The sequence below is a fragment of the Apus apus genome, chromosome 24 (assembly GCF_020740795.1).
Source record: "Apus apus isolate bApuApu2 chromosome 24, bApuApu2.pri.cur, whole genome shotgun sequence".
Taxonomy (NCBI): Eukaryota; Metazoa; Chordata; class Aves; order Apodiformes; family Apodidae; genus Apus; species Apus apus.
In genome coordinates, this window is record NC_067305.1 from 1,900,439 (window position 1) to 2,027,528 (window position 127,090).

Below are 127,090 nucleotides of genomic sequence, written 5' to 3' on the forward strand. Positions count from 1 at the left end.
GGCAGAGACAGCTGTCCCCAAACCCACCTGCTCGTCCCCAAAGGAGGGGAACTGTGGCCTGAGGGGTGCTAGCTGGGAACCTGGTGGTCACCAGCTCCTCTTTTCCCAACAGATGGTTTCCAAGCTGCCCTTGATGAAGACCATTTGCAACCTCCACTTGGACAAGCTGGAATTTTTCCGTCTCCTGCACCCAGAGACCGCCATGAACTTCCCACCCCTCTATAAGGAGGTTTTCAACTCAGAGCTTCAGTACAGTGACCCCCGGGAGAGCTAAGGTTGGGAAACCACCACCTCCCTCCGAGTTCCCCCCCCCCCCAAAAAAAAAATGTGGAGACGAACTAAACTTCCAAGCTTTGGGGCAATTTATTTAAATCCAAGAGTCAAACCCAAGAGAACCTGAGGGGTGGGGAGGGCTTGGGGGGTCACCTCCCCGGCCCCGTCTCCTCGCTCTAGGATTGCAAGAGCTCTTTGAATGTAAAGCACCTTGAAGGAAAACAAAACAAAAAGCAAAAGGACTTTGCCACGACCCGTGAAATGAATGTGAAATCTCCGCCGGGAAGAGGAAACGTTCCCGGTGGTGGGAAAAGGGACGGGGAGGAGCCACCACGCACACGCTGCCCAGGGAGCTTGCCCACCAGCCTGGCTGCCCTCTCCAGCTCGGGGTTTTCCTTGGGATCCTTCTTTTTGTTTTTTTTTTTCCCCCACTTTATTTCAATCTTCTTATTTTTTTCCCCCACCCAAACGCAAGGGGGAGAGGAAGGGGCGACGCAGGCTCGGGGGGAGCCCGGGGCAGCTGCAGCCAAGGAGAGGGGGAAGGCAGAGGGTTTGTTTTGTTCCTAGAGTCATCGAGTCACAGGGGTTGGAAGGGACCTCCAAAGATCATCCAGGCCAACCCCCCTGCCAGAGCAGGACCAAAACCAGGGCAGGTCACTCAGAAAGGCATCCAGACAGGTCTGGAAAGTCTCCAGAGAAGGAGACTCCACAGCCTCTCTGGGCAGCCTGTCCCAGGGCTCTGTCACCCTCACAGCAAAGAAGTTCTTCCTCATCTTGAGCTGGAACTTCCTGTGTTGTCACTTGGTGCCGTTTCCCCTCGTCCTGTCCCAGGCACCACTGAACAGAGACTGACCCATTCCTGACACCCACCCTGCAGAGATTTACAGACATTAACCAGGTCCCCTCTTAGGCTTCTCAAGACTAAAACAGCCCCAGGTCTCTCAGCCTTTCCTCGTTCCTTCTCTCCCTGGGGCATGGGGTGACCTGAGGAGCTTGGCCAAGACCCAGCTGTGGCTGGGGTTGGGATTCAGCACAGGATGTCCCCATGGAGGAGGCTGGCTTGAGGGAAAGGATGCCCAGCATGCATGGGAGAAGCTTTGCAGGGTCTCCATGCCCTCCATCAGGGCATCTTCTTAACTGCCCAGACAAGTCCCCACCCAGCTGGCCAACCTTTCTAGAGCCCATTGGGCAGGTCCACCCTCCTCGTGTCACCTCCCCACATTCCAGGCACATCTTGAAGAGGGACTTCATCCCTGTAGCTGTGGCCAAATCCCAGCTCCTGGCTGCTCCATGATGGATGTAGATACCAGACCTGGGTTCCTGTCCCCACACCCTGGCAGGCTGTGGCTCTCTGGGTGCTGTCACGTGTATTTTCTTATCACGCTGGTTAAAACAACCCCGTGGCTCAGCACCCAGAGGAGGTTCTGTGGCCTTTCCTCCACCCAGCCCATCCTGATGCCTGGTCCCCTCTTCCCACCCCAGGACTTCCTGGAGCAGGTTGAGTTGGACCCAGGTTTCCCCCCCAAGGCAAGGAGCTCTTTAGAGTTGTTGTTTCGGGGTTTGTTCTCTATTTAGCAGGGCCTGGGAGCTTTTTAGGGGGAGAAACTGCTCGTTGGGGTCAAGGGAAAGTTAAAGGTCCTTATTCCTTCCCTGGGAAGTCGTGGGGGGGGGGGTCAGGAGCTGCTGCTCTGAGCTCAGGAGGCTCCAAAGGTGAAGAAGGGATGGATTTGTGGGGTGATGCTGTGATGGCCCAGCCAGCAGGGCTGCTGGAGGGACTCTGTGGCCAGGTTCTGCAGATGGTTTTTCCCTTCCCTATTCCTGCTCCTCCTGCAGCAAATGCCAAAATCTACACGGGAAAAACCTCCCCCCTGAGGCAGCCCCAGTTTCTGCTGACAAAGGGCTAAAATCCCCAGCCCATTCCCTCCTCGTGCTGGTTTCTTGGGTGTCCAACCCCATCTTCTGGCAGCTCAGACCATCCCTGAGCATGAGCCAAAGACCTTCAGTTCCATAATTGCCCCCTCTTAAGCTAAAGAAGAAGCTTTCTTCACGATGGTAGGGGATATTCATGCTTTCGATTAAAAGACCTCCTCGGGCAGACCATGGACCACCCGTGAGCAGGGAAGACTCACCAGGAAGCCAATGGGATTTCTACTTCAGCATCAGGCAGAGAAAAACTTGAATCCTAGAACCATCAAGGTTGGAAAAGACCTCCAAGCCCGCCAAGCCCCGTGCCGTTCCCCGCGCGGGCCGGGTGCTCTCTGCTTTTGCTGGCCACCACCTGAATGGCCCCTGGGAGCCCACTGGAGGTCTTCAAGCCTTCTTCCTGTCCCAGCTGGTGGCAGAGCCCAGGTGTCCAGTGAAGGCTGCTGAACCCTCCCCACGTCACGTTGAGTGCCAAGGTGTCGTGCTCCGGCGCGGCGTTCGCCGGGGCCGGGACGCGCCGTGCTCGTTTCCTTCCCTCTCAGATCCTAAAGCTTTGAGAGAAGCAAGAAGTCAGGACCTGCCTTTTTGTTTTGGTTTGTTTGGTTTTGGTCTAGAGGGTTGTGCCTTTTTTTTTTTTCCCCCTCTTTTTTTTTTTTTTCCTTTTGGTTTTTTTTTTGGAAGAATCATTCCCAACCGGCACCGTTCGCTTCCCGGCCCCTCGCGTCGGGGAAGAAGCTCTTGTGCTTTGCAGATGGAAAGGAAGGTCCTGCCTTCCCCTCCTGCAGGACTCAGAGGAAACAGCCACGGGGGTGGGAGGTTGAAGTGGGTTTTTTTTTTTTTTTTGGGAAAAAAAAAAGCACACACCCTTCTTTACATCCTTGGTGTTCACCAGCCAACGGGCACCAACGGGCGACGGCACCGTTTCCATTTCATCTGGCCAAGAACCCAAGAAAGCACCTTAAACCAGGACCAGCCTCAGCCCTCCCGCTGAGTTTTTCCAGCTTCTGACACCCTGTCCATCTCTGGGGGGAGAGATGGTGGGTTTGGAGCAATCCAAGGAAACCCAAGGAAGCCTGGAAGCGTCCAACACCCGCCACTCAACCTGCCCGGCCGCGGGAACCTGCACTTCTCAGTTCTCTTTGCAAAGGAACCGACTCAATGATTTCTTGGGAGAGAAACCCAGTGATTAAATGTTGATTTGATGATTTCTCACCCAGGAGGGGTGGCCCGTGTCCCGGGGATGGCAGGGGCATGGTGACCCCTGCTGCCTGCAGCCTCTGCCTTGGGGACGTGGTGGCAGTGCCAAGGTCCCTCGGGATCACAGAATCGTGGGATGGTTTGGGTTGGAAGGGAACTTCAAGATCATCTAGATCCAACCCCCCCTGCAGGGACACCTCCCACCAGCCCATGGTTGCTCCAAGCCCCATCCAACCTGACCTGGAACACTTTGTCCCTCTGTGCCACCAAGAGGTGGCAGCTGAGCAGAGCCAGGCAGCTGAGGGAGAAAGGGGAAGGAAAAAAGCCTGGGTAGAAATACCTGAAAAAGGGAGATTTGGGCTCCCCCCTGCACTGCAACCACGTGTGGCCACTGGAGAAGACCCACGGGAGCCCTGAGAGCCCCGACTCTCTTCGGTGCTGGGTCCTCAGTGTCTTGGGGACAGCTCTGTCCCACTGGCCACCACGGGGTGTTTTACCACCTGGGGGTTTCCAGCAGCCCTGGGCAGCAGTTCCCTGGAGCAGGGCGAGCTCAACCACGATTCCTCTTTTCCAGATGAAGATTCACTTTGTGTTTGTTTGTTTGTTTGTTTGTTTGCTCGGGCAGTTTAGCTGAGTGTGCATTTCCACCTCCAGAACCCTGACACTGTGTATAAAAAAAACGGATAAAATATATATATATATATATATATAATATATTCTTGTGAATGTTGGTGCAAAACAGAGAAAAATATATAAAGTTCCAGTCGGTTTTATGTTATTTTTTATCTCTATGAATGAAAGGAAGAAATGGGAAACATGGGGTGGTTTTTTTTTTCCCATTTACCACCCTCCACACACCCCTACCTGTAGATACCAACAGGTTTCCTGCAGATGGTTTTTTTTTGTTTGTTTCCTTTTTAGATTTAGGGAGATGCTTCTGTTCTCATGGAATGTCCTGTCTTGTAAGATTGTAATTTCTATTTTTTTAAAAAGCAAAGAAAATGACTAAATAAAATTTCCTCTTTCGGACCAGTCAGCTGAGGAAGGGAGGGCAGGGGAGGGAGAAATGTTTATTTAGGGACAAAAAAGTTGGCTGAATTTTTCATGACGTTAAATAAAAAGTAATATAATGGATGGATGAAAAGCTTGGTGGGTTTTTTTCCCCCCCCCGAGGTGTGTCCTGCAGGTCTGTGGGTGTTTTGCACCGAATTTGCAGCCATTCAGCAAGGTTGGGGCAGGCTGGAGAGCTGGGCAAAGAGGAACCTCATGAGGTTCAACAAGAGCAAGGGCAGAGTCCTGCACCTGGGGAGGAGCAACAAAATGCACCAGTTCAGGCCAGGAGGTGACCTGCTGGAGAGCAGCTCCATGGAGAAGGACCTTGGAGTCCTGGTGGACAAGTTCTCCATGGGACAACAATGTGCCCTTGTGGCCAGGAAGGCCAGTGGTAGCTTGGGGTGCATCAGGAGGAGTGTGTCCAGCAGGTCAGGGAGGTTCTCATCCCCCTCTGCTCGGCCCTGGTGAGACCTCACTTGGAGTGTTGAGTCCAGTTCTGGGCTCCCCAGTTCCAGAGGGACAGGGATCTACTGGGGAGAGGCCAAGGGAAGCCACGAGGATGATGAAGGGACTGGAACACCTGCCTGAGGAGGAAAGGCTGAGAGACCTGGGGCTGTTCAGTCTGGAGAGGAGAAGCCTGAGGGGGCATCTCATGAATGTCTATCAATCCATGAGGGCAGCAAGAAGGCAGGACAAGCTCTTGTCACTTGTGCCCTGGGACAGGACGAGGGGCAATGGATTCAAACTGGAGCCCAGGAAGTTCCAGCTCAAGATGAGGAAGAACTTCTTTGCTGTGAGGGTGACAGAGCCCTGGGACAGGCTGCCCAGAGAGGCTGTGGAGTCTCCTTCTCTGGAGACTTTCCAGACCTGTCTGGATGCCTTTCTGAGTGACCTGCCCTGGTTTTGGTCCTGCTCTGGCAGGGGGGTTGGCCTGGATGATCTTTGGGGGTCCCTTCCAACCCCTGACACGCTGTGACTCTGTGGGGAAGGTTTATTATCCAGTGGGAACAAGGAGGAAGCAGAGCTGGGCTCCAGGACTGCAGGGACAGCAGTGGGGGGGGGGGCAGCAGCCCACAGCCCTTCCAACCTGCCACACTCTGGCACCGGGCTTTGGGTTTCAGGTCTTTTAAAAGGTGTCTTTTCTTCCCCCTCCCCCCACCCAAAACCAACCAAATAAAAGTTTCTTCATTGCTTTTAGGAAAAAAAAAAAAGAGAGAAATTCAAGCCCGGGATCCAGCTTTGCAAAGAGCTGCTCTGCAAACAAAACGTGTGTATGAGAACTTCCCTCTGGGCTCCAGGGGGTCGCTGGGGGGGGGGCAGCCAGGTCTGTGGGCCTGGGGGGGGGGTGAAGGGACCACGAAAACCCAACCCCCTGCAGCAGGAGGTGGCAGGGAGGGGTGGCCCTGCGTGTCGGTCCCACACAGGGCACGGTGGGGAGCAGGATGGCCGGTGTCCCCATCCCTTGGCTCTGTCCCCCCCCCCCCGTTTTCCCTCAGCGATCACTTCCCTGCTCCTACTGGTGGTCGAAGGTGCCCAGTAGCACTGGATTGACTGGGGCGGAGGGACCTCTGCTGGTTTGTTGCTACAATATTCCCTGGGATGCTCCTGGATGGAAAGAGACGGGAGGCATGACCCTCCTCTGCAAAAACACATCTGCCCAGCTGGGAAATCCTGCAGCCTCCTGGAGCCATGAACCCAGCCTGAGCTGGAGGGAAGCTCTGCAGAGCACGGGGGGGCAGTTCATAGAATTCCCAGACAGGTTTGGGTGGGAAGGGACCTGAAAGATCATCTAGATCCAACCCCCTGCATGGGCAGGGACACCTCCCACCAGCCCAGGCTGCTCCAAGCCCCATCCAACCTGCCCTTCAACACTGCCAGGGATGGGGCAGAAAGGAGGTTAGAGTGAGCAGGGGGGGGGTCAGTCTCTTCTCCCAGGTGATAGGACATGAGAAACGGCCTCAGGTTGTGCCAGGGGAGGTTTAGGTTGGATCTTGGGAACAATTTATTCATAAAAAGGGTTGTCAGGCCCTGGCCCAGGCTGCCCAGGGCAGGGGGGGAGTCCCCATCCCTGGAGGGGTTTCCAAGCCCTGTAGATGTGGTGCTGAGGGACACGGGGCAGTGGTGGCCTTGGCAGGGCTGGGGGAACAGTTGGACTTTTATCATCTTAAAGGTCTTTTCCAACCCAAAACGCCTCCGTGATTCCGGAGGCCGGGACAGAGGGCTGAGCCTCACCCAGCCCCGCTCCCCGCCTCCCCTGGCTCCTGCCACCACCGCTGAGGCTCCCGCACCCCTCGGGGTCCATCCACCCCCCTTGCCCACCCCCCCGTTTGGCGACAAACCCGCTCGGGGCGACGGAGCCTCCCGCAACCATTTCCCCCCCCGCCCCGCACAATTCTGTCCCTCGCGGCTCCCGTAGCGGAGCGCTCCCCGCCTCGGCGCCCTCAGCCCGGCCGTGAGGCGCGGCGGGGGGAGCTGCCGCAGGGCACGCTGGGAAATGTAGTCCTGAGTGCCCGGCGCGTCGCGGCGGCGGCCTCGGCGGGGACTCGGTTTCCCAGCGCGCTCCGCGGCGGGCCCGGGGGGGGTGCGGGGCTCCGGCCGCTGCGCCTCGGGCTGGGCACGGTGAGCGGCGGGACGGGCCGCGGGGCAGCGGGAAGGGCCGGGGAACGGCCCGGGGGGTTGGGGAGGGGGGGGAGCGGGGGAGCGAGGCCTCGGGGCTGGCTGAGGGTGGGAGGGGACGGAGCTGCCGCAGCCCTGGGGGCTTGGGCGGGGGGGGGGGGAGGGATGAGGGGCGATAAGGGGGGGGGAGGGGGGCGACAAGGGGGTGGGGGGGGATGGGGACAGTGGGGGGAAGGCAGGGGAGGGGGTGTCGGGGCAGCCCGTGCTGCGGGAGGGACCGGGGACAGGGCTGTGGGGACGTGGCCGGTGTGGGGAGGGATCGGGGACAGGGCTGGCGGGGGGGGCTGGGGGCAGCCCCGGGGACAGGGTCTGTGTTGGGGGGGGGGGGCTGGGGAGAGGGGGGGAGAGGGCCCCGGGGACAGGGTGTGCCGGGGGGGGGGGCTGGGATCAGGGTGTGCGGGGGGCTGGGGGCAGCCCCGGGGTCAGGGTGTGGGCGGGGAGCCGGGGACACCCGGGGAGGGGGTGTGCGGGGGGGGCTGGGGGCAGCCCCGGGTCAGGGTGTGCGGGGGGGGGGGCTGGGGACAGCCCCGGAGAGGGGGTCCCGGCCACCCGGGAAGCGCTGGGGCAGCTCCCGTGCCCTCGGGAATTCCAGCACCCTCAGTCTCTCCCCGCCCCGCCGTGGGATGCTCGGGAATTTTCCTCTCTCTCTCTCTCTCTCTCTCGGTTGCTTTTTGCCCTGGCGGGGGGGGGAAGCGGCCCGGCCGCATCTGCCGGGTGGGGGGGGATGCGGGCAGGGGGAGCACGGGGCAGCTGCTTGGGGGAATTGATGGGAGGGGTTCTCCAGGGACTGGGAGGGGTTCTCCAGGGACTGGGAGGGGTTCTCCAGGGACTGGGAGGGGCGAGGGTGAAGCTTTTGGGTGTGTCTGCTTTGGTACTGACTCTGAGACCTCCTGTCCTGGATGGAGACACAACACAGACCATGTAAATTCCCACCATGCCCCCCCCCCCCCCACCCCCCAATCTTAGTTTTTTGTGAGCATTAACTCACTCTGGAAACTCCTATTGGACCCTGTGATGAAGAGAGCATTGACTTAGAAACGAAGCAGGTGGTTGATGGATTAATATCTCTGCTTTTTAGTTCTATTCTGAGCCAACTGATATTGTTGCTGCTGTTTTCAGCCCAGGTCTTTTATGTCTGAGTAGGTGACAAGTGGTGGAACTTGTCCCTTAACACGTGTGTTTCTGGGTTTTCTCTTTTCCTCTTGAGCCATCTCTGCCCTGAGAGGCCAAGCTGAGCTGGAGCTGGTTGTACCAAAGTCAATATTCGTCTGCTGCAGGTTCTGTGGAAGGGACTGGCAGTGATTTGGCAGGAGAGGAAACACTATTGAACACCAACTCTATCAGTGATGCAAAGTCCAGGTTCACAAAGCTGAGCCAAGTGTTCTGGGGCCTTGCAGGGTGACCTCTGCTGCCCTGGGCTCTCTGGGAGGTTCCTGGTAAGAGTTGGGCATCTGAATGAGACTGAAAATCAGCTTTTTTCTCTTAAAATTAGTGCAGAGTCACCACTTTCTTTTTAAAATGCAGCTGGAAGGGATACAAGGGAGGGATTTGCTTGTGCTGGGCTGGTGGTTTCCAATCCACATCTCTCAAATCCCAGCAGGATGCCCTTGCTTTTAGGCTGTTTCAGGAGTTGTGTGTTGTGCCCAGGTCTCCTCATCCCACTTGTGCTCTCATAATTAAACCATTATCTGAGGAGGGAGTGTCAGCAAGTTCTGCTGTTGTTCTGGTTGGATCCTGCCCCTCAGTTTGCTTTCAGCAAAGGGCTCTAGATTAAAACCCCGAGCACAGATCCCTGTAGAGGCTTTCAGCCTCTCTGCAGGCATCGTGCTGGCATGAAAATAGAGGAGCAGCACAGAAAATATCCTCCAGCAAGATTGCAGAAGCTGGTGAATGTTGTTGGGTGGAAATCATGGGATGTTGGGTCTTCTGAGTTGGGCTGGGATATCTGTGGATGGCACGAGAGGAGCTGGTGGCCTGTGAACCTGGTCTCAGGGGACTTGTCCAGGTCACCAGCTGGGTTTATGGCAAAGCAGGAATGAGTTCAGCTCTCCCACCTCCTCTTTTGTCCCATCCTATATTTATTCCCCTTACCACCCACCTTCTTTTTGGGAGAAAGAAGCAGTGAGAAATAACAGAAACTATAAAAAACTATTGACTGTAATATCAGCAAATACAAGCTGGGTGGAGAAGGGATCAGAAACAGCCCTGAGGAGAAGGACTTGGGGGTGATGGTGGATGAGAAGCTCAACATGAGTTCTCAACATTTGCTGGAGCCCAGAAACCAACTGTGTGTCCTGGGCTGCACCAAAAGCAGCGTGGGCAGCAGGGCCAGGGAGGGGATTGTCCCCTCTGCTCTGCTCTTGTGGGACCCCCCTGGAGAACTGTCCAGTTCTGGAGGCTTCAACTTAAGAAGGACACGGAGCTGTTGGAGAGAGTCCAGAGGAGGCCACAGAGATGATCCAAGGGCTGGAGCAGCTCTGCTCTGGAGCCAGGCTGGGAGAGTTGGGGTGTTGAGCCTGGAGAAGAGAAGGCTCCAGGGAGACCTTAGAGCACCTTCCAGTGCCCGAAGGGGCTCCAGGAAAGCTGGGGAGGGACTTGGGACAAGGGCATGAAGGGAGAGGACAAGGGGGGATGGATTGAGAAGAGGGGAGGTTGAGGTGAGACCTGAGGAGGGAATTCTGGAGTGTGAGGGTGGGGAGAGCCTGGCCCAGGTTGCCCAGGGAAGCTGTGGCTGCCCCATCCCTGGCAGTGTTGAAGGGCAGGTTGGATGGGGCTTGGAGCAGCCTGGGCTGGTGGGAGGTGTCCCTGCCCATGCAGGGGTTGGGACTGGGTGATCTTTAAGGTCCCTTCCAACACAAACCATCCCATGATTCTATACAAACAACAAAGGGGACTGGCCATGACATCCAATGCACTTCTAGCAGATTCCTGCAGGTGCTCTACAAAAATTTCCCTGATCTGAGATGGTGAAACACATTTCATGCTGAAGTCACAGTCAAAATAATCCCACTGCTGCCTGCCTGGACAACCAGCTCGGGTTGCCAGTGTGTCTTGGTTTGAAAGGGAAATGATGCCTCTTAAAATGACACTGGGCAGTTTTGTCTTTGAAATGCTGGTGAAGAAAAGCTCTGACTGTCTCCAGCAGGCTCCTGTGAGTCATGTGCCTTGGGCTGTAAACCTGGGAATTACTCATTGACCATGGATGAGCACAGTAGGAAAAGGAAGTTCACTTCACACCCTGGTTTCCGTAGCTTGTGTGGGGCTTTTTTTTCCTCCTTCCTCCACAAATAGTGAATTGTGCATGAAGAAACCTCTGCAGTGGAGAGCAGGGTGTTGGGTTCTGTCTGTCCCCAATCTAGTGTGGCCAGCAGGTCAGGGAGGTTCTCCTGCCCCTCTGCTCTGCCCTGGGGAGGCCTCACCTGGAGAACTGGGTCCAGTTCTGGGCTCCCCAGTTTGTGAAGGACAAGGAGCTGCTGGAGAGAGTCCAGCCCAGGGCACTGAGATGCTGAGGGGGCTGGAGCATCTGCCTGGGAGGAAAGGCTGGGAGAGCTGGGGCTGCTCAGCTGAGAGAAAAGGAGGCTGAGGGGGGATCTGGTCAGTGCTGGTGAATATCTCCAGGGGGTGGCAGGAGGATGGGGCCAGACTCTGCTCAGGGGTGCCCAGGGACAGGACAAGGGGCAATGGGCACAAACTGGAGCACGGGAGGGTCGAGCTAAACATGAGGAAACACTTTTTGAGTGTGAGGGTGACAGAGCCCTGGGCCAGGCTGCCCAGGGAGGCTGTGGAGTCTCCATCCCTGGAGACATTCCAACCCCACCTGGATGTGTTCCTGTGGGATCTGCTCTAGGGCATCCTGCTCTTGCAGGGGGTTGGACTGGGTGATCTCCAGAGGTCCCTTCCAACCCCCTAACATTTAAAAAAAAACAAAAACAAAACAAAGCTGCAGACCTTCCCCTGAATCAAGAGCTTATCTTGGTGGTGTTATCTGGCTCAGATTGACCCATGGTTGGATGATACCTGTTTATGTTCCTGATTATCTGTGTTTGCTACAGAATCTATTTCCTTATGACAGGATCTTGTGTCTGGAGTGTGACTTGAGGACATTTAGGCTGTTCAGTGAATTTTTCCTGCTAAAGGAGTTTTACCCTCTGGTCATCCCAGCTGAGCAACATGATCAACTTACCAGGCACAAGATTTTTACCCTGACTCTCCAGTGGAAGGTCAGCACATCTCAGAAGCTGATTATTGAGTGTAAAACTTGAGGGGTGGTGACACTCCAGAGGGCTGTGCTGCCATCCATGGACCTGGACAGGCTGGAGAGCTGGGCAGAGAGGAACCTCATGAGGTTCAACAAGGGCAAGTGTAGGATCCTGCACCTGGGAAGGGAGAACCCCAAGCACCAATCTAGGTTAGGGGTGGACCTGCTGGGAAGCAGTTCTGAGAAGGATCTGGGGGTCGTGGTAGATAGTAAATGACCCATGAGCCAGGAATGTGCCCTTGTGGCCAAGAAGGCCAATGGAATCCTGGAGTGCATAAGGAAGAGTGTGGCTAGTAGGTCAAGTGAGGTCATCTTCCCCCTCTGCTCTGCCCTGGTGAGGCCTCCTCTGGAGAACTGGGTCCAGTTCTGGGCTCCCCAGTTCAAGAGAAACAGGGAACTGCTGGAGAGAGTCCAGGGGAGGGCAACAAAGATGCCTGGGTGACTGGAGCATCTGCCTGATGAGGAAAGGCTGAGAGAGCCTGGAGAGGAGAAGACTGAGGGGGGACCTTATTTATGCCTGTAAGTATGTCAGGGTGGGTGCAGGAGGATGGAGCCAGACTCAGCCCAGTAGTTCCCAGTGACAGGACAAGGGGCAACAGGCACAAGCTGGAACATGGGAAGTTCTGTTGAAATAGGAGAAAAAACTGATTTGCTGTGAGGGTGACAGAGCCCTGGGCCAGGCTGCCCAGGGAGGGTGTGGAGTCCCCTTCTCTGCAGATACTCAAGACCCCCCTGGATGCAGCCCTGGGGAATGTGCTCTGGGTGATCCTGCTTTAGCAGAGGGGCTGGACTGGATGATCTCTGGAGGTCCCTTCCAACTAACAATTCCATGATTCTGTGAGACTTGGTCATAGGCTCGTGTCCTTGCACAAAGCAGAGGTCCTCGTGCTGCTGTGCAGTTCCAGGTCAGATCTTTCTGAAGGGAATTTGCAGTTGTTGTCCCAGGAGCTTCAGTGGGGTTACTCAGGAAAGCAAAGGTTGCTGGAGAGAGGAATATCCAGTAGTTGCTGTCGTAGGTTGTTTACTTGATAATTTACTGTCTTGAAAGCATTGGACTGTGGCTGAGATCACTCGGAAATGAGCAGGTGAATGAGAACAACTGGGTGAGAGGAGAAGGGAGTGGAGCACCAGACTGCTCCTTTCTCTGGATTTTATCTATTTATTGAGTCAAAGCCTCTCAACAGCACCACAGTTGTCTTCTTGAGAAGGGAGGGCACAGGAGAGCTCCTGCTTGGCCAGGATGCCCCCATCAGGCCAGAGATGTGTCCCTTTGTCTTCTGGTCCCTTTTCCAGTGGACAGACTGACTCCTCCTGCCACTGCAGCTGTAAGACACTGGCCTGGAAGGACATGAATTAAATAAGCCTCTTCTGAAGGTGGACCTTACTTGTTTGCTCATCTTTTGGGGAAAGACTCTTTCCTCTTGGTGCATGACTCTACCTGGTGGTCATTTGTTCTCCCCCCAGAATGTGCAGATCTCACCTGGGAGCAGCTGCAGGTGGGTGGGGTGAAGTTTTAGTTGCTTTCTTGACTGTCTTCGTACTTCATTTTCTAGCCACACGTTTTTGAAAGGCAAAGAAAAAAGGCTTCCATTTGTAAATCATGTTTTTCAAAGCCTGTGGGACACGGGGTCATGTTGGTGTTGTGGGAATGTCCCAAGGCTTCTACTGGGACTGGGCTCCCTGTGCCAGCCTTTAACCAGGGAGTCCCAGCCCTGAGTAGCTCCTGACTGACACAGCTTTCCTGTCCACACTCAGTTGCTTTCTTTACACTAGTACAAGCAAAACAGATGTCCTTCTCAATGTGGACATAGTTAAGTTGATGCTCAACATGAGTTCTCAACATGTGCTGGAGCCCAGAAACCAACTGTGTGTCCTGGGCTGCACCAAAAGCAGCATGGGCACCAGCAGGGCCAGGGAGGGGATTGTCCCCTCTGTTCTGCTCTTGTGGGACCCCCCTGGAGAACTGTGTGCAGTTCTGGAGCCCCCAGCACACGAAGGACATGGAGCTCCTGGAGAGAGTCCAGAGGAGGCCACGGAGATGATCCAAGGGCTGGAGCAGCTCTGCTCTGGAGCCAGGCTGGGAGAGTTGGGGTGTTCAGCCTGGAGAAGAGAAGGCTCCAGGGAGACCTTAGAGCAGCTTCCAGTGCCTGAAGGGGCTGCAGGAAAGCTGGGGAGGGACTTGGGACAAGGGCAGGGAGGGAGAGGACAAGGGGAGATGCATGAAAACTGGAAGAGGGAGATTGAGGTGAGACATGAGGAGGGAATTCTGGAGTGTGAGGGTGGTGAGAGCCTGGCCCAGGTTGCCCAGGGAAGCTGTGGCTGCCCTATCTCTGGCAGTGTTGAAGGGCAGGTTGGATGGGGCTTGGAGCAACCTGGGCTGGTGGGAGGTGTCCCTGCCCATGCAGGGGGTTGGATCTAGATGAAGTTAAAGGTCCCTCAAACCCAAACCCGTCTGGGATTCCAGGTTTCTATAACTGCATCTCTCCATGTGGGAAGAAGCAGCTGCCCACATGTCCTGCTTTGAGCCAGGATGAGGCCAATTTTCCTTGTACTGATTCTTTTCCCTTCAGCAAGCTTTCTTTTAACTAGTCACAGAGCCTTCTGACTAAAGCTGGTAAGAGAGGGGTGTTTCTCTACCTGCTGGGGCTCCAAGGTCGCACCTTCACTCTGCTGGCTCAGACACTACGGGGAGATCTCTGGCCCCCCCATAGAGGCTGAGTTAGCCAGACAGCAAAACTGGCCAGAGATGTTCCATTCCATATATCTGAGTGAGCTCAAAGGAAGGTCAGAGATCACAGAAGACAAATTCCTTCCTGCTTCTTCTCCCCTTCTCTTCCATCCATGGCCGGCATCCGGGGAGGACTCCATCCATCCATCACCATCAACCCCCAGGCTCCAGCTCTCCTGACCCTCATCACTCTGGGCTTTCTCCAGCAGCTCTGGGATTTCTTGGGACTGTTCCCAGCTCAGGAGATGCTGTGGGAGTTGCTGGGGGTGGGAGGAGGCGAGAGGCTTTTGCACATCCCTGAACACGTTTGTACATAATTGTATCTATTTTTTATTATGTCATGAGTGTTGAATCAGAGAGCTGTGTAGTTTAGTTTTCAATCCAACCCAGTCTCTCTCTTTTTCTCTCTCTCCTTCCCTACCTGGGGGGAGGGGGAGGGGATGGGGAGCACCCTGGTAGGTTCTGAGTCCAATGGTGGTACCAGGCGGGTCCCGCTTTGCCTCAGGGGGCAGGTGACCCCACCAGGGACTGCGCTGGAGCAGCTCAGCTGGAAAGGAAGGGAGACCCCACCCCAACAAAGGAAAGTGTGAACTCTGCCACCTCCAGACCCGAGGCAGGTGGGAGGACAGCACAGAGGTGCAGAAGAGGGGCAAGAGCTGCTGTGAGTCCCGGGGGTTTCGGGTGCAGATTCCAGCCCCGCGCGGCGGTGGCTGCGGGGCTGGGCTGGGCTTTGCTGGGGGCAGATCTCAGGCTTGACTTCCTTCCTCTTGCTAACTCTTGACAATCACTGCCGTGCTGGTTTAGAGGGTTGTTCTCTGGTTTTCTGGGTTTCCATTTGGGATTTGCAGGTAGGGACAGGAGGTGGTTTTAGTCTTAGTGAAGAAGAGGAGGAGTCGAAGCTCAGCCCAGACTCTGCTGCTCTCGTCCCAGTGATCAGTTCTGCCAGTACCAGCAACTGGTGCTGAGTAAACTTTGCAGGATTTGATTCTTCCAGGTCATGTTCAGTGGCTGTAACAGGAAGAATGAATCTGCATTTTAAGCTTGTGCAAGATTCTTAAAATAAGGAGCTGGTTGGGCTTTTTGTCCCAGCTGTTTGTTGGTTTTACCAGCAGGCGACTTCCCAACTCACAGTGATTATCTGGTTGTTTCAGCAGTTGGGAAGGTCCACAGAGCCAGGAGCCAACAGATCATCTCAACACCTCCATGAGGCATTCAGTCTGGTGAGCTCTTACAAATTTCTCTCCCCGTGTGTGGGCTTTGCTGGGTGCCACCCAGACCTTGGTGTGGTGGCTGGAAGGTGCCCATGTTCTGGCAGGGGCTGTTTGTGCAACCTCAGCCTCTGCCAGGTACCACTAAGAGGACTTTTGTTTGCTGCTGGATGATACCAGCCTTAAAAGTGGGGTTGTGCTGAATGAGATCCTCCAGGTGGAGCTTTATGTGACCGAGGACAAACTGTGATCCTTTCTGTAAGGTTCCAGCCTGCCTACTTTGGGCAGAGAGAAAGTAATTTGTAGTGGGAAGCCAAGGCTCACAGTCTGTCCAACCCTGTGCTGGAGATACTCCCAATTCCAGGAGATTCTCTGGGTGTTGGTTAGTGACAGGCACTGACCTGGTTTTCTTTCTCCAATAGATCTGTTGCTGTCTCTCTGACACTGCACCAGGGAACACTCTGAATAGACATGGCAGGTAAGAGCACCTCAAGTGTTGGAGCAGCTCCAGAGGAGGCCACAGAGATGATCTGAGGGCTGGAGCAGCTCTGCTCTGGAGACAGGCTGGGAGAGTTGGGGTGTTGAGCCTGGAGAAGAGAAGGCTCCAGGGAGACCTTAGAGCACCTTCCAGTGCCTGAAGGGGCTCCAGGAAAGCTGGGGAGGGGCTTGGGACAAGGGCAGGGAGGGATGGGATGAGGAACAAAGGTCTTAAACCAGAGCAGCGTAGATTTAGATTAGACATCAGGAAGAAGTTCTTTCCAGTGAGGGTGGTGGATCACTGGCTGCCCAGAGAGGTGGGGGAGGCCCCATCCCTGGAGACATTCAGGGTCAGGCTTGATGGGCTTGGAGCAACCTGATGTAGTTGAAGAGGTCCCTGCTCACTGGGGGGGGTGAAACCAGATGAGCTTTGAAGATCCCTCCAACCCAACACGTTCTGTGATTCTGTGAAATCCAGCACTGTAGGAGGAGAGTTTCAGGGAATCTTTTCAGTATGTTGTAGTGGCTGTACCCCATCAGGTATGCAAAATGTGTCCCTTCCTGAATTCTTAGTGACCCCTAAAGCTCTCCAGCTACTTCTTTTCCCTTGGGCTCGTTCACTCTTACCCTGTCTCCCCTGTGGCTTTGCCAGCTGAGGTTACTGCTTGAACCACAAGGGCTCAGGTGGGATTTGTCTGGAAGTTTTATGAGGATGGAATTTACTCACCAAAAAAAAAATAATAGGAGAATGATCTGTTCCTTAGTGAGGCTAAACAGCTTCCCAGAGTTTTCCTGGCTGTGCTGGTGATATTAATACCTCTTTATTTTCTGTTCCCTGGCAATACAGTCTGGTTTTTGACAGCATGGGTTGTGCTTGCTAATCTCATGTGTTGATCTTAGCCTGGATGAGAGTGCTGGAGGACTCCAAGCTCTGCAGCCAGAGATGAAAGAGGACATTTTCATTTGGTTCCTTTTGTCTGTTCTTGGAAGTAACCCAGAACAGTTGAAAACTACAGGGTCTCTGAGTGGGAAAGAATGGTCATCTGGCTGCTTGCAGCTGGGCAGCAACAGAGAAGCAGAGGGATCCTGATCTTGGTGAGCCCAGCCAGCAATTCTGGAAGTACTTGGAGCAGTTTGTCAGCTTGAAAACTGAGCAACTGCAGTGGCTGCTTCCCAGCAGGCCAGTTAGTTTTGGCCCCACCATTTGGGGACTTCTGCACTAGGGACTGGCAGCAGCTCTGTTGCCCATGACAGGTCTGTTCTGTAGGAGAGAGAAAATGGAAGAACTGAAGGAACTGGCTGCAGCTTGAGCTGCTGAAGACAGAGCAAAATTTTCCTCATCCCTCCAAAAAAACAACCCAAAATTGTTAGAGAATCTGCTTTTATTGTGGTTGCTTAATCATCATCTTATTGACATCCCCAGAGAGTTGTTTCTTCAGCTTTGAAAGCTGTGCCTCCTTTCTTTCCTTTGATCCAGCTTTGTTGTGTCCTTTTGTGGGCTGCTGAGAAAGGAGAAAGCTCATTAAGTGTTTACAGCAAACAACAAATTAGTGCTCAGAAGTCCAAATTCCTCTGGACTTTGAAAGCAGCCCTGGGACATCAGCACTGCATGGGATGCCCTCAGCACTGGGTGTTAACCAGTAACTGGCACCAGCTCTACAGGGCACCTGAATTTGTGTAAAATGTGTTTGGAGATGGGTGAGGAGGGGCAGACAATGTCTGTTTTTATAAGGAAAAGCCTACTGAAAAGTCATGTTGTGCTGGGGACTTCAGACATTGTTCCATGTTCAGGACACCAACCATGTCCTGGGCTGCAGCACCAGCAGGGCCAGGAAGGGGATTGTCCCCTCTGCTCTGCTCCTGTGAGACCCCACCTGGAGCACTGTGTCCAGTTCTGGAGCCCCCAGCACAAGAAGGATGTGGAGCTGTTGGAGAGAGTCCAGAGGAGGCCATGGAGATGATCCAAGGGCTGGAGCAGCTCTGCTCTGGAGCCAGGCTGGGAGAGTTGGGGTGTTCAGCCTGGAGAAGAGAAGGCTCCAGGGAGACCTGAGAGCAGCTTCCAGTGCCTGAAGGGGCTCCAGGAAAGGTGGGGAGGGGCTTGGGACAAGGGCAGGGAGGGAGAGGACAAGGGGGGATGGATTAGAACTGGAAGAGGGAGATTGAGGTGAGACATGAAGAGGGAATTCTGGAGTGTGAGGGTGGTGAGAGCCTGGCCCAGGTTGCCCAGGGAAGCTGTGGCTGCCCCATCCCTGGCAGTGTTGAAGGGCAGGTTGGATGGGGCTTGGAGCAACCTGGGCTGGTGGGAGGTGTCCCTGCCCGTGCAAGGGGGTTGGATCTATGTGATCTTGAAGGTCCCTTCCAACCCAAACCATTCTCTGAGTCTATTTCATTCTGATTCCCTCCCAGCAGCATCAGGGTTAGTTTCTGTGTCCCCTCACCTGCAGTCAGGCCTTGCCTTTCCTCAAGTGTGGCTGTAGCCCCTTCCCTGCCAACCTCCAGCTGCAGCTCAGAAGCTGCTCCTGCAAAATGTCTTCTCACACAGAGATAATGGCAAGAGGAGGGGAACTCTTGTGCTGACAGTTCTCGTTCAGACATTTCCTGTCGTTGTCTGTGCCATTTGGAAGTTTTCCCAGGACATTCTTCATCTCTTCCTCTGGTTGTTTTGAATTCTGTTTACTGGGGCTGAAGCAAACTAGAGACAATTAGTCACAATGCTGTGGAATCAAACTTTTATCAGCACTGGAAGGCAAGAGCAAACATTCCCAAACATGTACAAACCCACATCCAGGCACAAGCAGCCCCAGCCCTGCATCTGTCTAGCAGCTGAGAGCAGCTTTAAGTGCAGAGGATTTAGACACCAAATTACTTGATTTTAAAGCATCATTTCTTCCCAAGGTGAGCTTTCCTTTCCCCCATCCCTGTTGTCAGTCTGTGATTTATTTTATCCGAAGGCAAAGCTTTTTTTTGCCTTTTTTCCCCCTTTTTTCCCCTTTTTCTTCCCCTTTTTTCTTCCCCTTTTTCTTTCCCTTTTTCTTCTTTCCCCTTTTCTTCTTTCCCTTTTTCTTCTTTCCCCTTTTTCTTCTTCCCCTTTTCCTTCTTTCCCCTTTTTCTTCTTTCCCTTTTTCTTCTTTCCCTTTTCCTTCTTTCCCCTTTTTCTTCTTTCCCCTTTTCCTTCTTTCCCTTTTCCTTCTTTCCCCTTTTCTTCTTTCCCCTTTTCTTCTTTCCCCTTTTTCTTCTTTCCCCTTTTTCTTCTTCCCCTATATTTTTTCCCAGAGCTGAACCTTACAGGAAAAAAAGAAAAGACTTTTAAACAAAAAAATGATACATTCCTGAGTCTTGTCACAATAAAATCATCCCTGGTTTCTGGCCTGCCTTCCCTGAACTGGGTGATACCTGAGTAATAATTGCAGCTTGAGATGCTTTCCCAAGTCACCCTTCCTGCTGTCACAGGGACACACCTGCCACAGGGCCAGCAAACACAGCCTGTGTCTCAGGGTCAGTCATAGGGTCATGGAATGGTTTGGGTTGGAAGGGACCTTCAAGATCATCTGGTTCCAACCCCCCTGCATGGGCAGGGACACCTCCCACCAGCCCAGGTTGCTCCAAGCCCCATCCAACCTGCCCTTCAACACTGCCAGGGATGGGGCAGCCACAGCTTCCCTGGGTTTGTTGCCAGCCTTTCTTCTTTGGTCAGCTGAGAGGTTGTAACTAAAAACCTCTGTGCAGCCTGTTCCCCCCAGATGTTGCTGACCTCTCCCCCTTCCCTGAGGAACCTGAAGCTTGTTGTAAAGTTACTTGCCTTGCAGCACCTTTGGCACAACTTTACAGGGATGTGTGAAGGTATCAAATCCATCTGTTGCTTGTTCTTGTCCATCCCCTGCTCTGAGCCTCCCATGTGCTGGGAGAGCTGGGGCTGCTCAGCTGAGAGAAAAGGAGGCTGAGGGGGGATCTGGTCAGTGCTGGTGAAGATCTCCAGGGGGTGGCAGGAGGATGGGGCCAGACTCTGCTCAGGGGTGCCCAGGGACAGGACAAGGGGCAATGGGCACAAACTGGAGCACAGGAGGGTCAAGCTAAACATGAGGAAACACTTACTGAGTGTGAGGGTGACAGAGCCCTGGGACAGGCTGCCCAGGGAGGTGGTGGAGTCTCCATCCCTGGGGACATTCCAACCCCACCTGGATGTGTTCCTGTGGGATCTGCTCCAGGGGATCCTGCTCTGGCAGGGGGTTGGACTGGGTGATCTCCAGAGATCCCTTCCAACCCCCACCATTCTCTAATTCTGTGAAATGTTGTGTCCACTCCTGAGGAAGGAGACCAAAATACTTGGTGTCCAGAGGGAGGGTGGAGGAGCTGCAGTCACTGGAACGGCCAGAGCTGCTGGTGGTTCATCTCCTTGATTTTTTAAAGATTCCTCCTCACCTTAGGGCTCCACGGGTGGGCATTGGGCAGGGCTGGGGGCTGTGACACTTGCTCAGCCATGTGAGTCTGTTTCTGCTCTCAGCTCGTGTCTCTCTTCTGCCTTGTAGAAAAGGTGAATAACTTCCCACCGCTCCCCAAGTTCATCCCTCTGAAACCATGTTTCTACCAGAATTTTGCTGATGAAATTCCCATCGATTATCAGTCTCTGGTGAAGAGAATCTACCACGTATGGATGTGTAAGTTGAACAAGAAACCTGTGCTGGGAACATGTAGATGTGTATGAAAACACCCTGAGTCTCAGTGACTTCTGTTCTTTAAAGCTTAGACAGCAAATGGTTGATGAGAAACAATGATTCAACTTAGAATAGAACTTTGTGCCCAAATTTTAAGCTGCTATGCCTTGAATCTTTGCTGCTGTTGACAAAAGGGGAGAGTATCAGTGGTAGAAAAATCTAGGAATAGATTTGAGGAGGAAAAAGCAGAGCACATTTGATACCTTTATTAAGGTATTAATACTGGAGAGTTGGGCAGGGAGAAACTTGATGAAGTTCAACCAGGGCAAGTGTAGAGTCTTGCATCTGGGGAAGAACAACCCCATGGACCAGTACAGGTTGGGGGCTGAGCTGCTGGAGAGCAGGGTAGGAGAAAGGGACCTGGGGGTCCTGGTGGACAGGAGGATGACCATGAGCCAGCAATGTGCCCTTGTGGCCAAGAAGGCCAATGGCATCCTGGGGTGAGTTAGAAAGGGGGTGGTTAGTAGGTCAAGGGAGGTTCTCCTCCCCCTCTATTCTGCCTTGGTGAGGCCACATCTGGAGTATTGTGTCCAGTTCTGGGCCCCTCAGTTCAGGAAGGACAGGGAACTGCTGGAAAGAGTCCAGCACAGAGCCACAGAGATGATGGAGGGAGTGGAACATCTCCCTGATGAGGAAAGGCTGAGGGAGCTGGGGCTCTTGAGCTTGGAGAAGAGGAGGCTGAGGGGCGACCTCATCAATGATTACAAATATGTTAAGGGCAGTGTCAGGAGGACAGAGCCAGGCTTTGTTCAGTGATGACCAGTGATAGGACAAGGGGCAATGGCTGCAAACTGGAGCACAGAAGGTTCCATGTGAATATCAGGAAGAACTTCTTTACTGTGAGAGTGACAGAGCCCTGGGACAGGCTGCCCAGAGAGGTGTGGAGTCTCCATCCCTGGACACATTCAAACCCACTTGGATGTGTTCCTGTTTGATGTGCTCTAGGGGATCCTGCTCTGGCAGGGGGGTTGGGCTGGATGATCTTTCCAGGTCCCTCCAACCCCCAAGATTCTGTGATTCTGTGATTAACATCCAGCGATGTTTTACTCCCCAAAAGAGCTCTCTTAAAGTAATCCCCAATTCACCTAAAGGAGGCTGAATAGGAGGATTTTAGGCAAGAAAATAAGCTGATTTGCTTGCTGCCTGTCTCCCCTCCTTGCTGTAGGAAGGTTAAAACCCCCCCTTGTTTGTGCCACCCACAGATTTCCCTCCCCAGTGGAAGCAGTGGCTCCCAGCCCTGTACTGGCTCAGCCTTAGGCACCCATAGCCCACAGAACATTCCTCACCCTGCTGCAGAGAAAGGTGCTGATCCTCTTGGTCACAGCTGCTGATGTGCTGATACTCTGTGTGAACACACCTCCTGGCTCTGACTTTGTGCTGTTTGGCTCAGCTGTTCAAAAAAAAAAAAAAACCAAGCATGAAAATTGACCATTCTTCTCCCAGGAATCAAATGGGATGCAAAATGGTGTGTCAGGCCTGGAGAACCACAGGGAATTCTTTGGGAAGGTTAAAAATCTTTTTGCCTGGCTTATCTTTTTTCATTTCTTCCCCCCCCCAAATGCCTGTCATCCTCTTTACCCTTCTCACTGAAGGCAAGCCAGAGATGCATTTGGTGCCATGCCTTTTATTCCAGATGCAGAGGATGTGTGGATGAGGGAGATTTGTGTGCATAAATAATGGCACAATCTATCACTCCATTGTCCTTTCATTATTTAGAGATGCTGAAATGAGCTCTGTCATTTTCTTGCCTGAAAAAACTGCTTGTCCCTTCAGACTCACTGGTTAAATGTTGCATGTTGTAAAGCTGCCTTTGTCTGCAGCTCTTCCCCAGACAACGTGCCCCTCATTCCCAGCTGGAAAAGTGCCAGGCATGTGGGCAACTAGTCCAGGCATCCCCAGGAGGTTGAAATGTCCATCTGAAACACACTTTTTTAGGGTCTTCCCAACTTTTTGGGGGGGATGGGGTGAAGAGGGTGTAAAGCTGCCTTTGTCTGCAGCTCTCCCTAAACAACATTCCCCTCATTCCCAGCTGGAAAAGTGCTAGTTGTTTGGCCAACTAGTCCAGGCATCCCCAAGAGGTTGAAATGTCCATCTGAAACACACTTTTTGAGGTGTCCCCAACTTTTTTGGGGGGATGGGGTGGAGGGTAAAAGCTGCCTTTGTCTGCAGCTCTTCCCAGACAACGTGCCCCTCATTCCCAGCTGGAAAAGTGCCAGGCATGTGGGGTTGTTTTTAACCAGGAGGTTGAAATGTCCATCTGAGACATGCTTTTTGGGGTGTCCCCAACTTTTCTGGGGATGGGGTGAAGAGGGAGTAAAGCTGCCTTTGTCTGCAGCTCTCCCTAAACAACATTCCCCCTCATTCCCAGCTAGGAAAAGTGCTAGTTGTTTGGCCAGCTAGTCCAGGAGGTTGAAATGTCACTTTTTAGGGTCTTCCCAACTTTTTTGGGGGGGATGGGGTGAAGAGAGACACGGAGAGGGAAGGTGGTGAGGAGGAAAAGGCTGGTGTTAAAAATACCAACAGCAAAGTCGTTGCCAGGAGGTTGGATGCTCGTTACTTTAATTGGATGTGAGCATTTAATGAAGGTGGATGGTGATTTGGGGAAACCTGTACCAGAGCTCCCACTGCTGGAGAACCAGAAACTCCTGCCTGACATGCAGGGAGAACCTTCAAACTCCTTCAAACTTTCTAGATGTTAATTAAAACAAAACGTGTTGTTGTTGGTTTGTTGCTTTTTTTAACTTAAGCAGCTTTTGGAAAACAAGTGACTTCTGAAAAGATTGGAAGAAGTACAGCTAATTACTATATACATGTGAATTAAATAATTAAAACTCCTCCTTCCCACCAATATTAAGATACCTCCAAACCCTGGTGTATAGAACCTCATTGTCAGCTACTCAGGAGACATTTTCTTTGGAGGAAAACAATGTTTTCTTTTCATGCTCATGTAATTTGTGTGTCAGAAGCAGCACCTGGGGTTGGATCCTTCCCACACTCCATCCTCCTGGCTGTGTTGTCAATCCTATTTTAGCAACCACACAACTTTGTAGCTGTTTAGGTGCCTGCACAAGGGCAGGAAGGCTCTGGGGCAGGCTGCCCAGGGAAGCTGTGGCTGCCCCATCCCTGGCAGTGTTGAAGGGCAGGTTGGATGGGGCTTGGAGCAACCTGGGCTGGTGGGAGGTGTCCCTGCCCATGCAGGGGGGTTGGATCCAGATGATCTTGAAGGTCTTTTCACACCCCAACCATTCCATGGACCAAACCACAGGATTCTGTGATTCTGTGAAGGCAGGAGGGGCTGTGCCCAGAGGGGAGTGGGAAGGAGAGGCCAGAGGATCAAGCCAGGGATGTGCTGCAGAGCCCCTGGAGCAAGGACTGGGCAGAGCATGTCCCTTCCTCACAGGTAAAGAGGAAGTCAAGGATGTAATTTGGACTGAAAAAATTAGACCAGGGCCCAAAGTGTCACTGGGAGCTCCTCAGCTCTGAATGGTTTGTGGTGTTTGGGCTCCCCTGCTTTCTCATTTCTCTGTAGCTGTGCTAAGTGACTCAGGTCGCTGCAGAGGGGTTTTTAAGAGTTACCAGGTGTTTTCCAAAATAGGAGCTTGTCACTGGGATGAGCCCCTTTGGCACGGGCAGAGCTTGGGGGGATGCAGGCAGAGCTTGGGGGGGATGCAGGCAGAGCTTGGGGGGATGCAGCAGAGCTGGGGGGGGTGCAGGCAGAACTTTGGGGGATGCAGGCAGAGCTGGGGGGATGCAGGCAGAGATTGGGGGGATGCAGGCAGAGCTGGGGGGGATGCAGGCAGAGCTTGGGGGATGCAGGCAGAACTTTGGGGGATGCAGGCAGAGCTTGGGAGGATGCAGGCAGAGCTGGGGGGATGCAGGCAGAGCTTGGGGGGATGCAGGCAGAGCTTCTGAGGGATGCAGGCAGAGCTGGGGGGATGCAGGCAGAACTTTGGGGAATGCAGGCAGAGCTGGGGGGATGCAGGCAGAGCTTGGGGGGATGCAGGCAGAACTTTGGGGGGTGCAGGCAGAGCTGGGGGGATGCAGGCAGAACTTTGGGGGATGCAGGCAGAGCTTGGGGGGTGCAGGCAGAGCTTGGGGGGGATGCAGGCAGAGCTTGGGGGGATGCAGGCAGAGCTTGGGGGATGCTGGCAAAGCTTGGGGGGATGCAGGCAGAGCTGGGGGGATGCAGGCAGAGCTTGGGGGATGCAGGCAGAGCTTCTGAGGGATGCAGGCAGAGCTGGGAGGGGATGCAGGCAGACCTTGGGGGGGATGCAGGCAGAGCTGGGGGATGCAGGCAGAGCTTGGGGGGATGCAGGCAGAGCTTGGGGGGATGTAGGCAGAGCTTCTGAGGGATGCAGGCAGAGCTGGGGGGATGCAGGCAGAGCTTGGGGGGATGCAGGCAGAGCTGGGGGGATGCAGGCAGAGCTTGGGGGGAATGCAGGCAGAGCTTGGGGGGATGCAGGCAGAGCTGGGGGGATGCAGGCAGAGCTGGGGGGATGCAGGCAGAGCTTTGGGGGGGATGCAGGTAGAGCTTGGGGGGATGCAGGCAGAGCTGGGGGGATGCAGGCAGAGCTTGGGGGGGATGCAGGTAGAGCTTGGGGGGGATGCAGGCAGACCTGGGGGGATGCAGGCAGACCTTGGGGGGGATGCAGGCAGAGCTTGGGGGGATGCAGGCAGAGCTGGGGGGGGATGCAGGCAGAGCTGGGGGGATGCAGGCAGAGCTTGGGGGGGATGCAGGTAGAGCTTGGGGGGGATGCAGGCAGAGCTGGGGGGATGCAGGCAGAGCTGGGGGGGATGCAGGCAGACCTTGGGGGGGATGCAGGCAGAGCTTGGGGGGATGCAGGCAGAGCTGGGGGGGATGCAAGTAGAGCTTGGGGGGGATGCAGGCAGAGCTTGGGGGGATGCAGGCAGAGCTGGGGGGGATGCAGGCAGAGCTGGGGGGGTGCAGGCAGAGCTTTGGGGGATGCACATAGAGCTGTGGGGAGTCTCTGGGTTACTGAGGGCAGCAGGGAGCCCCCAGCACAGGGCTGAACTCAAAATGCCAGAGCTAGGGAATGTGCAACCCCACTTTGTGGGGGGTTTCAGCTGAAGGGACACAGAGGCAACATCACTTTGTGCTTGTCTACTTAGGGGGCTCTGGGGGCTGTTGTCAACTGTTCCTTTGTATCCAAGTGGCAGGACCAGGGATGTGACAGGGCCTTTAGGCCATCCCCGTGGTCCTGTGTCCTCAGCCTGATAGGAGTTTGCTGATCCCCTTGCTCAGGGCAGCTCTCCAAAGCCCTGAAGCCAACTTCAAGGCTTGCTCAGAGGCCCAGGGGAGCAGAAGGAGAGTCCTCCAGGCACTGTGCTGGCTCTGCAACAGCTCCTGAGGCAGCCTCAGCAAGCAGGGACCCCAGTCACACTGGGGATGGGTGCAGGGCAGTGTTTTACCTCCCTCACATAAAGGTTTTTTGCTACAAATGGAAATGGAACCTTGCTTGTAATTCATAATAATACTGGCCTGAGTCTTGTATTGGTCACACCAATTCCTACCCTGCTCTCCATCCTTTGGCAGGTCCCAAAAGTGTTCCCTCCTGCCTCTGCTGTCCCTTTGGAGATGGATGCATCTGTGCTGCCAGCCCCTGGGGCCCTGCAGGAACCTGCTGCTCTCCTGGAGCAGCCTGGACCCCTCCCGTGGCTGTGCTGGGTGTTGGTTTCCTTGCTGTGTGATGAGATGAAACTGCACAACCTCCTATTCTTCCCTCTTTCCAGTTTACTGCCTGACGCTCGTGGTGAACATCATTGCATGCATGGCCTTGTGGATTGGAGGAGGTTATGGGGCCAATTTTGGTCTGGCCATCCTCTGGCTCCTCATCTTCAGTCCCTGTAGCTACATCTGCTGGTTCCGACCTGTCTACAAAGCCTTTAGGTAAGGAGGAGCCCACGAGGTGGGTTTGTTCCCATCTCCCTTGGGAGTGTGATGTGTTGTGACTGGGGAATGCCCCTCTGGAGCTCTGGCTGTCTGGGATAAAGATTAGGGAATTGGTGTCTGAATGTCTTGTTTGCTTTGGAAAGGAAGAAGAATGTGGAGCTTCTGGAATGAGTCCAGAGGAGGCCACGGGGATGATGGGAGGGCTGGAGCAGCTCTGCTCTGGAGCCAGGCTGGGAGAGTTGGGGTGTTCAGCCTGGAGAAGAGAAGGCTCCAGGGAGAGCTTAGAGCAGCTTCCAGTGCCTGAAGGGGCTCCAGGAAAGCTGGGGAGGGGCTTGGGACAAGGGCAGGGAGGGAGAGGACAAGGGGGGATGGATGAAAACTGGCAGAGGGAGATTGAGGTGAGACATGAGGAGGAAATTCTGGAGTGTGAGGGTGGTGAGAGCCTGGCCCAGGTTGCCCAGGGAAGCTGTGGCTGCCCCATCCCTGGCAGTGTTGAAGGGCAGGTTGGATGGGGCTTGGAGCAACCTGGGCTGGTGGGAGGTGTCCCTGCCCATGCAGGGACTCAAACATCTGTCATATGAGGAAAGGCTGAGAGACCTGGGGCTGTTTTAGTCTTGAGAAGCCTAAGAGGGGACCTGGTTAATGTCTGTAAATCTCTGCAGGGTGGGTGTCAGGAATGGGTCAGTCTCTGTTCAGTGGTGCCTGGGACAGGACGAGGGGAAACGGCACCAAGTGACAACACAGGAAGTTCCACCTCAAGATGAGGAGAAACATCTTTCCTGTGAGGGTGACAGAGCCCTGGGACAGGCTGCCCAGAGAGGCTGTGGAATCTCCTTCTCTGGAGACTTTCCAGACCCATCTGGACACGTTCCTGTGTGACCTGCCCTGGGAGTTCCTGCTGCACCAGGGGGATTGGACTCAATGATCTTCAGAGGTCCCTTCCAACCCTTGTGATGTTATGATTCTCTTTAACACCTCCTAAATTAGTTGTTCAAATGCCCTCTGAATTCACTCTTTGTGCCCTGCACCTCCAATCCTGGGGTCAGTTCTGGGCCCCTCAGCACAGGAAGGACATGGAGGGGCTGGAGCGTGTCCAGGGAAGGGCAGTGGAGCTGGGGAAGGGGCTGGAGCACAAGTGTGAGCAGGAGCAGCTGAGGGAGCTGGGGGTTCAGCCTGGAGACAAGGAGGTGAGGGGAGACCTGCTGGCTCTGCAGCTGCTTGAGAGGAGGTTGGAGCCAGGGGGGTCGGGCTCTGCTCCCCAGGAACAAGTGATGGGACAAGAGGAAATGGCCTCAGGTTGTGCCAGGGGAGATTTAGACTGGATATTAGGAGAAACTTCTTCACTGAAAAGCTCATCAGGCCCTGGAACTGCCCAGAGATGTGGTGGAGTCACCATCCCTGGAGGGATTTAAGAGACATGTAGATGTGGCTTTAGGGGCAGGGTTTAGTGTGGACATGGTGGACTTGGCAGTGTTAGGCTTATGGTTGGACTTGATGATCTTAAAGGTCTTTTCCACCAAAATGATTCCATGGTTCTGTTATTATAACACTGGACATGTGTCCACTGGTGGAACTGGAAGGCCAATGGGTTGGGTTCATCTGAAAGTTTTAGAAGACAAGGAAGTACCAGCTCTGAACTCTTGTCCTCTGGGTCTGGGGGTTTAATCCCCATCACTAGTTCAGAAGCCTGGGGGCCTCTGAGCACCAACTAAGGCCCAAAGAGCAGCTTCCATTCTGAAGTCTGGGAGAAATTGCTCCTCCTCGTTGACCTCCTCTGGGCTTCACAAGGACTGTTTTTAATTACTGCTTTAATGTTGTTTGTATGTGTTGATGCAACTGAACACAGAACTGGAAGGTCCCTGAGGTCACTCTGTGTAAAGACTTGACCAGTTAAAAAAAGAACAAGCCCTGGGGATGGACTTGCAGGCCTGGAGCTTGGTGGCTTGGACATCAGTTGTAGAGGAGGCTTGAAAAATGTTACAGTGGGGTCTCGTGAGGTCTTGTGGGGTCTCACGTGGCAGCTGGTCGTGGTTCCAGAAGGAAAGATCAGCCCCACTTGCTGCTCTTGCTCTGGGAAGAGGCAGCCCCCTCAGACCAGCAGTGCCCTGTGAGGAAGCTTCCCTGAAACCTTCCTCGTGCATCTGCATCCAAAATTAAATGAGCTGCAGAGCTTTGGCACTAGGGCAAAGCTGTTGCAAATCTGCACCAGAAAAGCTGGATCAGAAATCACCTTTTCCATGGATCCTCCCTAATTCCCACAGATCCTTTCAAACAAAGACTCCTCTGGGCCCTTTCAGGTTGTAGTTGCAAGAGTCTGTTTGAAGGCCCAGCCTGGAGCCTAATCCTGGTTAACTGGATTATGATGGGCACTGCTGGGAGCAGGCTGGGTTCCAGGTCTTTCCCATTCCTACTCTGAGATGATACTTGGATTCTGGGATCATGAGGATATTTCTGAAAGGTGAGGGACAACCCCACCAACACCCACAGCTCAGGTCTTCCTGGAGTCTTTCCCACGTGTCTCCAACTAACCAGGATCCACCACGTTGGTCTCTCCAGAGCTTGAGGTCCTGCCTCCCTCATTTCCTCTTTAGGCTAGAATTACTAATAAACATTGAAAGAATACTAATTAAAATAAACATTTCAATACTCTCAGGGTTTGAGCAGGAGCTGGGAATGGCTGGAGCTGTTCTGGAAGCTCTCCCTTGCACCAAACTGCCTCGATAAACAACTGAAGTGGTTTTTGTAAATCTGTTCTGTAAAACCACAGACCCTTTGAGTTTCTGAGAGAACAGGGATCGTTTGGAGCATTGAAAATGGTAGTTTGGGGAGTTGTGGAGGTGCCTGGGCCTGCAGTGAGAGGTTGGCTCATGGGTGTGGCTGGTTGAGTGGGATGAAGATGTTCTGCTGCAGTTCTGTGGCAGAGCCAAAGCTCAGGGCTGTGCCCCAGGGCACCCCTGATGGAGGGGATGGAGGGACCATCCCCACCTGCAGCACCTCAGGACCCTCACAACCTCCACAGCCTGAGGGAGGTAGAGCCCACAAAGATGCCAAATCATGCCCCCAAACAGGGCACCACCTGCTTCCCTTGGGGCTGTTTTTAATTCCTATAAGTGTCCCAGTGCTGGACTATTAAGGTGGGCATGTCAGCCACGGAGACATTCCCAGCTGGAATTCTCACGCTCAGTGATCACACATGGGCAACCTACCTGCCAGGCTCCCTTGGGTCTCCTTGCCTGGGGCTGAGCTGCAGCAGGGCCAGGCTGTGCTGCCCAGATGTTTGGCCAGAGGAATGGTTCAGACTCTCTGTGCCCTCTCCTCGTGTGTCACCCCATGTGCAGTTGCCTCTGCAGAGCAGCTGCAGGAGCCAGGCTCCTTGGAAGAGATGATTCATGGATCTGCCTGCTTCCCCTGCCAGGGAAAGGAGGAGTTGCCATCAGAGAACAAAGCTGCAGAGGGCTCTCTGCTGAGACACCAGGGCTGAGGGGGTCAAACCCCAGGGTGCCAGGTGCCAGTCTCCCCTGACTCCCTCTCTTCCCCACAGGTCCGACAGCTCCTTCAACTTCATGGCGTTTTTCTTCATCTTCAGCGCTCAGTTTCTCCTCACCATCCTGCAGGCCGTGGGGTTCTCTGGATGGGGAGCTTGGTAAGCAGGGTGCTCCTGCCATCTCTCACCCTCAGATCAACGTCTATAAGTCAATGTCTAGAAATATCTACAGGGGGAGCCAGGAGGATGGGACCAGACTCAGCCCAGTAGTTCCCAGTGACAGGACGAGGGGCAACGGGCACAAGCTGGAACATGGGAAGTTCTGTTGAAATAGGAGAAAAAACTTCTTTGCTGTGAGGGTGACAGAGCCCTGGGACAGGCTGCCCAGGGAGGCTGTGGAGTCTCCATCCCTGGAGACATTCCAAACCCACCTGGATGTGTTCCTGTGGGATCTGCTCTAGGGGATCCTGCTCTGGCAGGGGGTTGGACTAGATGATCTCCAGAGGTCCCTTCCAACCCTGGAGATGCTGTGATTCCCCAAGTGATGCTGGCAAACAGGGTTTGAGATCTTGAGGGAAACACCTTCCTGAGGTGCATTTAATTTCCAGCCATTTTCTTCAGTGTTCTTTTCATTTTCAAGAAGCTGCCTTGCAATGTCTGGGTGTGAATAAACAGGTTTTCTGATGAGAAGGACACTTGAAAAAAGGCAGCTCTAATGATACTGTTTTTCTTTCTGTCCCTTCCAGTGGATGGGTGGCAGCCATTGCTTTCTTCAGCACCAACGTTGCAGCTGCTGTGTTCATGCTCTTCCCTGCCATCATGTTTACCATGTCAGCAGTGGCAATGCTCATCTGCATTATAAGGGTGGGTGTTCAAGGGTCTCTGTGACTTGGGGTGTCCACATGTCATGGCACGATAAGGTGCACAGGCAGCTGTGAGGCATTGCTGCTTCTGGAGGTGTCATTATTGTTGGGGGTGTTCAGCCTGGAGAAGAGAAGGCTCCAGGGAGACCTTAGAGCAGCTTCCAGTGCCTGAAGGGGCTCCAGGAAAGCTGGGGAGGGACTTGGGACAAGGGCAGGGAGGGAGAGGACAAGGGGGGATGGATGAAAACTGGAAGAGGGAGATTGAGGTGAGACATGAGGAGGGAATTCTGGAGTGTGAGGGTGGTGAGAGCCTGGCCCAGGTTGCCCAGGGAAGCTGTGGCTGCCCCATCCCTGGCAGTGTTGAAGGGCAGGTTGGATGGGGCTTGGAGCAACCTGGGCTGGTGGGAGGTGTCCCTGCCCATGCAGGGGGTTGGAACTGGATGATCTTGAAGTTCCCTTCCAACCCAAGTGCTTTTGTTGCTTGGAGATAGAGCCCTTTAGAGAGAGGGCAACAAATCCCTGATACAGCACCAGAAGGACTCAGCACTGCTGGGGAAGGGGGTGGGACCTGCTGCTGACTTTCCTCTTCTCTCTTTCATCCTTCAGGTACATAAAATCTACCGAGGGGCTGGTGGAAGCTTTCAGAAAGCTCAGGATGAGTGGAACAGTGGTGCCTGGAGGAACCCTCCCAGCAGGGAGGCCCAGTACAACAATTTTTCTGGGAACAGCCTGCCAGAGTATCCCACAGTGCCCAACTACCCCTCGGGAAACCAATGGCCTTAAGCAGCAACAGCTGCAAACTGCCTGGATTCTCTTCTTTTTGGTCTTTTTATTATTGTTATTTGAAAAAAAAAATATATATATATACATCTATATCTCCTTTGCATCCCCCCCAGCCCACCCTGAGCACCCTGCTCACCTGTGGGACTTCTTTGGCTTTTGTCTCCTCATCACTGCAGAAGATCTGTGCTGCCAGCCCTTGCCACCTCTGCACGGCCTCTCCAGGAAGATGGTTTTTTGATGTACCAGTATTTGCCTTGTCACAGCCTGAGGAACCAACCATTCCCTGCCCTTCCTTGCAAGAATCCTCTCCTGACCATGGGTGGCCAAGCCTGACTTCCCCACCACGGTCAGCGCAGCCGGCACTGCTCCTCCTCCTGCCTCCCTGCAGAGCTCCCTGCCAAGTCCTCTCTCGCTGGAACAAACGTCAAGCAGAGCTTTCCTAGCAACTGGTGTTTACTCTCCTGGATGAATAACCTGGAATTTCTCACTCTAAGGGAAAATGCAGCCCCTAAATTACCTGGTGCTCGTTGATAAACGGTGTCTGTGAAATCTACAGCCTGAGGAATCTTTGAGCTCACAGGGCTTGGCTGAGGGGGAGTGGAGCTCAGGTGTGAAGTGCCCAAGAGTCCTCACCTGCCTGGTTAGGACTGTTGTTAGGACTACAAGTCTTGCTTCCCCTGCTGCCAAAAGGTGGGAGGTTTTTTCGCCAGGTCTGTGTGCTTCAAAGGTGCAGATTCATCTCGTTTGGTTAATGATTGTTCACTCCAAGCCTGGCCCAGAGCCCTCTGGCAGCTCCTGAGGAGCTTTGCTGCCTTGGGCTTTGGGCCTGGCCAGTTGGGTGACGTTCACCCTGTTCCAGGTGGGCAGCACCAGATCCCTGTGTCCTCAGACTTCCATGGATGTGGCTTCCAGGTTTTGTGCTGACCCAAGGAATGTCCCACAGGACACACCTTGCCCTGGTGGGACAACTTTTTGTCAGGGCTCCCGGATGGAAGAGAGCTGCTGATCTTGGTGTGGGGGCCCCAGTGGTGTTTGGGAATGATTCTGTTACAGTGAATAGATTTAATTCTGCTTTCTGCTGATGTGCTTGAAATCCAGACATTTTCCAGGGGGGTCTGGAGGACCAAGACAAGTTGGTTACTCCTCATAACTGATGTTAGCTCTGCAGACCTGCTCTGTGTCCCTGTGTCCAGCAGCACTTCCCTTCCACACACACCAGGGAGAGTGATTCTTGCCTTTCCCCACGGACCAGCTACAGGGAGGATGAAGCTGTTGGAGGGATTGTTGTGCCTGAGCTCACATCCAGCTTCTTCATCTCCATTCTGTGTGTGTACATCCCAAATCCTGGCACCTGAGCCATCCAACTCCCCTGTGATCCAAGCAGCAAAGGCTGCAGGTTTTTTCTCTCTTTCAGCAGTGAATTTTTTGTCAAAACTGGGAGGTCAGTTCCCAGTATTTTTTATAGTGAGTGAGTGTTCAAAAGTCTTTGGTTCTGAAGGTTTTGGCCAATGATCCTGGGAAGGACCAAGTGCTCCACTGTGGGGACCTGGGAGGTGTGGGGCACCCCATGGGGCAGACCCAGAGCTTGGCAGGTGGGTGGGTGGGATCCTGGGGGTGTTACAGTGTAAATGGAGTCACTCCAAATTCACACTGAGCAACTGGAAAACCGAATTGGCTCCTGGAAAGGGACAGGGAGGTTGTCCTGGCTGGGAGGAATTGATTTGCAAGGGATGTTTAGAAAACTGTCTCTCCATGTGCCTTATCTAGTAACAGCTCAGAAGAACTCATCCTCCCCACCAGAACTTCCCAGTTGCTCTCTTGAGCTTTTCCTGTCTCATACTGTGAATATGAAGTGAAGCACAGCTTGGGGTCTGTGTGACACCTTTGTCACTGGGGCCAAAGTGAAAGCAAACATGACTCAGAGGGCAGAGCCTCCCTCAGTGCCCCTTTGCAGGCACCTGCTGCAGAACCAGCCTGTCCCTGCCTCTGGGTATTTCACCTGCTCTGAACATGAGGGGTTGTTTGCTTGTATTTTTCCTGCAAGTGTGCAATGTGCTTGTGAGTAGGAATGCTTGAAGCCTTCTGAACACCCCCCCCCCCCCCCCCCCCATCGTCCAGCTTTTAGGTGCCTTTGTCTTGTGTCAAGTGTCATTTGAAGTGTCCTTTGTCAAGAGAGTGATAAAGAACTGCCTGTTGATTAACTCCCTGGAAATGGGATTGCACTGGGGGGGAGTGGGGGGAGGTTAAGGAGGCTGAACCCGAGGTTGGCCATCCTTGGAGGCCAGAACATGGTGCCCCCCCGTGTCCTGCCCCCTCCAGCCCTGCCCCTCACCAGCCTCAGCCTTTTGCCAATTTGTTTTCCCAAGTCCATTTGGTGTCTGTCCTTTGATAGCCTGTCAGGTTGGAGATGTCAAAGGAATGGAGAGGAGAAGCATTGCTGGGGACACTGTGCCCTGATGCTTTTCACTCTGGATAATCCAAGGGGCTGTTTGCAAGCACCCCCGTGCAGTCATTGAGGATGCTGGGTGCAGGAGAAGGGCTCCTCAGGAGCCTGCCCACCAAGATGGTCAGAGCCAGACACCAAAATTGCCCCCCCTGAGTCTCATCACTGCCTGAGATCTCTCCAGAGCTCACATGAACCTCTCTGGATGGGATCCCTCATCCCCCCTCCATCCCCTTCCATGCCAGAAACTAACTCCAGAAAGTTGACTCAACGTGCTGCTCATTTTTTTGGATTCTGTATGTTGGTTTTTGTTTACATGATATTCCTAAGACTTCTTAACACCATTTCACCTGGACCTTGGCTCCTGGGCTTGTTGGGCCTCACGTGGCGTGTTCGTGTGTGATGTTTCATGTCACTCGTGGGGCTCTGGGTTTTGTTTCTGTTTTGTTCCTGATCACAAGACAATAAATGCTCATCCTGCGCTTGATGACAAGAAGTGGCCGAGCTGAAGTGTGTCTGTTCCTAGGTAACCAGAGTTAGCTGGCACAGGGAGATGGCGAGATCCCTTTTCCTCCCAAGTCTCCCACCACGTGTTGTTGTTTTCCCTGAGCAGAGCAGCAGGTTGGGGGGTGAAGCTCATGCCCTGTGCTGGGACTGGCGGCAGTGGCACCTTGTGCTTCGTGCTCTGACAGGTGCCTGGAAAGGGATTCACACGGGGGGGGGGGTTGGCAGGGACCTCTGGAGATCACCCAGCCCAACCCCTGCCAGAGCAGGATCCCCTAGAGCAGATCCCACAGGAACACATCCAGGTGGGGTTGGAATGTCTCCAGGGATGGAGACTCCACAGCCTCCCTGGGCAGCCTGGCCCAGGGCTCTGTCACCCTCAGAGTCAAGAAGTGTTTCCTCATGTTCAGCTTGACCCTCCTGTGCTCCAGTTTGTGCCCATTGCCCCTTGTCCTGGCCCTGGGCACCCCTGAGCAGAGTCTGGCCCCATCCTCCTGCCACCCCCTGGAGATCTTCACCAGCACTGACCAGATCCCCCCTCAGCCTCCTTTCCAGCCCCAGCTCTCCCAGCCTTTCCTCACCCCAGCCCCCTCAGCACCTCCGTGCCGGTGCCCGCGGCTTCCGCGCCCCACAGGCTACCCAGCCCCGGGGTACCTCCGGGGGGCTGTAGGGGGGTGTCCCCGCAGGCCGCCGGGCAGCAGGGGGTTAAGGGCAGGCCCCCCCCGGTCGCCGCCGGGGCCGCACGAACCGCCCCCCCCTCCCTCCTCCCTCCTCCCTCCCTCCCGCCGCTCCCGCCTCCGCCGCCCCGCCCCGCCTCCCCCGTCTGCGCATGCGCCGAGCTCCGCCGGGGGCCTCTCGGCGGCGCCGGGCTCGGTATTCGCGGAGCGCGGTTGCGCCGCTGGCGTGGCGGGGCGCGCGCGGCCGCCGGGGGGACCCTGCGCCGGCGGCGTAACGCTGGGGCTGGCTCGGCCGCTGCCCGCCGAGCGGCGACGGGAGGCGTGAGGAGAGCCGGGCCGGGGGGCGCCGCCATGGGCAGGCGGCCGCGGGGCAGCGGCAGCGCGGCCCGCCGCTGAGCGCCCGCCCAGGTAACCGGGCCTTTGGGGGGATGGGGGGGGGGGTGGGTGACGGCTGTCGCTGCGGTTCTGCTTCCCCCCGGGCTGGGACCGGGCGGTGCCTCAGGCCGGGCTCGGGGCGCGGGGGAGGCCGCGGGAGGGCCCGGAGGGCGGGAGGGGCCGTGGGGGGGGGGGGCTACAGGGTAAGGTAGGTGCCCCCCGCCCCTCCGGGGGGAGGCCCAGGTTTGGCTTGGGAGGGCTGAGGGAGTGGGGGGATGGTGGAGCTGAGGGGGATTCGGGGGGCTCAGAGGGGCCCTGGGGGGCTGGAGGGCCTGAAGTGCTCGGGTTGGGCCGAGGGGCTGAGGGCTCCCTCCCTCCCTTCCCCCCCAGTTTAGTGGCTCTGGGGAAGGGGTCTGGGGGTCCACCCGAGATGGCGACCCCCCCCCCCCCCCCAGGGCCCCTCTGAGGCAGGGTCGGGGCCGGGGATGGGGTCGGGCCTCCCCCGGCTGTGTTCCTGGGGCCTGCACCCTCCTCTGGCCTGCCTGCTGGAGCCCGAGCCTCGCAGGATGTTGGCTCCTTTGTATGTGGCTTTCCTCTCTCCAGAGGAGTTGGGAGGTGTTTATTTGGGGAAAGAGACTGTGTTGAATCTGGTATTTAAATAGCTTTTCTTTTTCTTTTTTCTTTACCGAAGTGGGTGAGGATGAATGTGAGAAACAGGAAAAATACCCTCCCCCTTCTCCCACCCCCCCCCACCAGACAGGAGCTGACTTTTAACTGTTCCTGAGGCAGCCAAGAGGAGAGCTTTGCAGAGGAGAAGCAGCTCCTGTGGAGCTGGGCCACCAGCCTGTGGCTCTTCTTTGGTGCCTGGCAGAGGAGAACTGAGGGAGGCCCTGGGATGTAGGGAGGGGAGGCAAATAATGTGAAGTTGTGGGGATGTTCAGGAAGGTGCCTTTTCTTTTGAGGAACTGCTTGTGGTCTGGGCATCGTGGGGACCTGCTGTCTTAGGTGCATTTCTGAAGTTAAAAATGTGAAGTTGGTTGGATCTCTTTCACACTGCCATGAAATGAGTCTGTTCTGAACAACCTGTGCTGGACCCGAGTCAACCTGCCTGTAAAACACCTGGCTTGTGCACCCTGTCTTGGGAAGCTGCCTCCTTAACTAACCTATTTGTTTTCCTTTCGTACAACAAGTGGTTGGATGTCTGGAAAGGAATTCTGAGGGGTGTGTTAAGCTCATCTGCCAGCTGGACTGTCCTGTCATCCTGCCGTGCCCCATCTCCCCACTGCCAGCACAGAGGTTTAAACATTGGGCCTTATATAACAGACTGGAGAAAAACGTTTGGTGTTTGCCAGTGTGTCTGAAAAAGAATTGCTGTAAATTAGGGCAGGAGGCCTCCATGGGGATGATGTGGAGAGAGAGGCCTTCTCCATGGCAGGGTAGGCTTGGCTGCTGGGAGGAACTTGCCAAGGAGGTGTTGGTTTTGTTTTAATTTGGTGCGTTGCTGATGGGAATGTTGTTGGGTGGTGGTTTTGTCTCTGCTTGGCTCCTTTTTGGGCCTCTGGTGGGTTTGTGGTGCAGATGAGGATGGTCTAACCCTGATCTGCTGCCTGGCTGGTGGCACCTTCACTCAGGTCTGTGGTGGTGGACACACCTGAGGAGCCCCCAGGTCCTCCTGGGGGGGAATTGGCTCATTTGCTTGTAGAGATGAGATGGCTGTCCCCCCATGCCAGTCTGCCTCAGGATCTGATCTCTTCCTTGTTAGCTGGCAAATCTGTAAGGCCTTAGAAAATCATAGAATCATGGAATGGTTTGGGTTGGAAGGGACCTTAAAGATCACAGAATCGCAGAGTGGGGGTGGTTGGAAGGCACCTCTGGAGATCATCTGGTCCAATCCCCTGCCACAGCAAGATCCCCCAGAGCAGATCCCACAGGAACGTGTCCAGGTGGGTTTGGAATGTCTCCAGGGATGGAAACTCCACAACCTCCCTGGACAGCTTGTAAGACCATCCAGTTCCAACCCCCCCTGCATGGGCAGGGACACCTCCCACCAGCCCAGGTTGCTCCAAGCCCCATCCAACCTGCCCTTCAACACTGCCAGGGATGGGGCAGCCACAGCTTCCCTGGGCAACCTGGGCCAGGCTCTCACCACCCTCACAGCAAAGAATTTCCTCGCCTCCTAATGTCCAACCTAAATATCCCCTTTTCCAGTTTTAATCCATCACCCCTTGTTCTCTCAGTATAAGCTCTTATCCAAAGTCCCTCCCCAGCTTTCCTGGAGCCCCTTAAGATAATGGTTCAAATCACTCACTGCTGTAGCTCCTCTACAAAACCAGCTGCTGCCCTGGCTTGTTCTCACATCCAGATGACTTGGGGGGCAGTCAGTGCTGCTTGCAGGGGAGACTCTTTTTTTTTTTCTGGGCAGTTTCTCTGGGCACACTGAATGGGGCTCTGTGTTCCTGCCCTTGCAGCGTGGTTTCTGTTTGGTTTTCTTGTTGCAGTGCTCTTCAGAAGAGCCACTGGAGAGGAGGAAGTTGGCACTTGCAGTTCAGCAGGTTCCTGGATTCTGCCCTGCCAGTGCTTCTCTCCGCTGGGGTCTGTCCGTGGAGAGGCTTCGTGTTGCCTCTTGCTTTGTATTCCCTCTCCGAGCTCCTGTACAGCCCGGGTGTTGTCAAAACTGTGAATACAGGAGTGACTCAGCGGATCAATGGGAATGACATGAGGGTTGTGCTCACGGACAATCAGTATTTTTCCCCCCACCCCCTCTCAGCCCCACTGGGCTGGAAGAGAGATGGCCGAGAGCAACTGCCAATAAACATGTTTACTGGCCTAGGGCCTGACAGTGCTCTGTAGGCTTCTCCCCCCAACCCCTGTGGTTTTCCTGGCTAGGAGGAGCTCTGAGGAGCTGTGCTGGAGCAGCAGTCCTTTGCTTTGACTGGTCCATCCAGGTGTGTGCCTGGTCTGGGGGCATACAGGCTGCTGAATGACCAGTCCTGGTGTGAGCCTGTCTGGGTGGGAAGGTGTTCAGCTCTGCTTTTCAGAGAGGGAAACTGCAGCACTAAAGGCTCATCTGAGATGGTAAGGAAGCCTCAGGTGGGCAGCAACCTCTGCTGTGCTTTGGCTCCTTCCTGGGGTGTGCAGGAGAGGTGCAGGTGGGCTGTGGCAGAGACACCCAGCAGGGCTGGTTAACCTGGCATTGGGTTCCACTGCCCAGGATCCAGGTTTACCTGGGGCAGCTTTAAACTGCCTTGGGAGTGAAATCCCCTTCCCTCATCGTGCTGCTGAGAGGGGAGACTCTCGGGTGCCATCAGGGCAGCTTCCTTTGTGTGCTCACACCAGCTTTTTGCTCAGTGCTGTGGGAACAGCTCTGCCCACAGCCCTGGCATTGTGCTTCGACTCAGCCAGCTTGGCTTGTCCTGGGCACAGTGAGGAGCTATGGGCCCAGATGTGGGGTGGCTTGGACACTGTTTAAAGCCACAGTGAAACCCTGTCAGCCAGGAGGGGAAGGAGGTCTCAGCAACTCTGGGATTCTGCTGGAGAACAAGTTATCAAAGCTGTGCTCTTATAAATAGTTTTAGGTTTTTATTGGAATGGATGTTTATACATCCTCCTGGCTGGCTGTGTCTTTGGTTGGTCCATGGCTGTAGAGAAGTAGAGTTCAGTTGTGAGGAAAGAGTAAAGGTGACTTTCTACCAGGGCAGCTGAGTATTCAGAGTATTCAGGCTCTCAGTTCAGCCCCCAGATTTGTGCTACTGCCTTCCACCTCCTGGGGAGTGCTCCTGAATCCCTTCACAGGGATTCCTTCCTGTTGCACAGCCATCCCCTTGCATGTTACCTTGATTCTTTATTCCTAGTAACTGGCTTAAAAAAATAAAATCTTGCTGCAGAGAACATGTCCAGCTGAGATGTCCCAGGGCAGCTCCTGCCTTGTCTTTAGTGCCCCATCAGCTGCTGGATGGCTGGAACACAGGGCTGCTCCTCAAGGCTTGTCAGTGTCCCACGGTGCTCAGAGCTGTGATCTCCACTGCTCTGAGCCCTCCCAGCCCTGCTGTTCTTGGGAGGGAGAGATGATACTGGGGGTGCTGGGTGCAAGTGCAGTGTCTGTAAAACCACAGTGTGTCTGTCTGTCTGTCTTCCGCTTGCTGCGATGTGACGTTGCAGCAGATTGTGCCCTCGATAAGCACTGAGGTGATCCCACCTTCTGCCTTTAGGGAAGGATCCTTCAGGTATGTTGAAACTTGTAGGTAAGACTCTGTAGGGTGTCTTAAAACTTTGAGCAACCTGGTCAAGTGGAAGCTTCCCCTGCCCAGGCAGTGGGTGGGTACTAAATGATCTTTAAGGTTCCTCCAACCCAAACCATTTTATGATATGATTTTACAAAAATGCTGTAGAGAGCAAGTCATTCATGATTTTTTCACAGCTCATAGTAAGGAGAGTTTGCTCCTGGAATAGAGGAGTGCAGTTAGTTCTGGCAAGACTTTAAATTTGCTTCCTTGGTTCTATAAAGATGATGGACAGAAGTTTACCATGTGTCCAGGAGGATTTCCCAGTGCCCACAAAGTCTGTATTCTTTTGCTGGAAGGTTGGTGACAGTTCAAGCAGTTCCCTGTTGACACCTGCTTTCTCCACTGCAGTCAGACCCACGTCGCTTGAAAACTTGCAGATAAACATTCTCACTTGTAGGAAATGAAGGTCTCTTATGGTCACCTGTGACAGTAAAACCAAGAGCTCTCATGAGCTCATCTGCTAAAAAGATTTGCACTAAGATGATGACGTGAGGAGTCCTGGAGTCCTCTCCTGTGAGGTCTGAATGAGCTGAGCCTCAGGCCTGGGAAGGCTGAGATTTCTGTGTCTTCTTCAGCACCAGAAGAATGCAGAGTGAAGCCCCAGCCCTCTGGTGGGATTTCTGAAATCCAGCTGGGAAACACTGTTTTGTTTAGTGTCTGTGGGACAGAGGTGGCTCTGGCGTGAGCCGAGACACTGCTGCAGTCAGGGCTTAGAAATAAGGTGCTCCTTGGGCTGCCAGAGTGTCTGAGACACCAAGAGTCTGGAGGAAAGAAGTGTTATGTTTTCAGTCATTCAGTTTTACTCACCCACCAGCCGAGGAGTGTCCTGTAGCCCTTTGTTATTTAATGTTATGTAAGGGTTTTAATGAGGGAGGCCTGGCTTTTGCTTTGTAAATGGAGAGTCAGACAGTTGGCAGGTGATGCGCAGGCTTTGTCAGCCTGAGAGGGAAACAACAGGGATTAAGCTTGGTCTTGAACTTAAGTTTGTGGAGCTTTCCTTTGGAATAGCTTTGCAGCCCCACTGGTCTGCAGCCCAGCAGACCTGGGCAGGAGGAGCAGCACTGGGAGGGGTCTGTGGGCACCCCAGGAGCACAGCCATTTCCCTGGGGATTCATTCCTCTTCCCAAGCCGGAGAATGGGTAGTCTTGCTACGAGTGGCTGTTCCTGGGTGTGGGGGGCTGGATGGTGGGCACTGAAATGTCAGTAGTAATTCAATTTAAACCAGAATGGAGGGGAGATGGTTCTGTGCCCCTCAGAAGCTCCATTCTTACGGACTAGTTAGTTGTCAAGTAGAAAATCTTGCTGCTTTTTGCTTTTGAGCTAGCAACTGGGGAATAAACAACAAAGCAAGAAACCCTTTTTCCTTTTTTTAGCACGGGCTGTTGGCAGTGATGAAGTTTATACTCCTGCCTGGTTTCCCCAGTTTGATGCAGGGGGAGGATGGTGCTTTCCAGCACCTTCTGTGCCATGTGTGTGGGCGAGGAACAGGCAAAGGTGCTCCTGGAATCCCCCTGCCCCCAGCTATCCTGGTTCCTCTTATCTCAAACTTAGGTTTGAGTTGTCAAGTTTTTGTGTTCCCAAGTACAGAGAATATCAAGGGCAAGACTTAAGTGCTGGAAGCAGAGATGTGGTCTGTGTGTTGGAAGGGGCTGTGGAGCAGCAGTAGCCTGTGGTGGGACTGGGGTCAGCGTGCCATGGGATGAGGCACCAGGGATATTGGTGCTGACAGGTACAGACTAGTCTCTGCATTGAGCCTTGGGAATTCCTGCACGAACTTGCTGGAGCTCGTTGCTCATTGGGCTTCAGCTGCTGGGGAAGGAAAAGGAAGTGCTTGGAGGGATGGAGCTGCAACAGTTCCTGCAGGGTAACTTGCAGCTGATTTTAAACCCCTGCTGTTTTCATAAAGGTGTCTGCCTGATCAGAGATCCTGAGACGAGATTGTCAGAGTCCCCAGCAGGTCCTGCAGCAGAAGGTGTTTTCAGTGCAGGGAAGTGAGTAGAATGAGGAATCCCAGCAGGGCAGACAGACCTCACGGCTCTCCATCTCACACGATAGCTGGGGATGTTGCCAGGGAGCAGTTCTCTGCTGCTCAGGTCCCTCTCCTCCCTCCCTGGCCTGCTGCTTGGAGCTCGGGGAGCCCAGGTGCTCCTTGGGCTCACCAGGTCTGCAGGCGCCAAACCTGGGGGGTAGCAGGGAAGCTCATTTGACACCCACCACGCTGAATGTGTGGCTAAAGCTCTTGGGGTAAATCTGTTGTGGCATTTTGCTGTGGAGAAATGCCGGGCAGAGCCCTTGCCTTGGAGCAGACTCTGCTTTCAGGTGGGTTTTGGCAGGGGCTCCTTTGCCTGGGCCATGAGGGGCAGACATGGGCCTGCCTTCAGCTGGGGGGTGGGAGCAGCGTGGTGGGGGCTCAGCAGCCCCAGGGCAGGGCTGCTCTGTGGGGAGGCCAGGCTGGCCCTGCAGGGTTGCAAAGCCATGGCAGGAGCCCTGAGTGGGAAATGCCCACAGCCTCCCGGAGCCCAGGTGCAGCCCTTCAGGTGTACTCACCTCATTGCATTCTTCTTTTTTCTCCTTGCCTTTCTCTCTCCTGTTTATTGTGCTGACATCTCTCTGACTTCTTGGGCTCCTACCTTGCTGAGCTATTTTCTTGCAAGAGCCAGCACGTCCGTCAGGGAGCTGGGCTGCCTGCACAGCAGGAACAGCCTAGAGCAGCTTTAGCACCAGAGAGATCAGTTTGCCAGGCACGGCTGGGTGGAAAGGTGGGAGCCTTTGAGAAGGGGGCTGGTGCAACCAACGGGGGGAGGACAACATGTGCAGATGCCCTCACTGCAGTCTGGATAGCACCCTCTGTTCCCGGCAGATCTACTCCAATCCTCTGAGTACATGTAAGCACAGACCTGGAAATGAGACTCAAAATAATCCTGTGCAGAGGGTGCACTGCAGGGGGCTGGGCTCGGTGACAGCAGAGACCCGTGGTGTGATGATGCCACAAGCAGGGGACAGTTCCCACTGCTGCCTGTGGGCCTGGCAGGGAATGTACAGCTCCTGAAATCTGACTTCTCCTGGGAGCAGAGTGTAATGCTCAGTGCTGTGCTCCTATTTTTGTTCGGAGCCAGAAATCAAAGTCCAGAGCCGTCCTTTTCCAGCCAGAATCATTTAAAGGCACTTGCTGTTGTTTTAGGGCCAATATTTAACTCGTCCCTGCGATGAGGAGTGAGTGCCTGTCAGCCTGAGTATTTGCCTTGAGGAAGAAGTTTGAGGGAAGAACGTCCACTGCTTGGGGAGGAAAGCAGGGGGGGATTTCAGGAAATGAGTTTAAGTCCCTGTATGGACAGGTCTGTGCAAACCAGCCCGTGTTCCCTCCTGGCTCTGGCAGGTCCAGTGGCTGCTCCAGCTGAGCCGCAGCGCGGGAGCGGCCGGGAGGAAATGTTTGTGTGCTCCACGGCTGGAGCAGGAGACGGCACAGGGTGTGTCTGCTCACGCAGCTCCAGTCCTGCTCCCCCTGCCAAGGGGGATTTAAAGGCACCAGTTTAGAGCTGTTTTCCAGCTGGGGCTGGTGTGGGCAGCCGGGCTGAAACGTGTGTAAACTTCCTGATAAAAGCAGCTTATCGGGAAAGGAGTGCTCTGCTGCTTTTGCTTTCTCTGTGTTCTTTGGTGGCCAGAGTTCACGAGCTGTGAAATCCTCTGCAGTGGATCCTGCTAATGGCAGGATTTCCCATTCCCTGGACATGCTTGATGAGGTGCTTATGGCTTCTCCTCTCTCAGGCAGCCCCACTCTTTGAGCAGGTTAGTAACTCTGGGTCTGGGTGTGAAGTCTGGCCATGGTGACCCTCTGCCCTGAGTTCTCGTGCTGTGTCTTCTTGATTGGAGGCTTTTGGCCATCCTTGACTGTTTTAGCTGACTTTTGCTTAGATGCAGAAAGAACATGTTTTCTCTTGAAGCAAAATCAAAGGCACATGCCTGTCTGTGAGCCAGCCCAAGGGGAAGGCCTTGCCTGGGCTCCTGTGCACAGAGTTCAGTCCAGCTCTGGTTGAGAAGTTCCTCCTTCCAGCATAGCAAGGGGCTTGCAGGCAGCCCTCAATCCCAGCCTGAAGCTGTGCTATGGAGAGCCTAGTCCAGCTGGAGCTGTGATGTGTTTGGTGCTGGGGAATCATCAAATCATTGTGGTTGAAGAAGACCCTTAAGATCACCAAGTCCAACTGTTAACCCAGCCCTGCCAAGGCCACCACTAACCCACGTGTCCCTCAGCACCACATCTACAGGGCTTGGAAATCCCTCCAGGGATGGGGATGCCAACTCTACCCTGGGCAGCCTGGGCCAGGGCCTGACAACCCTTTTGGGGAAGCAGTTGTTCCCAAGATCCAATCTAAACCTCCCCTGGCACAACTTGAGGTTGTTTCCTCTTGTCCTGTCACTTGTTCCTTGGGAGCAGAGACCGACCCCCCTGGCTCCAACCTCCTCTCAGGCAGTTGCAGGGCCAGCAGGTCTCCCCTCAGCCTCCTTTTCTCCAGGCTGAACCCCCAGCTCCCTCAGCTGGTCCTCCTAAGCTGATTTCTCCTCCCCCCTTTGCAGACTCTGCAGGCATCTGGTGCCACCTGTGATGGTGGTGATAGCTTGGTGGTGATAACTGAGCTGCGTCCGTTCAACCCAAGGGCTCTGCCAGTGTCCATGGTTGCATTCCCAGTGCAAAAGGCTGTGGAGGGGCTCATGTTCCCCAGGGTGGCTGTCAGCCTCTCTGAGCACACGCCCATGGGGGTGACTGGGTGAGCACCCAGCAGCACTGTGCAGCTGAGGGGAGTCTGGGCCCTTTCCATAAGAAGTGTTGATGGATTTAGGCCCATAGATCAGCTCTGGTGAATGAGGGAGCCAGGGGAGCTGTGTCCTTCCTGCAGGAACTGGAGGAGGTGATGGGAACTAGAAATAATGAGTAATTAAGTGAAAAAAATAAAAGGTTTGGGTTTTGGATGGAAGTGTGTAGTAGAAAAGGGTGAACGTGTGTTGGCTGGGGTTTCTGGGACAAGTCAGAGAAGTGAGAGCCCAGAAATGAGAGAGAAGGGACAGTTTGTTCGTGTAAATAATGTTCCAGGTATTAATAGCAGCCAGATGAAGTGGGTCCTCTTGGGAGAGTGTATCCTTCATGTTCCTTCATGTGGGTGATCCCTCTGACTTTATCAATTAAACCCTTTGTGCAGGGGCCAGAGAAGCAGATCTTGAGCAGGTGAGGTAAAGGCAGGAAGCAGTGAGGTCACACCAGATCTGCCTGTTGAAGAGAGAGCAGTGTTTTGGATGAACCCCTTAAAAAGTTTCCTTTCCCTGTCCTCAGCACCCCTGTAGGCACCTTTTTGGCTGTAGCCACTCTTCTGATCCTGTGCAGAATGCACACAGGTGGAGAATGAAGGAAGGGGACATGTGGATGTTGGTGGCAAACCAGAGCAAGTCCTTAATTCCTAAAGCTGTCATGGTTCTTAATAGAGTGTGAGTCTGATCCTCTGCATGAATGACAGAGGAGTAGAAAGATCCCAAATAATTTGTGGCATGACCAGGAAAGGGATATAGGTCTCTGGTCCCTTTGTTCTGAAGCTTATCCCTCCCTGTGAGCCAGCAAACACAGGTCCAGGTCTTAAGAATTTGTCCCAGTTAGTCTCCAGTTAGTTGGGAATCACCCATCTCTGCTCCCCTTTTCTTCCCTGAGATCATGGACGTGTTTCACTTCCCATCTGTAAAATAAGCAGGTTGCTCCTGTACCTTTGAGAGGCTGCAAGGAAAAATGTTTAACGGATTGAGCTGCTTGGTCTGGTAATGGAGGGGGTGGGAAGATGGATGCTTCAAGGATGCTGCTCTGGAGATGCTGCTGGTGCTTGCGTGTGAGCTTGTGGATATTGTTGTGCCACAGAGCGTCCCTCTGCCCCAGTTCCTTTGCAGGGAAGATTCTTTGAGTGGTGCTGCTCTTTCTTCCCCACAGCCTGGGATCTGGGGTCCTGCTTATGGTCCTGGAAGGCTGTCCCCTTGGGTGACTGTCCCTGTTGGGCTGGAGAGCTGGGAGTGGCTTAGGTAAGGCAGGGCAGCAGTGAACCAGCTCCTGTGTGACTTTGTAGCAGGGAATTGATTCTGGCATCTTGGCACAAGGAGTTTGACAACTCTTTGGGAAGAGGTTTCCACATCAACCCCCCTGGAAGCTTTCCTTTCCCTCACTCCTTCTTTCCCCCCCCCAGTTCTTAAGGCTTGACAGTCACCTGAGGGGCAATGTGTGGGGCTTTGAGCAGCCTGGGGAAGAAAGCAGAGAGGGAATAGATGTTTGCTTGAGTGTGGGACAGCTCGGCTTGGCAGAGCTGCAGCTCTGCAACCCAGAAATGGAAGCAGCCCTTGTCACTGTGGGAGTGACAGCCCCTCCACCCACCCTGCTCTGGGCTCTCCAGCATGAAGGGCCCACTCTGGAGCAAAGTCTCTGGGGACATGGCAGAGCTGGTGTTGCTCCCCTCTTCTGTGTGACCTAGGGAAGATGGGGAAGTTGCAATTAGCTGCAGTTTGGTGATTGAAGAGCCGACTGGATCCCTGCCTTGTCTTGCAGCAGGATACCCCAGATCTGCCAGTGCAGCTGCTTCCTAACCTGGTTCTGTCAAGAGGATATGGGTTAAGGGGAAAAAAAATAAAAATCCTACTATTAAAAGTTCTTATGCCAACCCAGATCCTGCTGACAGAAAAGGGTCTGGTAGAGAAACGCATGACAGGAGGCCAAGCAGATCTGTGCAGAGTGACAGTCCCCAGATGGGCTGAGGAGCAGGGAGCCCTCCTGTCACATGCATCCCAGTGTCCTGGCAGCCAGGCAGGATGAGCTGCTGTCCTGGTGGGTCCGTGTCCCTGCTGTAAACTGTGGCTGGTGTGTGAGTGGCTTGTTGGAAACCCTGTCCAGCTGAAGGCCCCAGAGTGCTTAACTCCTCCCATACCCTCTGGGGTGAGTAACTATCCCAGATCCTGGAGGTGGGAGATGAGACAGGCTGTGGTTTTTGTTCCTCCAGTGCTGTGTGGCTTTCATCTCTGCTGCTTCCTCCCTGCCCTGGCCCTGGAACAGGGCTGGGAAGAAGCCCTGTTGTTTGAGGTGCCAGGCAAATCTGTGTTACAGCAATTGCCCACGAGAAGTGTTGATGAAGGTGACTGGGAAAAACTTCCCGGGATTTCAAAGCCACCTAGATGGGCTTTGTGCTCTCCTGGCAAGAGCTGGTTGCTTTGCAGCACAGAGCCCCTGGCCCTGCCCGCATCTCCTCCCGGCTGAGGCTGCACTGCTGGGTTTTCAGGTCCCCAGTGGGTGCTCCTGTTGTCTCCCTGGCTCTGTGCTCAGTTTTCTGGGTGCTGCAGCACAGCTCCCCCTCCTCCCCCAGTTGTCAGGGCTGGGAGCCCCTCCTTTCCCCACCGCTGCCTGGTGAGAGCCCTGCAGGGGCAGAGCCAGGCAGGAAGCAGGAGATAAATGCGCTGGTGTATCCCCTGACAGGAGGTGGTGCCTGTTCAGGGTGGCACGGAGAAGGAGAGTTCTGGCTGAGCTCTACCTTTGTGCCTCTGGAAATGTGAACCAGGGAACAAATCTGAAACCAGTCTGGCTGTTGCTGCAGCCGGGCCCCAGACCTGCTCCTAGCTTTGAGCAGGTTGTGCTGCACGAGGCTGGGCTGCTGTTCTGGCCTGGAGAAGGCATCTGTGGTCAGGGCCACCTTCTGCACAGGCGACCCCAGAGGGCAAGCAGCTTCAGGCACCATGGGGCCATTCTCCCTCCTCTGCTGCTGCTTTTGGGATAATGTTGGGCAGTTACTGCCTCAGCTCCCTCTCCTGCAGTGACACCTCCTTGGTGAAGTACCTTGAGTCAGCTGCTACAGGGAGTAGTGTGAGAGCTGAGGGGCACTGACCAGGTGCCCAGAAAAAAAAAGCCCTGAGAGCTTGTGACTAGAAACACTGGGACAATAAGGTGGCTAATGCTGCTGCTTGGATTCTTGCCCAGCTTTGCTGGCAAAGCAGGACGTGTGTGCCCAGCCCCTAGAGCTGTATGGCAAGGGTGCCAGCACAGTGTCATGATGTACTCTCTTCTGGGCTGTCCCACCTGGCAGGACAGTTGTCAGGGGTGTCATGTACAAACTTTGAAACAGCAGCATCCATGTCTGATACCATCTGGAGCTTCCTGGTGGCCTGGACTCCTGTGGGACAGAGCAGGTAACCAGAGAGGGGCTTTCTCATCTGCAGCTGCTTGGAAAGCTGTGGTCCAGGGAAGAGAGGAAAGTCTGAGGACTTGCAAGTGTGACTGCAGTTTGGGCAGCAGGGATGTCCTGCCCTCCAGAGGTGGGGGCTTTTAAAATAGTGAGCATCACCTGCTGTCAGAGCAGGTTTGTGTCCTGTGACATAAATTGTGCAGTGTGCTGACAACAGTCCTCAGCCTCCCTGGCTGTCTGCTCTGGGGGAGCCTTTTCCCTGCCAGCTCCAAGGGCACAGCTTCTGGCATGTGCTGGGAACCCCCTGCTCCCTGTGCCTCATATCTGTGGTGCAAGGTGGTGAGAGCAGGGAATGCTTTTCTCATGCTGTGGCTGCTTAGGGTCTGCTAAAATATAATTTCCTGCCCTCTGGAAGTTGGGAGTTGTTCAGTGATGCTGAGCCAGATCCAGCCAGTTTCAAGCCATTTGTGTTGTAGAATAGAACCACAGAGTCATTCTGGTTGGAAAAGACCTTTAAGATCCTCAAGTCCAACTGTTAACCCAGCTCTGCAGAGTCCAGTGCTAAGTCATGTCCCTACGATGAGACCTGTGGTGTGAGGGTCTGAGAGCAGCAGTGTGTTCCCAGTCTTCTGCTCCTCAGGTTATTTGGGAGCCTCTCTGAAGGCTGTGGGGAGGAAAAAGTGCTGTGTGTGTGGTGTCCTGCTCCTTGGGGAGCATAGTGCCTGGCTCGTCCCTGCTGGTGTCCAGTCGAGTTCCTCTGCAGGGAGGAAATCTCCAGGTGGATGAAAGGTTTTGAGACTGTCACCCAGCTTGGGCTTCAGGAAGGAAAGGAAGACATGCATCCAGGAATTTGCTTTTGTTATAGGAAAGGGGTTGGGAAACGTTCCTTATCCTTTGGAGAACAGATGTTGAGCCCCTCATCTGAGCTGCAGCTGATCCCTCACAGTGCAGGAAGGCAGCACATGTGTGGCTCAAGGCTGTGGGATCTCTGAGGACATCCTTGGAAGGGAGATGCTCTTGAATGTCTCCACCACTCCTCTGAGACAATGCTTGGATGGCTCCATCTTCTCGTGTACTCTGCTCCCCTTCTGCTGCTTCCTGGCCTGTGGGATGCAGATGTGGTTTGTGCTCTGTAAGCAGGACCTTGAGGAGCTCTCCCATGGCTTGTTGAGGGAGGTCTTGCCCCACCATCTGGTCAGACCCTCTGACTGATGCACACCAGAACATCCCTGCCTGGGCTTTCCCTGGGGCCGCATCCTGCCGTGAGGAGGCATGGGCTGTCCTGTGGGCAGTGTCCCCCTCCAGCAATGCCTGTGACACCATTACAGTGGCTCCTGTAGAAGAGGAGGGTGGAGGAGAAGCAGGGTTATCTCCAGAGGTCCCTTCCAACCCCCACCATGCTCTGGCTGATCCTGTGATCCCTGGGAACTGATACAGGAGCTGTGTCACCAGCAAGCAGGGAGCTGTTGTGTCTGCACTGATGGGTGTGGGGCCAGGGCTGCCTGCCAGGGGCTGGGGCTTGCTCTGCCTCGTTGGGTGAAGGTGGCACAGCAACCCCTTGGTCGTGTGGAGTTTTCACATGGTGTGAGGGTTGTTGCTGTCCTGGCTTGTTTTTCGTCCTCAGTGCCCTGTGGTTGCATAGACAGGAGGAGGTTTTTGCTGTAGGTGTTTCTCAGTGGGCTGTAGGACCCTGCTCTGCCTTCAGTGGAGTGATGGCACTGTGCTCAGTGTCACCCGTGTGAGGAGGCTTCCTAGATGGACTGGCCTGGTGGTGACAGTGGGGCTGTCCCAGTGCTGGGAGAGCAGGATGACTGCCTTCCTATCTCCCTGCTTTGGTGGGAAGAACTGATTTTTAAAAAATGGGATTTGGACATCTCTGGGAGTTTGCTGTTTCAACTGTCTGACCTCATGCTGATGTTTAAATACACGTGTGCCCACTGCAGGTTTGGGGGAGGGAGGGAAAACCCCAAAGTTCATGAGCAGCAAGCAGTGCAAAGCAACCCTGATGCCAGGCTGGGAAGCAAGCCCATCACAGTAGGGTGGGAGATGGATGGTCTCATGCTAGAACATCTGCTGTCCTGCTCTGGTGCAGTGTGCCCTTCTCTGTGGGTTGCTGTGGCCTCTGATTCCAGAACATGACAAGCAGGTGGGCTCAGAACCAGCTCTTGGGTGGGCACATTGTGCCCTCACAGCTTCTGCAGCATTTCCCCTTTCTGCTTTGCTGGGCCACTGGCATGTGTCTGATGTTCCTTCTGCTGCTGCTCACTTTTGTACCTCCTGTTCCTCTGCCAGGGTCCTCTTGCAGCAGGTTGTCCCTAACCCAGTTCCTTGTGCTGGGCAGGTCCTGCAGCCTGTGCCCACTGGCCTGGCAGGAGCAAGGCAGCTCCTGCGGCTGCTGCTGCAAAGCAAAGGTGCTGCAGTGGAGGCAGGGAGAGAGCTTTCCTCTGCTTTCTCTCTGAAACTGGTGGCACCTCTTTCACATCCATCCCTGTGCACGCTGCTGGATGTGCACTAAGATCCCTTATCAAGAGAAAGGCAAACAGCACTTCATGGTTATTTTATGAAAAGTGTTAGTTTTGAGGGCATGGGAGTATTCAGGGACAGGGCTGGAGAAGAGGTGTGCTGGTAGGGGTGGTCTTAACCTTATTTCAGGCAGCAGCAGCAGCACAGGAGGAGGTGTTCAAGCCTCAGATGTGAGATGTGAAATGAAAGTGTTTGTTCCAAGCTGCTGAGTGAAAAATTATCCATTTGTCTGGAAGCCTTTTCTTTCACCACTCCTGGTGACTGGCAGGGAGGCTGCGAGCTCTGGGGGTGAGAGGGAAGGAGCTGAAAGGGCAACTTGTCTTACTTGGCTATGGAGCCTGGCCAGCACAGGTAGTGTCACAACCAGGCTAATGATCTGGGTTGTGAATTTGGGGTTTTGTGACAAATGTGGGATTGTCCCTTTAACAGAAAGGCTTTGCAGGTGCTTGGGTCCCACCGCTGCCTCTTGCTACCAAACCAGCCTTGTCAGCAGAAAGTAAATCTGCTCTCAAAACTGCTGGGGGAAGGATGGAGAGGGCTCAGCCATGCTGCTCCAGACATGCTTGTGCAGCTCCTGTTCTGCCCCTGCAGGTGCTGCTCAGCTTTCAGGAGTCAGTTCCCTTCTGCTGCATCCCCAGGGTCGCTCGCAGCACGTCTGGATCTGTCCTTGTTCAGCCTCTTTCCGTATCGCGTGCCAGAGCAGTTCAAGCGTGGCTGACTTGTCAACGTGTTTTTTCCCCCACACACTTGACAAAAAAGTGGCTCAAAGGGATCTGTGTCCAGTAGCAGAGGTTGAAATACAGAATATAGGGCAGTCCAGCCTGAAGATGCTTTGTGCTCTGGATCTGTAGTCTGTGCTCAGAAGCTGTTTGGGGTGGAGCTCTCCTTGGGCTTCTGTTTCCCAGAGCACCAACTTGACTCAGTGGTTTGGGGTACAGACAATCCTTTGGATAGATACCTGCTTGCAGAGAGAGCCTGTTGTGTGAGGGGTTACCAGGCATGAAAGCAAATCTCAGGTTCTGCGGTAGGTCAGTGTTAGGAACTTGACCTTTCCCGGGGTGTCACTTGGCTCTGGCTGGATTGTTCTTCTCCAAAGAGAAGATGGTTCTTCTTTGGGTAGATGTGGTCTGTTCAGCTGAGTCTCAGGCTTTGTGCCCTGGGTGTGAGTGGAGTAAATGGCAACATCAGGTCTTGACTGTAGAAATGAAACCCTTGCAGGCTCTCCCAGGATGAGTGTGCTTGTGACAATGAAATCGGTGCGAGAACTGGGCAGGATGGGCCTGGTTAGAAAACAGGTTTCTGGTCTTAACATCAACCTTGGTAAACATGTGGAGGGGAGCGCCTGAGAAAGGGAAGGCATGGGACTGGTGAATGGGTTTTTGCTGGCCAACTGCTGTGGACTTTTGGAAGGCAGCTGGTTCCTCTGCAACTCTACCTTGTAGCAGCAGCGTGGATTTGATTAGTGTCCGGTGTCTCACTGGCGTTTGCTGCTTGTGGATGAACTGTCTGTTTTAAATAGAAACCTCACTGGCAGGGCTGAGGGGCTCGAGGGCTGAGGCCACTGGTTCAAGTGACTGTACAAAATGTCTTGGTGGATCCAGCTCTGTGTCTTGACTGGGGTGCCTGCGTGTCCTGTGGAAACTGCTGGAGCACATGGACTGTGGGAAGGGATGGAGAACCAGGAGTTGGACTCTGACTACTGTCCTTTTAAGGACAGAGACTCAGCTTTGTCTACAGTGAACTTCCTTTCCTCCAGTGCTAGTAGCTCTATATGAGTAAAACTGAAACCACTTCAACATCCTAATTGGTTTTTTTTGTGCTGAACTGTTAAGATGTGATAGATTCTGTGGAGTTACAGCCTTGGGTGATTTACTTCTGTGTCTGCTCTGTTGTTCAGAACCAGGTTTACTGTTCTGGTTACCCATCCATTACCTGCAGTGTCCTTCTTGCCATAACATGAGAATGGCTTTCACTGGTCTTGGAGAAGGGGTATGAAGGAGAACCATGGAGATGATCCAAGGGCTGGAGTACCTCTCTTGTGAAGATGTGCTGAGAGAGTTGGAGGTGTTCAGCCTGGAGAAGAGAAGGCTCCAGGGAGACCTTAGAGCACCTTCCAGTGCCTGAAGGGACTCCAGAAAAGCTGGGGAGGGGCTTTGGGAAAGGGCAGTGAGGGAGAGAACGTGTGGGGACAGATTAAAACTGGAAGAGGGAGACTGAGGTGAGACATGAGGAGGGAATTCTGGAGTGTGAGGGTGGTGAGAGCCTGGCCCAGGTTGCCCAGGGAAGCTGTGGCTGCCCCATCCCTGGCAGTGTTGAAGGGCAGGTTGGATGGGGCTTGGAGCAGCCTGGGCTGGTGGGAGGTGTCCCTGCCCATGCAGGGGTTGGGACTGGATGATCTTTAAGGTCCCTTCCAACCCAAACCATTTAATGATTCTATGATGCTGGAATAGAGACCAGGCAGAAGATGCCAGTAACATCCCAGAGGTGAGAAGGCAGGGCTGGATGAGAAGGCGGGTGGGTATCTCTTGCTACCTGGCTCCCTCCTGCAGCCAGGGGTTTTGCATTCCCAACACCCCACAGTGGTTTGGCATTGCTGCTATTTCCACACTGGGTGGATCTGACATGTGGACCATGGGAAGGGCTCCGAAGATGCACAGGAGGTGTCTGCCCTGGGGCTTAATTGGGCACAATCTTGTGTCACACCAGCGGTAAATCAAGGTGTGGAAGTTCCTCTTGTGGGGTCTGTAATCTCTACCAAAAAGCTGCTTCCCTTCCAGTCTGTGTAATAAGGCTTCAGTGTGTTTCCTGGTGGATGTAATGAATTCTGTAGTTGGAACTCTACATTTGTGGCCCATAAGCCCAAAAAGGTAAATTGACTTTCTTAGACATTTGGTTCTTGGATGGATTTGTCTGACTTGTGCTGTGTTTTCAGATCTGCTCTTATTTTAGCATGTGTATATTTACTGTTATTATTCTTTTTCCTAGAGGAGTATTTTTAGCTTTCTGCTTGGTTCCTGTGCTGCTGCTGAAATTTCCACCATGGTATTTCCAGCTCCTTGGCAAAGCAGAGTTAATATTTTCTGTCCAGGTGTAACTGCTTTGGATGGGGATCCAAGGAAGAGAGTGAAATTCTGAATTTGGCTGGGATCAAATCCCACAGCAGCTCACAGCAGTGGAGAAGACCCTTCATGGGGTCTTTGTGACTGTTTTTTCTGAGAGATTTAGGAGCTGCCCTAGAAGAGCTAGTGACTCTGCAAGCTTGTTTGTCTCCAAAACCATTGAGGATCTGGGTTGGTCTGAATTTGGGCTGTCCCCAGCACATTGATTTCCATTTTTGCTTATGCAAGCAGGGAGCCAACACCCATCAGAAAGGTCTCACCCCTGTTGGTTAGAGGGGCCTGGTCCCTTGTTATGTATTTTTGGGGGCAAAATAATTAAATGCTGAGCTGCTGCCAGAAAGCTGACTGTAAAGCTGAGGCTCTGCACACACATGCATTCCTTCCTGACCCCTCACTGCCCAGCGGGGAGTTTTTTCTCATTCACTGGAGTGCAAGGGGTTGAGACTTCAGGTGAAGTCACCTGGTGTCCTCCAGCATGTGGCTGTTTGGCTCTTTGAGGCTCCTCATGAGGAGGAGACGATTGTTTTAAACTCACAGCACTGCAGGGAATTCACACCTTCACTGAGTCCCTTCTGGGCTCCATTGGGAGCTGGAAACGCTACTGCTGGTTGGTGGTTTCCCCCCTTTTTCCCTACTTATTTTCATTATGGCTAGAGAACAGATTTCAGTTTTGCTCCCACCCTCTTCTGGGGCTGCTGTGATGCTGGAGCTTGGTGAGAGGACACTGCACTCTACAGGTTCATGAACACATACAGCTCCTTGGGCAGCAAGAGTCTGCAGGATGGTTGGGCTGTCCCAGTAGTAACTGCACTGTTAGTGGTGTTGGAGTTTGAGGAACAGCTGAGATTTAAAGCAGGCTGATGGTTTGGACTATGTCATGGTATCTTCTAAAGATCTCCATGAAATCACACCTGAGTCGTGGCTGGGTTTGTGTTGTGAGAATTTGGTGTCACCAAGTGTTGGTGAGGCCTCCAAGCTGTGAAGCAGGACTTGTGTTCAGTCAAAGCATTTCTCTGCTGGAGTGCTGGGACTCTGCTCTTCTGGTTGCTATGGAGGGAATGATCTGACACAAACCTTTTTTTAAAAAAAAAAAAAAAATAATGGAAAATTCATAGTAATCCATGAAAAAGTTGTATTTGTGTTTGGAAGCTGGGAGAAAATAACTTCAAAGGTTAAGAGTTGACCAGAGTGCACAGTGTCTAAAAATCTCCTGGGGAAGGGAACAGCCAGGAACAAGAGAACACTTTGAATTTAGATAAAAGGTTAATAGACATGATGGCTGGAAGAGGAAGCCAGAAAAATCCATCATCTTCACAGCACAGCTCAACTCTGGAGGAAAAAAAAACCAAATGTTTTGTGATGAAGTTGTTTTTTCTTTTAATCCTGGTGGTTTTGTGGCTTGGATGGGGTGGGGTTTTTTTTTGCCACTGGGGGAGAGGGCCATGGGGGGATAGAGCCAGGGAGAGACCAGGGTGAGAGGCTGGTGGGTGCAGCTACACCTGGGAAGTGCTTTAATCCCCAGCAGGGGCTCAACACCTTCCTGCTTCGTTTGCTGCAAGGCAGCTTTTGGTTTATTCTTCTTAACTTTTGGTGTTAACTGTGTAGCTGGAGGTTATCTGATCTGATAGTGTGGGGGGGTTTTAATTATGGTGCTGAGAACAGTGTCTGACCCCTCCACTGCTGGGGGGGCTGAGCCCAGCGTGGGGCACAGGGACAGAGGGGAGCACGGGTGGAGCCCTCGCTCCTTGCTGGACACACCGTGTTCCCAGTAAAGAGCTGGGAAGCCAGGAAGGGAGGGGAGGTTTGGAACAAGGATGCTCGGATCATACTGGATTAAAAGCATTGCTGCCACAGTTTAGGTCTTTTTTGTGTTGGTTTTTGGTTTGTTGTTTGGTGGGGTTTTTTTTCCACTTGAACTGCACAAGAAATTCTGGTAGAAACATTAACCTCGGGTTTATTCTGGTTTTTTTTCTTTTCAAGAAGCAACTTGGATGGGGGAAAAAACCCCACGTTTTGGACAAACTGCCCTTGTGAATTTCCTAACTGTAAACATTGTGGGGCCAAAATTGAAACCACACCGTGGTGTGTGTGTGTTTGCTGGAGGGGGAGACCAGCCCCAACCCTTCCCGTGTTGGAAGGGAAGCTGCTTCAAACCCTCCTGTGCGGTGGCCAAGGTGACAGGACAGTGCCTGGTGTGTCAGTGGTGACTCAGGCTGACAGCACCGTATGGGTGGGAACCAGTGTCCATGTTTGTGCCATGAGGGATGCAGCAGCTTCTAAGGAAGCAGTTGGGAAGCTGGGTTGTAAGACTCCAGGCCAGGGCTGCCCTGTGGGATGAGCAGCCTGGTGGGGTTGACATAATGATCCTAAAAGTAGATTTGTGACCATTGGATATTCCCCCCAGTGGGCTGATGACCTCAGGTGTGGGTAGCAGGAGCACAGGTACAGTGGGTAGGTTTCACAGGGTAGGAAGGGACATCTCTGCTCTGGGACACCAGTACAGCCCTGTGCCATCTGCTGACCTGCAGAGAGATGTCCTGGTGCAGAGATGTCCCAGTGAAAAGCTGGTGGTGGAGAGTTGTCCTAGAGCCTTCAAAGGATGGTGTTGCTGTTTGGTGGGGGAGTTTTGTCAGTTACTGGTTCTTTTCCCTGAAGGATGCCTTGGAGGAGGCAGGGAGAAGGTCACTGAGCTCTGAGCACTGTTCAAAAGCTGAGAAAGAGCCAAGCATCTCCCCAGGGACCTCAAATGGCCGAGGCAGATGCAAGGGAGTTGTTATCCCAGTGTATCGGCCGGGATGTGAAGGGCCAGGAAGTCAGTACATGCACAGATCACTAGGGAGGTGGTGGCAGAGCTGAGTGTTCCCAAATCCCAACCCTGAACTTGAGCTCTGAGGCTCCCTCAGCTCTCCAAACACCCGGCACGTTCTGCCTGGGTTCCCCGGTGGCTCTGCACCAGCAGTTAAGTAACTAACTGTTTAACAAGAGCTTCCTGTTGTGCTGACACCAACGTGAGCTCACAAAGGAGGAAACTGAGTAAACAGAGCTGGGCTGGCTCTGGCCTCACTGGGAAAGCTGGGAAAAGCGTTGGAGGTTGTGAGAGGCCTGGAGACCATCTGGGCTTCACCCAGCCCTGCTGGGGCTGGGGGTGGTGGGTTCGTGGCTGGGATCAGCAGGAACTGCGTGGGTGTCCTGCCTTGCTGGGAAAGTGGCTGTTTCAGGACTTCCTGTTTTTTTGAGGGATTCCCCAGGATGAATAAATGCCCCTTCACCCCCATCCCACTGTGGGGCTGTCCCTTGTGGGATGCAGCTGGTCCTCTGTCCTGGTGGGGTTGGCACAACTCTCCTGTGCTGTGGCAGGTGAGATGCTCACATCCTGAACTCCCTCCTCTGCTGGGTGCCTCAAGATCCTTGATCAAAGCCCTCAGTCTCCTCTTTTCTTGAGGGATTGGGAGGAGATTGGGCCAGAAGGAGTTTTGTGCTCCTGCAGCAGGTTTGCTTTGGTCTCCCATAACTGGAGCTGGAGCTGGTGGAGATGCAAGGTGAAGTGAGCTCCAAGCATAGCACAGCCCGTGGAGGAAACCTCCCTGGGGGGAGGTCAGGGTGGGAAGGGAGACATCTCCCTTCTGGGACACCGGCACAACCCTGTGTCATCTGCCTATCCGTGGGAAGGATGTCCTGGAGCAGAGGTGATAGCAGAGAGTTGTCCTAGACCTGGCTCAGGGTGGTTTTTCTCCAAACAGCAAGGCTTCCTTCTTCCTCCTGGGGAAGCAGCAGCCCAGCCCACAGACCTGTGTCTGAACCTCTTTGGCATCTCCCTGGGAAGGAGCTGAAGGCAAGCTGCTGTGTCCAGCTCAGAGGACAAGTGTGTCTGGGAGTGGAGGAAGCTCAAGAGATCCTTCTGGAGCTCGTTGCATCACCTGAGCCCAGCAGCACAAAGCAGAGAAAGGAGCTAATGCTTCCTGCAATTTGCCTCTTGTCCAAACTGAAGTCCCAGTTTTGGAAAGACTCTTCATTTAAAAAAAAAAAATCAACCCCAAAAAGACCAAACAAAAAAACCCCACAAAAAACCCCAACCAACCAAAACTCCCTCCTACCAGTTGTCTTGTTTCTGCAAAAATCCACCCAGTGTGCATTTTTCTCATGAAGGTTAGGCCTTGAGTCACAGGGAGCTCAGCAGCACACTCTGGAGCATGATGCCACCAGGAGGAGCTTATTATGATGTCTGTCATGGCCATCTCAGACTGGGCCTTCTCTTGTGGTGCTGGTGTGGGTGTGCAGAGAGAAATGGGAAGGGAAGTGGTGTGGGAAGCACATTCCTAAGAGTTCTGTGTGCTGGGACTGAACCACCCCCCAGCTTTACAGCTCTTTGTCAGTTTGAAGAGGGGGTTTGAACCCCTGAAGTTCAACTGGTGCTGAAGGTGTGTGAAGGCTCCCACCCCAGTGTGCAGGTGGCCCAGTCCCAGTTGGCTTGTAATTGTTCTTAAACATCAGTTAAATAACAGCAGGTCAGGCTGGTTCTTTACACATAGATATATGCTTGTAGAGTCATAGAATTGTTTGGGTTGGAAAAGACCTTGAAGTTCATCAGGTCCAACCATTCCCCCAGCCCTGCCAAGGCCACCACTGCCCTGTGTCCCTCAGCACCACATCTACATGGCCACCACTGCCCTGAGCAAACTGTGTCAGGGCCTGACAGCCCTTTTGGGGAAGGAATTGTTCCTTCTACCCAGTCTAAACCTCCCCTGGTGCAACTTGAGGCCATTTCCACTTGATGTTTCTCCAGTGCAGGCTTTTCCACAAGAGATGTTGGCATTGGGGCTTGGAGAAATATGGTTTGAATGTGAAGCTTCCAGAATTTGAGAAGTAATCGTATTATTTTTACATCCTGGAAAACCCACTGGATTTCCCTTTGGTGGTGGCTGTGTGGACAGACTTCTCCTCAAAGCTTTCAGCTGTTGAAAGCAGAAGTGAGGAGCCTCAGCCCAGAGTGGGGACCTCAGCCAGCTCTGTGGACCCAGCAGGATGGGTTCCTGCTGCGTTGGGACACTCCAGAAGGTTTTTCCTTTCTTCTTGGTCCAGTGCAAAGTTGGTGGGAGAAGGTGACTTTGTGGCCAGTTCCTGTCCTTTGGAGCAGCTGGAACAGCCTTTGTCTACAAGCTGTGGTCTTGTTCTTCCAGCCTGTGTTGGCCTCTGCTCCCCATTGCCACAAGCACTGATGGGAATAGTGGTTCCATGGAGGATGCAGGCGTGGGCCCAAACCTTCATCCAGACCTTTAGTACCACCACAGTTCACAGTGTTGTGTTGGATTGAAGGGGGGTTTGTGCCCCCTTTTATCATCTGTTTCTTGTTCTATAGCTGCTCACGCTCCAGATGAGGTGTTCCCCTCAACCTGGAGTGTACCTAGTCATTGCCATGCTTGAACACCAAGAGTTGTCCTGCTTGTCTTGGGGACTCTGGAGGCCTTGTGTCTGGTGTGAGGGGCATGGAGAGGGCCTCAGTGGTGCCTGGAGGCAGGTCTCCACATGCTCGTGCAGTGCTCACACATCTGCAGGCTGCTCAGAAGCCAGAGATTCTGGCAGCCTGTTGCCTTTTCACTGGCTGAGCTCTTGGAAGATGCCTGTGTGGGCATGTCCTGGTTCTCCTGCCCTCCCACAGGAGGAGGGACGTGCCCCACGTCCCTCCAGCACCTCCTGTCCCACCTCTGGCTTGACCCTACCCATTACAGAGGTCTTCTCTGGAAGTCTGGTGTGGCTTTCCATGACTGGTGAGGCTTTCCATGACCAGTCATTTTGGGAAACCTCCATGTTGTGTCACAGCTTTTCCCTGTTTCACCATAAGCAGGGTTGGACTGCAGGACTTTTAACTACAAATCTTTGTAGACATCACCTGGGAGCTTCTGCATCTTGCTCTAGAGCTGCTGGATCTTGGTTGAAGACTTTTGATCTCCTTGCAAGCTAAGGCTTCACCTGCCTCTTCAACTTTTAAAATGTGTTGGGCTTTGGTTTCAGCTGTGTGAGGCCACCAAGTGCTTTTTGGTCTGGAGTTTGGTGTTGGGAGCCAGCTGAGGGGTCGTCCTTTGGGACATCAGGGTATTTGTGATTATTTTTAGCTCTTAATTGGCAGGGATCTGGACTTGGAGCTGCGCAGTTTCAAGGGCTTTTTTTGGGCTCTCAAGAAGCTTGCCATTCTCTTTCATCTGGATGCAGCTGTTTTTCTCTTTTCCTTGCAAAGCACAGAGTATGTGGGGAAACCAGCTTCAATGAACCATTCCAAAGGCTTTGGTGTGTCCAACCTCCATGGCTGGTGGCATCATCTCACCCACCTGGGGGTGCCAGCTGGTCAGGACACCTGGACTCTGTTCCAAGCAGCTCCACGGACCTGCTCCCTGACCTTCACCCATCACTTCCCTGCTGTGGGCTGCTATTTTTTCCCTCTTCTTCCCCTCTTTTGTCTTGCCCCGTGTAGTTGTGACCTCTTTTGGGCAGGAACACCGTGTGTGTGTGTGAAGGGCCTGGAACAACGTGCCCCAGATGCAGTTGTACAAGGGCTTTCTCAGCAGCCACAGGGGTTTCACTACACAGGAAAGAAATGTTTCAAAACACAACTTTTCAGCATTTTCTACTTGCAGATGTGGCCAGGAACTTCCCAAGCCTTGATATTTCAGTCCGAGTCCCAGAGAGGCTAGAACTAGAATCACAGGTTTTTGTTGTGTTGTGTTTTTTTTTAAGAAGAAAACCCAAACAATAAACAAACCCCCAACCCCCAATCCCTTTTTCTCACCTCACAACTGCAGGGAAAAGCTTGTAAATATGGCTGGAGCAGACCTGGCCTGCTCAGAAGCAGATGGCAAATAAAAAGAACCCACTATTTCAACAAAACCAACAGGAACCCCTTCTTTTCTTTCACATGATCACTTGAGGGTGTTTTTATCCCCTCTGTGGTACCTCCAGTGCTTTTTGGGGAGCTGCCCCAGTCACTTGCACTTGTCTGCAGTGTATTTCACTCTCAGGTCCCCTGGCTTGTTTGCCTTGCAAACACTGCAGGGCAGTGCTTATTTGTTTGAAGACCACAGCTTGCTTTGGAATTTCTTCTACCCAACTTCAGGCCAATGTTATTTTTTTCTCTTCCCCCTCCCTCCCCTTCCCCCCAAAGAAAGAAAGTTTTCTTAGTCTCATCTTGCATCAGATTTGATACCAGGCCAGCAGCTCCTGCCTGGAAGGTGCTTTTCTGAGGCTGCTTTCCTCTATGCGACCTCCTGGGTGAGGATTCCTGTTTAAAAGGCAACAATATTTTGTCAGGGGCTTCTTCTCCAGGTGCTGGGGTGGCAGGATGAGGCAGGTCTGGGCTCCCTTGTGCCCTTCCAGAGCCTGCTGTGTTTTAACAAGTACGGGTTTTGCTGGGCTGTTTGCTCCAGAGCAGTGGGAGTCCTGGGATTTTTACCAAAAGTTTCTGTTTCTAATTAGGTTGTTCTCAATTTGAAAGGCCAAGGATCTCTTTATGGCACAGAGTGGAAAACCTGACCAGTCACTGCACAGAGAGGTGGGTCCTGCTTTTGTACCAAGGTCCAGAGAGTTGTTGCCTCTCCTCTACATGCCAAAATAGATCCCTCCCAGCCCGTGGCTCATCCAGGGGAGAGGCTGGTGGGCAGAGTTTGGAGCAGCATCACTTGCTGTGGCCTGACACGCATACGGTTCAGCAACTTCCAGCTGCTCCAAGTGCCCAGCTTTGGGGAAGGAGGAATTGCAGCATGGCAACTAGCTGGCACGCAGCCCCAGCGCAGGGTCCGGGCTGTGGCCTCACTGCTTGTTGCCCTGAAATTGGGATTTGGAGCTTGGGTTATGCCAGGAGGGCTGATCCTGAGGCTTAATGCACAGGCAAGGCTGGAGTTGTGCTGCGCTGGGAAACACCAGTCTCCTGGTGCTCTCCACAGCTGCCTGAAAGGAGGTTGTAGGGAGGTGGGAGTTGGGCACTTCTCTCAAGTTGAATGACAGGACCAGAGGAAATGGCCTGAAGCTGCACCAGGGGTGGTTTAGACTGGATATTAGAAAGAATTTCTTTACCAAAAGAGGGGTTGGGCAGTGGGACAGGCTGCCCAGGGAGGTGGTGGAGTCACCATCCCTGGAAGTGTTGAAAAGAAATAGAGATGTGGTGCTGAGGGACATGATTGAAGCACTGAATGGGTAGGTGAGGTTATGGTTGGTGGATTTAGGTTATGGTTGGACTTGATGATCTTCAAGGTCTTTTCCAACCGGGATGATGATGGGATTCTGTGAAAAGGAATTTATTTTTCCCTTCTGTTAGGGCTCCAGTGTCTGAAATTCCCTCACAGACGCTGACCCATAACTCTTTAAAAGAAAATAATCCCAAGTGTGGGGCTGGAGCTCCCTCAGCTCTGGCTTTTGGCCACCTGACTGTGCAGTCTGGGCCTGGAAACCACCAGGAATGAACATAAAAGGTCTGATTCAAAACATAGATGGGATACGAGGCAGCATGACCCACAGATCGTGGGGCTGCTTTCCCTTCCTGGTGCGGGGGGGCAGGAGCCCAGGGCCAGGGAAGGTGGTTCCTGAAATGCTGTGGGGGAAATGGCTCCTGGAGAGGCTGGAGACGGGCGGGAGGGCATCGCCGTGTGCCGACCTGGGGCGGAAATTATCAGGGGAGCAAAGAATGAGCAGGATATCACGTGCTGCCCGAGTGTGCTCGGGGCTGGGGGAGAACAAAGCGCAGGGAAGCCCTGCTCCGCTGCCGCTCCCACCCCGCATCCGTTGGCTGCTGGGGACAGGGAGCACTGGGGCAGGAGCTGGGCTGCGGCTGCCCCTCTGGCCTCTGGGGAAGCTGGAAGGCTCTGCGTGCCTCAGTTTCCCTCAGCTGAGATGTGCTGGGTGCAGCAGGATGGTCTCCCAAGTGTTGGTCTGCCAGGGGTGGACTTGGAGGGCTGGGCTCCTGTGCTTGGTGGATGTTTGAGAGGGGCTGGCCAAGAAGATGGAGCCTGTGGGGGAAGGAGGGGACTCCCACCCTGTGTGAAAGCTTTGTTCCCCCAAGCGTGGATAGCCAGGTCCCACAGGTGGGTGTTGTGCACCCATGACAGCCCCAAGGGACTGGGTCAGCACCCTGCACCTTCTCCAGCTCCAGTTCCTCCTGGAGAGCAGCAGCGTTTTGCCAGGATGCTCTGGACACAGGGTGGTGGGCCTGGGTGGGATTCAGTGTCGGGCAGGGACTGGGAGCTGGGCATCCCCAAGGAGCAGCTCCCCTGCCCGTGGACCGGTCCTTCCTCTGTGCTGAGCTTGAGCATCTTTTCCCCTCTTAGACCCTCCCCCATCTCCCCTGTGCACCTTCGAGCACAAGAAGCCCTTTTTGTTGTTATTAACAGCTATTGAGAGCCATTAAAAAGTTTTACAGGGCTTGGCCAAGCATCAGGGCTCACTGTGTGCTCATTTCCTGAGCCCAGGCACTTGCAGGGGGGTGGGTTTGCCTGTGTAACCCACAGGTAATGAGGCTGTGGCAGTGAGGGGCTCCTGGTGGGTGTCAGGGCAGCCTGGAGAGGGGCAGAGGAAGGTGGTGAGAGAGGAGGCAGGGCCAGGGGGGGCAGGGAGGGGTGGGGGCTGCCTCACTGCTCAGCTCACTCAAAACGCAGGAAGGGCTGAACTGAGAGCAAAAGCAGAGTTGATGAATGCTGGGGGAGATGGTGTGTGTGTGTTTGTGTGCCTCAGGAGGCCTCCCAGTGTGCTCCCAGCTCCTGCTGGACCCTCTGTGTGTTCCAGCGCCTGTTCAGCTTCCTGACATGCTCCAGCCAGTTCCCACACAGGCACCCCTGCAAAGAGGATCCCTGCCTGACCTCCCCTCAGGCAGCTCCAGTGGGAGTCTGGGATGGAGGCAGGGCACAGCTTCCTCTTGGAACCTGGTTTTTGGAGCTGCTGGATGGTACCCACCCAGCCTGGATGTTGGACTGGACCCATGTGAAGAGAGTCCCATGGGGGCAGGCTTGTGTGGAGCCAATGTCACAGAATCCTAGAATGAGTTGGGAGGGACCTTTAAATGTCATCTAGTCCAGCCCTCCCAATGAGCAGAGGGAAGGAGCTCCCTGGTTTGAGGGGCTGAGCTGAGCCCTGCCTCTTTGTGGGGGGCCAAGGGGAACCCCAGGATACCCCACTGCCAGCACGGGCTTCCTGCTGTGCTGGGAGCTGCATGTGAGGTGCTGCACAACCCCTGAACAAACAAGCATCCGTGGCCGTCGGTGAGTGTGCCCAGGCTGTGGCTGGCAGCCCTGTTGGCCACTGTGCCTCACTCTGAGCTTTGCAGTGAAAATCCAGGGTTGTTTTTGAGAATGGAGGAAGCAGCAGCAGTCGGGAGCTCGCCGAGGAGGCGGGTGAGGTGTGAGGGAGCCCTGGGTTCCTGTTTGCTGGTGTCTGTTCTGCCCCAGCCCGGCAGGCGTGGGCGGGCTGTGGTGGGAGCTCTGAGAGTGGCTGTTCCTGCACAGCTCCTTAAAAACTGTCCTTTCCCATGCGTCCTGGCACAGGATCCCTGGCACAAAGCTTCCAGCCCAGCCCCAGCAGAGGGGAAGCTCTGTGACTCAGCTGGTCACAGCCCCTGGACCCGCAGGGACCCTCCTGGCAAGCAGCTGCCTGAGGACAATGTCCTCTTTTCACTTCCTAGGAAATGGCAGGCCTGGCCTGGTTTGCTCTGACGTTTACATGTGTTCTCTGCTCCTGAGGACTCTGGAGTGGGGCAGTGGCAGCCTGGCCCTGAGCCCTGTGGCTGGTGCCCCTGAAGGTCTCCCTTCTGCCAGTAGCCCTGTGGGGACGTTCTCCTCAAGTGACTTGTCACTGGCTCCAACCTGGAGACACTCATCAAGCATTTCACGTGTTGCTGTGGCCTGACATTTATTTATTTATGGCAGCACTGCAGATGGGGGGCACCCTGCCATGGTCCTGACCCCCAGCATCCCCCCCCTTGGTTGGCAGCACCCTTCATCATAGTGGGAGTTACCTGTAATGCAGGGAAGGTGTTGGAGGGGCTCTGCAGAGCTGAGGGCAGGAACCCGTAGCCCTCAACCCCCTGTTGTCCTCTACATCCCCATCTAGAATCTTAGAATCATAGAATGTGTTGGGTTGGAAGGGACCTCAAAAGGTCATCTAGTCCAACCCCTACAATCAGCAGGGACATCTCACACTAGACCAGGTTGCTCAGAGCCCCATCAAGCCTGACCTTGAATGTCTCCAGGGATGGGGCCTCCACCACCTTCCTGGGCAACCCATTCCAGTGATCCACCACCCTCATATTCAAGAACTTTTTCCTAATGTCCACCCTAACCCTACCCTTTTCTGGCTTGACACCATCCCCCCCTTGTCCTGTTGTTACACACCCTGTGGACAGCTCTTCCCCAGCCTTCTCACAGGCCCCTTCAGGCACTGGGAGGTGCTCTAAGGTCCCCCCGGAGTTTTCTTCAGACTGAACAACCCCAACTCCCTCAGCCTGTCTTCATAAGAGGGGTGTTCCAGCCCTGGGATCGTTTTTGTGGCCCTGATGCTGATCATGATCCTCATGCTGATTTTCTCCCTCTCCTTTCCACAGCTGGGAGACCGAGGAGCCGTGCTGGGAGGACCCTCTCCACAGGATGTTCTCTCCACCAAAGAGCTCCCTGTAACAGGCGACGATGACAATCCCGGCAGGACCTTGGAAAGCACTAACATTTCAGTAGCCCAGCACCTGTGGGTGGCCACTTCTCCCTCCTTCTCTGCACCCTGCCCTCCCACCACTCACCGTGATGGTGTATTAACCAAGAAGAACCCTGCTTCTTTTCTCCTCACCCCTCAACTTTCGGCAGCTCTGGGATTTGTATGGCAGCAGCGTAACCGTGGAGAGGCCGGGGTATCACAAACTTATGGATTTTGATAAGAGAGGAGGGAAAGGGGAGCTGGAGGAAGGTAAAAGGATGTCCAAGACAGGTGGAGGAAGGAGCAGTCATGGAAGCCGGAGTGCTGGAACCAACTCGGGAGTCTTAATGGTGGGTCCCAACTTCCGGGTCGGCAAGAAGATTGGATGCGGCAATTTTGGGGAGCTCCGTCTAGGTGAGAAGGGTTAACTTCTGTCCTCGCTGTCACTGCTCGTGCTGGGACTGCCCTGGCACCTGCCTCCTGCAGCAGGGGGAGCTGACACACTCCTGGGACCACCAGCTGAGGGTGTTTACTGGCCTTACGGTGTTGAAGCATCTCGTGTTGCACGTGGCCTTTCCTTCCTTCGCAGGGTTTCCCTCTCCTCAGCCCCTACATGCTGTGCTTGACCTTCCAAAGGCCACCACAGCCTGCAGGACAGTTCAGTCCTGTCAGCAGTGGTGGTGGCCCCCACACAAGTCTGGCTGTGCCCCCCAGCCCTGGAACATTTGGGAATGTCTCTTGAGCTCTGTGCTCCCCAGATCTCTTCCCACTTGTGCCCTCCCAGCGTGCCACGAGCCTCACCAGAGCATTTGCAAAGCAAGGGGGGCCCTGGGGGTGTTGGCTCTGGTGGGGCCAACATTTGGAGAAGAGAGTATTTTATCCTGGGTAAACTTTCTGGATGTTGATACTGATTGTTTCAGAGACTTTCCTAAAATTTTATGCAGAGAAGAGAGAAAGGGCTGAATGAAACCCAAGCACCTTCTGTGGTCACTTTCCACTCTGAACCAAGTTTCTCGGGGAAGAGTTCAAGCAAACTCTTGTTTAGAGGTTGGGTCAGTTGTTCCTCTCCCAAGGTCCTGGCTTGCCCCAGGAGGCTTTCATCAAGCTGTTAACTCTCTGGCTGGTGTTGGGCAGCTGGGAGAGGCCTGGCAGTGCCAGGCCCTGCTGTGCCAGCACTGCAGTCTGGGTGTCTCCAGGAATGTGTGTTGGACGTGTTGATGGAGCCTGTGCCAGGCAGAGAGTTGGCCTTGGCTGTGAGTGCTTTGGGAAAGGGCTTGGTGCCCTAGGAAGAGGGAAGAGAGTGGGTGCCTGGGGAAGGCTGGGATCCTGTGACAGCCGTGGGCCTTGTTGCTCTGTGATATTTTAAGCAGCCCCTGTTCAAACCAAGCTCTTGAGTTCAAACCTGCAGACAGTGTGGCTGCTGGGCAGGCTGTTTGTGTGCCCCTGTCCTGCCTTTTTGAGCAGGAGGTGGGAGGCAGTTGGGATGTGCTGCCCGCAGCCCCGGCACCCTTGCACAGGGTGGGGTGAGTGTCCCTGTGTCCCCACCTCGCTGTGCCACCCCTGTCTGTGGGCAGTTAATATCAGCTCTTCCCAGCAGGACAGACAGGCTGGTGCCAGGCTGAGCCCTCCTGTCCCTGAGCTCCCTGATCAGTTGGCTGCTTAATTGCAGAGCCTGGGAGAAGGATCTGTTTAAAATCCAGCCAAGTGGTTCCCACATTCAGCAGCAGAGGGTCTGTCACTCCCAGTGTCATGGAGCTCTGATCCTTCCTCCCATCCCAGGTTTTGTGGAAGGGGAAATAGGGATTTTTCCACTCTCTCTTCACTGCCCAGGTGGGTCTGGACAGCCTCTGGGAATGCTGGTGCCTCCCTGCAGGGCTGACTGGGAGGGGTGGATGGAGGGCTCTGAGCTGTGCAGAGCCTACCTGTGTCCTTCTACTTCCTCTTCCCTGCTAAGAGTGAACATCCCACAGCAGGTACATGTTTCTGGGTAAGCTGTTTTCCAAGATCCTGCTCTGGGTAGAACTCTGAAACAACTGGGGCTGTGCCTGTTGATTTGTCTGGTGTCTTCAGCTCTTAGGGTCAGCATGACCCTTGAGGGGGAGCCTTAACCTCCCCCCTTACTTTTCAGGGACAGCAGTGAGGTGGACATGAGTCTCACAGATCTGAGGAGCATCTGTGAAACTAGCAGTCTGGGTCACTCAGAGCAGAGCTGCTGCAGGGGCCTGGGAGCCCTTGGGCTCAGTTTGCTGGTGGCTGAAGAGACAAGCAGTGAGCACTTGCTCTGGAGCTGTGCAGCAGTTGATTCTCACTGTGAGAGTTTGTCCTTGCCACCAGTGAGAGAAGCTTCTAGTCCTTTCACGTGCTTTTCCAGCCCTGTCACACCCTCTCCTGCCCAGCCATAACATGGTAAAGGCCTGAGCAGCACTGGAAGCCACAGCTATGTGGCTTTTCTCCTAGAATTGCATCCGTCTTCCTTAGGTGTGCCTCTGAGCTGCCTCAGGGCTCAGGAATGCTTTCAGGACTTCACAGAAAATAGAGATTCCTCCAGCTGCAGATGAATGGCAAGGGACCAGAGGGATTCCTCTGTGAAGTGGTGGCAGGAGCAGGGACTCTATCCAGCTGTTGCTGAACACTCAGTTCTCCCCTGGGAATGGTGTGTTCAGTCCTCCAGACAGGCTGTTTGTGGAGGCCAAAGTGTAGCTCAGTGTTTTAAGAGCACCCAAATCTGTTTTGGACTTTCTCCTTTCAGAAAAAAAAAGGCAGGAGATCTTGCAAAAACATGCTAGGAGGTGAGTGCTCCAGCTCCCAGTGGTGGGGGATGGAGGAAGATGAAGTTGTCTTCCTGAAACAGGTGACACTGCCCAGGTTCACCACCATGCTGAGAGGCAGGTGCCCTTCTGTCCTTCTGGGTGCCTCAGGGTGGGGACAAGTGTCCTCCCAGGTACAGAGGTAAAATAAAGAAAAGGGCATAAAGCATTTGTGGGAAGCCAGAAAGGGAATGACTTGGGCAGGAGTTCCTGGCTGCTGGAGCCATGCTTGGATCCCACCTTCCATGGTCGTGCTGGGCTTGGCATCCTGGGCAATGCACAAACATGGTGCCAGTCCCAGTTCCTGGCACTGCTGACTGGTTCCTCGCTGTGTGGGCAGGACTGGAGAGCTGGGGTGGGTGCTGGTGGGGCTGCCCCAGCCCTCTGGTGCTTGAGTGGAGCTGCAGGGGGGTTAGTGAGGGGCAGGTTTAGGTCGTGGGTCCTGTTACCTCCTGGTCACCCCATCCTGGTGCTTCACCCCGGGCTGGGCAGGTGCCTTGGGCAGCACATCCAAAGAGCCCACAGCCATGGGCACATGCTGGGCCACCTCCTCCTGGAGCTTTGCAAAGGCAGCCCTGGACAGCCTCCTTAGCTCCCCCCTGCCCTGCCTGGGCAGCATCCGTGCCCATCTGCTGCCTGCAGCCAGCCCACCCCTGTGCTAGGGCTGGATGCTGCCCACTGAAACAGCAGGGAGGAGGAAGCTGGTGGCAGAGGGGGTGGCCAGAGTGTGGCTGGTGGCTCGTGTGCCCTGCCACCAGGAGCCTGCAGCCCAGGTGGCCAGGGTTGGTCAGAGCAGGTCCCTTTTAGCAGCTCCTTGGTGGTGCTTTGGGAGGGTGGGCTGGGAGAGGGGACAGGAGGAAAACCCAGAAACCTGGATATTCACCAAAAAGGTCAAAAATGAGCATGAAGCACCTGGGGGGTGTGCAAACACCAACCTGAGGAGTGGCTGAGGGAGCTGGGGGTTCAGCCTGGAGACAAGGAGGCTGAGGGGAGACGTTCTGGCTCTGCAGCTGCCTGAGAGGAGGTTGGAGCCAGGGGGTTGGTCTCTTCTTCCAAGGAACAAGTGACAGGACAAGAGGAAACAACCTCAAGTTGTGCCAAGGGAGGTTTAGATTGGATATTGGAAACAATTTCTTCCCCTAAAGGGTTGCTGGACCCTGACCCAGGCTGCCCAGGGCAGGGGTGGAGTCCCCATCCCTGGGGGGGTTTCAAAGCCCTGTAGATGTGGTGCTGAGGGACACGGGGCAGTGGTGGCCTTGGCAGGGCTGGGTTAACAGTTGGACTTGACAATCTTAAGGGCCTGTTCCAACCAAAATGATTCTTTTCTATTCTAAGCCTTCCCCCGAAGCTCTGCCCGGTGCTGGGCTGCCTGGGAGCCACGTTTTGGAGCCAGGAGCTGCATTTGTCCTGTCGGGCACAGACAGACAGACTGGGCAGGGCCTGGCCTGGAGCTCCCCTGGGGCTGCTTGGACTGGTTCCCTGCCAGGAGGGGCTGGCAGAGGTGGTGGCACAGGAGAGGAGGCCATCAGAGGGAGGCCATCCCAGCTGCCCCACGGGGCAGGCTCAGCCCAGGAGTGTGGGCAGGGATGGGGACCCAGCAGAGCCTGTTCTTCCTGCCATAAGCTTCTGTCCATTAGATGTTCTGCTGCTTTCCTGTGCTCGCCCCTCTCCCTCAGCCTGGTGCCATCACTTCTGACTGGAACACAACTGCTGGTTTCCTTCTAAGTTAAAAGCTGGAAATTAACTTATTTTATAAAGTGAAACTAGGGTTTTGGAGGGAGGAAAACGCTGTGGGGGGGTGGGTGTTTGTGTCGTGTATGAGCCAGCAGCAGGTCACTGCCACAGCTGGGCTGGGGCTGTGTCCCAGCTGAATGGTCACATGTGAGTGCTGGGGACATTGTCCAGCTGTGGCTGTCACCTCTGGCCTCCTGGGGAGTTGCTTCTTGGAGTCCACAAAAGGTGCCTGCAGGAAATTCAGGTGGGATCAGCAGACTGCAGGGGTCACCCTCTCTCCTCTGCTCCCTGGAGACCTCTGTACACGTGCAGCTGTGGTGAAGGGCTTGGCCACCTCTGGCAGCTGCTGGTGGCTGTGGTGGGGCTGGAGGTGGCTCATGGTGTCTTCAGAGGAGGCCATGGGAGAGCCCACACAGTCCCTCTTCCTTTGCTGAGAGCTCTTGCTGGTTTTTCCTCTTGGTCTTTCAGAACCTCCTCTAGAGGAAGGTCAGACTCTACAATAATTTAGGTTTTTTGGTGGTATGAAAGCCCAGTGCTCCAAGGAGCTGTCCTTGCTGGGGCTGATGCAGGTGGGAGACCAGGGCTGCGTGGCCTGGGCCTGGAGAAGCCAGATGCCCAGTGCAGGTGCCTGGGTGTGACTCAGGGCTGTGGTGCTTGGAGGTTCCCAGCATGGCCAGGACTGTGTCCCATGCTGGGCCACGACTGAGAGGCTGGTGCAGGGACCCACTTGGATGGGGACCTGGCTGGGGGCCAGCACGGGGCCCAGCTCCTCCTCAGGCCACCATGATGTGCGGGAGCAGGTGCTGCCCCCCCAGCCAAATCCTCCTCTGGGAGAGGGACGGGTGGGCTGTTAGTGCAGGGCTAAGAGGAAGCCATGTCTGGCTTCTAAATGCCAAGCAGAGCCTGGGGCTGGCTGCCACCTCTGCTGGTGGCTTTGGCTCTGCTCTGCTGGGACACACCGTGTCCTGCAGGTGCTGGCAGCTGGATCCGGAGGTGCCGCCAAGCGCAGAGCTGGGCAAAGGCCTCTCTGCAAATGCAAATATTTGCTTTCTGCTGCCTGTCTTGCTGCTTTTCTCTCTTTTACATTTCTGTCTGTGGCTCCTGCAGTGCTGCCCCCCTGAGTCCTCCCCCAGGGCAGTCCGTGGACTCCCAACACATTTTAGGTGCTAAAGTCACCACCATGAGGGCGGCTGCAGGATCCAGGAGCAGGAGCTGGGAGTTCCCTGGTGTAGGCCAGGTCCTCCCAAGGGGAAGACTCCTCATCCCTGCCACTTTGCTCTTTTGCTTGTTCCTTCCTTTTCCCTTGTTTTTTTATTCCTGGTTCTGCTCTTCACACTTATTTTTTGAACAGGGAAGAGGAAGAGGGTGGTGGTGGTTCAGCAGCAGCAGTGGTTGTGCTCTCTCTGCTCCCCCATCTTTTCCACCAGCTTTGTCAAAGCTCTCTGAGCATCACAGGAGGGGATGAACCATGGGAGTGTCAAACAATTTGGACTCATTTCTTGGGCTGGGAGAGGGCTGAGCATTTTTGTGGGTAGCTTTCTGTGCCAGCGAGACACAGGGGGCCAGCCTGGTGGGAACAGGACAGATGCCACGTAACAGGGACAGGGGTGGACCTCTCCAAGCACAGCCCTGCTGGGAATGCTCCTGCTTCCTTCCCTTCTGTCTCCCTGCTGTGCTGTGTTGTTTTTGCAGTGCCCCTCTGGCAGGGTGGCAGGTATCCTGCCCTGCTTGGTTTTTCTTCCCCCCACCCCCAGCCTAACATCAGGGAAAATGGGAATTTTCTGGCTCTTGGAACTGCCCTGAAGGCAACAGTGATTTTTTTTTGGCCTGAACTGTGTGGCCCCAAGACTGGAGCCCACCTTAGCTGGGGAGCACGTGGGGACCCTGTCTGGGCTCTCCCTGTTCCTGCGTCCCAGCACATGGGGCTGTTTTGCTCGCCCTTGAGATTACTTGCAAAACACAGAGGTCCTGGAGCATGGAAGACAAGCTGCCTGCACAGGCTTCTCCTCCCTTAAGTCTTTGGTAGGAGGTTCACAGCAGGGCTGAGGGAGCTGCACGGGGCTCCATCGGGATTTTGATTCTTCCCTGTCCCAATCAAGGTTGATAGAACCAGAGGAAATGGCCTCAAGTTGCACCAGGGGAGGTTTAGATTGGATATTAGGAACTGTTTCTTCCCCAAAAGGGTTGTCAGGCCCTGGCCCAGGCTGCCCAGGGCAGGGGTGGAGTCCCCATCCCTGGAGGGGTTTCCAAGCCCTGTAGATGTGGTGCTGAGGGACACGGGGCAGTGGTGGCCTTGGCAGGGCTGGGGGAACAGTTGAACTTGATGATCTCCAAGGTCCTTTCCAACCAAAATCATTCCATGATTCTATTTTATGATTCTATTCCATTCTGTTCCAAGTTCCCAGTTCACTGAGGGTTCCCTTGAGCCCTGACATGGCTCTGGAGGATGTCCCACCTCCTCCCCAGGAAATATCGGTCCATGATGGTCCCGAAACCCTGGGTCTGGCATCTGTTCATTAGCCAGACATTTCTCCCTCCCTAATCACCTACTTCCTAATTGCTGTGAAGGGAGTTGGTTTTGCAGAGACAAAGTGGCTTGTTGGGGGTCCCCTGGGACAGGAGAGGCAGGAGGACTGAGCCCCTCCTGGGCTGCAGAGCCTGTCCCTGGGAGGAGCAGCTCCATTAATATCTCCCATTCATCCCTCTGCTCGTAATCCTGCCACCAGCTCTGGCGCTCAGCAGCTGGCTCTGATGTCACCCAGTGAGGATTTATTGCTGCTTCAGGTGGAGAGCAGCCGTTGGAGCAGATGAAATCTTATGCCAGGAGGAGCTCATTCCCTGAGCAAATTGCTTGGAGAAAATCTGAGGAGACAGATGCAGCCCCATCAGATCCGCGCGTGCCGGGCGGTGGGATCGTGTGTCTGCTGGCTCTGGGAGGGGACCTGCTGGCTCTGGGAAGGGACCTGCTGCCTTAACTCCCATCTCCCCACTGTCCTGCCTGGCTCTGGCAGAAGGGACACTGGGATATTTCTGCAAACCTCTTTAATCTTTGCCTTTATGGACCCAGGGCGGAGGGTGTACTGACACTTCCCAGGTGTAACACCTTCCTTACGCCCTCCTGGCTCGCTGGGGTGAGCAGGGTGATGTGCAGACACTCTTAGTTCAACCTTTTAGTGTAGTTATGGGGGTGTGAACTCCTGTGGGGGTGCTGAGCTGTCTAGGAAGTCATTTGGGGTGGCACAGCTGCCCTCTCAGCTCTCCTGGGTGCGTCTGGCCCTCCCCGCAGCACATCTCTGTCCTCAGCTCCTCCTCCTCCAGCCTGGGCCGTGCTGGGGGTCTGCTCCTGCCTCCCCCTGCACCAGGTGGCTGGGAGCATCCCCAGGGAGGAGGGTGAGCCACACACGTGTGCACACACACACACATGGGTGGTATCCCCAGGCGTGAGCCCAGCCCTGGGGAAGGGATTTCCCCTGCCCATGGTGTCCTTGCAGCTGCGATGCCTCAAGCTGCCCCAGTGCTCCTGGGGGTCCTTCCTCTGTGCCACCCTCTGCGTGGTCCTGTGGTCCCATCCCCCAGCTCTGAGCAGCTCCCCCTGAGCAGGGTGGCCCCACTGCATGCAGGGATGTGGCTGAGAGAAGCAGCAAGTCCCAGCCTTGGCTGGTCACATCCCAGCAGGCCTGGACTGGGACACTGTTCCCTCCCAGCAGCCTTGGCTCCAGCCCCCCAACAGCCTGCAGGTCCCAGGGGAACCCACGTAATTCACCTGGGGATAATTAACAGGCATGTTGGGACTCCCCACTGTGGGTTCCTGCTCATGCCTCCAGGCCTGGTTATATGTTGTAGGAGCCACCAAACCCGTTTGGGATGTTCTGCAGCCCAGGAGCCATTGGGGGTGTAATGTGGGGGTTAATGCAAAGGCTCAGTTGCTTTCAATTGCCTTTTTCATCTCTCTCCCTGCAGGAAAGAACCTCTACACAAACGAATACGTAGCTATCAAATTGGTGAGTCCCTCCGTGGTCAGGGCAGGGATGTTGGAGCCACATGGGAAGGAGATTGTTCGTCCTCCCCAGGCTGTTGGGGAGGGTAGAGCTGAGCAGGTTGCAGTGGGTGACAAGTGGGTTGCAGTGGGTGACAGCTGGGTGGCTGCACAAGAGCTGAGCTCACAGCACAGTCCCTGCAGCTGGAGTGAGCTGGGCCCAGGGACAGGGGAGCTGGGTCTTCACTTCTTTAGGACCTCAGTGCCAGCAGCAGAGGGACCTCCAGGAGAGGATTGTCCCCACTGACACCTGCTCCTGCTAATGTCTGCCCCAGCACCCAGCTCTCTCTGGGTGGATCTGGCTCCCATAAGGGCTGCTTTTCTCTTGTTGTTCCTTGAGGCTTCATCTCCAATTGATACCAGTTTTTCTCAGCCTCAAATGCTTTTAGTCCAGCTGCTGCCAGCATGTGAAGGATGTGTCTGATGCCCAGACCCCTTGAACATCCTGCTCCCTGCAGCAGCCTTAACTGTTCTCCTTCTCTCCTCCAAGGAACCCATCAAATCCCGGGCCCCTCAGCTGCACCTGGAGTATCGGTTCTACAAGCAGCTCGGCAATGCAGGTACAGGGAACTGGCCTCCCAGGAGGCCTGGCTGGGAAAGGGGGAAGGGGAAAAGGGAGAGGGAGGCTTCCTGAAAGTGTGACACTGCAAATTCACTCCCTGGCATGGGTGACTCCTGCCCATCTGCTCAGCTGGGAGAGGCCAACTTTACACAGAGCCACGACTTAATCTTTGATCCCTTTTTATTTGGATCTTTCCCCCACCTCCCCCGCAGCAGTCAGGGATGCAGATGGAGCTGCCTTTTCCACCCTCCTGCCAAGAGCAGAGCCAGGCTGTCTGCAGCATGGAGGGAGGGCAGTGCAGAGACATCCCCCCATCTGCAGCCCCCCATCCCAGCTCAGCAGTGACATGGCTGTGACAGCATGGCCATGTGTGTCCCCTCAGGGACATGGTGTGAACTTTGGGGTTGTCGTCCTGGTCTGGGGTGGGAGTTGGACTTGGTGATCCAGGCTGTCTAAGGAGGTGGTTGAGCCACCATCCCTGGAGACATCAAAAAAGATGTGGTGCCAGGGGACAGGGTTTAGTGGTGAACATGGCAGAGTTAGGGTAGTGGTTGTACTCGATGATCTTGAAGGTTTTTTCCAACCAGAGTGATTCTGTGATGTGCTGCTCAGCCCTGTCCCCACCCTTGACAGCCCCTGCTCCATCTCTTGCAGAAGGAATTCCTCAGGTTTACTACTTTGGCCCCTGTGGGAAGTACAATGCCATGGTGTTGGAGCTGCTGGGACCCAGCCTGGAAGATCTTTTTGATCTGTGTGATCGGACCTTCACGCTCAAGACCGTCCTGATGATCGCGATCCAGCTGGTGGGTGTGGAACCTCTGCCCATGGCTCTGCTGGGTTCATCCAGGCCTGCCTGGCACAGATTGCCCCAGGGGAGCAGGGTGGGCACAGGGTGGGCTACGTGGGGACCCCAGAGGGAAGGGGAAGGGAAGGAGGGGGGAGCCAGTGCCCAGCAGGAGATCCTGCCTGCTGGCACATCCCAGGCCACCTCCCCACACACCTCACCCTCTCCCTGCTGTAGCAGGGCCCTCCCTTACCCCCACGCAGCCCCTTTCTGAGTGTCTCTCACCTTGTATCCAAGATGTGGCCAGACTGAGGTTGTCTCCTGGGACTGGACAACCTGTTGTGCCCGTCCTTTTGACCCCAGGGTGACACACAACCTGAGGGGGGCAGGATTGCTGGGGGGGGGCAGGGGGGTGAGGCAATCTGAGCAGAGGAGGAGGGTGCAGGGGGTCTGGTGTGTCTCCCTCACAGTGCTGATGTCCTCTCCTGCCCCCAGATCACACGGATGGAGTATGTCCACACCAAAAGCCTCATCTACAGAGACGTCAAGCCAGAGAACTTCCTGGTGGGGCGGCCGGGCAGCAAGCGGCAGCACACCATCCACATCATCGATTTTGGCCTGGCCAAAGAGTATATTGACCCAGAGACCAAAAAACACATCCCCTACCGAGAGCACAAGAGCCTGACAGGGACAGCACGTTACATGAGCATCAACACCCACCTCGGGAAAGGTGTGTGCAGCCAGCCCTGCCTCCCAGCCCAAGGGGAGAGGGAAGGGAACTGCCAGAGGTGGGGCTGGGGACAAACTGCCTCTTCTGCTCTTCAGCCTGGGATGTGGGCAAGGAGCTGGGGATGCTGCAGGGTCTGGCAGGGACTGGGAAGGGGGATGCTGCAGGGTCTGGCAGGGACTGGGAAGGTGGCTGCAGGGTCTGGCAGGGACTGGGAAGGTGGCTGCAGGGGAAATGAGCCCATGTCTCTTTTTTTCCTTCATGCAGAACAAAGCCGCAGGGATGACCTGGAAGCATTAGGGCACATGTTTATGTACTTCCTCCGTGGGAGCCTTCCGTGGCAAGGCCTGAAGGTATCTGCCAGCTCCTGCTGTCCCTGGGCATGGCTGTCCTGGGGGGCTGGGTCTGCTCTGCCACTGGCAGCAGCCGGGTGTGTGGGGGAAGCTTTTTCTTCCTGGGTCAGTGCCCCACCAGATGGAGGGGCCGTTGCTCTGAGGTCTGTGCCAGGCCCGTGCTGTGCAGGGCGGCTGGAGATGTCCCTGTGTGTCCCTCCTGCTTTGCAGCTATCCCAGCTGCTCTCACAGTGGCTGTCCTGGAACTGCACTCCTCAGTGCTTGTCCTATGGACCTGCTCTGGGTGAGGGGACTCCCTGGGAATGAGATCTCCTCCCTGGAGAAGGGAGACCAAGGAACCCTTTGTGGTCTGACAGCACCCAGTGCCTTCCCCCCTTCCCACCTGGCCATCCTGCTGACCTGCCCCTTGTCTCTGCCAGGCCGACACGCTAAAGGAGAGGTACCAGAAGATTGGTGACACCAAAAGAGCCACTCCAGTGGAGGTGCTCTGTGAGAACTTCCCAGGTGAGGGCCTGTCCCTGTCCCCAGAGCCCCCTGGCCTGGCAGCCTGCCCCCTGCCCCAGCTGAGCCCGCTCTGTCCCCGCAGAGGAGATGGCCACGTACCTGCGCTACGTGCGGCGGCTGGATTTCTTTGAGAAGCCCGACTATGACTACCTGAGGAAGCTCTTCACAGACTTGTTCGAGAGGAACGGTTACGTGTTCGACTACGAATACGACTGGGCAGGGAAGCCACTGGTGAGGAGCAAGGGGGCAGGGGCTGGCAGAGGGTGCTGGGCCCCAGGGCGCCCAGGGGGCAGCGTGGTTGGGGGGTCAGGATGGTCTGTGGCTGCAGCCCAGGAGATCATAGCCATCCCCAAGAGATCAGCTCCACCAGTCCTCAGCAGGCACAGCTCCAAGCCTGAGGTAGAGCTGGGACACAGGAATTTGGGGCTCCTGGGAACCCAGCAGTCAAGTTGTCACCTCCCTTTCTGCCCTGAGCACCCTCCAGGACTCAGTGCAGCCACACAGCAGGCGTGGCTGTTGGGGCAGGGGTAGGGGCTGGGATCAAGCCCCTGTTCTGGGGTGGTTTGTATGTTTGTCCCAGGGTTGGCTCTGGGGGCACGGGGTGGCAGGAGGGTGACTGTGCTGCTGCTGATGTTGTCCTTGTGTCCCCAGCCCACCCCCATCGGCACGATGCACAGCGAGGTGCAGGTGCAGCCCCCGAGCAGAGACAAAGCACAGCCACACACCAAACACCAGGTGAGCAGCAGCCCTGCCAGGCACAGCTCCAGCAGCTGTGCCACAGCCCCGCAGGGCCTGGGCCTTCCTTTCATCCCCAGTGGGTGGGAGGGCTTCCTCTCCGAGTCTGTGGCTAGTGGGGGCACCAGGGCAGTGTCCCTGGGGCTGGGTGGCTTGGCAGAAGGAGGACAAAGCAGCCATGGGAGGCTCTGCCACGGCAGGGAAGTGCCAGGCCTGGCTGGCTGATGAGCTGCAGGGTTCAGCACCAGGCATGGTCCAGGCTGAGCCACCCCGTGCTGCGTGGCCCCTGGGAGTTATTTCCTGCTGTTTGTGGTGCCTCTTTCATCGATGGGATGGGGACACTGGAGAAGGGAGGGGGCTGCCTGGGCCTCCATGGGTATCCGTGGGCAGTGTGTGGCTCCGTGCTGGAAAGAGGGGCTGGCTCTGCCCTGGGAACCAGCAGGACATGTGGGGCTGAACTGGAACCAGCCCAGGGCAGGGATAGGCAGGGCTGTGCAGGCAGCTCCTGCCTGGCTCACCCTGGGGGAAAGGGCTGGGCTGCCCAGCCCTTCTCCAGTGCTGGGGCCTGGTGCAGGAAGGACAGCTCTGGGACTGCTGCCGTCAGGAGCACAAGGTCGGGCGTTTCCCCAGCAGTCCTGGACAGACCCTCAACCTCTTGCCTTCAGCCTGCACGGGGAGCAGAGCAAATGGGCTAGAGCTGGGGGTGCAGCACCCTGTCCTCCCTCACCCATGGAGGTGCCCCTCGCTGCTCCAGGACGAGCCTGGGGAGCTGGGACAGCCCTGGCTCTCACTGGCAGCTCTTCCTTAGGGAGGGGGCGACATCTTCACAGCCCCCCCTGGCTGATGCCCGGGAACTTGCTCACAGTAAGGGCTGCTTTCTGCCTCCAGCGTGGGAGAAGCGCCGTGGATCAACATCCCTTCTTGAGAGCCGTGGGCAAGGCAAAGCGTTCAACTCCCACAGCCTGGGAGCAGTTTCCAGCCTGGGGCTCTGCAGGGACCCCCAGCGCCACGGGGCTGTGCCGTGCTCACCGTGAGGAGGGTTTGGCAGGGAGGAGCCCGTGTCCCCGGGGAGCAGCGCAGCTCACTTCGCCGCCGTCTCAGCCGGCTGGGAAGCGCTGCCCTCGGCCGGCAGCCTCTGCCCCCGCAGCGAGCGGCTCCGCCCGCCCCGCACGCAGCCCTGGGCGGGACCGGGGACCCTCCGCGCCTGGGGAGACGTGCCCAGAGCCCCGCTCCGCGCCGGGCTGTGTGTGTGTCCGTGGCACGGAGGGTGCAGCCCCGCGGTGCCGCCGCAGGGACCGGGACAGTGCCCTTCACAGTCACAAACTCGAGCTGCTCCGGTCATGTTTTTTGCTTTTGCATGTCTTATTTTCTCGACTCCCTTTGCCACTTCTTCTCCCTGCCCCTGCCCCTTCCACCTCTCCCTTCTCTTCCCCATTCCTCCTCTTTTTTTCTTTTGTTTCTTTTCATCCTGTTCCTCCTGCCTGTCGCGAGCAGCCGCCCGAGGGGACGGAGTTGTGGGATCCTCAGGCCGGGGGGCAGCCTGCCGAGGAGCCTGTGGGAGCTCACCTGGCAGCCGGCAGGCTCGGGGGGTCCGTCCAGGTACATGCAACCACGCGCCGAGGGCAGGGGCGGGCACGGGGGGTGACAGAGCCAACCTGCCCCACACCACCTGCCTGTGCCAGGCCCAGCCCTGCTCCCCTTGCACAGGCGCAGGGTCTGGCCCCGGCTGCCACACCCGGAGCTGGGGGCTGTGCTGCCCTGCCCGTGGTGGGGGGTGCTCACAGCTCACAGACCAGGCTGCTGCTGCTTCCCGGGGGCTGCCAGGCTCCCTTGGTGCTGCTGGTGGGACTCAGCAGGCAGAGGTGGGCAAAGCACTGACTGCCAGGCAGGGGGTGGGCATCAGGATCTGCCCCCAGTGCTGCCAGTCCCAGCAGTGCCGGACAACGTGGCCTCATCCCACCCGGGGACTTCCCTGTGCCTCCTTTGGCCGGAGTGACGGCTTCCAGCCCTGCCCTCCTCTCTCTCCCTGGGGCTCCTCAGCCCTGGCTCCCTGTGCTCACTGCCCTGCGCCCCTCGGGCCGGGGGGCTCAGCCCAGGGGGGTGGCCGGGCACCACAAACCCCCCCGGGCTGGGCCTGCGCCGCTTCCTCCGTCTCTGCTTCCGTCCCCGCCGCTGCCGCTTCTTCCTGCTGCTCCGCCGGGAATCTCTGCTGGTGCTGGGCCCTGGGCCAGGCCGTGGGGCTCACGCTCTGCCCTGCTCCTCCTGCACCACCTCCCCTCCCTGCTGCTGCTCCCTGCTCTCGCTCTGCCAACCTCCCCCGTCCTGTGCCCGGCGCTGCGGGGGTCTCGGTGGCGCTCGGGGGGTCTCTGGGCCTGTTTCTGGGACTGCAGCTGGAGGCTGCCCGGCGGGCTGGGCACTGCCTGCCGGATGGCAGCTCCTCCACGAGCCTGGGGAAGGCCAAGCCTCCTCAGAGGGATGAGCAGCTTGGCCATCCTTGGGCCTGTGCATCCCCGGGGAGCTCCTGGCTTTGCCTGGGGGCAGCAGGCACAAGAAGGGGTCCAGGCAAGCCCCAGTTGCCTGTGCCAGCCCCATCGTTGCTTTGGTGGCTTGGATCTCCTCGCGGCCCTGGCACCCTGCGCAGCCCTGCAGGGTGGGCACTGGGCTGGGTCCTGCAGGGTCTGGCCGTGCTGGGGAGCAGGAGCTGTGGCCACTCGCTGGGCCATGGTTGAGGTCTCCTCGGAGCTGACAGCTTCATGGGGCTGTCTCCCAGACCCATTGCGGCTGGCTGCCAGTAATCCCCTCATCCCGGGGGGTCTGCAGGGGTTCCCAGGAGCCAAGATCCTCCTGGAGACACCGAGGGAACCAGACCACCCTGTATGATGGGGCTGTCTGGGAGCGCTCAGCACCGAGGCTGAGCACTGGCTGTCGGGGCAAGGGCACCATCCTGCATGGGGACCTCGGTGCTCCCAGCTCGTGCAGGGCCAGGGGAGCTGTGTCACCTCCTGGGGCTGTTCTGAGATGCAGCTGCCGTGGGGTGGGGGACAAGGCCAAGGACCTGCCCATGCCCCACGGGCCGCCCCACGCTGACCCTCTTCTCTCCCCAGGTGATGAGCTCTACCAACGGAGAGCTGAACACAGACGACCCGACGGCAGGACATTCAAACGCCCCCATCACAGCCCCCACCGAGGTGGAGGTGACAGACGATACAAAGTAAGGACCAGGCCCCTCTGCCTCCCTCTCCCCAGGGCCAAAGGGGACTCTGGTTCCAGCAGCTGCCCTGCCCCACCTTGCCCAGTCCCCTCCTGGGAGGAGCAGCCCAGCTTCAGAGCGAGGAACTCCCGCTCTCCCTTGGGACCCCACCAAGGGGGGTCCCTCCAGGGCCACCACCCCCCTGTCCCCTTCCCGCCTCACCCTGCCCGGCCCCAGGGCTCACACCTTCTCCCAGAAGCCAGCGCAGAGGGTTGTCCGTGGATCCAGGGCCGTTCCTTCTCCAGGAGCCCCTGCCTGGCTGCGACTCCAGCCGCTGGTGTTGGCTGCGGCTGCCGCTGCATCCCGTGCCCCGTGTCACTTGCTCTGGTTGGGGTCACTGTGGCCATCACTTTGCTCCCACCTCAGCCTCTGCCAGCTGCCAGGAACCCTTCCCAGAGCTGAGGGGCTTCTAGTCCCCCTGCACCCCCTCTGCCCTGGCTGCGGGGCTGCTGAGCCCATCCCTGGAATGGCCTTCCCAGGTGGAGTCACCTCCCCTGGAGGCGTTCAGGGACAGGCTGGACGTGACACTTAGTGCGGCGTCAGCTCAGAGGCTGAACTTGCTGCTCAGATCTTTCCCACCCTGGGTGATCCTGTGTGTCCCACCCCCTGATGCCGACGCCTCCTTTCCCTCCCCAGGTGCTGCTGTTTCTTCAAGAGAAGGAAGAGGAAAACCACCAAGCGTCGCAAGTGAGCAGCTGCGGGGCGGGCTGGAGCCTCTTTGCCTCCCACCGCGGCTCCTTTCCCTCCCACCGCGGCTGGATCCTGTGCCCTGCGGAGCTGCCGGCGCCGGCCCCTCGCTTCAAGGTGGGCCCGGGGGGGGGCTGGGGGGGGGGCTGAGCCGGCCGGGCCCCCCCCAGGCGCAGGCGGGGAGCGGGGCCTCCCCAAACTGCTTGTCCCTCCCTCCGCCGCTCGCCCGGCGCGGGGGCCGGTTCCTCGAACCTGAGCTCCCCCCACACACCCCCACACACACACACACACACCCCGCGACTTCGCTGAAGTTCCCGCGTCCGTCGGCAAAGGAAAACAAACAAACAAAAACAAACAAAGCGGAAAAAAAAAAAAAAACCACAACAAAAGGCAAGGGAAAAAAAAAAAGAAAAGAAAGAAAAGGAGAAAAAAAACCAACCCAACCCCACAACAACAAAGCAGGAAGAAAAGAATCGAAGGGAAACGAATCCACAGCCTCACTTGCTTTTGAGTCTATAACTAGTTTGGAAATGGGGATCAACTCTACAGACTGAACCCTCGCTGGCAGAAGAAGACAATGTCGGGAGCAGTGGCTGAGGAGGAGGAGGATTTCATTTGGGTTTTTCTTTTTTGTTTTTCTTTTTTTTTTTTCTTTTTCCTTTTTTTTTTTTTTTTCCTGTTGCTTCTTTGTCTCTTTAAGTTAATTTAAAGTGAGTCTCGGTGCCGAGTGCTGAGTCGTCCGTCTGTGACCGTCACCCTCAGTGTTACTGAATTCTGCTCTTCCTTTAGGGTCCCCACCCCCTCCCCCCCCCCATCCCCACCGGGTCCCCTCCTCATCCTTCAGGCTCCAGAGCGGGGCCAGGGAGGGAGGGAACAAGTTTACAGTTCATTTTCGATGCACTTTTGCCAGCAATACAGGGCAATACCATGGGTGGTTGTGCCAGGAGCAGGTCTGGGAGTCCCAGGAGCTGGGGGGGTAGGGGGGGGGAGGGTGACAGGGACAACCTGTCCCTGGAGCTGCCACTGCCAGGGCCACCTGGCTCAAGGGACCAGTGCAGGGAGGAACAGCAGAGCAGCCTGGTGGCCTGAGCTGGGGGAGCTCCAGGGGTTCACTGCACCGTCGCCGTGGGGCAGTGGTTTGTGTTTTGGTTTCTTTTGTCGGCCTCTTTGGGGTTTTTTCAGCCCATTTTCTGCCTGTTGAGACCCGCCCCCCCCCCCATCCAAACACCCCGGGGCTGTTCCCGGGGCAGGTGGCACCACGGGCCAGATGGGCAAGGGGCATCAGGGTGGTCTGGAGCTGCTGGTCTGGTGTGTGTCCCCCCCCGTCCTGGAGTCTGGGACAGGGGGACACGGGAGGGTTTTTTTTTGTAACTTACACACAAACCGCAGAGACACACAGACCCCCCCACACACACCCACCCCTCACACCCCCCGGGCACTGCAGCTTCCCCTGTCACCGACCCCCTGCGCTGTTGTGTGTATCGATCATCACACTTTGGGGGGGGGAGGGGACACACTTACCTTCATCAAAACCCTGTTGTTCTGCCCCCAGAGAGGGGCTGAGGCTTTTTTTGAGGGTGGGGGGGGGAGGTTGGGAGGGGTGGGTGGGACCATCTGTGGCTGCTTCAAAACGTTTGTCCAAACTGACCATCTCTGGAGGTGGGGGGAGGTGGGGGCTGGAGGCCCCGAATCACGGGGTGGGGGCTGCACCAGCCTGGGAGGGGGGGGGGACAGGGTCACCCTGTCCTTAATTCGGGATTGACCCCGACTTTGGCTGCAAGGATTGGCAGGGCAGGCCCCCCCCACCTCGCCAAGTGGCCGATGTGCAACCTTTGGCCTCGCTTGTCTCCTCTCCGAGCCAAACCCAGTTTTAGGGTGGTTGTTTTAAAAAAATATTTAAAAAAAAAAAAAAAAAAAAAGGCCTTAAATTTTCCCTGGAAGCTGAACCCTCCTCGAGAGCATCATCGGCTCAGCCCAAACCCAAGCAGAGCCCGAAGAGGAGCCGCGGAGGGGACGGGATGTGGCCGCGGGGTCCTTGCCCAGCTCCTCCCAGCCCCGAGGGGTCAGCCCAGGACGGGGCCGCAGCCCCCGGGACCCTCTTGCCCTTCCAGCCGGGAACCCAAGTGCTGAGATTGTTCCCATGGGCGTTTGTTCCGTTGCGAGTTGAGTTACTGCTTTCAAACCCAGTGTACAGAAATGGCATTTCAGTTTCTCTGATGCTTCCTGGAAGCCATAGGATTTAGGGGCTTTTTTGTTTGTTCGTTTTTGGGGTTTTTTTTTTGTTCGTTTTGGGTTTTTTTTTTCGTTTTTTTTTTAATAATAAAAACAATTGAAAAAAAGAAAATTAAAAAAAAAATCTTTAAAACCCTAACGTGTTGTTCTGTGTTTGATTGCACAGCCCTGAGGGTCGGGGTGTTGGGACTGGTTACCCCCCCCCCCCCCCCCCCCCCCCCCCCCCCCCCCCCCCCTCTTTTCTACCGAGGCAGGTCCCTGGGTGGGAGCTGCCCCAGCCCCTCCGTGGTCACCCCTCGCCCATGGCCCTGTCCCCTCGTTGCTTTTCCATGTGAAGCAGCAGGAAGGGCTGGGGAAGGTCAGGGGAGCAGCAGTGAGGCTGATGGCTCCGGGCAGCTCCCTGCCCAGCCTGGACCTTCTCAACGTCCTGGTGGATGTTCCCAAAAAAGCCAAAGAATGGGTGAGAAGAGCAGCTCCCAGCAGAGCAACCCAGGGCCCAGAGGAGCTCCGGGCTGAAGCTCCAGGGCTGGGAAGGAAGGAGCAGGAGGAGCCTTCGGCCTCAGGGCTGAGGAGGATCAGGACGGAGGTGAGATCCAGCCATGGGACCTTGTGCAGCCCTGAGAGCAGCGTTGATGCCCATGAGGGTGAGAGCAGAGGAGCAGGGCTGAGGGTCCTGTTGCCTCCGGTTCCTCCAGCACCAGAACCTGCAGCCCAGCCAAGGGCATCACCTGCAGGAGGCTCCGGTGCTGCTCCTCACCCCGGTGCTTTGTTGCTGATGGTGGGGCAGGCAGACCCCGACCCTCCTTCCCACTCCAGCCTCACTGGGAGCTGCCTTCCCATCCTGCCAGCAGGCAGGGCACAGGAGCAGCCCTTTCCATTGCCCTCACAGCAGTCCCTGCTTCCAAAGACCAGGACCCATCCCTGCAAAGGCCAGGGCAGCTTTTGGTGCATGTTTGTCAAAAACCTTCAATCATGATTAAAGAAATTCAGTCATGAGAGGCTAAATCCACCACACACAGGGACAGGGTAACACCCACTTGGCCTCCCCTTCCTGCTCTCCTGCCCCACAGAAACACAGGTTCCACCATAACTTCATTTTCCCAAAGGTTTTGGGCTTTCCACACAGGGATCTGTCATTTCCTCAGGATTCCTGGGGATCCCAGCTCATCCACAGCACCCAGGGGAAGGCCCAGGACCTGGTGCCCTCGGCTGAGTGGGAAGGCCCAGGAACCCATCTCCACCTTCCCTCTGCCACGCCAGCAGCCCCTCAGCTCTCCTCAAATCATAGAGAAACTTGGGTAAAGACAACCCGAATGTCTTTATTGATTTCCTATTTACAAATCACAAAGCTGGCCAAAAAAGCAGAGTGTGAACACTGAACGAGAGCATCGGATACATTCATCAATACAGCACTGGAAGTGGAGACAGTCCCAGCTCTGCCTGGAAGGTGACGTGGTACAAACAGAACGTCTCGTACTTTTGGGAACAGGCAGGTCCAACAATGAGTTTACATTCATCTATCTACAAAAGCCAGAATTGCATCCAACTGCAGGGAAGCTGTAAGAACAGGAGTTGCTCGGGTGTAGTTCAGTTTGACTCCCTCCCCAACAGGACAAGCCCCCAGGACCTACCTGGGAGGAAGTGGCGGAAGAAGGGTGAGTTCGGGGAGAGAATCTGCGAAAGAGGTGAAAACAGACCCTGGCAGAGGCAGCAGGGAGGTCCAGGCCCTGCTCCTGCCTCAGGCAAGTTTGCAGCTTCACTCCTTTCCAGTTCCAGTGAGTCCCACTATTGTCACCTCTGTGCAGAAAGGCCCTGAGGTGCCGTGTCCCCAGAACAGGGACCCTGTGGGGCTGCAGGGAAGACCCCACAACCTCTGAGAAGGGGGCAGGGGTGGGAGGTGAGAGCAGGCACAACTTCATGCACCCCAGGGCCACCTCCCTGACCCATCTCACTTTGCATTGCACAGAGTCAGGTTCAATAACTAAGTCACAGATCCTTTTTTTTTTTTTTTTCTTTTCTTTTCCTTTTTTTAGTACTGGCCACATTAGGAACATCCCACCTGGAAGCAGAAGAACCACACATCCTGCAATGTCTTCCTAGGGAACAGAACACAGTGCTGACCTCTCTAACAGCTACTGGTGAGGAGGTGCAGGCTGCTCCTGCAGGGTCACTGCTGTGGGGCTGAGGAGACACTGGGCTCCCAACCCAAGGGAGCAGGAGGTGCCATTTCCCCAGAGAGTGACCAAGCCACCCACGACAGCAAAGGACAAGGAGGTTTTAACTTCTCAGAGCCAAATAGGGTGGCAACTGCTGCCTGGTGGGTCCCAAGGGTTTTGTGTGCCTGGAGCTGGCGGGGGGGGGGACCCTCAGCTTTGGGGCAGCACTTGCCCCTGCAGACTGCAAAAGGCTCTGGTCACACTGCCAAGCTGTGGTTTAATTACAGAGAGGGTCCAGCCTCAGGGTCCTCACCAGTGACCATGAAGCTGGTCAGGTATGAGCCCCCCACCCCCTGGCAGGACAAACCTCCCCCTCCCAGCTAAAGTTGTACCAGCTGATGGGGAAAAACAACCAGCCCCAAACAGGTTAAGGGGCATCTTCAAGATCACGGAGCTCAACAGCCCCAAGTCAGGAGCCATTTGTGATATTTGTAAATACAGCCTCGTGCTCCTGTGCCCATCCAAGCAGGGACTGTGCAAACACACCCAGGCAAACAGAAAACCTTTCATGTTTTCCTAAACTGCTCCATAAATCCTCATCCATCTGCTGCGTTATTAGGTAACAGGCAGGTGCACATCAAACCTCTCTTCTATTTCACATCAGGGCAGCAGGTTCTGGAGCAGCCCAGGGGTGGGTGGGTGAGAAACACACGGGAACCAAGAGGAAATGCATTGAAAGGTGCACGGAGAGAGCAGCAACACTCAGGGGCAGGGAGGCCAAGGAGGGGCAGGGAGGCCAAGGAGCCCTGCTTGCTTCAGCTGCCAGCCCCTGGCAGGACCTGCCAAGGGCTTGATTAGCACAGTAACAATTAGCACAGGTGCCCTACTGCTGAGGAGGGCCACCCAGGATCACCCACCCTTGGAACCAGGCTGCAGAAGTTGGGAGAAGCACCACCAGGCCCTGGGGGGGGCAGGGGAGGAAGGAGCCTGCCCAGGCAGAGCCCCTGTCCCTTCCCGGCTCCGCAGGGCACGGCCGGTTGCTGTCACCAGCTGCCCAGGGTGAAGGATTGTCACAAATTCAGGAGAACAGCAGGAAAACACCACAGTCTCTCCAGAGCTGCTCTAGTTTTGGGGTCTCCCACAAGACCCTGTAGTGGTGGAACAGCAAAGCCTCAGGGAAAAGGATGGGCCACCAGCCCTTGACCGAGTCTGTTTGGTTTGGTTTTTTTTGTTGTGTTGGGTTTTTTTTGTGTGTGGTGTTTTTTTTTTGTAGGATTCTCTCCTCCCAGGAAGTAGAACCACAACCAGAGCCACTCGTTTCCATGCTTCTGACCGGTGGAAAAGCATCTACATTCATTGCAGTCCAAAAAATAAAAATAAAAATGCATGTTGTTAGATAGGATTAATCAGTAAAGTAGAACATGACTAACCACAGACAAGCTACACATGGGACTGGGGTACCAGCCAGCCTGGTACGTGGTAGCAGCAGGATCACCAGCACAAGGCAGAACATGAGCTTTGAAATGATTTTACTGAGACCTTTGGCTAGTGTGGCTCCAACTGGTGTGGTCAAACTCAGCCAGATACTTAGTTTGGAAGGTCACGGGGAAGAGAAGAGAGTCCAGAGCCTGCTCTGCAGCTGCACTATGTGTAGAAGATGATCTCTGGGATTTGTCCATCCTCCACGGACGTGCCGTTGTTGTTTCCGGCCGCGTAACAGAACGTGAAGCAGGTTTTGGCTCCTGTTGTGGGTGATTCATGGATCACTTTGCGCAGTCCTTTGGTTCCATAGTGGGAATCTGGACCCTGTGACGGTCACAGGAGACAAGAACAGATCAAGATGGGGATCACAGCCCCAAGGGACCCTGCTGGGAGGTTTGGCCTCACAGCCTGGCCCGAAGCAATGAGCTCTGGAGAGCTCAGCACCTCCCTGTTCTTTCTGGTTCTTGCACTTCAGGTATTTTGAGCAAAGTTCTGGTCTCCACCAGAGCTTCACACCACATTTAACCTGGTCTCAGCAGTTAAATATCAACTTTTTGAAGCCACTGCAGGCAGGCTCCGGATTCCAAGCCTGCAGAACTGAGTTTCTCTGTAGGCACCAAAAGCAAGTAACCTCATCCCTAACGCAGCCTGTTCACTGCTCTACACTTGCAAAACAAGTCAGAAGCCAACTCTGAAGGCTGGTGGTGAAAGTGCCCAGGACACCAGGTGAAGGACCACGGGGCAGACCTTTGAGATCATACTACAGGCCTTGAAAAATGCAGAGCAAGAGCCACACTGCACTGAAGGGACCGAAGCAGCCAGCTTCTACCCATCTGTATCCCATCCCCTCCACCCCAGCAGCCCCAGGAAGGTACCTTGAGGGTAGCACATGCTGTGTAGTTGACGTTGGGTAGAATCTCAACAGGCTCCTTGAACATGACGCGGAAAGTGTTGGAGGATCCATCACAGCTGAACCCGGTGTCGTTCTGCCCCAGCACTGTGTTGCTGTCTGTGTGGATGATCTGCAAGACACACCAGCCCTCCTCATCTGCACAGCTGTTGGACACTGCTCTGCACCACTGCAGGTGTGGGCCATGAACTGGGCTGAGTCTGAGAGACTCAGAAGTTTGACCAGCCCCAAGGGTGGAGAGACCCTGGCCCAGGTTGCCCAGGGAAGCTGTGGCTGCCCCATCCCTGGCAGTGTTGAAGGGCAGGTTGGATGGGGCTTGGAGCAGCCTGGGCTGGTGGGAGGTGTCCCTGCCCATGCAGGGGGGTTGGAACCTGATGATCTTGAAGGCCCTTTCTAAGCCAAACCATTCCATGATTCTATCCCATGCCTTATGTCCCTCTGCAGGGCTGTGATCACACCAAACTGTGGGCTTGGGTCCTCTCTGCCCAAGACAATCCCTCCTTACCCTGAAGCCTAGCACAGGATGGCCAGCAGACCTTGTGCCCTTAGATCTCACCTGCCCTTCTCCTCCAACAGCTCAGGGGCACCAGAAGGAGACCCTGACAATTCAGGACAAAGCACTTACAGACTCTGCTCATCACATCAGCTGTGCTGTTCTGGGGTAACTTTCTCAGGGATGGTTCTTCTCCACTGAGCCAGGCTGGAGTTACCCACCCATACCCAGAAGAAGGCATGCAAGGTTTCCCAAAGCCACCCCTGGCTTTCAATAGGACCATGATGGACTTCTGACAACTGTGCCCCAGTGCTACCTGTCACCTCCAACAGGACACTGACAACATGAGGCCACACACCAGCCCTGCACTGACACACCAACTGCTTCCATGTCCCTTGCTGAACCATTATCCAAATAACCCAACAGTGCCAACTTTGGGTTGAAATACAAACCTTTGCTGTGAAAAATGTGAACTATGAAAGCTACTGGCACAGGCTGCCCAGGGCAGTGGTGGAGTCACCACAGAATCACAGACTCATAGAATGTGTTGGGTTGGAAGGGACCTCAAAAGGTCATCTAGTCCAACCCCTACAATCAGCAGGGACATCTCACACTAGACCAGATTGCTCAGAGCCCCATCAAGCCTGACCTTGAATGTCTCCAGGGATGGGGCCTCCACCACCTTCCTGGGCAACCCATTCCAGTGATCCACCACCCTCATATTCAAGAACTTTTTCCTCATGTCCACCCTAACCCTACCCTTTTCTGGCTTGACACCATCCCCCCCTTGTCCTGTTGTTACACACCCTGTGGACAGCTCTTCCCCAGCCTTCTCACAGGCCCCTTCAGGCACTGGGAGGTGCTCTAAGAAGTAAACACATCCCTGGAGGGGTTTCAAAGCCCTGTACATGGGATGCTGAGGGACGTGGTTCAGCACTGGACTTGGCAGAGCTGGGTTAATGGTTGGACTTGATGATCTTAAAGGTCTTTTTCCAACCAGAACGATTCTACGAATCACGGCTGATCAGCCCTGTGTGTCTGATCATGGCTGCTCCCCTGCACTGGACACCTGGGAGCAGAAGGTCCCAGGACTTTTGCAGGAGCTGCAGGGCAGAGAGAGCCTGGCCTGGCCTGCCTGGGATGGGGAAACACTCAGAGCTTCTTTCCAAACTGTCAAGAGCTCAGGGTCGTGTGCTCTGAGGCTGCAGCTGGGCTGGGGAGCTGCTGCAGTGACGCATGCAAGGGGAGCTGCATCACATCAAAATAATCCTTCTTATCCCCTGTGCCCCATCTGGCCCTCACTACATCTGCCAACCACCCTACCTAGAAAACACACACAGTCCCTTCCAACTCCAAGATTCATATTCACTAAAACTGCCCCATCCCTGGCAGTGTTGAAGGGCAGGTTGGATGGGGCTTGGAGCAACCTGGGCTGGTGGGAGGTGTCCCTGCCCATGCAGGGGGTGGAACTAGATCTTGAAGGTCCCTTCCAACCCAAACCATTCCATGATAATGTGTAAGTTGGTCCCTGCAGCAGCAAATATTTTTAAGGTAGTAGAGAGAATTACCTGTATATTTACTTGGTAATCCGTTGGCCCATGTATGGATCCGTATAATCCAAACCCAACTACAAATATCCTTTTGTTTACTGAGAACCTGCAGGAACAGATCAGGAAAGTCAGACCAACTTGCCACTCCTTGGACTGGTTTAGTACAAGGGTGACAGACAAATGTCTTCACTCACTTTTATTTTATACCTACGATTCGATCAAGCAAACTACAGGTTTAAATGCAACTCAGAACTGAAATCCTTCCCAGAAACCATGATTTGAAAGATCTGGACTTTTGAATTACATCTTTGACTGTCCTAATCAGCCAGCAATCATTTTCGTTGCTGATGGGAGATACAAAGCTGCACAGCCCCACTGCTGAACTTCAGAGTCCAGGCTCAGGAAGGATTTTGAGGCTTCAATAACAATGTCAGCAACCAAAAACACCAGCCAGGAGAAGCCTGCAGAGCATGGAATAGTGTCCACCCTCATGGCAGCAGCAGTTTTTCCAGCCAGGTAACAGCAAAGACCACTTTGTGTCATCAGGTATTTCACTGCTGAGCACTGGGGGAGAATCCTCCATGTGCTCCTGGGTGTTTGCAGGGTGTAGTTGCAGGGCAGCTGCACGTGGGGTTTAGGCAAGAGTAGAAAATATGATTCAAAAGCTCCTGAAGGTGGGAATCCTGGCTGCCCAAGACAGCAAAGGGAGGGATAAACACCCCACTGCCCCACCACAGCTCAGGAAGCAGAGACCCTCAGTGTCTGCCACACCAACAGGATTTCTCCCCCTAGCCAGGAGATCCTCAGCCCAGCTCAGCAGGGAGCCAGAGGTGCCAGCAGCTGGGCCTGAAGTCACACACAAGCTCCAAGTGTGTCAGATCTGGGAGCAGGAAGTGTTTGGAGCTAGAGCTCATCCAATTAAGATCTCCTGAAAGGGGATGAACGGCCTAGAAGATTCAACCAACAGCTCCATCCATACCCAAGACCACCATCAAAGGAAAGGCTTATGAATTGTGAAGAACTGTCATTAACACAAGTCCCCTTTCCACCCAAGAGTAAGGACAAATCAGGAAACACCCAAGGCATTCTGATCACCTCCTGCCTTGCTCTAACCACTTGGCCCCAGGCCACACCTCCACATCTCTGTCCCTGTGACTGGGCTTTGCTGTTTCTCTACAAGCTTAGGTCTAAACAAACTAGATATTAGCAGAAAAGCAGGAGCAGCAAGCGTTTTATCCTAATCCCTCCCTAAATAGGCAAGATTAAGGGGCTTCAACAAGCCACATTTGCACTTGTAATAGAGCAGGGAATGGACCTAATGGAGCTCTGGTCAGTTGACATACCCAGGCACAGCAGGAAGCTCTCAGCTGCCTGGTGACCCCAACCACTACGTGTCTGTGTAGCTGCAAGAAGCCACTAGGAAAGGAGAGAAATAATCCCCCAAGAGGCCTGTGCAGAAGGGCCACGTTTCCTGGAAACCTTTGCCAATCCAGAAGCAAAGTGGCAGCCTGCACATCAGCTGCTGCCTCTGCCCAGCAAAACCCTTGCCCTCCAAGGGCTCCGACCAGGCTTCACAGGGTGGGAGTCAGGGTGTAGCACGTAACCTTGGGGGTTCAGGGCCAGAGCGGGCTGAAAGCTCAGTAAACATCAATCTATCAGCAGCAGAACGAGCAGAGAAGCTGACCTTATCCTGTCACTAGTCCCACTGTACCCCCAGCGGCTCTCCACCTGCTGGAAACGGCTGATGCTGCACTCCTTCCCCCGCAGGCAGCAGCGCGGCCGGTCGATGAACTCCACCCGCGGCTTCGGGTTGACGGTGAAGTGCAGGAACAGGCTCACCACCTCCCGGTCCGTCAGGATTCCCGACTGGGCAGGCCCTGCACAGGAACACAAAAGCAGCCGGGCTGTCAGCTTTGGGAAATCAGAAGGGATCCTCTGGGACGGGGAGGATGAGCTGCCCGGCCAAAGGCACCGCTCGGGTGGGACCTTGCTGGGGTGGTGGGAAGCTCAGAGGGGATCTTGCTGGGGTGGTGGGAAGCTCAGAGGGGACCTTGCTGGGGTGGTGGGAAGCTCAGAGGGGATCTTGCTGGGGTGGTGGGAAGCTCAGAGGGGATCTTGCTGGGGTGGTGGGAAGCTCAGAGGGGATCTTGCTGGGGTGGTGGGAAGCTCAGAGGGGATCTTGCTGGGGTGGTGGGAAGCTCAGAGGGGATCTTGCTGGGGTGGTGGGAAGCTCAGAGGGGACCTTGCTGGGGTGGTGGGAAGCTCAGAGGGGACCTTGCTGGGGTGGTGGGAAGCTCAGAGGGGATCTTGCTGGGGTGGTGGGAAGCTCAGAGGGGATCTTGCTGGGGTGGTGGGAAGCTCAGAGGGGATCTTGCTGGGGTGGTGGGAAGCTCAGAGGGGACCTTGCTGGGGTGGTGGGAAGCTCAGAGGGTACCTTGCTGGGGTGGTGGGAAGCTCAGAGGGGATCTTGCTGGGGTGGTGGGAAGCTCAGAGGGGATCTTGCTGGGGTGGTGGGAAGCTCAGAGGGGATCTTGCTGGGGTGGTGGGAAGCTCAGAGGGGATCTTGCTGGGGTGGTGGGAAGCTCAGAGGGGATCTTGCTGGGGTGGTGGGAAGCTCAGAGGGGAAGGTGCTGCCCACCCTTGGGCTGCAGAGCCTCTGGATGGAGAGCACACAGCTCTCCAGAGCCCCAGTGCATCTGCCTAACAGGACTGGTTAAAAAAAACCCCTCAACCATTCAGCTACTCCTTCCCCCATTCCCTCCAGAGATGACCATACTGGTAGGACACCGGAATTTTCATACTTTTGTAACATTGTATTTTATAACGTGACTGTGAAGACACCACAAAAGCCCTTGAGGGGCAGTGGAAGGGAATGGATCACCTGGTTATCATCAACTTACTACGTACAGGAGGGTTTTTCAGTCAAGACAAAGGTGGTTCAGCTCATTCCCTGCTTTGATGATGAGGGCAGGGAGGGAGAGGACAAGGGGGGATGGATGAAAACTGGAAGAAGGAGATTGAGGTGAGACATGAGGAGGGAATTCTGGAGTGTGAGGGTGGTGAGAGCCTGGCCCAGGTTGCCCAGGGAAGCTGTGGCTGCCCCATCCCTGGCAGTGTTGAAGGGCAGGTTGGATGGGGCTTGGAGCAGCCTGGGCTGGTGGAAGGTGTCCCTGCCCATGCAGGGGGGTTGGATCTAGGTGATCTTTAAGGTCCTTCCAACCCAAACCAGTCTATGATTCATTCTGTGATCATATTATTTAATCCCTGCTTTGGGTTTGGTGGGGATTTTTAACACCCTTATTGCAGAACAGCTGAAACATGTTCTCTTCTCCAGTAACTCAATGTTTTCTTTAAAGTGATGCTGAACTCAAGCTTTGGAAACTACTTTAAATGCTTTGAAAAGCAGAACTGGGTAGAATCAGTCCTTTAGCCTGAGAGTCAAAAGCTACTCTGCACCTCTGTTTGCAAGAGATTTTTAACAGAAACAAGACTGCTGCAGACTAGAGAAACAACAGCATTAAATGCTCCTTAATGTGGGAAGCAAAAGCCTCACTACTTGTTGGTCCAAAATGACTTGTAGTTGGTAAATTAATTCATCGTGATGTTGTGCAGATGTAACTTGGTCCAAGGCTGCAGTAGGTGGAGATGGAAGAATTTCAGGAAGTCAACTGTTAACAGACTAACAAGCTCATGGATACTTTGCTCAGCAAAAATCAGCCATCATTGATCATGTCTCAACTTATCCTGTGTTGCTGCAATTTAACTCTCAAATGTTTCAAATTACTTGCTCTCAGGGAAGGGAGTGAGACATTTGCCAGTTAAAACACCTTCATGCAAAACACCATGTTTGATACTAGATTATACAATAAACTGGTGAAACCACTGCCTGTAAAAATCCTTCTTTTTGGTGTTGGGAGAGGGGGGTGGAGGGGAGTGATTTCCCTCTCCCCCCTCTGCTGTGATCAACACAGAAATCCCTCAGAAAAAGGACCAAGCTGAAGCAATACCAGGGTAGCCCCTTGTTTAAGGGGCCAGTGAAGTTTTTCAGGGCTGGGGTTTCTTTTGTTCATCCTTTAGGTTAAAGCAGATGGAGGAAACTTCCAAGAGCTTCTGTCAAAGCAAGAAGATGAACCAAAGATGTGAGTCAAACAGGCAGCTGGGACCCAGCATGGGGGTGGGACAAGAACACTCCCAGCTCAAAGGCTTCAACTCCAAAGCCAAAGTAAAATGCTCCTCCTAGTGAGGGGCTTTTCACCAGAGGGGGCAGTGATAGGACAAGGGGTAATGGTTTTAAACTGAAAGAGGGGAGATTTAGGTTACACATTAGGAAGAAATTCTTCACCATGAGGGCAGGAAGGAACTGGAAAAGGTTGCCCAGGGAAGCTGTGGCTGCCCCATCCCTGGCAGTGTTGAAGGGCAGGTTGGATGGGGCTTGGAGCAACCTGGGCTGGTGGGAGGTGTCCCTGCCCATGCAGGGGGTTGGAACTGGATGATCTTTAAGGTCCCTTCCAACCTTCACCCTCCCATGATTCTATGAGACCTGAAGGAAGGGTTGAAACAAACAAGATCGACAGAAAAATGCAAAGCTTGGTACAGCCAAACCACCATGATGGCTGTAACACCCTCCAGGAGGATGTTCTCTCCCATCAAGCTGGACCCTGATCTCCTGCACACCAAGAATCCCTGTGCTATGTTTTCACCATCCACCAACACCAAGGGAAGTCACCCAGGTCAGATGAACTCATCTCTGCCTCCCTGAGCAAGTCCCTTCTGAAGGGACTCACCTCCCCAGGACATCACAGCTGTGACAGGCACAACAGAAGGTGGGCACCAAGTCTTATGCACAGATTCATTGATTACTAAAATCCCCCTCCACCTTGATCTGCTGATAAGCTGACACCAGCTCAGCCTCAAGAAGCTATCTGCAGAGGAAATGGTGTCACTGACCCCTTTTTGCTTCTTTGTGCTCATCACTGCAGCCCTGAACAAGTTTCAGTTTTGAAAATGCTTCCCCAGTGTCTTTTAGCATGACAACTATTGAAGCTGATTGCCAGTTTTCAATCCCTGGAACATCACCAGAGTACAAAGACAACAGGCAATGAAAACAAACCAAATCTTTAAGAACTGATTTAGACATCTTTGTAAATCAAGATCTTAATGTAAAGTTGAAAATGCTTTGAGACACAGACTAACTAAACAACCAACCCTTCAGCTCAAAGAACATTGTGAGTTTTTTCTGTTATGAGACTCTGCTCTGAAGAGCATCAGGAAGACACAGCCAGTCCCACCACTGGATTACAGGCAAAGAGAGGATGGGAAGAAGCACCCTCATGTCTCTTTGGGAGCAGGCTACAATCACTACCAATTATTTCCAACTTCTTTAGCTTTGTGTAGCCTAAATATTTGGAATGGTTAAAAAGGAAAGCCTGGGAAACCCTCTCTTTGCATCTTTGCTCTCAGCTGAAGGTGACCACCTGAACTGTGAGTACCAACAGCCAGCTGTGACCCAGCTCACTCCCACCTGATGGAGCCCTGTAGTCTTTAAAACAATCACGGATGAAAACAGCATTTACACAACAGATTGGGAAGTGACCACAAGACACACAGAGAAAACCCATTTTCATCTACTCAATCCTCTGTAGTTCAGAAAAAGCAAAGCCCAGGGGGTGCCAGAAAGGCCTTTTGTTCAGTTACCTGCTGCAAACTCCTCAATAGTCATCAATGGGAAGCGGATAAGGGAAAGTGCTTTGCCCAGCACCTTCCTCTTGTTCTCTGGAATCACCTGCAGCTGCTGCCGTTGACACTCGGCCTCCGCCCAGCGAACCACCGCATTGAACAAACGCACCTCCCGGATCCCCAGGGTGTCCCTCTCCAGCACTGCAACCAGGGTGTCTGCAAGGCAGGACAGACAGTGACAACTTCAGGCACTAACCCAAGTCACCCCCGTTTTCTGCAAGGCAGGACAGACAGTGACAACTTCAGGCACTAACCCCAAATCACCCCGTTTTACCTCACCAGAAGTGCCCTGTGTACAGCCAAGGTAAGAACAGGAGAAGCAATTGAAAACACAGCACCTCCCAAACCCTCTCATCTCCTCCGAGGAAGATCCATCTGCCTATTTCATAAGCAAGTAACTCACTGGAGCAGCAAACGGTGCCCATTTAGTTGGCATGTTAATGGAAGGGCAGAAGAATGAACTTCCATCTTACTTGAGGTCAAATCTGGATGAAGCAGCAGGAGAGCCAGAGGTTTACCTGTGCCTTACCTCCAGAGTGCATCTCATTAGAAGAAGGTTAAAGTCTGAATTTTTATGTTTATTAACTGTGCCCAGCAAGTCTGGGAACAGCATAAGATAATTTAAAAGGCCAGTTCTTGCTTCCAGAAAACACATCACTTTTTTAAACTCCAAAACCTGACAAAGACTCAGGGAACAGTTCCAACTCCACAAAGAAGGCAAGTTACACCCACCCCAAAGCTGCCAACATCAACAGAGGAAATGGGCTTTGTATCATGCCCAGAAAACTCAAGTTGTACCAAAGTAAGCAGATTCCAGGATATTTCTGCATGCTCTTTTGCAAATGCCTTGTCTCCAGGCTCTAAGTGCCAGAGACTGGTTGTCCAACAGACCAGCAAAGCCACAAGGGAAAAGTGCCAAGTATGAACCTGTAACAACTTCAGAGGCTGCTTGTTAGGAGAGCACGTAGAGGGAGGAGGGAAAAAAGCTTACCCAGATCAATGTCTGTAAACCCCTCTGCATTGATGGCATCTGATGTGTTCTTGTCTATGTTCTCTAAGCAAAGGCTGGCCAGCTGAGGCTCATCAAACAGTCTTGCCTAGTGATAAAGAACAAGTGGTTAACACAAAAGGTATTTTAGGCTAAGTAAGGAGCTCCCCTTCTCTCCCAGAGCCCATCTTCATTAGCAACACTCTGCCTGACTGCAGCCTGAATTCACTGGCCTGCAGCAGCCTTTCACAAGCAGTTAAGCATGACAAGGCAAACACTAGAAAAATCCAGGTTTGGCATCAGCCCTGGCTCAGCTGGGCATGTCTTCAGGCACGTCTCTGTTCTAACGTCACATCAGTTAGCACAGCTCAAGTGCTTCCCAGCACCCACTGACCACGGCACGAAGTGTGGGCAATTCTCACAGCATCATTTTTCTGTTTCATTTCCTATTTTATTTTCTATTCTCTATATATAGTTCTGGGCTCCTCAGTTCAAGAGGGACAGGGATCTACTGGGGAGAGTCCAAGGGAGGCCACGAGGATGATGAAGGGACTGGAACACCTGCCTGATGAGGAAAGGCTGAGAGACCTGGGGCTGTTCAGTCTGGAGAGGAGAAGCCTGAGGGGGCATCTCATGAATGTCTGTCAATCCATGAGGGCAGCAAGAAGGCAGGACAAGCTCTTGTCACTTGTGCCCTGGGACAGGACGAGGGGCAATGGATTCAAACTGGAGCCCAGGAAGTTCCAGTTCAAGATGAGGAAGAACTTCTTTGCTGTGAGGGTGACAGAGCCCTGGGACAGGCTGCCCAGAGAGGCTGTGGAGTCTCCTTCTCTGGAGACTTTCCAGACCTGTCTGGATGCCTTTCTGAGTGACCTGCCCTGGTTTTGGTCCTGCTCTGGCAGGGGAGTTGGACTGGATGATCTTCAGAGGTCCCTTCCAACCCCTAAGACTCTGTGATCCTGTGATTTAGAAGAAAGCTCTGCCCAGTGACTGCAGAGCTCCTCGCTGCAGGAATAAGCAGAGACAGGTTCTTCCGGAAGAACAGTCACACTGATCTCATCCAGCAGCAGAACTGCCTCTGCAGACACACTGCTTGGGTCCAGAGGATGTGCAAAACCCCATGGAGGGCACAGCTTAGTGCTTGGACATGTTTTGCACAGGAACAGCCGCTATCATCTAGCTCCCTTTAAGAATTCCCCCCAAAATTGGTTACTACTCCAAAGAAAGCCTGCACACAGCTTGGAGAGCTGCTCAGAACCTCTGCACAACTTCAGTGCAGTCTTGTAACAATTTCACTACCATTGCAGATCCCCCTTGACTGCCAAGACACGTTACCAACCCTGTGTCCAGCCCAAGCAGAAATGAGGGGGAAACACACAGAAGTCACTGGGACAACCTCTTCTTCCCAGAGATTGGTTTTGTTAGTGAGGAAGCAACTGCCTCACAACCACACCTAACATTAGGGCTGGGGCTTGAACTCACTGCCACAGGTAAGGTTTAAAAATTGTGGTTTGGGCTGGGAATTCAGTCACTCATGGAGGCAGTGGCCTGCGTGGCCAGCAGGTCAGGGAGGTTCTCCTGCCCCTCTGCTCTGCCCTGGGGAGGCCTCACCTGGAGAACTGGGTCCAGTTCTGGGCTCCCCAGTTCGTGAAGGACAAGGAGCTACTGGAGAGAGTCCAGCCCAGGGCACTGAGATGCTGAGGGGGCTGGAGCATCTGCCTGGGAGGAAAGGCTGGGAGAGCTGGGGCTGCTCAGCTGGGAGAAAAGGAGGCTGAGGGGGGATCTGGTCAGTGCTGGTGAATATCTCCAGGGGGTGGCAGGAGGATGGGGCCAGACTCTGCTCAGGGGTGCCCAGGGACAGGACAAGGGGCAATGGGCACAAACTGGAGCACAGGAGGGTCAAGCTAAACATGAGGAAACACTTATTGACTCTGAGGGTGACAGAGCCCTGGGACAGGCTGCCCAGGGAGGTAGTGGAGTCTCCATCCCTGGAGACATTCCAACCCCACCTGGATGTGTTCCTGTGGGATCTGCTCTAGGGGATCCTGCCCTAGCAGAAGGTTGGACTGGATGATCTCCAGAGGTGCCTTCCAACCCCACTACCATTCTGTAATTCTATGTAACTCCATTTTCTCAGGGACCAGGGATGCTCCAGCTGTTGTCCCTGCTCCTGAGGCTGGAGAACTGCCAGCACCTTGTACTCTTGGCATCCCAGAGCTGGGACTTGACTCAGATTTTACTACTGTAGTGGCTCTCTTGATACGTGAAGGACTTAGGTTACACTCACAGAATTCTCCTGCAGAGCAGCTTCAGGCAAGGCATTATTTCCTTGTTGATCAAAGTGACATTTGCATGTACGTCTGGCATGAAAGAGGATCATGGGTTCACTATGAGGCACAATCAATTAAGAGAACTATTTGCCACTGATAGTCTTGCCAGAGATGGGCAGTTGCTTGAAATGCTGTCAATGACACAGCTGCTGGACCAGCAGGATTCAGCAATGATGCAGAGAAAGGAGGTTTGGGGCTCTCAGGTCCACAATCTTAAGTCTGTTGGGAAATGTTTTGTACAAGATGCACCTCAGGCGTGGAACTGACTGTACAAATGGTCAATTTGTTGCAGTAACAGCAGAAAACAGGGGCTGATTTTCACACTGAAGGACCAGAACCAAAAGCATTTTGAGAAGAAATCCACTTTAGGTGAGGTGCCTCATGCAGCCAGTCCCCAAGACACAGATCTGTTGCTCAAATAACACCAGCCTCAAACATTTTAGAGACCTGATACACTGCAACAGTGAACACAAACTAGATCTGAATCTCCACTGATAATTAATCACCATGGATAAGCCCCAGACAAAAGGATCCAGGAAAGCCTGTCTCCATCTGGCATTTCAGCTGCCCCAGTACAGGTTACCAGTGTATCCTGGTTTTGACACCTGAAAAACTAGGACATCTTCCTCTTTTGCCAAAGAAGGACCTTTGTGACTTGTAAGCAAGTCACCACGAACCCCAGTGTTACCCTGCCAAAGCTGCAAAGTCAGGTTGCAGAGACTTAGAAAGCTGCAGAAATCCCCACATAATGACTACCCACCAAAGAGCTGACACCTCTAATCCTCCCAAGGTGATGGGTGAGGTAAGATGCCTCTTCAAGGCTGCAGCCTGCTGGGAAGATCTCTTCTCAGTACTTGGCAAACAGCTCCTGATCTTTCATACTGAACCCCAAGAACAGGATTGCTGCAGCCAAGGAGTTACAATTGTCCTACCACACACCAGATGGGAGCACAGATTTTAGCTACCACCATCCAAGCAGGAATCTGTAAGTTCTGAATCTTCCCCAGGGAAGTGCAGCGTGGCTGTCCCAGAGGCTGCCTCACCCATTCATGGCACGTGGAAAAGGGCCAAGTTGAGAGGATGTGTGAAGAGAGACGTGGCATTTTGTAGCAATAGCTGAATCCTAGGAGTGAAGAGTATCTACAAGAGCAATGTCATGTGGAACTAGTTTGAAAACTTGATCCTAATCACAGCAAACAAGCAAAGAATTTTGCAGCAACTGCTTCAGGCCAACACTGCTTCCATCCCTGCAAAAACTGTTGGGGTGGACACTACCACCGATTTGGTACCTAAAGCAGAGCCTGAAAGATGCTTGAACTCCTGACAAGAAGGAAAAGAACCAGCACCAGATATGCTGGGCAAGACAGGACAACCCCTCAGAGCCAGGCCACCTTAGTGTGCTGGTTCCCAAGTCAGGGCAGCTGTGAAAACTCCTCTGCAAGGTTTGCTTAACATCAGGAATCACAGCAGCTTTCCAGAGCTGCCTGGTCAGAAATACTCCTCCAGAGCTAGTCAGAAGTGCCTGCTCCCTACAGGAAAGAAACTGGCACACACAGTGCCTTTTGGTTCCTGGTTCTTACAGCATTCCCAGCAGGGTGTCCCTGGCAGTGCCACAGACACCATGACACAAGGGTGACAGCACTGAGGAGGTCACTGCCATGTCACCAGTTGTCAGCAGGGACCAGAAAGAAGAGACAGGGCTGGGAAATGGGAAGGATAGTGATGCTGCTCTAATCAACCTGTACAAGAAGTCTGATCTTCTCCAAAATAAGCAGGAGCAGCACATGCTGCCTTTTTGTTTGCTGCTTAGAAGAGCCAAATGGAAGATGGGGGAGTCCAGCCCTCCCAGGTGGGATTAGACAAGAAGGGCACAAGGATTCACAGTCTCAGCCAGAGCCAAGAGAGATGGCTGCACTGAAACTCCAGGTTGACATCCCTGCAGTACAGCAGGAGGGGTGAGCTAGAACAGGCTGAGGAAGAGATCACACCTTGTTCCTCTGCTAGGAAAAGAAACCAAAGCACTCATGAAAAAGTTGCATTTTCTGTCTTTCATTCTCATTTAAAGGAAACTATTGCAAAAGAAGTTCTTCAAAGAACATCTGACCAGCTAGATGCAGCAAGCTTTGCAAAAGGAAAGCTTATTACACCAGTTCTGAAGCTTAACAAGCAAAATCATCCCATTTCACTTTTATTCTTGGCCAATGAAACTTTTCCACCCTGTTCATTTCTTCCCCAGCTCACACTCTGGAAGGAATCCCCTGCCACACCAAAACAGAAAGCAGATCTAAACTGGCACCAACATTTGCTGCATTTTATTGTTCTTTGTAAGAACCTGCTCACCAGCACTAGACTCTTGGAAGGAAGAATTCAGAATGACAAAGAATTGCTCTATTTTGGATGATCAAGTCCACAGCACTCAAAAAACTTCAGTTTTCCTATTATGATGGACCTTGCTCAAGAGAATGAATGCAAATGGTTGCAAACTCACCTGTGTTAACAGCATGAATGCATTGTCTGCTCGGAGGTTTTTTTTGAGGAATTCCACACAATGAGCTTCAAGGGCTGGAACTGCATATTTTTTAGCTGTGTAAAGTGTTGTCATAACAGTCTCTGGTCCAATCTGAACTTCGTCTGAATAAAGAAACCTGGAAACATGCAAACAAACATTGCTCTGGTGAAGCTAAGATAACAGGGTAATAACCTTTGCAATTCATAAAAAAACATGTTTGTGCTTCTGCCCACCATCCAGAGATGGAAGGGTTTTCACATCCTTTCCACTGACTGGTTTACCAAAGGCAAACTCTTCTTTTTATTATTTATTTAAAAAACCAAAACAAACAAAACCCCACAGCCTTTACAGTGTAACTTTTAATGAATGAAAATAGCTGCTGAAGCACTTTGAACTGCCTAGCATCCCACAATCAGTGAGCTGCTCAGCCTGACTTCAGGCTGGGACAGTCTCTGGCCAATTACACCCCTTGAAATTAACATTTTTGGCTGTTCAGTTAGACTAAACAAGGACAAACATCCAACCCTGCCTGCCTACTCTGTTTTACATACCAGTAAGTGGTCAGAAGCACTCAGACATCTCTTGCAGTTGATGTGTTTTATCCACACCCCACCCTCCCCTCATCATTTTATATACTGAAATGTTTCATTTCATTATACAGATGTTAAGCAGAGAACTTCAGCAGAAAAAAAAAAGAGTTAATTGTGATGAAAAACAAGGGCTGTGCTAGCAAAGCACCAGCCCTCCCTGTCAGGCCAAAACAAGGAAGTACATTCACACCACATGGAAAAACAAAGGTCTTCATAGGAAGCCTGAGGGAGCCTCCTCAGGCCCAAGCATCCTGATGAGAGACAGCAGGAACTGACAGGCTGAGTTCAGTAAAATCAGCCCCACACTTGATGTCAGCCCTCATCCCTTGCAGAGATTTTGTTTACTGTTTTTCCTTTAATCAGTCAAGCCTTTGCCAAGCAGGATCTGAAAGGCAGGGAGCCCAGAGGAGTAACATTAAGTGTGTTACCTGTGCTTGGCATTCCTATTCCATGGGGAGCTGTCCCTGCCTATGCAGGGGGTTGGAACTAGATGATCTTTAAGCCCCCTCAACCCAAACCACTCTATGATTCTATGATATTTTGGAAACTCCAGGAATTTCTTCCTCTTTGTCTCTCCAAAGAGGCACAACAGGTTGTGTGGCTGCTGTTCAGGGAGCATCCCTGCCTGGAGGGCCTTCCTGCAGAGCAGCAGTGCAGCTCCAGGTCCTCCAGCTGGAGAGGAGCAGGATGCAACCCAGGGAAGCATCAACAGGGGGATTCAGAGGGAGGGAAACAGTCTCACTGCTGCTGAAAGCAGGCTTTTGTGCTGCTCTGGAGCATCTGTTAATAACAGCATCGAGCCACAGGCTCGTGAATGTATTTTGCACACACCCTTCCACCAGTCCTATTCTCACTAAGTAACCCTTTTTATTACAAGATTAAAAGAACACAGTTGCTCTAAAAGCAAATAGTTCTATTTACTGCAATGACTATGTTAGTATTTATTTTTATGTTTGTGCAAACAGTGTGAGCTAAAAGGGATAGCAACAGAGGTTAAACTGAAAAAGTACAGTATCCATTTAAAAGCCAGATCACAAAAGATCTAGATCACAAAAGAGACCTTCTGGTGAACATTCAGGATGTGCACTTTGTCCTTGAACAGCTACTGATCCTACAGCATTAGATCGTGGCTCTGGAACCAAGTCCAGAGACAGATGTACTGATCAGCTGCCATTTCAGATCAGTGTTTGGAGGGACTGGTTTTACCCTAGGGAGGTTCCTACCACACACTTGGTGAGCCTCCTACTGGAACACAGCCCCCAAGCTCCCTTTGGCACATTTAAGCTCTGAGCATTCTAAAAGCAACAATTCAATTCTGGATTGAAACATCTGAGGTGTCACTGGACTGTGGGCACAGCTGCTGGAGCACAACTGCAAGCTTTAGAGGTGCTGTGATAACCCACAGGGCCACAATTTCTCCTACACAAATTATAAACATTTCTCTGGAAATCCACCTAAACTCATCACTTTTAGTCTCTTCCGATGATGGTTCTATTCCCAGGTCATATTGTTTAAGCAACTGGCAGGGAAACAACATGATTTTGCCTCTAATTCCCTCAATATTTTAGCCTCACTAAGCTTTGAGGACAGACACCAGCTCTGCACTCCAGAGATCCACCTGGCTGACAGTCACACACCAATTAGAGGGATTCCCCACATGCTGGTGTCTGGTTTAAAACGAGCCAAAGGGGAGGGGACCAGGGGCTCCCTATTATTTCTGCCCTTTCATCTAGCAAAGATAAATTTGAAAATCTTCTAAGATAGCACAGTCAAGACTGAAGCACTTTTGGAAGGTAAAGCAGAAAGTGTGCCAAAGCTATAGACAGTCATTGTTCCCAAGAGGAAGCAAACAGGGAACATGTGAAGAGCACAGGACTGGAAACCCCTGGAAGTAGGTTACAGAAATCCTATAGAAATGGGACAATGACTTTGCAGCACACATCCAGGATTGCTGCTGGGTGTTATACAGCACCAGCCGAGCTTAAAGGAATCAGTGAATAGGGTGGTACAGCCCTTCCTCCTCCTCCTCCTCCTCCTCCCAGCACGTAGACTTAGAACTCCTGCTGCAAGCTGTGAATTCAACACCAGCTCTCCAGGAGAGGAATAAAACAGGCACGAGGAGAGACACACACAGAATGGCTGACATGGCCTTCACACCCTTGCTTACCTGTTAGGACTTGCTCACTTGCCCATAGCCTAAATGAGCTCCAAGGATCTGTACCTTGTGGAGCTTTGAGAGGGTGACTTTCCCTTGCTTCTCTCAAAGAGCATTTGGAGCAAATCAAACCAATTCATGAATGTGGGAAACTGTTCTTTTCTTCCCCACTTAAGTCTAAACAAGAATTTATGAGACAATTCCTGAATGGGTGGATATCAACTGAACTACAAGGGCCAGCATGTGCATTTATTCCAGCTGCTAACCAGAACATCTCCCTCTTGCTGCATCTACCTGGTCCAACTATATAGAACCACGTATTTATAAACATTCTCATTTAGTTTTGCCCACGCTGCAGGAGGACATCATTCATTTAACTATTACTAAACCAAAACACAGAGCAAGTCAGGTATTTTTGTGCAGGAGTTACACAGAACTTTTCCCCAGGAAAAGAGAGATTTGACACCAGCACTTAAAACACTTTTGAACAGATCAACAAAGGGGCATTTAATTTAGAAACATGAAGATCTCCACTCTGCAGAAAAACGCTTCACTGCTTTCAAGAAAAAATAACCCTCTCTGCAATAAATCTGTCCATTCCAGTGACACTGTAGATTAGAAGCAGCTTACTTCAGCAGAGCCAGGAAGGCAGCAGGCTCCACATCAGGCAGCTCAATCTCTGTAGAAGTTGTGGCCATTCCACCATTAAACATCGCATCGAAGACTGCGCTGCCCACGGCCAGCACGAACCTACCATTAAAAAAACAAACAAGCAACAACAAAAAAGTGATGTTAAATCCTATTCAGTCTCCTCCTCCTCCCACCCCCCCAAAAAAAATAGCCCAGGCTAGTTGCTGTTCCCCAAGGCCACTCCCCAGGGGAAGCAAACTGTTCCCAGTGTTAAAGCAAAAGTGTTTTGCAACAGAAGGGAGTGTCAGGCTTTCTGTTCATTTACTGCAAAAACACCAGAGTCACAAGCAACTTCACTTTGAGCTCTGGTCCAGCATCCAACATGGTAATGGTTCCCCAAAGACAAGACTTTGTGCATCATGGAACAGCATGTATGTGGCTGCTTTGCAAAGTCCTTGTCGGAGCCTATTCATGAGGTTGAGAAGCTAAAAAACAATGAACTTAAGGAATTTAAGTTATCCCAGTGAACAGAGCCCAAGTCTTGGTGTAATTCCCCACAGGCACTTACTGAAAACACTCATGGAAAACTGGTCACAACACACTACCCATCCTCCTTCCTTCTCCACAGATGCCACCCTTGGTGACACTGGGAGCTGGGGTCTCCAGCACCTCCTGCCACAGAAAACCTGCTTCAGGTTTAGCCCAGAAGACAGAGAAACCTCACTCAAAGCAAACCAGCACTGCCAGGTGCACACAAAGCCCTTCTGCACTGTTCTGAGTTGACCTGGTGATTAACAGATGTGCGTTATCAGCCCTAAAGGAACAGGATGCAAGAATTCCCACAAACCCAGTTTGACACTGAAAATAATATTCCAGGGCTCCCATGTAAACCAGATTATTTCCCTCACTCATCAACCCCAGCTCCTGCTTCAGGAGGAGGCACAGATCTGGGCTGCTGAGAGGCCTGTGTAGATGGAAGTTGCTGTACCTGCCTGAAGCCTTAGAAAAGCCATTTTGAGAACTTTCCTTGCTGGAAAATGCAGGTTTTTTTGCAGCGAAGTGATGCTGCATCTGCAGCCCAGCAGCCCCCTGAGGTTAAACACAGCACAGGGCAGGGAGGTCACAGCTCAGCAGCACAGAGAGGCAGAGGAGCCCAGGCTGCAGAAGCCATCAATGCATCCAGCTGAGTATGAAAAGGAAGCTGGAAAAATTCAAGGGCTCTGGCTGCATTTGATGAAGACTTGGACAGAGAAGTACCAAGATCTGCAGGCAGAAAACTGCTCAGGACAGGAGACAGGAGACTGAAACCTCCAGCCCTCAGACCCCAAGAAAAGCCCTTCACTAAAGGGGAATTTCAGGTAGATTTTGCTGCAGTGGGAAATGACAGAGAAGCCTTTTTTTTTTTTCCCTTTAAACAAAATTTGTCATCTTCTCACTTCTCACTCCCCTCCCACCCAGAGGAGGCCTTCCAGGGACACAATGGAGCAGAGCACTGTGGATGTGCCAGGCTTGTTTGCTCTGACAGACTGTTTGGCTGACAAGCTCGATTATTTCTGATTCAGAGAGTCAGGGACAAACCACAGCAGTTTTTAAAAGTACACACATGCATATTTTGAGCAAGCAATTCTGAAAGAAAATGTCGAGGACAAATTAAAAAAACCCTGCTCACAATCCTAGAATTGCCAGATGAAACAGAAATCCTTGTTCCTACAAAAGCACTGATGGTGGCCAGAGAGTCACAGGCCTTATTTGCTACCAAGAATCAACATGAATTAGCTGCATTCTAAAATTTTCATTCTCACAGCCAACACAGAATACATCCTCAATGAGCAGACAGCCTTTGGAAGGAATATGGCATTAATTAAAACAAAAAACTCCCAAATTTTTGCTTCCATTTCTCTCAGGGACAAGTCAGTCTGACTGTTTTTACCTGCTGAGCCAGCAGTTTAAACTGCAGATCCCAGCAGGTGCCATAGACACACACAAGACTCCAAATTTTAAGTTCCCCTAAACCATTAACATGAGAAAATTCTTCTCTCTTCTTGGTGTCTTCTCACTCTTGCTAAAATGAACACTTAAAGCTATTCTAAACACACCCCAGGAAAAGCAGGGACATGCACCATTTCTCCTACACAGCCTCAGTTTTTCTCTACCCCTCAGGTCTGCAAAAGGAAGACACGGGTTTGTTTCAGGGGGAAGGACCATAGAATCATCAAGAATCAATCAGGAAACACAATTAATAAGCCAAACTGGCAGAGTAAACATAGAATATAGAATGTTAAGGTTGGAAGAGACCAAGTTCCAACCCCCCTGCATGGGCAGGGACACCTCCCACCAGCCCAGGTTGCTCCAAGCCCCATCCAACCTGCCCTTCAACACTTCCAGGGATGGGGCAGCCACAGCTTCCCTGGGCAACCTGTTCCAGTGCCTTCCTGCCCTCATGGTGAAGGATTTCTTCCTGATGTCTAACCTAAATCTCCCCCCTTTCAGTTTAAAACCATTACCCCTTGTTCTATCACTGCCCCCTCAGGTGAAAAGCCCCTGCCCAACTTTCCTGTAGGCCCCCTTCTCTTGTATCCCCCTCCTGGTTTTGGGCAGCACTGCCTGATGCACACATGCAGCTCTCAAAAGGGAAACCCAGGTACCCTAAGCTCAGCATGGTGACCCTCAAACAGAGGGTTCTTAAAGTCATGGCCAAAACAAAATGGACTTCTGAAAGGATGCAGAGGAATGACCAGAAGCAAAGAACTAAGTAACACTCATTTCTTATCGTTCCCTCTGCACATGTAAGAATCAAACTGGCTTTCAGCAAGAAGAGTCACGGAAACTTCCAGGAGGTTAATAATTAGGTTTGTCTTCATGAGGATCCAAACTTGACTCCTGAGGCTTTTGAAGGCCTGCATGAAAATGCCTTTCATTGTGCCACTTAAACCTCCTGCCCACCAATCTTCACTGCTTCCTCCTTCACCTTGGCATCTCCACGTGTCACCTTGTTTTAGTTGCACAACCACCAGCCCTGCTCCCTCTCCAGGCACTATGGTAATACCAGGAATAAAATAAACCACTCGAGAGCCACCACTGCACAGCACCTCCCTCCTCCATCGGCTCCACTGCAGAGAAATCTTAAAATATTGATTCCAGAAGAGCTGGCACAGGAGCAGAGCAACACGTGATGTGCTGGAGCTCAGTGAAACCAGGGGTGACAAGAAGCTAATGAACAACGATCGTTTGCTTGCTGCATCCTTCCGGCACAAGGCCTGGAGACACCAGGTGAAACAAGCTGGAGGCAGGGTCATACCCCCCCAGGAGAAGCCCTTCACATGCATCCCCAGGAGCTGAGCAGTGGGACATCCTGGCACACGACACCGCAGGGACTGCAAGTTAACACACATCCAAGAGAAGACAGGATGAGCTAAGAAGAGAGATGTCTGGAAACAGCAGCCAAAAAACCTGCTCAGATTGTCCCCAAGCTGCAGATCTCCCAGGCTGGAGTATACACAGGGGTGCATTGCCACACTCTTGCCCTGTTCTGGGCCATGTTTTCTGGCCAATTAACAAGCTTAATTATCACACCCATGCAGCTCCTGGCTGATGAGGTTTAAATGTTTCTAATCTCATTGATGTGCTTGATGAAGCAGATCTGGAAGAAAGACAAGAAAACTCCTTCCCTCTTATTGCTGGGCCTAAGCAACGTGTTGACCTCGTGAAGCTCTGTCCTGTTAGCCTTGACATCAAAAAAACTTCAGGCCATTCCTTCTTCTTCATGGCTGATCCAGCAGCAAGAGGGAACGAGCTCACAGCACAGAGATGGAGCTTGCTCCAGGGTACTCCAGCAACTCCTGCAGGGTCTGGAGCCTCCTGAAGGTGGAAAACATTTCATCTTCCCAGGCTGCAGATATTTCACAGGATGGATGCACCTTCAGTCAAATCCAGCACAGCCACTTGTGCCATTTCTCTCCAAACAGGGCTGTCACACACGAAATGAGTGTTTGCTCCTGGTTGCTATGTGAGGTATCTATTGTCTGCTTCTACTGCTGAATTTTCCAGACTCTCTTAGAAACACACCTAGACCTACAGCTACACCACATTCAGAAACCTCCTTCCTTCACACCACCACCAGATGTGGACATCACCTGTGGTCACTCAGCATATTTGTTATTTAACTATCTCAACCCACAAATACGTCACCTCTGCTCTGGTCCTTCCTGGAGGAGCCTGGCCAGGGAGCAGCTGCACCATCACCTCCAGCTCCTGCAAGACTCTCAGGTTACATGTGCTAACCAGTTTGCTGCCAAAACCAACAATTTCTAACCCACCATGCAGCCATACCAAAGCTGAGAAGATACAGCAGACCCCTCCTCAAGGCACCACTGTCCCAAGAACCCCATCCAGGATAAGCTCCTACTACAGCCCTGCTTTATACCTGGCCCAGTCTGAAAATCAACACAATTAAACCAGACTGTAGCAAGTTACCTATTCACTGTGCACTATTTCAGACACCTAGCATCACAGTACCTTGGTGGCTGGAACAATACAGTGCCCCTCAAATTAAATTCATGGCTGCTTTGTAACTCAACTCCAGTGTGAAACACCTTCTGCTGTCAGGCTGCTGTGGGAGAACTGAGCACAGAAGGGGTCTGGGTGGTTTTATTTTAAGCTCTCTGCTTCTGAAATAACCACAGGACTTCATGAATCATCAGGATATCCCAACTGTAATGTCATACAGGCAGGTTTTACTAAAATCTATACCATCCCTAAGCGGGGTGTCACAGTGTGATACACTCTATTCTATCTTTACCACCCAGAGAACCAGATGGATTTCAGAGCAATTAAGCAGCATTTTACTTTGGGGCTCTGGTTTTTGGGTTTTTTTAAAAAAAGCTTCATTTATTTTCCATTTATTTCTGGGTTGAACACTGCCCCTTCCCACCTAGCAAGCCTAGTTCTCAGCAGAGGAGCAAGTTACTCAAATACCAATTAAAACTTCAAATTATGAAATAATAGAACCGACACCCTAAATGCTCGACACAGCCTGGGAAAAAAAAAAAAAAGTGTGTTTCATTTGAAAAGCAGGAGAAAAAGGGAAATCTGAAGGGGAAACTTTCAGGAGTGCAAGCACGTAAGAGAAAAGTGATAGTTCAGAGTACTTTGGAGGCAGGCTCCCTTTGCCAAGCACCACTTGTAAGGACCAACAAGCCTTCCCCACCCCAATTAAAGCCTTTCTTTGAGTGAGAGGCTCCTGTGTTTGCTTCCCTACGGTCGAGCAGCCCAGGAGGCACTTCCCGGAGCAGCGGGTTGCCAGTGGCACACACGGATTCCCCGGAGCTGCCCCAAGGAGCAGCAGAACGTCCATCGGTTTTGCATCCCCCCGGTGGAGGCAGCTCCCAGCTCCTCCGCCAGCAGCTCCGAGCTGCAAACTCTTACACGGCAGCTGGGCCTGAAACGTTTAACCCCTGCTCGTTACCCTCACCCCCAGGTATCACTCCCAATATAGCTCCTCCAGAATCAGGGGGGGGTTGTTTTATAGTGGTGGATTACCCCCCAAAAAAAAAAGAATAAATACAAGGATTCCGAAAAGCTTCAATACAGGTTATTTTCGGACATGTGGCAGAAATTCTGTTTCTCAAATCACGGCTCTTCCCATCCCCGCGGCTCTGGCTGCATCTGCCGGCAGAGATCAGGCAGTTTTGGAGGCTGTTCCTCCTCTCCTCCAGCACCCAGGAAACCCAGGGCTGCTCCTGAGCGAGACCCAGGGACTCGGGGGGGTCTCCCCACCGCACCTGCCCCACTCCCACCTGCCCCACTCCCACCTGCCCCACTCCCACCTGCCCTCCCGGCTAAACGCGCCCGGCCGGGATCCGGACCGCGGCACCACGCCGGTGACAGGACGCCGAACAGAGGGGCTGGGAGAGCCCTCGGAGGTGACAGCGGCTGCCGAGGGGCAGAGTCACCTCCCCACGCACCCACGGGACCCGCTCTCCGGACCCCCTCGCTGCCCCCGGCCCCCCCCCCGGGACGCCGGAGCTGGGCCGCGCCGAGCCTGGCGCGCACCTCCCGAGGGAGGACAAACCGGGGTGAAGTTACCCCGACCCTCCTTTTCTCCCTCCCCCAGCGAGGCACAGAAGCCCAAAAGCCCGTTCCCTGCCCCCCCCCCCCCCCCCCCCCATGGCGCATCACCCCGCAGCGGCTGCAGGGACCCCCCAGGGACCCCCCGCACGCAGCCCACGGCCTGTGCCGAGGCCCGGGACCCCCGAGCACGTCGCAGGGCCCCAGCGGGGCCTACGGGCCATCCCCCCACGGCCCGGCCGAGCCGCCACGGGCCCCCCCCCACCGGGGCCCGCCCCCCCCCGCAACCCGCCTGGGCGCCCCGCGGGGCTCCCCCCCCGCGCCCCCCACCTGTGCGCCGGGATGCGCTGCGAGCCGCGGCCCTTCCCCACCAGGAAGTGCACGTCGCTGAGCACCTCGTTGTTGAAGAGGAAGGCGAAACGCTCCTGCACCGTGGGCTTCGTCGCCTGCCAGTTATAGACCGGCTCCCGCTGCAGCGCCCCGCCAGGGCCGCCCGCCCCCCCGGCGGCCCCCGCCGCCCCCGCAACCGCCGCCGCCGGGCCCGCCGCTCCGCCGCTCGCCGCCGGGTTGGCGGCACCGCACTGGTTGTAGGTGAGGCCGGGGGGCGAGGCGGGCGCGCCGTTGGTGCAGGCGGCGGCGGCGGCGGCGCCGTTCCCCGGCGGCGGCGGCTGCGGGCAGGAGGAGGAGAGGCCCCCGGGGCCCCCGCCGCTCCCACCGGCCGCCATCTTGTGCGGCGGAGGCGCAGGGGCGGGCGGCGCGGGGCGGCGCTGCAGCAGCAGCAGCACCAGCAGCGGCGGGCGGGACACGGCGGCGGGCGGGAGCGGGAGCGGGGCGGCGATGGCGGGGCGGTGGCTGCCGGGGCCGGCGGCGATGCAGAGAGCCGGGCAGCAGCGGCGCATGGGGCACCGCGCGGCGCCGCCGCCGGGCGGGCCAAGGCGGGGGGGAAGGGGGGGGGGAGCGGCGGGGCGGGGAGAGGGCGTGGGGCGGCGGGCGGGGCCGCGGCGGGCGGGGGGGGCCGGGGTGCGGGGCCTGAGGGGACGTGTCTGAGCGGGAGACCCCCCCCCCTGAGGGGGTCATCGTTGGGCTGCGGTCCCTGAGGGGGTTTTGGGGGCCGCCCCTGAGGGGGCTGAGGGGACATCTGTGAGCGGGAGACCCCCCTGAGAGGGTCATCGTTGGGCAGCATCTCGGGGCCAGCCCTGAGGGGCATTTGCGGGTTTTGGGGGCCACCCCTGAGGGGCATTTGGGAACTACCCCTGAGGGGCATTTGGGGGTTTTGGGGGCCACCCCTGAGGGGCATTTGGGGGCCACCCCTGAGGGGGCATTTGGGGGTTTTGGGGGCCACCCCTGAGGGGGCTGAGGGGCCGTCTTTGAGCAGGAGACCCCCCCCCCCGAGAGGGTCATCGTTGGGCAGCGATCCTCGAGGGAGGTTTGGGGGGCAATCCCTGAGGGGGCGATGCCTGAGGGGGGTCAGTCCCTGAGGAGAACGAGGGGCGGTGCCTGAGGGGCAGTTGGGAGGATGAGGGGGAGATCCCTGAAGGGGGTGATCCCGGAGGGGACAATCCTTGAGGAGGGTGAGGGGCAGTTCTTGGGGGGCCAGTCCCTGAGCAGCCGTTTTGGGGGATGAGGAGGCCATCCTGTGAGGGGGGTGATTCTAGGGAGGATGAGGGGTAGGGAGGGGGTCTGTTTTGTGGAGAGATGAGGAATTTGGGGGGCGATTCATGGAGGGGAGGTTGAGGTTAGGGGGCTGAAGGGGGTCAGTGCTGGGGGGTGAGGAGCGAGGGAGGGTTGGGCCATGGAGAGGAGCAGTTGGGGAGTGGGGGTGAAGCCCTGGTGGGGGTAGGAGGAGAGGGACAGATGCGGAGGGGGCACGAGTCGCTCCCTTCCCTCCCTCACAAACCAGCTTTTCTTCTGGCTCTGCCATCCCCAGGACACCCTGATTTGTGCCCAGAAATTCCTCAGAAGAATTAGCCGGGGTGGACGGGCTGTTGCTGCCCTCACTGGACCCTCACAGGACCAGAGCACCCCGGGTTTTACCCTGCAGCTCCGCTTGATCTGCAGTGGCCTGATCCATGAGGGATCCTCATGGCCCACAAGATCCTGCCAGATCTGCTCCACAGAAGGGTGCACTGGCCTGAGGGTCCCTACCAATGGCCACCTTGTGTCCAGCCAGCAGGAGGTGGAAAACGGTTGAGGGGGAGGGTGGCAGGAGCAGGCTGAAAAGCAGAAGATTAATTAAGAGGCTGTGCCACTGCCTTGCTGTGATCTCAGTAACTGAACCGTTAAAGTGATTTATTCTTCACGGGGTAATTACATTCCCCTTTTCTCTGTTATCCGTCCCCTGATCTGTGTTCAGCTCTTGGAGGTGCACGCACACGCATTCAGGAGCAAATGTGTGGTCCTTGATTCAACACTCTCAGTGAGGAGTTGTCCTGTCTGCCCCTTCTGTTTTCTGTGCCTTTACCTTATGGATTCTGTAACACACCAAGACGTGCTGTTTGTACGGATCCAAAGCTTCCAGACCCTTGTTTAGCTCAGAGATCTCACCAATTCACCACCACGGCCGGGTGCTGCAGTGGCACATTGCCCTGGTGTTGTTACACCACTCATTTTGATCGAGAGCTTCTGACCTGGTTTTCTATCATCGTTATCAAATTCCTGCTGCCTTAAGTGCTGGCAGGTTTCTGCTGCATTTTTTAAAGCTGTGTTGCACTTCACGTGAACGAGTTTGGGAAACTCCTGTAGCCACAGCTATGCAGAATTCAGAGCTGGCCGTCCTAATAGTCCTTCTGGCATCTGGTCTGTGCATGCAGGAATGAGTAGAAGCCTTTAGAGGAACAGCTCTTTTTTCCTGTGAACTCTTTTCTTATGTTAATAATAACTGAGTATTGCAAACAGACATATTCTCTTTTTAAAACACTGCATCCTTTTGTCTTCCATGCCGTTTGCTTAGCGGATCACACACACTCGCAGCTCCTTGCTGGCCAAGCTGCTTCCACGCATTTCAGCATCACATTTTTTTTTTACTCACAAACGTTCTATCTGGACGCCCGCCCGGTCCCTGCTGAGTCCTGTTCGGCTTTGGATGCTTCATTCGGGCCTTAAACATTAGAGGGAGCTAAAGGCTGCTGCGTGTGCTTGGATGGAAGGATGGACGCTGCTGCTGCCTGGCAGGGCTGGCCTGGAGCCTCCTCCCAGGGCTGGTGAGCACCGGCTGGTTGGTCCCACAGCCCTTCAGCTCCAAAAGTGCTACCGGGAGGGTCACCGAGAGCCCCCCTGCCTGTCCTGCCAAGTGTGTGAACATCCAGCCCAGCCCGTGCTGGTGAGGACAGAGGTGGTGGAGGCTGAAGCCTCTGCTGTAGCATTCCCTCCTTCCAAATCCGCCGCTGGGACATCCTGGAGAAGCAGTGGTGTCTCCAAGGGATTGGTGTGCCTGCCAAGGAGGATGTGTGCTTCTCTGTTATGCAGGGAGGAGATTTGAAGCCCACCAGAGCCCTCCAGCTCACCCAGGGTCCAGCAAGCAACCCAGTGCCAGCAGTCCCTCCCTGTTGAGCGCTGATCTCCCCAGCACCACCACCCTTTTCTGGGCCTTACTCACCTTGCTGGCCCTTCCACAGCTCATTAGACAGGTCCTATTTATTTGGCACGTGATTAATTCAATAAGGATGATTCATCTTGTGGCAGTAGCTGAGGCTCAAGTCGGGACCAATGTAAAGAGGCACAGCTACAGCAAGAATATGGACAGCACAGAAATCCATGTGGGACATGTTGGCTTGGCTCTGTGAGATGGGGTGAGGTGTTTGCTACAGTGTCCCCAGACCATCACAGCAATCATCAGCAGAGTATTTGACAAAGGAAACACAAAGAATAGAGCCGTGTGGGAGCCTTCAACATCCCCAAAATAAATCTGAGAACAAATGCTCCTAAAAATGGCACGTTATTATTTCTGGATCTGATAGCCAGCAGATTTCTTCACAAATTAGGCCCCCAGGAAAAGGCAGCACTGTTTTAGGTGGGGTAGTGGCAAGATCATGAAAAGCTTGACCACAGCCAGAAGTCCAGGTGGGGAAACTGGTGTGATTCCATTGGTGTTAGATGAAGGCTGATCAAATCCAGGGCTGGAAGGAAAGCATCTTGGTTGCAGAAGGGCAAGCTATGAGCAGCTGGAATTGATCTGGGGGACTGGGGTGCTCAGAGTTTGGTGGCAGGGGACACCTGATCTTTCTTTACCTTGTAGAGGCAAAAAAAGACATCTGGAATGTGTGGAGGTAATGATAAAATCAAAAATACATATGGAATGTGGAGGTAACACTTCCCTGGCTGAGCAGGTCGTCTCAAAGGAGTTATGTTGAGAAGAAGCAAAGCTCTGAGGAGGGCTGTGTGACAGAGACATCTTGGGTGATGCCAGAGGAGGGCTGACATGGGACTTGCCAAACCTGGCGCTTTAGCAACAAGCCTTTATTTAAACCCTCAGCCAGGTGAGGAGGTGAATCAGTGTGAATCACAAGGCCCACAACCCACAGGCAGCAGCACAGTCACCGAGAGGCACAGCTGGAGATGCTCTCCTGGACTTTGGGAAAACGATGCTGCTCCACTGCCTCTGACCAACCACAGCTCCCAAGGCCTGTGCAATTCCACCTGGAGCTGGAAGAAGTCCTGTGGGAAAGCTGAACCTACACTCCATGGCTCTCCAAAAGCCACACTCCGTGACAAGGCAGGGCCAGACCTGAGCACCAGGGTCTGCCAGGGTGCACGTTGCTCCCTGAGGTGGCTACAGAGGGACAACCTGCACACCCACACACCAGCCACAAAATGACACTGAAAGGGCACATTCTACCAAAAAAAGAATCCAACCAAGATGGGGTTGTTTTGGTTGCCTGGTTGGAAATGGTGATTCACTGCAAAATACACGGTGGTTCTTTCCTTCTCTGCCCTGTCCTGTAAAGCATTTGAAAAAAAATCAAGAAGGAAACATGAAACATTTTTCTAATCCAAACCAGCCCTTCACACCTTCCTCTCCGCGTGCCCAGGGTGGTTTTTGGGGCTCACAGGCTGCTTAGAACACCAGTCTGGGGCTGAGGCAACGCGTGGTCCTGCCTCCAGGGTGTGTTGGGAGCAGACAGTGAATCAGAACGGTGGTTAATCGTTGGGCTGCTCTCCTGTCACCCCTGTAGCCAGGCTGAGCCTCAAAATGCTGAGGACACTTCACCTGCCTGCTTGCCCACCCTCCCTGCTGCCCTGTACTGGACCCAGGCACGACCCCACCAGCCACCCACACACCATCATGCCCTGATGGCTCAATTAAATCCTGTGAACGGGAGACCCAAGCCACCACATCACCCAGAGCCTGACTGACCCCTTGCATCACTCATGCCACCCCCCCCCAGTGGCTCTGCAGTGGTCTCTTCACTCTCCCAGTGCCACTGGACCAGCATGGACAGCATTTTCTCCAGTGCAAATCACCACAGACTTATTTATATCCCCTTAGCCCAGCAGGAGAGCCTATTTTGGGCTGATACTCAAGCACCAGAGTGGCACAGGTTATTTTAACCCAGCCTTGGTTTATTTTCAGAGCTGCCCTTCTCCACACATGCCCTGAAACCGTCTCCAACTACCAGACACCTGTGAAGGCAGGGACAGGAGTGGGGGAGAAGGACCACGAGAAGAAATGGTACAGATTTAAACCTAAACCAGCTTCTGGAGCAAAGCTCCCTTTGACACCATCATCCTGGGATCCCCCCAGCATCTTGGCAGGTAGATTGTCTGCAGGTTAGGCCATGAGAAAAGAAAGAAAACCTTGGGAAAAGAAAACACTTTAGAAAGAAAACATTGGAGCCACACTTGTTGATGATGGTCACCTGACTGATGGGGATGGAGAATAAGTGGGGGATTCAATGCTTTTGGTTTTTTGCCTGTCTCTCATAAAACCACAAGAGCAAGATCCTCTCAGAGTTGGAGGATCACAACTGCAGGAACAGTGATTTTTTTCCATTTGTGGACACCAAAATTGTCAGGGACCAGCTGTATGGGCTGAATGTTCACAAGTCCATGGGGCCTGGTAGGATTCATCCCAGAGCACCAAAGGACCTGGCAGATGTTATGGCAGGAGGCCTCTCAATCATCTCCTGAGGGTCTTGGGAGGTTGGCTAAGGCTGACAGAGAGACAGGAGCCATGGCCAGGGGTCACCTTGTGCCCCAGGAGAGTCCCTGGGTTGGGGGGGGGGTTGGTTTCTACTGTGGTGGTAGAAGTTTTTTGGGAGCACAAAAACCTGTTGGAACTGGGGCACTGGCAGTCCCTGGGGTGCCCCCCAGCCCGGGGGTGCCCAGGCTGCAGGGAAGGGCTGTGCCTGCCCGGGCAGGGGGTACAGGTTGGTGGGGGCTGAAAGAGAGACAGGAGCTGGTGTCACCTCCACTCATGCCACTAGATCCCTCCCCAGGCTGTGGGGTCAGGATCAGTCCCTACCTTGTGGGTAGAAGGTTTTGGGGATCACAAAAGCCTAAAGGAACTGGGGTGCTGGGGGGCCCCGGGGGCCACGCAGGGGGTCTGTGTACCATGGTCCTTCTGACTGTTTGTTGGTTGCCAAGGTCTCTCTGGTGGCTCCCAGGACAGAATGTGGGGGCTCCCAAGACACAATGTGGGGGCTCCCAGGATGGAATGTGGGGGCTCCCAGTGTTCCATCCCTCCAACAGCCTCCCCAGCTCCCAGCAAAGAGTGAAGGGGGGGGCTGGGGAGCCCCTGGCCCCTCCGGGTGTCTCTCCAGGGCTGTGGGTGCCAGTGCCCTTGTCTGGAGGCCTCGGTCCCTCCCCAGAGCTGGGACATCCCTGGGCTCAGGGGCCTTGGTGGCAGGAGCCCCAGGCCTGGGGCTGGGCTGGAGGGCACAGGCTGGGGAGGGGGTGGGCAGGGCCAGGGGTGGGGGTCGCTCTGTGGGGCAGGGAGAGGGTGTTGGGGGGGAGCCCTGACAGTCCCCAGGGGCTGGTTGAGCCTCTGGGGCAGGAGGAGGGGGTGGAAAACAAAGCAGATGTTGGAGCAGGGGCTGCTCCCAACCCCCCTGCTGGGATGGAGACCCCAGGAGCTCCTCTGCAGGCCACAGGGAGAGATCACACATGGGCAGGGGGCCCTGCTCATGGCAGGGAGGTTGGAACCTGCTGATCTTTAAGGTCCCTTCCAACCTTCACCATTCTACCTCTGGGTCAGGAGCCCTTGTCCTTCCAGGGGATTTCCACTTCCCCCACACCAGCTGGGAACACCACAGTGCTGTGAGCAGCAGGTCTGGGAAATTCCTGTAGTCTGTGGGAAGAGACCTTCTTGCAGGGAGCCAGGTAGGAAAAGATGCCCTTTTCAATTTGTCAGCTAGGAATGGAGGACTGTTGGGAGATGGGATGGACTTGGCCACAGTCATGATGGAACCGCTGAAGTCAAAATGGTCCCTGTATTGAGAAAGAAGGAGAGCAGAATTCCTTCCCTGGACTTCTGAGTGAGGTACTTTGCAGAATCCCCTGGGAATCTGCTCTTCAAGGCTCAGGTGCAGGCAAGGTCAGGCTGCAAGAAACCCCTTTGAGAAGCTCAGGAACAGGCAATTCCACTGTGTTGGATGGTTGTCAAGCAAAGGGGGCACAGGCCCAGCTTGTGTGAGCTGGGAACTCTCCATGGAGCTCCAGAGGAAAAGGGTATCGTGCAATCCCTGGAAGCAAGGTCAGGTTTGGCAGGAAGATCCCAGAGCCATGGGTGGCACATGCAGGGAAAGGAGAGGGGGTGACAAGCAGCAGGCAGGCTCCACCCTGCTGGTTGCTGCACCATGACCTCCAGCCCCTGTTTGGGGCTCCAGTGGATCACACCACCCCACTGGGGAAAGCAAGTCAGGCCCTGGAGCCACTGCCAGTGAAATTCCTGGCATCCAAACCTGGCACTTGCAGCCCTGCCTGGCCCTTGGCCACCCTCCCAGAGCCCTCAGGACTAGCCAGGGGTAGAGAAGGAGCTGGTGGAGCTTGGGAAGGACAATCATGGCAAGGGCCCCACGCTACCCCAGCCACACACCAACCACACAGCTCTCAATGCATTTTTATTAAATTCTTACAAAACAGAATACAAAATTCTGGCATCAACAATTGTTATAAAGGAAAAAACTTCAGTTCAGCTGTATCAGCTCACCTGGTACATACAGTAAAGTGCTTGTTTTTGTGGTTTTTCTTTTTCCTTTTCTCTTTTTTTTTCTTTTTTTCTTTTTTTTTAATTTTTTGTGTGTGTTGTTTTTTTGTCTTTTCTGTTTCTTTTTTTTGTTGTTGTTGTTTTCCAACCAGCCCCCAAGTGGAAGCTGCCCTTGTACAAACCAACAGTGCATTAACGTGACCCTTGTCAAACCAGCTTTGGCAGTCTCTTCAACAATTGTAAAGTGGAGAAAGTTTCTCCTGGTTTGATTTTTTCTTTTTTTTTTTTTTAAATTAAAAAAAAAAAGTTAGCTTCACAGTAAACATTTCTAACCAGTTCTAAGTCGAGTTAGTTGGCCAAAGGAAGGGTGGGGGGGAAGGAGAGGAAGCCAAAAAAACACTTAAAATTTCCAGCCTTAAAAAAAAAAATCATCATCATAATAAAATCTTTTTGAAGTTGGTTTCCAAGACAGATGCTCTATGAGGGGGAAAGGCTTTAAAAGAGGAAGAGGAGGAAGGAGGGGGTTGGCAAGAGGGGGTTGGCTGGTGCTGGACTGCAGGTCAGGGAGCATCTGTCTGGAAACCACTCTGGGAGGGGATGTCCAGCCCTGGCAGGAGCATCACTGCGGAGGCACCCACGGGTGCCCGACACGCCTCAAGGGCTTGAGGTGCTTGGAGTCAGTCCCCCAGCTCTAAAGGCATTGAAGGATCCTTCATAAACACACAGCCCCCACCACGCACGCTGCACCCAGAGCTGGGGGAGCCCCCCACCCACCCTGGGTCCCCCCCACCCCGTGGAGCGCCCGGGTCCACGGTCAAACCAAACCCCCCGAGCTGGAACGTGAGCCCAGCCTGGGCAAAGCAACCAACCATGAGCTCAGATGCTGCCTGGCACCTCCATCCCCTCGATGCCAATACCCACAGGGTCTGTGGGCAGCCCTGGCTGAGGTTGCCCAGCATCAAAGTGCCCTCAGGGACGAGCTCCAGCACCCACAGGTCACCCAAGCCACGCGCCGGCCCTTCAGAGTGTGTATTTATACAAAAGAGACCGGTCTTACGAGTGGGAAGGGGGGGGGGGGAAAGACAAAAATCTACTTGCCAACAAAAGCCACGGGGACCCAAACAATTAATCAGACATATATCCCCCTGCCATCCCCTTCCCATGATTTTGTTTTCTAAAAAGGGCTGCGGCGTGCAGCAGTGACAACAGCTTTCACAACACCAGCTCAAGGCATCGCGTACTGTACATCATTCAAGTATTTCTTAATATAAGACAACAAGGAATTATCTACAACTGATAAAACAAAGTAAGCTATAAAAATAACAATGTACAATCAAGATGGATTTTGTTTTGCTTTCGCCTTTAAAGGAGGCCTCTCCGTGCTGTCCTGGTGCCTACATGGAGAGGGGGTTGTCCTCATACCACCTCCCACCTGGTGTGGTGAGAGCAGGGGCACCCAGGGGAGAGGGCAGATGGCAAGTGTGAGGTGGTTTTGGGGTGGGGGGGAGAGGCTGCCCTCGCCAGCCTGCTGATACCACTTGGCAGAAGGGCCAGGAAGGGCAAGAAAAGACAGTCCCTACCCCACACTCCATCAACACCCGAGATCATCATCTCCCGAGATAACTCACACACACCTCCCTGAAACAAAAAAAACAACACATATTGCATAGTATTGCTGTCAGCAGTCTTAAAATAAAAAGGAGAACTTTCTCTTTCGGAGACAGTGACTGTCTTCAGCTGAAGACCTGGGGAAGTCTCTTCCCCAGCTCAAAGCAAGCTCCCAAAGTCATCACCTGTGCACACGAGGGGCTGAGGCTGCTTCTTCCAAAGATAAAGCTCAAAGCATTGGGTTGGAAGGGAGAGGAGATGGCTAATGAAGGGGGCACCCTCCCTCCCTCCCGTGGGACACAGGGAAGCCAGCAGGCCCAGCTGGGGGGTGGGGAGCACAGGTTTATTGCTCCACTTGGTGCATGAGGGGTTTGGAGGTGCTGGACCCCAGCCCAGCTCCAAGCACGGGCACCGCTCGCCCGGACGGATGGATCCAGCCCCAGAGACCAGCCAAGGGCCTCGTCCCGATGCAGCATCCCAAAGCCTTCCCACACCTGCATCTCCATCCTTCCCCAAAGCAAGCTCCGGGGAAAGGGCAACTCCACGCACACACATGCACAAACACACATGAACACACGTGCCCAGGTCTCCCCAGCCACCTGACAGACCCTGCACTGCCCAGGCACTGCTGCCCAACCCCAAACCCTCTGGCCCCACATCCCAGGCTGCTGCTCCATGCCCTGGGTCCTTGGGGGCTGCCACCAGCCCGGCCACTGACCCACCAGCACCCCCAGGGCACTGGGCACCTTTTGCACCCCCAGATCTCCCACCACAGCAGCCTCAGGGCCAGCCCAAAGCCACACTAGGTCACCACACCTTCCAGCTCTTTACCAGGGGTCCTCTCTTTCCACAGAGCACCCCGCAATTCCCAGGGGGGTGGTATTTTTTTTGGCTGCTCTGGCCACCCTGGGGAACCTCATACCCCTTATGCCTCCACAAGGGCCCTCACCAGTGAGCCCCCCCCCCTCCAAAAACAGGGGTGCAACACCCGACCTGGCCCCAGACGCCTGTTGCAGCCCCCCTGGTTCTGAGCTTACCCCTGGGGGAGCCGCCGGCCAGAGACGTGGGAGGAGAGGAAGACATTTCTCCGTGCCCTGTAGAGAAGCACAGCTAGCAGTTTAAAACAAACAATTAAAAAAAAAAAACGGGGGGGGGGGTGAAAAAATGTAATGAAAAAAAAGGGGGTGAATAGCTTATTCTGGAAGGAGGATGCTGAGGAGAGAGGGTGGCTTGGTGGGTCAGGGCACTGCTCCCTCGCTGGCATCATTTCTCCCCAGCGGTTCCCTGCACAAGACCCACTGCACCCCCCTGGAGCAGGGATGGGGACACCCCCAAGCATGGGACGGAGGGGCTCCCAGACTCCTCCCCCCCCCAAAAAAAAAAAAAAAAGAGGGTTTTGAGGGATCTACCCCAACATCAGAGAGAGACCTGCAGCTCTGAGGGGAGGGACGAGGTTAAAACGCGACTCCCGTTGTTGAAAACGCGACCGAGGGTCTTTTGTTCACAGTATGAAATGAGCTGAAATCGTCAAAGCAGCCGCGGATACAAAGAGTCCTTTGGTGTCGGGGAAGGGGAGGGGGGGGGAAATGTCAGAGGAGAAACCAAGAAACAAAAGTCTGTGTGTCTGTCAGATGTCCTTGAGTGTGCCCTGGGTGAAGCAACCTCACGCTTGATTTAATACCTTAAAAAAAAAAAGGGGGAAAAAAAAAAACCAACATCTGAAACAAACCCTCCCACCCCCAGACCTACAAGATCAGCAAAACCTTGGAAACCAGCCACAGGGACGAGTCCTGATCTTGTCACTAGCCAGAAATGGTGGGGGTGATAGGGATGGGGGGGGGAGGGAAGAAAGAAAGGAAGAAGGAGGAGGAGGGGGGACATGGGGTACAGCAGGTCTGCGGGGCACAGCTCAGGCTTGGTCGGCCACCAAGACCAGCGGGGCCACCAGGTGCTGCCCGGCGGCCACTGCCTTGGCCAGGCTGTTCTTCTGCCGTCGCTTGGCCAGCTTGGACTCAGAGGGGGGGGAGAGCTGCATGGCCCGTGAGGTAGCTTTGATGATGATGGGTCGTGCTTCCTCCTCCGCCTCCTCCTCCTCATCCTCGTCGTGCCGCGTCAGCTGGCGATTGACAGCGATGGCCTCGGCGGCAAAGGAGGTGAGCTCTTTGGCACTGCTGTTCCTGCAGGGCAAGGCAGGGGCTCAGGATGTGGGGGGGGGGGCTGGAGGGAGGTTGGGGTCAAGTATCAGGGTGCCTCTCCCCCCTTGCATGCCACTCTGGACCAGTCACGCACCAAAAAACGTGGCTTGAAGCCAAATCATATCCTGCAATCACTGCCCAGTCAGTGAGAGCTGCAGCAGAGCCCCCAGAAAGCAGCAAGAATGGAGAGGAGCCAAGATCTTGGGAGGTGTGTGTGTGGGGGGATGAGACATGTCCCCCCACCCCCCATCCCAAAGCCCCCCTGCACCCACCTCTGCAGGATGATGGGGGTTGGCAGGGTGTTATCCGGGGCGCACTGCAACGAAACGCAGCAGGTCAGAACCAGGCACCCCGTGGGGGGTGGGGGTGGGGGTCCCCCCAACCCCCGGCTTTGGGGAGCAGAGGGGGGCAGCAGCACTCACCCCCTGCACCCAGGGGTGCTCCAGGACCTGGGCTGCACTGAGCCGCTTCTTGGCATCTCTCACCAGCAGTTTGGAAATGAGATCTTTGGCTCCAAAGGAGATGTGCGCCCAGTCCTTGTCGGGAAACTCGTATTTCCCCTCCTGGATGCTTTCAAAGAGCATGTTCTGCGCCGAGCAGGGGAGGGGAGAGACAGACAAAATAAAGAGGGGCTGATCCAGGGGCGGTGCTGCCAAACCAGGGCTGGGTTTTGGGGGTGTCCCCCCCCCCCCCAACCATGCACCTGGCAGGTGTGACAGGCCTCGCCCCGGTCCCAGCCGCAGTCGGAGCCGCAGTGCCCCACGAAGGGGGGGTACCCGCTCAGCAGGATGTACAGGATGACTCCCAAGCTCCACAGGTCGCAGCGCTTGTCGTAGATGGAGGCCTCCTCGTTGAAGGCTTCCACCACCTCTGGGGCCATGTACTCGGCAGAGCCGCACTGCGGGGAGAGGCGGGGTGAGCCCCAGGGGGTATGAAGGGGGGGGACACGGGACAACGGGGCAGAGCTGTGCTGGCTCAGGGGGGCCCTGGGGCAGAGCTGCACCCCCTGAATTGAGGGTGCGGACACAGCTGGGTGTGCTCCCGGCAGGGCTGACCACCCTGTCCTCACCCCATCACACAGGGGACACCACTGACCTGCCCCTCTGGGCTCACCCCACGATGGAGAAATCGGGGGGAGGGGCAGGGGCTGCTACCCCAAAACCAATAAAAAAAAAAGCCTCAAGGGGTGCAACCCCCTGCTGGGCACCCCCGCCACCCAACCTGCTCGGCGCCTGCCCCGTCACTGGGGAGCGGCCGCGGGGCAGGGGCAGGATGAGCCGGCTGGGCCTGTTCCCCTGCCCGGAGCAGGACGGGCTGCTGGGCTGGGAACGGCGGCGGGAGCGGGAGCAGCCTCCGGAGCAGCGTCAGGAGCCGCTGGCAGCCCCAGGCAGCCCCAGACACCCCGTTCCCGGTTCCCCCCGTCGCTCCCGGGGCTCTGGGGCTTTCCACGGCACGTGACCCGCAGCCCACACGGGCCTCGTGACCAGGGCAGAAACAAGCTGCAGCCAGCAGATAATCACCCCTAACCTAACGAGGGGCCTCCTAACCACTCACCAGCCCCAGCAGCTGATGCCACCGCAGAAAACAAAACCCCAACCACCTCCCTGCAGAAGGGTTTTAACCCTGCAGGGACCAGGGCAGCCACCCCCCCCCTGTTGCTGAGAACGGGGAAACTCGGGACACCCCAGACATTCAGCCCCTGCCCCAGGGGGAGGGTAAATGTGGAGGAGCAAGGGGGACCTGGAATGTTCTGGCCCCCACCTCTGCTGTCATGCACCCCGTATCAACCAGGCTCTGCCCTCCCCAGCACGTGAGCACCCCAAAAACACCGGGGTACAGGGCAACACCCTGCATGGGGGGGGGGAAGCCCTCCTGCAGGTGATAAGAGGAGTGGGACTTTAGGGGGGGGGCAGGCTCAGCATCTCCCCCGGGGGGGTGGGATGGCTCCTTGCAATATGGTGGGTTCACCCCAAAAACCTTCGAGGTGTCCACCCGGCAGGGTCTGCATCACATGCAAACAGCATCCCGCAGCTGAGGGGGGGGGCCCCCAACCTCTTCCCACCCACCACCGAGGGAAATCACGGTGGGCACCCCCCAGAGGCCCCCCCAGCCCTGACCCACTTCTCCCCGCACCGCCCGGGCCGGCTGTTGCTAAGGCTCATGGCAGCCCGGGCTCTGAGCCAGCCCCCCTGGGCTCTGAGCCAGACCCCCCCTCTTTCTCCTTCCTCTCCCTGCACCGCCCGGCCCCCCCCCCGGGCTCTGCGCCAGCCCCCCCCCACACCGCCCAGCCCCCCCCAACCACCCAGCCCCCCTCCCCTGCATTATGAAACCGCATCTCGCCCCCAGGGCGGGGAGCAACAGCAGCAGCAGAGATGGGAGTGATGAGCAGGGTGGGGGGCAGCATGCACCCCCATCCCCAAAACCTGGGGGGCAGCCGGAAGGGGGGGCCCCCCCCCACCCCCGCCACGGTCAACCCCGCCCCCCCTTTTCCCCAGGGTTTGCACACTCACCGGTGTGAGCAGCTCCGGGGTGGAAATGGGGGAGCAATCGCCGTTGAGTTTGATGCCGCTTCCCAGGTCGAAGTCACAGATTTTCACTGGGGAGACCTGGGGTGGGGGGGGTAAAAGAGCAGCCGGTGACCCCCCCAGCACCCTCAGCCCTGCTTTCACCCCGCAGCTGCTCAGGAGTGCTGGCTGGTTTCATGTTCCACACACCACAATATGTGCTGCAGTGGCAGCAGCATCCCCCCTGGGGGGCCCCCCCTGCACAGCACCCGTGTGCCCCCCCCAGCACAACACCCCCATGTGCCCCCCCACCCAGCAGCATCCCCCCTGGGGGGCCCCCCCTGCACAGCACCCGTGTGCCCCCCCCCAGCACAGCACCCCCATATGCCCCCCTACCCAGCAGCATCCCCCATGGGGGGCCCCCCTTGCACAGCACCCGTGTGCCCCCCCCAGCACAACACCCCCATGTGCCCCCCCACCCAGCAGCAGCCTCCCTGGGGGGCCCCCCCCTGCACAGCACCCCTGTGTGCCCCCCCCCAGCACAACACCCCCATGTGCCCCCCCACCCAGCAGCATCCTCCCTGGGGGGCCCCCCCCTGCACAGCACCCCTGTGTGCCCCCCCCAGCACAACACCCCCATATGCCCCCCTACCCAGCAGCATCCCCCGTGGGGACCCCCACCCAGCTGCACCCACTCACCTGGTCAGGGCTCTCGCACAGAATATTTCTGGTTTCAGATCCCTGTGTGCGATTCCTGGGGGGGGAGGGGGGAGAAGAAACGATGAGGGCAAAAATCCCATCCACCCCCCACAAATACCCCTCCCAATCCCTGCTCTCCCCCCCCCACCTCTCAGACCTCCCTGGCAAGAGCTCCACGGGTGGCACCAGGATCCCGCCCTCCCTGACCCAAATCACCACCAAAAAATTGGCCCCGGGTCCCGGGCGAACCGGAGGAACAGGCTCAGCACCACCAAGAGCCTCGTGATGCTGCTGGGCCTGACCCTGCCTGCCCAAGGGCCAGCCCTGTCCCCTGGGCAGGATGGGGGGAGGCAGGAGCCCCCCTGGGGGATGGGGGGGACGGTGACACCCCAGGGCATCCCAGCTCACCTTTGTTGTGCAAGAAGTGCAGGGCACTGGCGATATCCTGCACCACCATGCTGGCCTCCAGCTCGTTGAAGTGGCGTCTGCGGTGGATGTGGGTCAGGATGGAGCCTGCAGCCAGAGGAGAGGAGAGTTGGGGGGCTCATGGCAGGGGTCCCACCACCCCGGCTTCCCCTCCACACTGGTACCAACGCTCACCTCCTCTCATCTTCTCAAACA

At 54.7% G+C, this 127,090-nt stretch overlaps 5 protein-coding genes and 1 long non-coding RNA gene across 15 annotated transcripts in view; 3 read left to right on the top strand and 3 right to left on the bottom strand.

Annotated features, from left to right (window-relative positions):
* The window catches only part of LOC127394188 (nuclear receptor ROR-beta-like), a 21,168-nt gene extending 16,738 nt beyond the window's left edge, over window positions 1-4,430 (top strand). Inside the window, exon 10 of the mRNA XM_051640020.1 lies at window positions 113-4,430. Within this exon, the coding sequence (XP_051495980.1) occupies window positions 113-274 (162 nt within the window). The 3' untranslated portion in view covers window positions 275-4,430. The remainder of the gene's footprint in view (window positions 1-112) is intronic.
* Window positions 4,431-7,020: 2,590 nt separating this feature from the next.
* Window positions 7,021-34,485, top strand: SCAMP4 (secretory carrier membrane protein 4). 6 transcript variants are annotated; one of them, XM_051640039.1, is made up of 8 exons: window positions 7,021-7,065; window positions 15,260-15,328; window positions 15,739-15,794; window positions 20,320-20,448; window positions 26,257-26,413; window positions 29,958-30,059; window positions 30,647-30,764; window positions 31,370-34,485. In XM_051640039.1, the coding sequence occupies exons 3-8, from the start codon at window positions 15,788-15,790 to the stop codon at window positions 31,544-31,546; spliced, it is 690 nt and encodes a 229-aa protein (XP_051495999.1). In that variant the 5' UTR covers window positions 7,021-7,065; window positions 15,260-15,328; window positions 15,739-15,787; the 3' UTR covers window positions 31,547-34,485. The 6 variants fall into 6 exon arrangements, with proteins under 6 accessions (XP_051495999.1, XP_051495998.1, XP_051496001.1 ...); XM_051640038.1 differs by having other exon boundaries at window positions 7,027-7,065; window positions 15,263-15,328; XM_051640041.1 differs by lacking the exon at window positions 7,021-7,065 and adding an exon at window positions 9,897-11,342.
* An 886-nt stretch (window positions 34,486-35,371) lies between these two features.
* CSNK1G2 (casein kinase 1 gamma 2) lies at window positions 35,372-82,220 on the top strand. Of its 3 annotated transcripts, XM_051639669.1 has the most exons (14): window positions 35,372-35,578; window positions 61,124-61,199; window positions 65,232-65,728; window positions 73,816-73,856; window positions 74,382-74,451; window positions 75,108-75,256; window positions 75,733-75,967; window positions 76,232-76,317; window positions 76,737-76,821; window positions 76,904-77,052; window positions 77,473-77,556; window positions 79,051-79,155; window positions 80,661-80,767; window positions 81,443-82,220. In XM_051639669.1, exons 3-14 carry the CDS (start codon window positions 65,542-65,544, stop codon window positions 81,495-81,497), a joined length of 1,353 nt encoding a protein of 450 aa, XP_051495629.1. In that variant the 5' UTR covers window positions 35,372-35,578; window positions 61,124-61,199; window positions 65,232-65,541; the 3' UTR covers window positions 81,498-82,220. The 3 variants fall into 3 exon arrangements, with proteins under 3 accessions (XP_051495629.1, XP_051495628.1, XP_051495630.1); XM_051639668.1 differs by lacking the exon at window positions 61,124-61,199; XM_051639670.1 differs by lacking the exons at window positions 61,124-61,199; window positions 79,051-79,155 and having other exon boundaries at window positions 35,375-35,578.
* A 2,804-nt stretch (window positions 82,221-85,024) lies between these two features.
* On the bottom strand, window positions 85,025-112,232 carry BTBD2 (BTB domain containing 2). Of its 2 annotated transcripts, XM_051639810.1 has the most exons (9): window positions 111,651-112,232; window positions 105,255-105,374; window positions 101,859-102,015; window positions 97,044-97,149; window positions 96,011-96,208; window positions 92,001-92,193; window positions 90,335-90,422; window positions 88,239-88,385; window positions 85,025-87,687 (listed from the first exon to the last, which is right to left on the bottom strand). In XM_051639810.1, exons 1-9 carry the CDS (start codon window positions 112,217-112,219, stop codon window positions 87,526-87,528), a joined length of 1,740 nt encoding a protein of 579 aa, XP_051495770.1. In that variant the 5' UTR covers window positions 112,220-112,232; the 3' UTR covers window positions 85,025-87,525. The 2 variants fall into 2 exon arrangements, with proteins under 2 accessions (XP_051495770.1, XP_051495771.1); XM_051639811.1 differs by lacking the exon at window positions 85,025-87,687 and having other exon boundaries at window positions 92,045-92,193.
* Window positions 92,202-93,313, bottom strand: LOC127394075 (uncharacterized). The gene is made up of 3 exons (XR_007891597.1): window positions 92,751-93,313; window positions 92,367-92,718; window positions 92,202-92,334 (listed from the first exon to the last, which is right to left on the bottom strand). It is a non-coding gene; the product is annotated as an uncharacterized LOC127394075 (long non-coding RNA).
* A 7,132-nt stretch (window positions 112,233-119,364) lies between the features above and the next one.
* Window positions 119,365-127,090, bottom strand: part of MKNK2 (MAPK interacting serine/threonine kinase 2) — a 14,600-nt gene continuing 6,874 nt past the window's right edge. Inside the window, exons 10-14 of one of the 2 annotated variants that reach the window (XM_051639618.1) lie at window positions 125,777-125,872; window positions 123,970-124,164; window positions 123,689-123,853; window positions 123,539-123,582; window positions 119,365-123,248 (exon numbers count right to left, since the gene is read on the bottom strand). In XM_051639618.1, the coding sequence (XP_051495578.1) occupies window positions 122,981-123,248; window positions 123,539-123,582; window positions 123,689-123,853; window positions 123,970-124,164; window positions 125,777-125,872 (768 nt within the window). In that variant the 3' untranslated portion in view covers window positions 119,365-122,980. The remainder of the gene's footprint in view (window positions 123,249-123,538; window positions 123,583-123,688; window positions 123,854-123,969; window positions 124,165-125,776; window positions 125,873-127,090) is intronic. The other variant, XM_051639617.1, reaches the window with a different exon arrangement.

What these genes read in the sequence shown, in the direction of transcription:
- SCAMP4 (XM_051640039.1), top strand. An exon ending in CCTGTCTACAAAGCCTTTAG is followed by an intron (nt 26,414 to 29,957) that starts GTAAGGAGGAGC and finishes TCTTCCCCACAG; the next exon opens with GTCCGACAGCTCCTTCAACT. An exon ending in TGCTCATCTGCATTATAAGG is followed by an intron (nt 30,765 to 31,369) that starts GTGGGTGTTCAA and finishes TTCATCCTTCAG; the next exon opens with GTACATAAAATCTACCGAGG.
- CSNK1G2 (XM_051639669.1), top strand. Translation starts at nt 65,542, where the DNA reads ATGGATTTTGATAAGAGAGGAGGGAAAGGGGAGCTGGAGGAAGGTAAA. An exon ending in TTTTGGGGAGCTCCGTCTAG is followed by an intron (nt 65,729 to 73,815) that starts GTGAGAAGGGTT and finishes CTCTCCCTGCAG; the next exon opens with GAAAGAACCTCTACACAAAC. An exon ending in CAAGCAGCTCGGCAATGCAG is followed by an intron (nt 74,452 to 75,107) that starts GTACAGGGAACT and finishes CATCTCTTGCAG; the next exon opens with AAGGAATTCCTCAGGTTTAC.
- BTBD2 (XM_051639810.1), bottom strand. Translation starts at nt 112,219, where the DNA reads ATGCGCCGCTGCTGCCCGGCTCTCTGCATCGCCGCCGGCCCCGGCAGC. An exon ending in GTTTACAGACATTGATCTGG is followed by an intron (nt 96,209 to 97,043) that starts GTAAGCTTTTTT and finishes CCTGCCTTGCAG; the next exon opens with ACACCCTGGTTGCAGTGCTG. An exon ending in GGGACTAGTGACAGGATAAG is followed by an intron (nt 90,423 to 92,000) that starts GTCAGCTTCTCT and finishes CTGTTCCTGCAG; the next exon opens with GTTCTCAGTAAACAAAAGGA.